The sequence below is a fragment of the Micropterus salmoides genome, unplaced genomic scaffold (assembly GCF_014851395.1).
Source record: "Micropterus salmoides isolate LMB-PRFRI ecotype aquatic unplaced genomic scaffold, ASM1485139v1 Ms_hic_scaffold_15, whole genome shotgun sequence".
Classification (NCBI taxonomy): domain Eukaryota; kingdom Metazoa; phylum Chordata; class Actinopteri; order Centrarchiformes; family Centrarchidae; genus Micropterus; species Micropterus salmoides.
In genome coordinates this window covers 22394898-22503436 of record NW_024040596.1, presented here as the reverse complement: position 1 = coordinate 22503436, position 108539 = coordinate 22394898, and the positions used below count along the sequence as shown (strand labels likewise).

The 108539-nt window shown below is 39.9% G+C and overlaps 4 protein-coding genes and 2 non-coding genes across 7 annotated transcripts; 4 read left to right on the top strand and 2 right to left on the bottom strand.

Annotated features, from left to right (window-relative positions):
• Positions 1–10240: 10240 nt before the first annotated feature.
• On the top strand, positions 10241–17369 carry serpine3 (serpin peptidase inhibitor, clade E (nexin, plasminogen activator inhibitor type 1), member 3). The gene is made up of 9 exons (XM_038721070.1): positions 10241–10495; positions 11563–11891; positions 13538–13765; positions 15130–15372; positions 15862–16060; positions 16173–16273; positions 16503–16589; positions 16686–16769; positions 17133–17369. The coding sequence occupies exons 2-9, from the start codon at positions 11627–11629 to the stop codon at positions 17183–17185; spliced, it is 1260 nt and encodes a 419-aa protein (XP_038576998.1). The 5' UTR covers positions 10241–10495; positions 11563–11626; the 3' UTR covers positions 17186–17369.
• A 106-nt stretch (positions 17370–17475) lies between these two features.
• Positions 17476–37352, bottom strand: ints6 (integrator complex subunit 6). Its single transcript, XM_038721069.1, has 18 exons — positions 36900–37352; positions 36682–36759; positions 35956–36105; positions 31181–31270; positions 29503–29686; positions 26736–26861; positions 26254–26405; positions 25245–25397; positions 23982–24114; positions 23483–23577; positions 23249–23359; positions 22767–22982; positions 22237–22363; positions 21912–22054; positions 21608–21794; positions 20547–20918; positions 19515–19608; positions 17476–19246 (listed from the first exon to the last, which is right to left on the bottom strand). Exons 1-18 carry the CDS (start codon positions 37008–37010, stop codon positions 19153–19155), a joined length of 2616 nt encoding a protein of 871 aa, XP_038576997.1. The 5' UTR covers positions 37011–37352; the 3' UTR covers positions 17476–19152.
• A 4069-nt stretch (positions 37353–41421) lies between these two features.
• wdfy2 (WD repeat and FYVE domain containing 2) lies at positions 41422–62694 on the top strand. 2 transcript variants are annotated; one of them, XM_038721067.1, is made up of 12 exons: positions 41422–41726; positions 43074–43141; positions 46778–46851; positions 48480–48534; positions 51184–51334; positions 52659–52771; positions 54174–54300; positions 55463–55568; positions 56231–56332; positions 57921–58051; positions 58160–58391; positions 58814–62694. In XM_038721067.1, the coding sequence occupies exons 1-11, from the start codon at positions 41590–41592 to the stop codon at positions 58344–58346; spliced, it is 1251 nt and encodes a 416-aa protein (XP_038576995.1). In that variant the 5' UTR covers positions 41422–41589; the 3' UTR covers positions 58347–58391; positions 58814–62694. The 2 variants fall into 2 exon arrangements, with proteins under 2 accessions (XP_038576995.1, XP_038576996.1); XM_038721068.1 differs by having other exon boundaries at positions 41423–41726; positions 58160–58268.
• Positions 62695–63240: 546 nt separating this feature from the next.
• dhrs12 (dehydrogenase/reductase (SDR family) member 12) lies at positions 63241–69320 on the bottom strand. The gene is made up of 10 exons (XM_038721066.1): positions 69124–69320; positions 68472–68605; positions 68121–68203; positions 67590–67682; positions 67423–67504; positions 66690–66751; positions 66407–66511; positions 66221–66311; positions 64908–65045; positions 63241–63608 (listed from the first exon to the last, which is right to left on the bottom strand). Exons 1-10 carry the CDS (start codon positions 69177–69179, stop codon positions 63496–63498), a joined length of 957 nt encoding a protein of 318 aa, XP_038576994.1. The 5' UTR covers positions 69180–69320; the 3' UTR covers positions 63241–63495.
• Positions 69321–69577: 257 nt separating this feature from the next.
• Positions 69578–69686, top strand: trnal-caa. The gene is made up of 2 exons: positions 69578–69615; positions 69641–69686. It is a non-coding gene; the product is annotated as a tRNA-Leu (tRNA).
• Positions 69687–70928: 1242 nt separating this feature from the next.
• On the top strand, positions 70929–71038 carry trnal-caa. The gene is made up of 2 exons: positions 70929–70966; positions 70993–71038. It is a non-coding gene; the product is annotated as a tRNA-Leu (tRNA).
• The last annotated feature ends 37501 nt before the right edge of the window (positions 71039–108539 follow it).

The window sequence follows — 108539 nt, the reverse complement described above, 5'->3', positions numbered from 1 at the left end:
ATCCATCGTCAACTGCTTATCCTGCGTACAGGGTCGCGGGGTGCTGGAGCCAATCCCAGCTGACATCGGGTGAAAGGCGGGGTACAATCTGGACAGGTCGCCAGTCCATCGCAGAATAGTAAGACCACCAAGTATTATTGACAGTGTCGGCGTTATCTAGCAGAAACCTAGCAGAAACATCTAGCTAAAAATGATGATAAATGTTGGAAAGGTCCAGCTTCACGAGACACTCTGAATAGTGAGATAAATTCCTGCCCTGCTGTGTCTTGTATGAATTCCCTTGTGTAGACATAGATCAGCCAGCAACTGTGTTGTCTCGCCTTAAATTGCAGTTGAACAGTTCCATGAAGTCCATCCCATCTACTGAAGGTGTAGATAATGGTACTCACTCATTTGATAGGGCTATGGAGGTATATCAGACCTAATTTGCCCAAATGTGTTTCAAACTGATGTTTGATTTAAAGTTTGTATTCTTCACTATTCCAAAAAAAAAAAATCTATTATAGCAAACATTATGAATTTTTGGGTGCCTAATTTTGTCATTTAATTAATTGTTTGGTTAGGTCTAAGCACCAATGAGCCAGTGCGGTAATGATAGCAAACTGTAAGTGGCATAATTACTGACTATCTGGAAACAACAATAAAATTGATAAGGAACAACCACTCTTGCTTAAACACAACTCAGATAATGAAGTCCAAAACAAAACAGCTGAATACAGCTCTTCTTAGTGCCTTATTATTTACCCAAAAGCTTTACATGTGCAATGCTGTGTAGTGGTAGCAAAGTAAAACCTAGTTAGGTGGACATTATGCAATAAGTGCTAAATGAAATGCAAGTAGCCTAGACTGTAAAGTTGTAGGGCAGTTATGTTATGGATTAGATGATGTTGAGAGTTGTATGAGTCCACAGTAAGAGTGTTTGTATTAGTCTGTGAGGGGGAAGCCTGACGGTTCACCTCCCAGAGAAGACTGGTTGTAGCCTAGAAGATGACTATGATGCTATATAATGGAGAATTTAATTCTAAACGTTTGTTAAAAATGTACCTCAAGATTTTGACCCTGTGACACTAAAACATCCACTTACCTACACATGATAAAAGATATAGATTATTTACAGTTTAAAATACTACCACATAGGCCTGCCATGCTTTAACATGTATATCCGTCAAATAAATCTGGAAGCCTATGTTGCCTACTTTATATAGACATGAATGTATTTGGTATGTATGTTTATTTCAGGTATAAATAGCCTGTGTGTATTGAAGATACTCGCTTACGGCCATACCACCCGGGAATACCAGGTGCTGTAAGCTTTTTGCTCTCATCAGCAGAGGGCATTGTTGCTTTTTTAGTGGAGACCTTTTTATACAGGCCTACAGTTTGTTATTCTCTCACTAACCGATTGTACGTTGACTGGACATTGACGGACAACAATGTTAAACCTTTTTCAATCAAAATTATTGCCAGTGACAATTCAGTAGTGGCTATATTGGTAGGAATAACTAAACTAAATTCTATACCGTAGCCATCACTATGATGAACAGTTAAACTGCATGTCAATAACCCTGTAACACAGTGACCATAAACAAGTACAATAAAAAATACCACCCGGAACATGCCGGATCTTGTCTGGTCTTAGAAGCTAAGCAGGGTCAGACCTGGTTAATACTTGGATAGCCTGGGAATGGCCCATGACCCCTCCAAGCCCCTATCCTGGGCCCTGATCACCTTGGGAAAAAAGCAAAATGAACATCTCAGCAGGAGAGAGGGACGGGCCAAATGGAAAGAGAGACCAATGTTTTCCCCCTTCAGGACATCAATACTGTCTTGTTTACCTCTGAAATGGTTTACTGTTCTTTTTTATGTTTTTGTGAATAAGAAGACTAGAATCTCTGACTTGAATGTTTTATGAAGTATAATATGACGTCTGTCACATAATGTAACAAAAATGATGCTTCAATTAAAACAATAAAAACTGAAGTATGAATGGATGCACTTTACAAATAAACTTGAGACTTTTAGTTATATTGTTTGAAAGATCACTGAAAAAATCTAAGAAACTATATTAGGCTACTTGAACAAAGTGTAATTTGCTCATATCTGAGATTATTCACTCTATAGGCCCTATTAGCCCCTAATAGCCCCCATGTAAAATGTACACATAAAAGGGCCTTAATGGAATTTTAGAAAAAGACTTTACCTTACTGGTTAGTAATTCAGCCTCTGTTATACTCAATACAGTTTCATGTAACAGTCTTTAGCTGTATCTAGTGGACAACTGGGGAAACAGCAGTGAGAGGAATCATATATTTGGAAACATTCTTTTTTATTATTTGTTCAACAATATATATCTACATATCAGAAATAAATAAACAACAACAATAATAAAATATCACAGGCAACAAGGTAAACAGAATAGAATTTACATTAATTATTAAGTAATTTAGCAGAAAATATAGCAAAATAGGTACTAATAAGTTATTATTTACAGGATTTTTATATATTTACAAGATTTATACATGTACACATTGAGCAATATACAATATACGTACAATATATTTAAGGGGATGAGGTAATGCATATTTACATTCACTAAAAATCTTTTTTTCCCACTGTCTGATTTGAATGAGAAAATAGGTATGTGTTTTATAGATGGTAAGCTTTTTGCTCTCCTCAGCAGAGGGAGCTGCTGCTTTTTTAGTGGAGACAGGACTCAAGAGATCAGAGCTGACAAGAAACATTACAGAGGATTCACAATTACCTTGATTAACAAATACATGAATAAATTCCAAATTTAAAACGTAAACACATATATATTTAAATAAATAAAAAGATATAACGAATGGGGGGGAAATAAATGTTCACAAACATAACCTGCCTGTTCCACATCTTCCCTTCTGGTTGGCGTTACAGAGCACTGTACACCAAAACAGCCAGACACATGAAAAGTTTCTTTCCACAGGCCATCACTATGATGAACAGTTATTGTCAATAACCCTGCTATCATACCAAGCACAAATCATGCTTGCTACATTTAAAATTTCTGCTGTAGGTCTAATATTTATGGTTAAAATGACTGAAACCTGAGTCAACTAATAATCTGGTGTTATTCCTTGGATGTCTGTAATGACTGCTCTACAGAGCTACGTGCCTTGGATGACTGTCAGTCCTCAGAGACCTAAATTGAACCTTTAATGCAGAAAATAGCCTTTCACTTCAGTAACAAATGGCTGCAAATGGTGCTATAGTGTAACAGAAACAGGTTGAAAATGCTACAACTACTACATAACAATTCACTAACCTGATTCTTAGAAGTTTTACAAACAAAAACCTCCACAATTGAACTGATTCACTGTTAGTACCAACATGATCTAAGACCTTGTCCCGGCTGTTTTATTTCTCTTTGTTGCAATAGCGACTCAAGATACTTCTCAAACATGTAAGGGTATTTTCCATGTGTTTCTAAATGTGTGCATCAGCCGCTTTGTTGACACTCCCATCCACCTTCTTGTGCTCAAATTAAACAACCGCCAACATTTTTCCCATGGTCCTCCAGAGCCCAGGGGCATGGCTCTGGAGGACCATGGGAAAAATGAGGGCTAGGTGGGACATGTCCCCTCACGTCGCCCCTCTCACAGTGCCAGCACTAGTGGCTCTAATCCGCGGTGGCGTACCTGGCAGATCGCTCTGGCGACACCGGCTCACAGCGCTGCTGGCGTTGTTGCAGCCTAGCCCGGCCCCGCACACCAGCATCCCCTCTAATCCCTCCCCACCTCAACTGCCCAAAGGGTCGGGGGAGTGAAGGGAAGTAGGGCACTGGAGGTGAAGCAGAATGAGTCAGTCACTCACAACCAAACTGTGCTCAGTGCATCTCTGCTAAATACAGAACTCTGCTACTAAACTAAACAGTTGTGATAACTAAACAAAACGCAGTGGAAACAGACTGCATTGAAACTTTGTGAACTTTGCAAGTGCAATATTTTGAAAGTAGTCTGTTCTTTTGTTGTTTGTCGTCTTTCTTTTCTTTTCTTCTTCTTTGGTACTTCTTGTTTGATCTTTATCTTTTTGTTGTTGTTGTCCTCTTCTTCTGTTGTTGTTATTCTGCTTCGTCTCTTGTTGTTACCATCTCTTTCCTCTTCTTTTTCCTTTCTGTTAATGTTTTACATCTTCTCCTTTGTTGTTCTCTTACTAGCCTACTTCTTCCTGTTGTTGTTCTCCTCCTCCTTCTCCTCCTTTATTTGTTTGTCTTTTATGTTGCTTTTCCTCTTCTTCTGCAGCTTGTACCACAGAGCCAGATCAGTGGGTTAGCCAGGTATCTTTGGGCTTAATTCAAGTTTTGACGAGGGCAAATCTTCATGGTGGTAACCTATGCTACATGCTAATCTGCTCCGGAGCAGATTAACTTCAGAAGTCCAGATAAAAACTTGCCAACAGCCCATAGTATTTTGGTCATCATCACAAAACCCTAACCCTAACCCACTCTAAACAAAATAATCATTATCACACTTAGCACACCATAGCCTTACTTTTAATATTATTAATTATTTCTAGCGTTTCTACAGCTTCTTATTCTATTGTAGTTATGCAATTATATTGCGTACATTTCCCCTCATTAATTTTTTTTGCTGTATCTACCGCATTTTGCTGCAGAGTATCACAGTTTCATCTCATATCATATTAAGTACTCCACTTATGGTTCTGATGTTGTTTGTAATTAATAACTCTCCTCATGGCTGCATTGGAAAACCCAGAGTAAACAGAGCCAGTTGATAACCAGCTTTATGATTTTATTACTTTATTCAGGATCACTACAGTTGATGAAGACAGGTAACCCAAAGAGAGCCAGACTAACTCAAAGTTGTGTCGTGGTACAGGCCCCTGATGTCAATGTTGATTTTGTCCTCCTCCTTTTCTTTCTTTGTTGTTGTTGTTGTTGTTGTTGTTGTTCACCTTCTGCGTCTTCTTCATTTCTGTTACAAAACAATTCCTTCACCAGGTCCTTTCTCTCAGTTGAATGAAGCTTAAAACACAGACTACATACCACAGCGTTCCCATACTTTAAGGTTATTCTACTCTGTAAACAACGGCCCCCATTATCATTTTCCCTGCAAGGTCACAGGTCAGGTGGTGTAGAGGGGACTTGGGTGAGGAGAGGCTGTGAATGGAGAGCCTGGGGAAAGTCTCCGTTAGTTAGGGATTAAGTTGCTGCTGCGTGGAGGAAGGCGGAGGCATCGCAGGGTCACACAGACACTCATCAATGGACATATTTTATCATGGAAGGAAAACTCTCATGGAGTAATGATAAGCTCCTGGAAACACAGACTAACATGCACGTGCACATGTTAGGTAGTGAAATGCATTACTCGATTAACCCCTAAACCCAACAGATACTGAAATATCCGCTTTCTCTGAGGTGAGTCTTTAATGACAAAATCTGTGTAGAAAATTTATCAGTTAATGCTGGTTAATAATGAAATTATTATAATAGCTTCCATTTATCTAACAGACTGATAAAACATCAGGTGTGTTTTGGAGTGAAGCCTTCATCAGAGAGTGATATAAACAATAACAGCATTGAAAATTAATCGGTTACATTATTTATCAAACAAAATTACATAAATTGTAAATGATCTGATTTCAGATTCTCTGATGTGAAGATTTGCTGCTTTTCTCAATTACATATAATTATATAAATGTCTTTGTAAATCAGATATCCTTTTATATAACCAATAGTTATCGAGAGGATTCACTCAAAACAAAAAATGTCAACCTCATGGTGGTACCAGAGGAAAAGTCAGAGAATCACTAGTCAAGTTTTATTTATAAAGCACATTTAAAAACAACCAGAGTTCACCAAAGTGCTGAACAAAGTTATACAGTAGAAGAAATAAAAATTAAAACCAGACAAACTGAACTAAGCCAAACAATTAATGACATACAGCAATAAAAACAAGACAGTTAAAAACAAGACAGTTAAGTACTAGTGCCCCTAAACAGACTCAAACACCAAAGAATAAAAATGCGTATTAAGACGAGACTCAAAAGTCTCGATGGTGGGGGACAATCTGATAATCAGGGGTAATTTATTACCATTTATTGGGCCACTACTGAAAAAGCACGATCACCCTTTGTTTTCATACGAGACTGTGAGATGGCTAAAAGGGATTGGTTTTAAACTAAAGTCATCAGGATTCATCCTCTGGGAATCACAAATGCCTGGACCAGATTTCATGGCAATCCATCCAGTAGCTGTCAAGATATTTCAGTCTGCACAGAACACAAAGGTGGACTGACCGACTGACAAATTACTTTGCCATCTCTTGAGCCGTGCCACTAGCATGACTAAAAATGTATAAGACAGCAGCAGGCAGGTATGTCATAGCCACTAATAAGGTGTTGAATGGTCCCAGCTTTATAAACACAAAAAATATTCAAATGCTGTGTTATTTTAATGAACAGCATTCTGAAAGACTTTCATCTTGACTTTCCATTAACTTTTAAAGACTTGAGACTTGACTTGGACCCCAAAATGGCAGAACAGCTCTGCCATGTGCTACAGCAGTATTGGCTGTAGCCGAGTACAAACTGGTTGGCATGCAAGGTCGCTACTTCAGCTTGGCCTGGCTGCAACCAAGTGGCAGCTGACCAAACTGTGGGCTAAACTGGCAGCTCAAAGAGCAGTGAGAGTGACTGTGTTGTGATGAAACACTGCCAAGTGCACATAATTACCTGCACAGATAAGTAAAGAGTGATTGTCTTTAGTATGCAGGTCCTGTCTGGCTGAGGCCTCCTGAGCACTAATCCACACAGCAGAGTGACACTGTTGAGTAAGTTGCCCTCCATCCTCATCCCTCATGTCAGCGGCAGCTTGCTTTGCAGTTGGTCCAAGGATCAAAAACGGAGTGCGCAAATCATTATTTCTACTTCACAAATATGACATAGTGTTCCTCCAAAGGCCTCACAACCGCCAAGATGAAAGCTGTTGTTGTTTACAGTGGCATCTTTTCAAACAATTGTCTTTGGTCAGTTACCGTGACACCTCATCTCCTCCATCCCGGTGCCTAAAAATCCAAATTCCTGCGTCCAGAGTTGAGGGCGTTGGGTTTTAAAGAATGTGGCGACTCCGTCTAATGAAGCCAAGCAATGGCTCCACTAATTAGTCAAGTCCAGTAATGGCCGGAATTCCCAGTTGGACAAAGCAACCAAATACCTGATGGCTACCAATCATGTTCTCTCCTTCATGGGAAAAAATGCCCACAGATTATTTTGCTGACTGTTATGTCCCCAATTAAGAGGGAGAGTTGAGGGGAGATCGCTCCATAGCAGATTGATTTTTAGGTTAAATACAGGGCATACTACCATCAACTATGAACAATTCTAAATTTTCTTGTCTTCATATACATTCTGAAATGTGTTAATGTTTTGCTGCCAATGGCAATGACCATAATAACTGGATGGTAAGGATCAGTAAGATACCTAAGCATTCTGTTCGTATAACCAGTCAGGATTTTTCCCTGAAGTAAAAAGTGAATTAGACGTTCCTTAATTTCCTTAATTTGCTCTGCTCACACTCACTGCAAAATAACTACATTAAAAGAGCTGTTAAGAGCGGATAATGACGAATCTTGTGGCACACTCAATAAAGCTTTATCTGTGTAGTTGCTTTAAACTGTAGTGACATTCAAAGACCTAATTCTAGACATTAGATTAAGGAGATGTTTAGCAGTTTTGCCTAACATATAAGCAGGAAAAGTGTTTTTTTCATTCTTGTTTGCCTCTGGTATAACTGTTAGTAACATCTGAATATGTAGGGAGAATAGGGTGATGACCTGATCATACTTTACAGAATCATTTTCTCTGGTTGTGCTTCTGAAATGTAAGTTTTATGTCATTTTTTCAAATAGATTTCTGTCTCTTTTTTTCTTGTTTTCTGGGTTTTGTTGGATGATAACTGTTCTGTTTTTAGCCACTCTATTGGCGATGGCAACATCAATCTGTCTGTCAATCCACCACTTTGATACAGACTGAAATATCTCAACAATTATTGTGTGGATTGCAATGAAAGTTTGTTCAGACATTCATGGTCCCGAGACAATGTGTCCTAATCATCTTTCCTGTCCTTTGAAATGTCTACACCACTATTGGCTGGCTTGCCATGAAATTTGGTTCGGACATCCAGCTGTTCTTTGTCTTGTGCAAGTTCTGAAATGTTAAACTAAGATGGTAAACATGACTAACCTTATATTTGCAAACCTTCAGCATGTTAGCATTTTGTCAAGCTAGTGTTAGCATTTAGCTGAAAGCACTACTGTGCCTACAGCCTTACAAAGCCACTAGCGTGGCTGTAGACTTGTTTTATTGTAATTCTCTCTCTAAATGTTTGATTTCATTGGCGATAACCTGGATTAGGCGGAGAAAACAATGTCTAAATACCTTTTATGGCGTTAATAAAATGTTCCCTGATGACACAGATGCTGTTATTCATCACATGCTGGAGCAACAACATGTCCATGATGAGTGAGTCCACATTCCAGAGTGATTCCAATTAGAAATGCTGAGGCAGTATTGTGACCCTCAGAGCAGAAATGTCTTTTGATCATCAAAACAAAAGCCTAAATGACTTGTTTGTAAAAATGGATGTCTTAGTCTGTGTGTGTGTGTATTTGTGTAAAACCTATAAAAAACTATTTTCAACTTTTTTCAAGATCTTAAAGGGATATATCTGAAAATATAGTCTTTTCATAAAACTGGGCTGTAGAAAGACACAAAGATTTTTTAAGTTGGTACTACGTGATATTGGAAGGGGAACACAAACATTTAGTAAGGGAATACAATAGTACTTCAGACAAGAAAAGTTTTGCCTTTAAAGGGCCTCACCACAGATAATACCACAGATATATAGAAGATGCAGGAAACGACTCAGGCCTACAGTTATGCCGGTTTTTTTACTGGTTTTGGACAAAGTCAGGCTAGTTGTTTCCCAAGTTGCACGTGGTTGACGTTGTGAAGCGGTTGCAGTTTGGTTAGGTTTAGGCATCAAAACTACTTAGTTATATTTAGGAAAAGATCATGGTTTGGGTTTAGACTGAGAATGTGATGGCACACAGAATTTGGTGCAACACTGGTCTGAACATTAGGCTTTTCTCACACATTTCAGCGCCAGTATTGGTCCATAAACATTGCAGAGAGTGCAAAGGACACATTTTGAGTGGCTTTAGTTGCACACACAGACCTCAAAACTACATAAACTTTCATTTAATGTTAAGTTTTGCCTCATTCTCTTTGCTTTACAATTTCAGATCAGAGCTACAAATAGAAATGTCCATAATTACTAATTAATGAGGCTCATGAAAAATGTCTCCTCATGCCACTAAAGTATACAGAAATGTTAACAGGAGCTGAAGTTTTGTATAATGCAGCTGTTGGAAGGGTTCTTTCTTCTGAGTTTATAAAAGACCCGTAGCCATCACACAGCAGCAGGATGATAGGAGCATCTTCAAAGTGACAGAGGTAGCCTGCTCTGAGCATTTACGCACATGCCACAACAGTGGTAAATTAATATTAGTCTGGAAAGAAAAAAATATTTTTTCTGTCCTTTGGATTTTTAATTTTTGCTTAAGGAAGGGGCGTGTAGGTGAAATTGAATTTGTAGTGCTTACATTATTTAAATAAAGCATTACAATTCAACATATTTCCCACTATATATAGAATATGATGGATAATCCACAGAATTATTTAGCCTAATTGTCTACAATTTCAAAACACCTCCTCTCCTCTCACCTTTTAAGGACATCCTAAGGCACTGAATCAAGTGAGAGGTCACTTTATCATGTTTTATGTACCACAGGCGCAAGGGGGCACTTTCCTTGATCATATGGGGGCATCTGAATTACCTAAAGGCCTCATTAGATAGGCTGTTATTGACTCATTTTTAAAAGCAAAGGGATCATTCATAATTTTGAGTCTTCATCACATAATCATGATAATTTTTAAAATTCTAATTGTATTTTTCCTGGCGGGAATGTGTTTTTACAGTCTATTAAGGGTTCCCAAAAAGTATGGCTATCTGCCTGATTGAGTTTTCAGACAACGTGCATGGCTGTGAACTGTGCAGTGCGCGCCTGTTTTTTTTTTTTTTCTCTCTGCCCGGTTTGGGATTTGCTGGTCAGTGACATGCCTCCCTCCGCCTGGCTCCTTATAGCCCCGGGGAGGCAGGAATCCCGGACGAGTGGTACGGACATCGCCGACGGAGACCGCGAACACGGCGCGGAGCGTTCCCCTTTAAACACGGTCTTATGACTACAGGCTGCTTCAGGGAAAGAACCAGAGGCAGACAGCCGGGCACAGCAGAGGACTGATTCATTAATAAGAACCTGGTGACAGTGACTGATAGTCGGGGACGGACAGGACACAGCTCCCCTGCAAAGGCTGAATGGTTGGTGCCAGTCTGAGAGAACAGCTGGAGTCAAACGGACACTACCTCACCTGTCTGCAGGTAGGACCTGCAGCTGCACCTGTCATCCTTTCAACTGAGCTGATACAACATTTCATCCAAGGAGACATGATAAAATGATCAAGTCACCATACCTAATGTAATGGGAGTCTGTAGCGTTCATTATTTTAGTGGGATGGGCCAACTTAAAATATGAAGTTAAGTAGGTTTATATTTATGCATATTTTCTGTCGTTTTTGCAGCAGTAAGAAGTATTCAGATCCTTCACTTAAATAAAAGTAGCAGTACAACAATGTAAACGTATCCCATTAGAAGTAAAAGCTCTGCATTCAAAATCTTAAACTTATAGGCTAAATTAAGAAGTTAATATACACTTGAACTATCAAAGGTAAAAGTGTTAATAATGCAGAAAAATATCCCCAGTTAGTACTCATTTCCTATGATATTTGTACATTATATTATTATCATTATATCATGTTACAAGGTGGAGCAAATGTTTTATGTGCTGCATTGTTAGTATAGCTGTTGAAAAATTTAAGTAGATGTACAGTATTGCATGGAATTTAATAACTCAAGTAAAGTACAAGTACCTTCAAAACTTGTAGCCTACTTAATTATAGTACTTGAGTAAATGTACTTAGTTACTTGTACCAGTACTTATGATAGGTTAATATTTCTGCAAATGTCTTGGATATTTGTTTATCACAGTAAGTGGTAAAACATGACCGAATTACAAGATTGGCTTAATTGGCAATATTCTCTCCACAGGGACCTTGTAGTGGGCTACAATATTTGTTAGTCTACTTATTGAACTGCACTGGTTTTGCTAGATAGACTTATTTAACTATTACCTAGGTCACATACAATTTATTTCTAAACATTGTGGATGATATGGTTGAAATCAACAATTCAATGAACAAGAATAGTTTCTGAATTTCTATATATTATGATACAGAAAATGTATGCAGTTCCATTTTTTTTCAAATCAAGAACTTCAACACTGCAATATTAATATAGGGGTGCAGATCCCACTGAAAGTCGATAATTGCCTGTTGGTTGACCTCACTGACCTCAGTGGGTTATTTATTTTCTTTCTTTTGGTCTTACAGGATTTAGTTTTTTGGGCCACCCATTGCACTCTGTGGACTCTTCCCCTCCTGCAGCACTGAGGTCATGTGTCGCCTGCCACTGGCTTCACTCATCATTAGCTTCTGGTTGGTGGAGAGAAGCCACTGTAACGGCAGCCTTCAGGACAGCATGGGAGAGCTGCACACCAGATTCGCCGTCAGCCTCTACCACTCGCTCACCGACGCTGAGAACAACTCCAACCTGATCATGTCACCAGTGAGCGTCTCCTTGTCTCTGGGGCTGCTGCAGCTGGGTGCCAGGGGCAATACGCTTGCTCAGCTGGAGGGAACACTCGGATACAATGTGAACGGTAGGATTCATCCCAAGCGTTTGATATGGAGAGCTTGTATTCGGGTAGCATTAGCTGCTCCTCATGCTGTGAGAGTGAGGTTGGAGAGGTTGTTGGTGGCCCTTAGTGCTGTTGGTACCAGGTGGTGTGGAGCCGTGCTGCTGCTGCTATTGGCCCTGCAGAGCACAGTGGTGTCTGGAGCCATAATACCTGCCTCCACACCAACTCTAATCTCATTAACCACTGCTGCTGCTCGGCCTTGGGGTCGAGAGGTCAGTGTGTTTAATTACAAACAAAATAAGAGTCGGAGCTGCTGTTTCTTTATGATGTGATCTCATCTATCAGTCAGGGATGGAAACTGATAAATTTGGGCTCTAATTCAGAAGGATGCCTTGGTTGTGATCTGAAAATGATTTCACCTCCAAAAGAAAGTCTGACATTAATTAATTTATAGAATGTCAGAAAATAGTGAAAATGCCAAGAATAATTTCTCTGAGCTCAAGCTGACATCTTGAATAATTATTATTTTTTTGACTAACATTCCAAAATGCAAAGATATTCAGTATAAAACAGTGAAAAGCAGAAAATCCTCACATTTGTTTAGCTGAAACTAGCGATTGATTGATTAATGGACTTTTCGTTTTAGCTCTAATGTCATGTATTTGCAAGTTAGGGGGTGAATCTGTTGTCAAGTTCAGCACGGGTGCATTGGACGGATGCCATCTTTCGGTAGAAATCACACTGTCGAGTGACTGCTTTTATGAAATACTTTTACACTTTTAGTTTTATCATAAGATAACTTACATGCTGCAAATATATAAGGGTATATAGGGGTGGTGATGGTGTAGCGCATAAGGCTCATGCCTTTGGTGTGAGAGACCCGGGTTCGAATATGAGACACCAATGTGTCCCTGAGCACAACACTTAACCCCTACTTGCTCCAGAGGCGTGCGACCTCTGTTGTATATAGCAATTGTAAGTCGCTTTGGATAAAAGCGTCAGCTAAATGAATAAATGTAATATGTAGAAGGAAGCTAGAAAACAAAAAAAGACAACCTATCTACCCCCTACTCACAATAACAGAAATGCCAAAAAGTCAAGCATGACAAGGGGCCAACCTTAGACTGACTGCTTCTACCTACTCCTAATAACTGCTGTGCACTAATGAAATGTTTCAGAATCCCTGTTTGACTTCAATTTGGATCATTATATCGACAAATGCTTGGAGTTCATCAGATGAGAATATCCCTGTGGTCTGTCTGAGGGAATGCTGTTAAGCAACGCTCAAATTAAGCATTTGTTTGTGCTCAGTCCTGTAGGGATATGGTCGGAATTCAGTTAAGTTGCTGCTGAAACAAGCTTGAGGCTGTTGAGTTGTATCCATTTAAGTAATGCTTCTTCTGTTGTAGCAGTGTGAATTATAATTCTATGACAGTGCTGATGATCAGATGTTGAAGCAGAGAAGATGATTGATGGATACTGAAATTGCTTCCAAACAAATGAAAATATGATTCGCAGTATTTAAGTGGTGTGCAGCATTGTTGCACAAACACCGTTCTTGTGCATACAATTCTTCACATACAGCTAAGAAAGTTCAAACTGAAGCCTTCCCTTTTCATAAACGTCCCACAGCTCGTAATGCACCAGCATGTCTTCCTGTCCTGCAGATGCCGAGGTACAAGGCTTCCTGCTGCATTCACACAGTGATAAGAGCAACACCAGCCAGGGGATGTGGCTGCAGCAGACCTGCACATTATTCATACAAAGCGGCGTCCGGCTCCTCACTGAGTTTAGACAACATGCAGCAGCCTGGGCCAACGCCAGCGTAGTCCGAGCCAACTTCAGCCAACCCAACCACACTCGCAGCCAGCTGGAGCAAACGGGACACAACCACGGTAAGCAAGACAGCTTTATGAAACAGTTAGTGCTCCGCTAATGAATATGTTTATATTGAAAATGAATGAAATTAGTGTGTGTCATATGAGAGGGTTTGCTTGTAGTAAGCCCAGAGAGAATCAGTCCTGCAGCTCTATGGAACTTTTAAGCCACATTTAGCTCCTTATTTTGGTTTCAAGGCAGATTTATTGTATGGTTCAGTCTCAGTGCTTCCGTCACCCTCCTTTCCAGCAGCAGCAGGCTGGTTGTTTTTCTGGGAGCAAGCTCTGACAAATCCACGTTCACTATTTCCTTCACACCATACAACAGACTGACAAAGTTAACAACGAGCTGGTGACATTTAGCAGTTAAAGAGCCAATTCTTTTTTCTCAGAAGCAAATTGAGAGCCAGAGCTAAGTAGAATGATTATGTGGCTCTTTTTATGCTGGATGGCTTCTAACCTCTAACGTGTCAGCCATAGCAACTTCCTAGAGAGATAATGTGTCAGAGCTGAGTTTTAGCTTGTTGTGGAGTTCCTCTGCCCCCTCATGACCAAAAAAATCACTGAATGCAAATAAATTTGATAGAGCAGTGGTGTCTTACTATTTTAGCTTGTGACCTCTTACATGAAGCACAATGCACTTGAAATCTACATATTGTGACAAGTTGGGCGGTTAGTCCGTAAGGATTAGGCTGGGAAAGTTGTGGAGCGTGGACTGGTAGCTGCAGAGGTGCCAGTTCAACTCCTGGGCACTGCCGAAGGTGGCCTTGAGCAAGCCCCTGAACCAACTGCTCGGGGCTGCCACTGTGCGGCGCCCCGTCACTCTGACATCGCACCATGTGTTGTTGCATGTGCATGTGTGTGTATTTCAGACCTGTGTGTGTATACTAATAACAATAATAACACCAGAGTGAGAACATTGAGTTTCCCCTTGTGGGATTAATAAAGTATGTCTTATTCTTCTTCAAGTTCAACCAAAGAGTGTTTGTTACATCTCAGATAGTGTTTTTTATTAGAGGTAATAATCACCAAAAAAGTAAGATTAGAGGAAGAGGAATAGTAGGTTTTATAAGTTTTATATTTTCTTCTCCTGTCCCTGTGAGGGGAGTCCGACCCCATGTTGTGAATCAGTGCCTAAGATGTTTGAGAAGTGTGTGTTGAATGTATACTCAAAGTCATGGTAAAAATTATTGTTGTCTCTAAAGATACTTTACAGTCAATACCTCCTCCATTCCCACAAACCACTATTGGGTGTATTTACGAATACTTTCCTACTGTTCATTACATAAGCCAATAGTCTGGAGACTGCTGACTTCTAAGAGGTGAGTTGCAGACCACATGCCCTTTATATTAAACTTTGCCCTTCCCTCATTACCTCCCAGATGACACATGGCCCCTTCAGGCAGGAAGCAGCAGCGGGGAGCTCTCAGGTTCGGGCGAAGCCCTGGCAGAGGCTCTGTGGTGGGGCCACCGGCTGCAGATGGCCCTGGTCAACACAGTGGTCTTCAGGGGCGTTTGGCAGAAACAGTTCCTGTTCACCAACACCCAGAACCTGCCGTTTATTCTCTCTGATGGGACTGCCATCAAGGTGCCCATGATGTATCAGGCTACAGATGTCAGCTTTGGTAAGTGACATCATCCATCCATCAAAAGAGAAGGAACAAATTCCATTTTCGCTTTTGATAATAATTTCACATTAGCCTGAGTGAATGCCTGAAAGAAATGTTGAAGAAATGTTGGACTATTGCTAGTGTTAGCTTCAAGGATGTTGAAATTCACCTCAGTTTTTAAAAATGAAATGTTCTTTATTCAGGAAGAAACAGAGATCTATCATCTTGTAGAAACGAGTTTTGCTCACAATGACATGATATATTGGTGTTTAGCAGGCATCAATGTTCACCATCTTAGTTAACGGTAGCGTAACAGGATGCTAACTTTGATGGGAATGCCATTAGTTTTGCATGAGGGTTATCTTATAATAAAACCAAAGTATTTACTGGTTTTGACATTTTAAAGGCTAAATGATTGGTCAACTAATAAAAAAATAAAGACTAAATAAATCACTGAAAAAATTCAAAAAGTTTCAAACCTGAACCTGTGGCCCTCCTTGGCAGGTCAGTTCAGGACAGCATCGGATCAGCGTTACACCGTGTTGGAGCTGCCTTACCTAGGCCGCTCCCTGAGCCTGCAGGTGGTCCTGCCCAGTGAGAGGAAGACGCCGCTGTCCTCCCTTGAGTCCCAGCTCACCGCTCGCCAGCTGGCCTCCTGGGACACCGGCATGCGCAGAACCAAGATGGACATTTTCCTACCCAGGTTAAGATCAAGCACCCTGTTACAGATGATTTTTAGACTCAGACTTTTGAAGAAACAAAATTCAGCATGGATGGAGATGATGTACAAACAATTTTCTTTCTGGTGTTCACAGGTTCAGAATGCACAACAAGTTTAACCTGAGGTCAGTGCTTCCCGCCATGGGAATCACTGATGCCTTTAACCCGACAGCAGCTGATTTCACTGGAATATCAGGTCAGTACATCAATTCATTAGAAACTTAATTGGTATTGATTTTTCTTAGGTCTTTAAATCTGACTTATTCATGTTTTCACAGAATACACCAACACAAAGCTCCAGCACCTCATAGTGCATTTTTGCTTTACACAAGCCTGGATCACAAACAGCATAACATACCATTAGCTGCAGGTCACACAGTGATTACTAGCTCTGCTGGCAGCTGACAGTTTGTTTCTGCCTGCAGTGGAGGAGAGTCTTTATGTGTCTGATGCCTTCCATGAAGTGAGAATAGAAGTCACAGAAGATGGGACAAAGGCAGCTGCTGCTACAGGTGAGGAGTGAAAAGTTATTAAAAGGAGTAACAGAATAAAGTGTCATGGGATGATCGTTGCTAAAAAAAAAAAAAAAAAAATTCTTTACCTTGCAGCTATGGTGCTACTCAAACGATCACGTGCTCCTGTTTTCAAGGCGGACCGGCCGTTCTTATTTCTTCTACGACATATTAACACAGGTATTTATTTTACAATGTAGATACAACAAGCTATTCCAGCCTGCAGGTGGTGCTGCTTAAATGAACATACCGTGTTGCATGTTTTAACTCTAACATCAATCACATAAAGTTTATAGAAATGAGACATTTTGCAAAGCATGTTGTAGAGTCTCTTTTTCTATAGATTTTCATGTCAAACCACTGGCTGTTGTTAAAATAATGGCCTGAATGCAACTTGCATGCCTTCAGAAGAATTAAAAAGATGTTCACAATCACAAATTTTCTTCATATAGTGCATTTTAGGGATTCAAATTTACACAAAAACACTGGTGTGAGCCTTTAAACCTTTCAATTATAACATTTTTGTTTTGTACTCCATTTCAGGATCCATCTTGTTCATGGGGCGAGTGATGAACCCAGCAGACCAAGCTACCTAAGATTCAATTACCCAAACACCTCTCACATACACACCCACTCCAACCCCAACCCCCGATTTCACTACTGGTATTTATTTGTGGACCAACAGGAGGGTCCACGGACACTTCAGGAAGAGGGACAATATTTTTGTACATGTCTGTAAATAAAATTTTAATACATGTTTTTACACTCAGGGTGTTTGGGTCCTTTCTTCCATTATTAAAATAATAAGAAGCCTCTTTTCTTTCTGATGAGATATGACTAAAATTACAAACAAACAAACATGGACAAAAACACGTAGAGTCACATCTTTACAGAACACTTTATTTACATGGCCCTTCACAGTGTAAAATAGAAACTTTATTCATGGAAATACTTACAAAAAGGCCATTTTCCACTGAACATTCTCTTTAAATAGTACTCTAGGGTTATTTACATCTTTACAGTGTATTCAAAATACTCTTTTGGTAGCGGCCTCTTCACAAACAAAGACAAGTATGGCAGATTTTGGTCCCTGTCCAAGGAGGGAGGGAACAGAAGAGGGCTGCCCATTGAATCAGAAATCAACTCTTGACCTCTAGACCTTAATTCAAATTATTTGTGTATATTTGAGAACAGGCCTGACAAAAAAACTTTTTGCAACAAAAGGTAGTTCTACTTTTTTAAATTACATTAAATAAACATTCTCAAATGTACACAAGTGCATTCACGGTTAAGTGACAAGGAGTTGGTTTGAGATTCACGGCGGGGAGGAGTTTAGGGGGCGGGTTAAGTTATTTGGCAGCGACCAGCACGTTGGGACAAGCTGGCATCTGAGACCTTGGTTCATCAACACTCCAGGGGGACAGTTTGTGTTGCATATCAGCTGTTTCAGGCTAAAATAAAGATTAAAATGGGGGAGGGGGGGTAAAAGTGGCTCCAACATTATTGCTGATTATGATGCATTAGTGTTAGTTCCTGAGCTTTTTGTCCCTGTATTTCAACATTTGTAACCAATGATGTTGCATCATTCAAAATGATTTAACCTTGTGTTGATCTCTCTGGCATTGCAAAAGAGACACACTTTTAAGTTTATCGTCTCCTGGCATAATGAAAGCTGTGGATCAATTATTCATTCTTAAGTTACTACTCAATAATATTAATTGTTACTCTGGTAGGTAAACCAAAGGGTGACAAATTCAACACTTGAGCCAAGTCATTTCCATTTAAAAGCACAGCAGTAGAGTGCTTCAGTTAGCGGAGTGTAGAAAGTAAACAGGCAACCAGAACGACAGACTCCCACAAAGCTAAACGCCCAAAAACTAAGAAGAAGATCTAAAAAGAAGGGAAAGGTGAATGAAAGGCATGAGGGAAGAAGAAGTGTTTCATGAGCATCTCCACCGGATCCCATTTCACCCTGAGTTGGCTGAAAACGCACACACACACACAACCTGAACCCTTCCTACACTGTCACGGTCCGTCACATCATCACAAATAAAACATGACTGAACATTACATCCGGGCGCAGGCTGCTATCTGTTCCTCTCCAGAAAAGTCCTGCACTCCCCTTGTTCACTCCACCCTCCCTAATTTGAGGGATTTGTCTCGTTTGTCATTTAAAAAAGAAGAAAATCTTATCAGGGGAGGAGAATAATCAAGGGGAATGCCTCATGACGGGTTCACAGAAACGGAAAACAACCATGCTCAAAATGTCTACAGGCAACACCTTACCTGTAGCAATAAATGCTTCCTCAGTCCCCCTTTTCTGTAAAATGCACTCGTATCATCCAGGGTCAACACTGCCTCAAGTTTATACTGTGTGCAAACCAACACCACCTTCAATAATGTTACGATAATGATGTGTCCACCGAAGAGGCGATAATTCAAGTGCTGGATGCCGTCTTCTCTCGTCTCCGCGGGGGCCCCAGGAGAGGAGGGAGGCTTTTAGAAGGATGTGGAGTGCTGTCGGGTTCATTGTCAGTAAGTTCAGTTTGGGAATGAGCCGGTCTCAGAGCGTGCCCACATGGTTCATGTTATTGGATCTGTTATGGATCTCTTCAAGGAAGTTTTCCAGTTGCTCGATGAGAACGCGCTTCTTAAACCTTTGCAAGGAACAAACATTGAAAAAACAAATGTTGTGGTTTTTACTCTGTAGCAATTAAATTCATTAAAAGCAAAGTTTTAGATGTTTTCAGTAACAAGGTGCTGCCATTTTGCTGGTGATTGGCAAAGATAGCTCATCGATCTACTGGTCAAACACAGGTGATTTGTTCTTAACCACAATTCCAAATGTTTCTGTTCGCAGCTTATTTAAGACAGCAGGGTGATAACAGTAATGCTGTGACGTCAGAAGAGGCTCGAAATCTATACCTGGCCGCCTCTTTGATAATGTTTTGGAGGAAGATGAGTCGGGTGTCTAGAGTGCCCTGGATCTGCTTCAAGAGGAGGAAGATCTTCTCATAGTCTGAAACAGAAAGAGCAAGTGAATGAGGGATTAATTAACTTGATTACTGCTGTGTTGATATTAGTGCTTAATACAACTTTCTATACATACTGTAGAATGCCAATGACTAACATCATGTATTAATAACATTTCTTCTCAGAAATGTATCAGTATCATGATTTGTTCTAGGGCTTATTTTATTTAACTCATAGATTATTTGACCAATGTCATAACGCAGTAACAAAATGCCCATCACAGGTCCAACGTGACGTCCTCAAATTAATTAATTTTATCGGATCTACAGGCTAAAACCAGAAGATATTCAAAGTATTAAAATGATAAAAACAGAGAAAGCAGTACATCCTTACATTTGAGAAGTTGGAAACAGAAAATGTTTGCATCTTTGCTAAGTAAATTAAACGATTCATTTATTCTTTAAATAATTGTTGTCATAAATATAGCAAGAATAGTTTTGTCTGTTGACTAAAGCCCAGTTGATTCGTTTATCACAGATAAAGTATATTGACACATACATCATGGGCGTATATGTCATCAAATGCAGCAAGGAAACGTTAGGAAATGATATAGAAACAGTGACTTCATTACATATTCCCACTAGGAAGCAACACATTTATGTTTTAAAGATGGGGTAATGCAGTTCTAATCCAATACACGTCTTTTGTGTCAAATTTAGTGAATATCTCCTCTCTGGTCAGTACGCGGGCAGCGTTTGTACACAGCCCTGAGTCTGTAAATGGGATACAAACAAAGTGTCTGTCCTTTCTGTCAATTTACACACCTGCTCCAAATTAAATCCACAGCAGGCTTTTTTTTGCAATGCACAGTTTTTAAGAAATACAACTTTGTTTGAGGTCAAAACAAAATGTGATTGCCACGGAAAAGACAACACTTATGTGGTTTCTCTCCCCCCCCCCCATAGACTATGTTTGGTTACATACGTCTGCCAGGTTTTCTGATCTCCTTGGTGATGAGCGACCTTAGCTCGTTGTTGACCTTTGTCGTCTCAGTGTGAATGTGCTTCTTCAGAGCTGTAGGTGACAGGTAGCGAGGGGGTTGGTCCTCCACCAACACCATCTCCGCTCCTCCCTCGCTGCCAGGCAGCAACTCGCCCACCTGCGGCCGCCCGTTCTCCTCCTCGTCTCCGTGCTGGAAGTCCTGGGGGTCCGCGGAAGTGTGGTTCTCCTGGTGGTCGGCAGGCCCCGAGGGAAGTTCCGCCTCCAAGTCCAAGCTCCCGTCTGAGCCGTAGTGGTTCTGATTCAGGTGGTTGATGAGGACGTCCGGTTCAGGTGCTCCGTCATTCATGTCCATGTCTGCAGGTTCAGAGATTATGTTTATTTATTTTGTTTATTTGATAAGTGATAATCTTCTTGTGAGGCTCGTCAGTCCCGGTAGGAAAGTTCTTAATCTAACCCTGCATATGATTTACCAGAACATCTAACACCAGCCTTTAACATATGACAGGTTTCTATCAAGGGGGATTCCACCAGTTTTAAACATCAGTAGAAGTTCTCTAGTTCTACCTATAACCTGCCTATGTAACACATAGTATCTGCTGCGCGCAGCCACACGTGAGAGAGGACAACAAACACCGGCAGCTGCTGTGTCATAGTTAACGTTACACTGGGTTTGAGAGTCTGGGGGATGTGTTGACTTACAGTAGTTAATAAGCGGTCATTAATTGCATTGCACATTACATGGTTGTACTGCAGCCTGGATTGAACGCAGCAGGTGATGCCACATTCATTATAACCAGGAGTGACTTGACACATGACTTGGACTCTAACTCAAAGACTTGTGAGCATCTCTGCTACCAAACCAAACTGGTTCACTGTATGCTCCTGCCGATATCACTGTGAAGAGCCTAATCCTGAGTGATTTAGAAGAACTGTGTAAACAGAACTGGCTTCGGTTACAAGCAGTCAAAACTGAGAAATAAAACTGATCAGAGTTAAAAAGACATGCTGTTATACGTATAACATAGTCTCAATATGAATCTCACCTGCTGTTGGTCGAGGGCTGGCAGGGGGTGTTACAGGAGGGGTGTAGGCCCTTCCCAGACGGAGCAGAGGTGACATGCAGCGACGTCTCTTGGGCCCTCCGCCTGGGATGTTGTTGTTGTCTCCTGGCCTCTTCCCCTTGTTTTGAGGGCTGGTCACAAACTCATCCGCTTCGTCGATCATCATGCCCTGAGAGAGGAGGGAGGAAGATGGTCAGTTTACATGTTCACAAACACTAATTTTCATCTGTCTGTTAGTCATGAAAGAGGATCAGGGTTAGGGTTGATATGAATTGGTGGTACTTGCCTTCTTGTCTAGTTTGAAGGGGTTGCCGAATGTGTGCAGACGTTTGGGCTGCTCAGGGTCTGCGTCTCGAAGAGGCTGAGGAGCAGCTTTGAGGAAATCTTGGTAGTTGCCCATCTGGGCTATTGGCACACTGTGGAGCTGGTCTGGAGAGCAGACGGAGAAATTCATTAACGGACTCGTTGACTTTATGCCAGCTGAACATTTTTATTTTTGCTGACTTTCAGTCAGTGGTTGAAGCCTTTGGGTGTGGTTACCGGAATAACAGGGCACGCTTACGACTGAACTCAACAGTGGGTTTGGGAAACAGAGTTGCGCAATGACTTACCTGAGTCCTGCCCTCTGAGACTGCAGACGCTGGTGTTGAGCAGGTTCCTCCTCATTCGGCTGAGCTGGTCCAGCAGGTGGCTGCGGGGAATATCGTAGGGATTCCTGAAGCTCTGCGGTTTCAGGCCCTGATGAGAGACACAAGACAGATTGAATTGTAAAGCGAGAGATATCCTTCTAGTCAGGAAAGATAGCGGTTTTCTGGGGAAATACTATCCCACTTTGCCCAAGAGTCAATATGCAGTGGATACAGCCCTAAAGCAAACGAACAAACTATATAAAACATCATAATAAACACCTCAGTATACAGTACTGTAGGAATGGAAAACCTGTAAGGCCGGGAAAGTCAGAGCAGAAAGTAACTGCTCTTGAGTTGAACATAAACTGTCCAAGTAAATGCAGCTCAGTAGACAACAGTAAAAGACAATGTCGGTTTGTGTAATCACTTATTGTCTTTTGCCTATAAAAGAAGTGTATCCTCAAATAAAAGTAGATTTTGTTAAGGAAGTGTTAATAATAAGACAAGCTTACCTTGTTGAGCAGTGCCAGGTGAAAGCCCTGGAACTCTTTGGTGTTGAGCTCCATGGGCAGAGTTGGAGCCTCTCCTGTAAGACTCTGCAGCTGCTGAATGAAGTCCCTGCGCTGGGCCAGAGATATACCTCCCCCCCGCCAACGGACCTTTGTGCCGGCCTCTGGTGGCGGCTTCTTACCAATCAAGGCAATCAGGCGGTCGTACTCGATTTTTGACTGGAAATGAGAGAAAATAGTAATATGACCGGGTGCATTTTTATTTCAGGTACATTCGGTATCTAATGAATGTTAGTATGAATAACATGCACACTTGGGTTGGCTATCATTTTTGATACCAGATTTTCCTTACTGTTAGTTGCTGATTAAGAAAAAATATCACATTATTTTTTAAATAGATACCCAGCCCAATTATACATACAGACACAAAGATTTTCTGTGATATGTGCCTAAAGGTAGAAAGACACAACAGCCCAACTTCTAACCTGTTGACTGAGCTTCTTCAGGTAGGAGACCACGCTGTAGCTCAGGCCATACTCCATGTTTTCGGCCAGCAGGTTTGGTGCTCCCATGATCCTCAAAGCCTTCCTCAATGACTGTGGAAAAAACACAACAATAAAACAAGTGCAGTATCTTTTATGGTCTTCATATGTCAACCAAATTGAATAAAAATAAAAATAAAAAACTTAAAAGAGCTGAAGAAGAAGAAGTCCACTGACCCCGATATAATATGGAGGCATGGTCTTCAGGTAGTTCTCAAAGGACTGCCGCCATTTGATGGTAGGCTTAAACTTGTGCACTTTGATCAAGTCGTCTGCAATAAGAAAGAAACAAATATCCAAATAAGCATAGGAGAAAAATGACAATTCATGTAAATATCTTTTTGTGATAAAGTTATAACTTATATACAAGAGAGAAATTTCACACTTGAGATTCAATCCATTTTCTCAAGCCAATCATAATCCATAATAAACGTATTGGCATAATTGATAATGACCTACTAACTATAACAGCACATATGTTTATTACAGGTGCTGAGGAATGTGGAGGACATGACACAAAAACAAAGAGCATAAAGTGATGATGACGTACATCAAGTACAAAATACTCTAAATTACTACTATTCTAAAATAATTGGACATGTCGTCACATGAGCACATGCAGTGACACTAAAAATGAGCGAGAATGCCAAATGTGACATGAATCCATCAGTCTTACCTAGAAGTGGCAGAAGCACGGGGTAGTTATAGGGCATAACAAACAAGTTGACACAGTTGAGAGCTGTGCTGGCCTTTAAGTAGCCAAACGGTTGGCCCAGATCGCTGTACTTGGCACTGTTACATACAAACACCTAAAAGATACAGGAAAAAAAAAAAAGACAAAAAAATTATAATCAGTCAATGTGTGGTGACCTTCGAACTAAAAAAAAATATATGACCTCCAGAAATTAATGTGTTTTTAGTTAACTTTTAGCTCCTGTTCAGTTCTGTTTGACAAGCGATTAACATTAACATCACTACCAGTGGGTAACCCACACACCTGATGTTGAAAAGTATGATCTCTCTCTCTCTTTAAAAAGAAGACTGCACTTTCAACACTCCCTCTGTGATGTCAGCTCGTTTTCACCTCAACTAACCCCTGTCACACCTTCAATATAGCTAAGTAGGTCACAGCATGTGAAAGCTGTGCATTTCTTATTGTAATATTAAGTAAGCATTTCCATTGATGTATTTAACTGCCTGCATTTGGAAGACAAAGGCAGACAAAAACAAGTCTTAATGTTTACAGTCAGGCTAGAGGCCCCCTGAGGATGTACAGCATGAAACAAAATTGCGGGATGAACGTAGGGACAACTTTACCATTTTTTGACTTACTTACAGTGGTAATAATGGTATTATAAAGTTTGGTCTGAGGATGGCAGCAGAGGAAAGACCATGATATCCTATATCAAAAGATTTTATTCTCTTTTATCAGTCCAAGCTGTTCTTTGAGCTGCTGTTGGACTAACGTTAGCATGTTTGCATAAATTGATTTAGCATGTTGACCAGCATTTTAATAACTCTGGATGCAAACATGCTGATGTTTAACCTATAACCTTTTATATGTCAGCACACTAACATTAGCTTAACTTGCTAATATCTGCTAAGCATCATTTCACATGTTAGTACGTCAACATGTTTACCGTTCTTTATTTCCAACATAATAACTTAGTCTATAATGTTCAGTTTATTGACATTTCAAACAAATAATCAGTGGAATCAGGGTATGAAATGGTGAAAACCTAAAATCTGAAAGTTCACACATCCATCAACACACAGTAAATATGGTGGAACATCTCATGTTGCATTTATAACCTCACTGAAATATAATTGAACCACCAGGTGCAAACGTTAAATAGATTATGGGTCACAGCTTTAACGTTACAGTCCATTCTCACAAAGTGTTTGTTTTTTGTGTGTTGTGTTTGTGATGGCGCTGTACCTGCCAGCAGGTGTGCGGGGACTTCCTCTCCAAAATGTACTGCGTGAGAGGCGAAGGCTCCAGCTCATATTTGTCGAAGGGCACCTTGTCTATCACCATGGGCTCCGAGTCCAGACAGGAGAAACGAACGTGGGGGTGGGCAGAGCGAGGGGGCTGGGGGGGGGGCACAGAGGTCGAGGTCAATGCTGTTATTGTCCATGTTAAGTCACATTCCACACTTCAAATCACCATGTAATTATAACATTAGATAAAGAATATTGCACTTTTAGCCTGCCAGTTTATAACTGATCTCCCATCTGAGCTCAGGATAGATTGATTATTGGTTTATTAATATTTATGAGCTGATATTTAACTTCCAATCATATCGTGCATGTTTTTGTTTTAATACATAAGCTGTATTATTTTTGTGATGTTCATGTCATTTTTAAGATAAAAGTCTTAGAAAACACCTTTTCATCCATTGTTTTTAATGTTTATTCTCTCTTTACGATATGAAAGTATAAAGAAAATTCACAATGAGATGACAAAAGGCAGGAAAAATACTATATAAATTCGCAGATACATATACTGTCATCAGTCATTTAAAAAAGTAAACTGTAAATAATCTGCAATAAAATCCTGTACTGGACTGTCCTTAATCTATACACCTGACGAAATGGAAGATTTTGTCACTTGTGTTGCTACCTGCCTATACTGTACCTTTATTGTAATATTGTGCAATATATTTGGCCCGTGTAATTTGGTTTTGTTACCTTCACAACTTCTCTTTTTTTTTTTGCTCCATTATTACTGTAGGAAGTCTGACTGTCCATGTGAACAAGTAATTTTATGATTGTCTATTTTCCCTTTTGCGTCTCTATTATCTACATCATTTAAGACACTAAGTCAGCTAAATGTCCAGGATATGAATGCAACAAATTTATTTGAGGCTGTATATAGTGTTGTGAAAGGTGCATGGTCAAACCATACAAATGCTTTCTTGTAAAATATTCTTCCAAGTGTTTCTTACCAGCGTGGGGGAGTTCTGGTCTGGCCAGAAGGCTTCTGGGATAGGCCAGTGACCGATGGGGACACCAGTTTTAGGGTTGGGTCGTACGTAGATCAGCTTGTGACAGCAGTGCCAAGGCTGTGGACCAGACTTCAACACCTCAGCAGGAGCGTCTGGACAGACACATACGGTACAGAGGAAGCTCACTTCACAAGTAAAACAACCATCAGCAGTTAAAGACAAGAAGGTGCTTGTGAGGTATGAAAAAAAGATTTTGATAAACTGTAACAGCATGCAGGCAGTTATAATATGAAGGTGGGGGTTTAAACAGTGGCATCCACCAGCTGTTTATGAACAGCAATAAAGAAAAGCTCAGAGAGGATTAAAAAACAGTGCGTGGGAGAGTACAAAAAGATTCTCTACTAATCAAACAGATGCAGTGCAGCAGTTGTCAAAAAAGGTATTTCAGACAATATTTCAAGACACACAAACGGGTCTCTTACCCTCTAAAGGAGGAGGGTCAGGCCCAGTCTTCTCAAAGTTTATCACCACTCCACTCTGGATTTTCTGCACCAGAGACTCCAGACACTGATTCAACATACGCTGAGAGAACACGCTGTAGGAACGTCCTGCAACACAGACACACAGTTTACATTTAAAAATGTGAAAATTACAACACCGTGTTCTAGGGTTGGAATTCAATGGCTGAATATGAATTAATTTATGTTTGGTCCACTAGAGGGCAGTGGAACAAGCTGAAAGAACAACATTTCTTGTATTGTCGATATTAAAAAGTCTTTAAAGTCTTAAAATTGCCATTAGAACATCTGCATCAGATCTGAAGAAACATTATAATTCATTTGGAATGTAATTTCTGGTGGGCTGATGAATTTAATGATGCTATATTACTATATTCATTATCTTTTTAGCTCCACTAACACCTGAGAAACATATCTGCTGCTGAACGCTCCACTTTCTTCACCAGCTTTGTCTGTTTGCCATTTGGGGCTAGGCAGGTAGTGTACAGTGGGTGTGCATCGGACCTTGTTTGCTGGAAATAGCTGCCTGCTACTGGAACGGGGGTTAAGGCTGAATCACACAGTAAATTAGCCATTAAAGCAAAATACTGAGCCAAAAGAGGCTGGAAGCCTCCCCAGCGCTTACGGGAAGTACAGAGATGGGTGATAATTCTCTGTGGATTTGTCACAATGAGTGACCGCTTTCACATTACATGTAGTCAGAGTTAATGTCAAAGTTTATTAACGCTGCTTTATAAATATATTTTTACTAAAACTCAAAGATTAACATTTACTAAAACTCAAGTTTTGAAAGATAGATTACATACATATTATTTGCATTTTATGCCTTTACTCTATGACTATTTGTACATTTGTATTAAATGTTACTGTGTCATGTTACTCGTCATAATTGGTGCAGTGGAGTGGACACATGATGTGTAAAATGTTCATATTGTGGAAGTCAAGTTATCGTAGCATAGGGAAAAAAGGTTATTTTTGTAAGAAAATGTATATGATAGCTACTTGCTTTTGGGTAGTAAATTAACGTTTCAAGGGTACATTCTGAGAATCACTTTGACATTTATCTTGGTATTTGTCTGACATGTCTAAATCTCAGACGAATCAAACTGACCCAAAATGAATCAAATCTGGACTTTCCGGAGGAAGATCAGTGCTAATATCCAGCCCTATTTATTTAGATAAATAGCTACCTGAATGTTTTGCATGTCGCTTTTCTTGTGAGAGAAGATAAAATCTGGGTAGGTAACCAACATAAAGCCAGATCCTAAATGGGGCCATTTTTCTGAACCCAAACCTAACCATGAATGTATTACACACAGAAAAGAACTCCTGGGTAAAGGGTGAATGATACACTTAATATATGTTAAGGGCATTCAAAAACGTACATTTGCATGAAACTCTGAAGCAGCTTTAGTGTATTTGTCGCAGCATCAGTCACAGGGCAGCAAAGGTCACATGAATCAGACACGCTGTTTTACAAAGCTACTACTGATTGGTCTAATTCAGCCTTCTGGCCATTTACTGCCTCCAACTTCACCTCTGATGACCTTGTTATGCACCCATTCACTCACTCATTTCAATAGGCCGTGGCTTTGTGTCAGGTCTGCCATCAGCAGTAATGGACAGGCAGCATGTACTGTAGACTGTCACTGACAATGGAGCTGTGTCATGTTCTGCATTCAGCACCCCCGACTGCTACACAGAGCTTTGGTGTCCTCTGCTCTCTCTCTCTCTCTTTCTATGTGCGTGTGTTAATCTTAACCTGCCATCAGCATCGTTCTAGTCTGTTCCTCCTGCCAGCTGCTTCCACAAACAGGCAGCATGGAGACAGGAGGGATGAGAGTCTACTTCTATTAGTGGATGTTCCTTAAAACTGGTAGGTAGGCAGCCAGGGTTTGACTTATTCTACAGCCGTAGACAGTTAATCAACAATTACTCCTGAAGTGCACTTGAGCAAAGCACTTAACCCCTCCACAACAACTCCAGCCAACGTGGTTAAAATAAGAGCATACTGTGTTTGTACTGGGTTGTTCGGCTCCCACTGGCAAACCTGTAAACACAAGTAACTCCGAATGTTGAGCAAGACGGTGCTGAGACAGAGCTCGCGGCAAAGAAACAGCTGTCAAAGCAAGCTTTCTCACTCTATCACCAAGTTTTTTTCCCCTCAGAACCCCACCACAAACACATTATTCTCCTCTTTCTTTGTATCAACGGGGATGATTCATCAGCTGTGCTTCAGAATGCATTTAACAAATAGCTATTTTGATCTGGTGTTATAAATACTTTGAGCTTGTCCCAGCATGTTCCACCGGGCTCTGCAGTAGAAATTAGGCTTATGTCACTCTCAAGGGGAATATGGCTATGATGTTTTCCCAAAATAAGGTTATAATTACATCCATTTACAAATAATTGGCTGCACAAAATGAAATACATTTGTTGTGTCTTGTAAGCCTATGCGGGCCGGGCATATTTGTATCTGTGATACAATTAAGAAAAAAACATTACTGCTATCACTAACTTAACTGCAGCAATTAAGACAATGTCAGTTTATAACACATCTGAAGTCTAAAGCCTAACAGCTACAGACGACATTACAACAGCTATTTTCACAGGCTGAGTAAACTGACGAGCAAACTGACTTTTGTGCGCAACATCGGAGTAGCCCTTTAAGCAATGCACCCTCCAAACACATACTACACATTAACCAAACACCAGCTTGTACTCTGCCTACCTCCAGTGACCTCACACATAGGGGTGATTGGAGAATCGTCAGGCGGAACGCCACCGAGGGGTTCAGGCTCCACTGAAGCATTGCCGGGGATGCGCAGCACCAGAGCGAACAGACGCTGGTCCCAGCGGAAGGGCTCCTTCGTCAGCTCGCTACCCGGGAGCGGGGTGGTGAGAGGCAGATGGAGCTGGACAGTGGAGGAGAGGAACAGAAGATTGAGTGTCAATGACAAAGTGAACCATAAATCTTAACTAGAGACAAGCAGAGATGTGTAAGTCTTGATTAAAGTTGGACAATATGATGTTACATACACCAAGAGATGGCAATTTACCTATACTGTTTATACAGATGTAGCTCTCCCTTAAATATATGGTTGTTTTCAACCAAAACTGAAAATCGATAAGCAGGATTGCTATGGGAATATTGATTAAGTGCCTTAATTTATCATGTGTTTAATGCACTGCATTATCTAAAAATATTTTCCATTGGGTTATCTTATCTATGGACTGTTCAACTGAACTTGCAGAAAATATACTATATCCAGAACATATTGCTATTACAATATGCAATTACATACAGTGACTCCCACACACAAGATTCAGTTCATATTGCCCACACCATAGTCTGGGTTGTCATCAAGTATACAAAAGCAGATCTAAGTTTGGTCATTAAACAACAACAATTAACTCTTCAAAACATTTAAGCAGACACCCACTGCAAACCCTGACAGGTGGTAAAAGATGTCAAAGTGCTGCCAATACACATTCTGATTTTTCATTTCTTCTGTCAGAAGAGCTGCAATCAAAGTCAAACTTCCCCACCAAACGTCACTCGGTAACTTGTGCCCAGTCGGTACAAGCACAAGACTGGAATTATCACAGAAGCCATAAATTAGACCGTGGCTGCAGAATCAAGAACTTAATTGTACGTATTCGACCTCCACTAGTTTTGCTTTTTTTCTCAAGCTACATAGCTGAGTGCATGGCTTAATAGAGGAGCAACAGGAGGAATATCCAACATGGATGGCAGGGATGACAATTTATACATTTATGGGAAATTATCGGCCCTTTACACTATTTTCTAACATTTTAAAGACCAAAAGATTAATCGATTAGTCAAAACCTAGGCAAATGGCACCTAGCCGCTTGAATGTGACAACTGGGGCTTTGGAATGAGGTGTATTTCCATTGCAATATCCTGATACTTTAAATCAAATGATTAAATCAAATTATTAATAGAGAAAGTAATTGGCAGATTAACCAATAATATATAAAATAATATTATTATTGCAACTCTAATCTTGACATGACTCAAAGGCTTATACTGACAAGAATTACAGATTATTTTTTCCAAGGTAGTGATATTTAAGTTTGTGGTAGCTTACAGTAAGACAGGTAAGATACGATTCTGTGAATGGACAATATGGTCAGACTGTTTTGCTTTACAAAGTCATTACATGATCGTACTTTTAACTTTTAAAAAGACTTTATAATTACAGTTCTGTGAATTTAATTACCCTCCATAATAATAGGGAATGGTTTCATGAAGTAATAGATGCTTGTGTTAAAGTGAACGTCTGTATAGTTGTCTGATCAGACAGGCTCCTGAGTTTTCATCCAACCAAGCAGGGAACACTCCTGATTGGTCGGGACCCCTCGCCTCTGTCGAGACTTTGGCTGACCTCGTCTTGGACTCCGCCGCTGCTTGTCAACTTGTTGCCATCACTGATGGCGATTATGATGGCCGGTTCCAGGAAAAAGGGATTCCTTCCCTGCGAAGAGGAAATAAAGACATATTCACAGTTAATTTAAAAACTAAACCATAAGAGCAGCCAAAAGTAATATGTTAAACTAAAAAGAGTTTAGTGCATTTATAGAATGAAAGAGTAAAAATCCTATTGGAATTAAGCAGCTGTATATTTATAGCACTTGAAAGTCAGAGGCATACATGAGCACAGATAATGTATCATCATTATATATCTAATTTACAGTGGTTTTAAAGTGAGTGGGTTTGTTAAAGAGAGACCCTTAACTCAAGGGAATAATGAAGAGGACATTTGAGACCAGTATTAGCGTGTATCTGCAGTATATGTTCACTCTGTCCTCCACAACAGCAGAGTACATTACCTGAGGATCTGTGTGAAACCTCTTTTCTGCTAGACCCCACAATATTTCATGACACCGGCACTCCACGCTGATAAAATGAAACTGGCGCAGCACTGCATTTATTACTATGCATCAGACCTGTGGGATCTCCACAGAGGCCAAAGAATAACTGGGTGAGTTAACCGTGTAACACCTCAACGCAGCATGACAAGTCCCGTCAGCAAAGAGTCAGCACACTGGACCTCACTGCAGTCACAACAGAGACTTCATAAAGGCCATCCTGTTCTGACAGCTGTGCAATTATTAATGGATGTGGACCAAGTCAGTTTGGACTCTACCTGTAGGCTGTGGTTTCTGCTGAATGATGGGTCTGTCCAGTTTCACCAAAAGCCCAGAGTAAACAGAGCAGGATACCACCAACTACCTCCACTGTACTGTAGGTATCCATGACAACCTGGCCAGTTTTTTGTCCTCCCCAAAATCTGTTTATGATATCAAGCACTTTCTTAGCATGCTAATGAGCTGGTGATGAGGCTAACTTAGCCAGACGAGTGATGATTCAATTCGTGTCACATCAGCTCACTTAGCTTTTACTGTTGCTGTGCAATTAGGTGATGATCATGAAGGGGTCTTAAAAAAAAACAAAAAAAAACAAAAAAAAAAACTAAACAAATACAGCTCTTAAAATGAGATTTTTGGACATCACATCATACGGACGATACAGAACGGCAGTCAACTCTGCTTCTGTAATCTTGTCCACTACAGTCATGACAGTGTATTATCACATGTAGAGCTTAACATATAAGTACATTAATCGATGATCAACTGCTGAAGTCAAATTTCAAGCCAAAAGTGCCAAACATTCGCTGGTTCTAGTTACTCAAATATAGATATTTGCTTATTTTCTTTGTTGTTTGTGACGGCAAACTGAATAACTTTACTTTCTGGGGGGTTATTTGACATTTGATGACATCACCTTGGGAGTAAGGAAATTGCGATCGGCATTTTTCTGTATTTTCTGACGCGTTACAGATCCAATTATTAAGTGAGAATATAAATCAACACATAAATCGGTAAGTGAAGCCCCAATCATTTGTTGCTGTCAGCTATATAGTCAGCTACAGTCAAGTCAATCTGAAACAGCAGGATTTCTGGTCTGCTAAAGCAATGCCAAATTGATGGAGATCCTTTAGAGCCCGGTTTATCACCCCCGCTGGCATGTTAATTTACGACCAAACACCGCCGGTCATATAATTTCCTCAATCCCATCCTTTCCTGTCCGCTCTCTTTCCTCTGCTCTTTCGTTGCTCTCTTAATGAAACTGTGATCAGTGTCAGGATTACCCGCAGGCTGGCTCCCTCTCTACCTCCATACTCCTCCTCATCTCCCAGGGGAGAGTCATCTCAGATGCCTGGCAACCTTTGTTACTGTAGAGAGAAGCACTATAGGGCAATATTAACTCCCCCACAGCTTTACTCCCCTTTGTCTTCTCCCTCTCAAGCTCTGTACCCCACTGATCGTCTTATACCTTTAGCAGTTACGATTGACGAGGCTGAAAAATCAAAGTCGACTTTTCTTTATTAATTCAATTGGAAAGAAGAGCAGATTATTTTATGTGATACTTCAAATACAAAGCCAACGGAGCGCAAGCTGCTGCATCGCTTTGGTTTGGCTTTGATTCACAGCTGTTGAAGCTAACTGAGACAGAAAAACACAGACAAAAAGTGAGTGTAGTCATCAGAGCACTGATGAAACCTTTGTCACTTTTGACTGTTCAAAGAAAAGAGCTGCACCTAAAAAAGGCCCGATCGCTTTTCTGCTGTAAACTTGAAATGACACACTTTCAGATAATTATGATAACAAATTTTTTTAAAACTAGGTTTATCACTAACATCTGCACCCTGTGTCCGTCTTTATTCAATTGACTAAGGGTCCTGATAAAAGACAGAAGATACAGAGTTTGAATGTGATTCTTGTTCTCAAACAGTTAACCCCATTATCTGCTCATAAACAAATTCATTTTTGCAGAAGCACACTTGTTCTACTTTAGGAAAGGAAACAAAGTCCGGAAACAGAAAACAGTTCACAGAAGATGTGATGCACCAGTGTTGTACCAAAATCAATCAATAGGATTTAAATAATTTGACAAACATTTACTGGTTCCAGCTTCTCAAATTTGAGGATTTGCTGCTTTTTTCCAGTTTTATATGATTGTAAACTGAATATCTTTGGGTTTTGTGCTGTTTTTTTTGGTTCTATTTTCCTTTTTTTTTAAATATTAGAAGACTAAAAGAGGATTTATCAATTAAAGAAAAAGACAGATGAATAGGCAATATATAATAACTGTTTAGTTGCAGCCCTTTATGAATGGTCATTACACCACTTCTTTTGAAAGGACATTAGCAAACACACCAGTTACTAGTAATTAAATCAGTCATGATGTCAAAGTCAAATTTGGTTTAGGGAGGGAGTGTGCCATCTAATTTGAAACGGACCTTTCAGTTCTGAAAAGGTACAGAGAACAGTGATTATATTATTAATACTGTCAAACCTGTCATTAGAGGTCATGGGTGACTGGTGCAGGACACAGTAACCTTGACCTCAGCATGTGCTGTTTGTAGTCACAGTCATATTTCTGTGAGTCAGAGACTGACATCTATTATTATGGTGTATGTATGAGTTACTCGGGATGGTAGGGCTCTTCCATTTGTGACCCAGAAAATGCTAGTTAAACATTCACTACTGCTCCCGTCCTCCCGACTTACCTCCACAGTCGTCTGGATTCTACATCAACCACATGTGTGCAGACTCACCTAGCAGTAAAACTGGTTATTTTGTGTTACACTACACGGTAAGTAGCGTGATGAAAGAAGGCCGTGTCATCTGTTACGGATTTTTATATATCTCTCTCTCATAAGCGGACATGAGAGTACCGCTGTAAAACTGTAAACACAATCTCACAAATTCTCTCTCTCTCTCTCTCTCTCATTCCTCCTCTCACACAGCTTTACTTTTAACAATTACCTCCATAAACTGTAAATTTGACCACAGAATTAAAAGGGTGATGTCATTAGGCGGCTCTTTTGGGAAGTGGGCCAGTAATTCTGAATTAGTTGCAGACTTTGTGGGTTCAACGAATATTTTTTTGCCATATTCAGTCCCAATTAGATTCATGTGAATGCAGGCCTACTCTGTTATTCAGCTGGCAGAGAGACTTGTTTCAAATTCACAAATTAAAATGGAGTTGTGCAACACAGTGGAAATAATTTATGACTACTAGTTTTTAAGTGCATTTCTTCTTTAGCTTGCAATCTCACACTGTAAATCCGATTTATGAATATCCTAACATCCATGATCTGGGGAACAGAATATTTAAATAATTCCAACTGTTTTGTTGTGAGATAAATCCCTATGTTTGCTTTTCACTTGAACTGTTGCAGACCTTTACAAATCTGCCTAAATCCCAGTACCATTAACACAATAGACATTTCAGTAAAATGGAGAAGAGGTGTTACGAATATACCTATCAAGGCCATGGAATTTAAACTTCCTTTGGCAAGCAAGAAAATCCACTCAGTAACCATTTTCTTTAGGTCTACCTAGCAAAATATTATGCCATCTAAACGAACGCCGAGCAATAAATCAAACCTTTATGAAGGTTGTGTTGAAACTGTTTCAGAAAGGTGTTGGTTCACCTTTATTGTAATTTCAGAAGCTGTACTCCTACTGAGATTTGTTTCAAATGCTGCATCCACCAATACTTCCATCGACCAATAAGTTGAATAAACACCTCTTTAAAACGGTTTCAGCAAAACGGAACATTATAAAACATCTTCAGGTGGGATTTAAAGCAGATATGTTGTGTAAGGCTGCATTAGTTTTAGGGCAGGTGCTTCTAATAGAATACCAACTTGGGTGAGTATCTGTGCATACTTAACTATTTAACCCTCTAAGGCTGTAAGCGACCCTTTAATGTTTCAAAAGCTAAAGCTCTAATCTCTATACATTTAAACATATTAGCATGAAGCTACCATGATTTAGAGCATAGTGTCAGTATGTAACAGAAACCAAAGTCACCAAATCAATGGTGAAATCAATAGCGGTTACTGAGGTGAAAAAAATAAAGTTGTTCTTGTCCTTTTTACCTTGTTGCTGTTGTTATGTTTGTGTCATGCGCACATGACTGAAAGTGTGATGGGGTCACAGTATGCAGGTGGTTGATGCTTGTAAGACTGGGGATAAGGGAAGGGAAGCAGGGGGTGGGTGAAGGGGGTCTGTGGGGGCATATATAGCACCTTGTCATAACACTTTATAAACCTGATTTCCTCTCTGCCTCTTCAGCACTACATACCTGTCCATAGTTGTCTATCCCAGTCACTAATCTATTGAGATTGAGTAAATCAAAAGCGGTCCTCAAGGACTGGCCAATAGTTGTGAGTCCATTTGCTTGGAGGTTCCTCAACTCTGTCATGAATGTGGCATGACTCTCTTTCCATCCAGCCTAAAAAAGAAAACAAAACAAAACAAAACATTTGGTTAATAATCCACATAAAGCTAGATAACTACCCCACTGTTGTGAACACCAGGCAACTTCTACAGAAGTGGAGGGTTAACTTGAATGTTTTTATTATGATTCAGAACTGATAAACAAGAGATATAGGTCGCTTCCTCTCTATCAAGCCAATCATTTGACAGCACTGTAGCCAAGAGCTTGATCCGTTTCTACCAGGCTAGTGAGACCGGCCTGGGATCATAAATTACAAAGTGGCAAAGTCGCAATGTGTGCCGTGACTAAAGTGGCAATTTGATCTAAACAAGTAAAGTAAGCTAGTCTGTCACCCCCTCTTCCTCCTCCTCCTCCTCCCCCCAGATATCACTTCGCTGTATAAATAACACCCAGAGTTCCTTGCTGCTCACATTGAAACAAAATGTCGGCCATGTTTTAAAGGGGGTATGAAAGCTCCTCCTGAAGATTTTCTCTACACAATTGATGTAGTGATCACAACGTGGTGGAGCGATGGAGGGACAGTCAATCTGCGCAATGTAAAGCTGGACATGACCCGAAAACAAACTCTACCTTTATCCCGAACGGAACGTCTTCAAAATTTACCAACATATACCGGTCCCCTCGGCTCGCCGGATCTCTCCCTCTGAGCTGTGGAAATAGTAGAGAATTATTTACGGTTATCGGAGAGATCAGGTTTGACAGGCGAGCTTGCAACAGTACAATGATGATCTGAACCGCAATCCCGCTCGGGGATCTCCCAATATTAATGTGTCCCGTGGTTACAGTACCTTCATAAAAGTCTCAACAGCGCCTTTTGCTATGTCCAGATAGGTAGTGCCCAGATGGGTGCGCTGGTTCATTGAAGCGGACGTGTCTATCAGAAAAAGTAAAACGGGCATTGTGATGGTAATGACACGTTCTGCATGGACTTGGTGTCAGTACAACCGGTCAAAACGCAAAAAAAATCTTTTGTTCTCCTGCCGCCTGTATCACCTCTCAGCTAGCTAGCTAGCTGGCTAACTAGTCTGTCTCACACATTCTTTCAAAAAAGTGTAAGAATAGTGAGTGTAGAAGCCCTTTCCGGGCAAACTAAACTAAAAACCTCAAACCCTAGGGGCAGGTTATTGATTCACGAGGGATTTTGATAATTTTTACAATATTTTGCAAATATTCCTAAGTTTCATAGTAACAAAGTTCCCCCTCATAGTGAGTCCCTGCTTCTCCCTACACTGAATGCGCTGTGTCTTGTCCACTGGTTTTAACCTAAGCTCCGCGCTTGACCCCGCCTCCCAAGCGGTCTTTCAGCGTCACGTGCTCAAATACTTGCTCCTCATTGGCTGGTTGAAGCCACTCATTACCATATCCAAATTAGGCAAAAGCTGAGCGTCTCATGCGCATGCTTGCTTGCCTGAGAGGCAGGAATGCGAGGAAAATATTCTGTATATGCAGTATGTGTGTTTAAGAATGCAATATATGTGGAGACGCGCTGTTTATTTTGGAGCATTACCGTAGTTGTTTGAGCACATATTATTTAAGAATGGGCATGTGTTTGCGCTGAGAGCTGATTACATAATCAACATTTACTTCATCCTATGCACGGGCGTGGGCTACTGTGAGAGGAAAGACAACCCACTAGAGACTATAGAGAGAAAACTGTAGGCAAAGATAGACACTATCAAACAAAAAGCAGCGAAATATTAACCCAGGAATGCACCCACGGCTCACAGAACCCACTCGCTGGTACTAAGGCACTTGGTTTTCATGTGATGACCAAATAAAGACAGCCTTTTCTGCTAAACGATCTGAAGGAAGACAGGTTTAGCTGAATAGTCGCTGCAAGGGATTGACATGCGCGCGCACGCACTCACACACCCTGCAGCTCTAAAATGGCTATACTTTGTCTTTATTTCTCATATGTACAATAAACTACACACTTCGCTAGAAAATAGGAACTGACTGTACTGGTATTTCATAAGTGATATTTATATAGCCTTTCAGAAGTAGGCACACATCTGTTGTTGCTTCCTATCAGTTTAGGCTTTCCACAAACATGGAGTTGTGTGAGATAATATGTCTTAACTAATTTATCACACACTTGAGAATTATTTCAATTGCTCTCCAACGGGCTTCACAGCATCCTGGTTGATTAAAGGGTCCACTCCTAATGCCACATGACAGTCAGCCAGACATGCACGATTGTGCAATACAATTTACATAATGTAGCTCCTTGAAAAATATCATCACTTCCGCGAAAACCATCCGGTGGCACTGTGGCAGGCGATTGCAAAGGGGAGGACGGTCTATTGCCTCTTGTTTGACTGAGTTCTCTGAAGCGATATACACAGAATAGTTCATTTTCCGGTGTGTCACTGACAGGTTTTTCAGAGTAAAATTATTTATGTGGATGGTTTCATGGCATTTAGGGGGCAAAGTTTTACACCAGTTGTATTGTCATGTATTACCACTGATTATTTGGTATGCATTGAAGGTCAGTGGTGGAAAGTATAGTAGGCTACGACAATTATTTTACAATGGTTAGTAGTTACTTTGCAGATTAATATTTTACATGCAACATATATGATCATTGTATAATAAATGATGCATTGATGTAACGTAACAGCAGTAGTCAGCTCAACCAGCTACAGCTACAGTAATATATATATAACCCTCAGAAATGAGCCATTCTGTGTGAGTACTGATACTACTTTTATGCATAATCAGTTAGAAATGTAAATTTGAATTCAGATTTTTATTTGTAATGGAATATTTTTACATTGGGGTATTAGTTATACTTACGTAGAAGATCTGAGGACTTCCTCTATAAGAATACATAAGTCACTTTGACTAAAGGAAATATTTACATCACAACTAGAAAGATATCCTCAATATAAGTAGTTTGTTTTGACTATCTTATGTCTTCATTGTTGTCTCATTAAATTCGCAAAACACATTCATATTTCCTTGCACTTCTTTTATATGTTTACAAAAACATGTTACAAATGCAACAGTTTTACATTTTTATCTCTACTCGTTTTTTTTGTTTTTTTTGTTTTGTTTTTTACAATTGTTGCTCCAAATTTGATCTTAAACTTCATAGAAATTCAATAAATCGAACAACTTACTTTTACTTACCGAATTAGTTTTGGACCTTTATTCTGAAGTCCATACAAAATGTGACCGGAAATAATTGTCTTTGTGCTTCACGACTTCTTGTAAACAGTCTACAAGAGGTACTAGAAGTGTTTTCATATGATGAGTTACATTGTTGTCTTTGTTGATGTGACCACACACATCACTTGAACACTATTTGTTTCACGATAAGAATTAGCTTTGATCAAAAACGATACCACCATACAGGTTACAAGATTGTCAGTTGGGCTTTTACTATGAAAGTCATAACCGGACGTTGATGTTATCATGGAGCCTTTATAACTTTCTTAATTTCTTGGTACGAAAGTGAAATGTGTAAAGCTTCCAAGAATAATCAAAAAAAGACATCAGGTTGTGAGCCTTCAACATGAAAGCACATAAACTTAGAGGCTGCATTATCTTATTTATTATTTTGAATACAGTAAGTTTTAAACTTAAACTTAAACTTTGTGGCTTATAGGTTACATAGAGTTTGGCAAGCTGTACATCCATTATGAATACTTGAAATAGTAAAAATGTGGAAGAAACAGTACAGTAGTTCTTTTCTTTCCATTTTAAAATGAGAAAGCTCTCACCTTGATTTTTGAATAGAGATTAATCAGTGTGTTCTGATTTAACAGAAATAATTTGGTAACAACATCGCTGTTTATTTCTGTTTAGTAATAATGCAGTTAGAAATGTTGGTAAATGATAACAGAATCAGAATTGGCTTTATTGTATAAATACAAATGTTTCTGTAGGCCATAACTTACCTAACCATAGAAATACATAGGTCTATTTAGTAGATATACATGGATTGTATGATTTTCTCACTTTCTAAATGTTAGTAAGATATTAGTCTCACGAGAATCTGACGTTCTACTATGCCTAAGTCATCAGGTCAGCAGTTATAAATGTTAGCTAGTCTTTCATAAAAAAAAAAGTAATGACTCTAACCCCACCTGATGCCCCACGTTAGAATGGAGCTGCATCAAAAGTGCCCTTCTGAATGTCCTTATGGTAGATAAAACATTACAAAGTTACCTCTAAGGTGCAATAAAGAAGGTCCAATGTGCTAGAAAGCACAATGCAGTGCTAGGGGGGCCTTTAAATGGAGAAAATGTGATGCATATGCCATAGGCTGCATGTGCTACATGCTAGAAAAGTGTTTAGAACCGTTTCATTGAATCACAATTTCCTACAGCTGCAGCTGCATGCAGCTGCTGCACCTTTTAGAGTCTGCCACCAATGTAGTTACAAATGGCAATAAATACATTGACAAATGTGTCACAAGTTTCTTACTTTCAATTATAAGTCATTTGTACAGTATCCTATCAAGTCTGCAATTGTAAATAGTGATAAGTTGTTAATAAGTGGGCTTTAGTCCAGATGGCCTGCAGCCCCTTTTCAAGTGGTCCACTTAGGTTGTCTTCTTGATAAAGCAAAGAGCCACAACCTGGAAACCCATATTGTTTTAATGCCTTTTAACATATATAAAGCATTGGGAAATGATTTATTAACTGTAACTCTAACTATAGACAATCAATTGATTTTGCACATCAAATGAATCATGGTTATTTCTACTCAGCCTGTCAAAAAAGCTGTATAATGTCTTTGGTGGCTTCTGAGGGACTACAAATTTCTAACAGGAAGCCTGAAATACCAGCAGAGGTGGAGGACAAGGGAATTTACAACCAAGGGAGGTTCTAATGAAAGTTAATCTCTGCTGCATCAATTGACGACTAACCATCCCTTTTATAAATGGATCTCTTGCGATTCCCACAACTTTATTGAAGTGTAATACTAAATCACTGGATCAGCCTACCTCTTTAATAAAGCCATAATTGCAGCTTATGAACCATTTATAACGGGTGTCTTTTTAGTTGTATAAAGTGGTATAATTAGTATAGCGAGCTGCTATTTAATGATCTAATTCATTTGAGATTCTACTGCATCACTCTTTTAAATGTTAATGCTAAAATAAAATCTGCTCTGATGTAGTTTGTTTTCCATTTTGTCCGACCACAAAACCTCATTTTGTTTGCTGAAAGTTGTCCTGAAAATAAAGTTCGAATTTTGAGAGATGGTGCTTTACTTTGAAAATATATCACAAAAAACCAACCGGAAGTCTTACTTTGTTCAGAGGAAATGCTTAGTCGTGGCTGCAGGCGTGAAACATTATGCATGTGTGTTGTCAGCTGACAGGCAGCATCTCGGGGAGCCGTCACAACACCACCTTGCCTGCTGACAGCAAGCTAGCAGCTCCTAGCCGAGGCTCTACTTCGGACCGGGGTGGGTTATGTTTCCCGGAGCCAGAACCGTAGACGGAGGTTTGTGCACCACCAACCCATGGCGGCCGAAATTCAGCCCCAACCGCAGGCTCGGAAGCCATGTCTGCTGAGCAAAATCGAGGCTTTCCAAGATGTGGTTAGCACGGCGGTCATCATCCCCAAGGAAGACGGCGTTATCAGCGTGTCTGAGGACAGGTACGTTAAGCTTTGAGGCTACACGGCGGCTAAAATCCCGATTTATAACCTTTGTTTGTCTCTCAACAATGTTCCAGCTCCTGTCGGTCAATGAATGAGTTTATTAATTTCAAAGCCGTTTGCATGTAAAAACAGTGAAGTCCCCGTTATAGAAGAAAACATTCCCTTACATTTCTATAAAAGTGACACATGCTAGTTTACGACAGTGTGTACTTTGATTTTTTTAAACCAATGACCAAGTAAGTTGACGCTAAAAACATTTGGGTTAACTGGTGATTTTTGTTTTTTTAGAGTGTCTAACGTTAGGTAGGTAGCTAATTACCAAAAAATCCGTCAATAACCTTTATTTTGGGGGAAAATGTCTTCTTGGCCACATACAAGCTGGGAAGAGGAGGCTGTAAAGCAGGGGTGTCCAAACATTTCATACCAGAGGCCACATGAAGAAAAAAGTGTAGTCTTTAGCCATGAGCCTTTTAGTTGTAGAGTCTCAGGGGACCTCAGTTTGCTCTTGTTAAATGTTAGAAGAGAAAATATATTCTCCCATTTGTTTGTAGAACCAAATAAACTGAGCATTTGTCTGGACTTTTACAGACCCCTGTAGAACTCTAAAGACAGTTTTAACTATGGAAAGTATAATTACATTGCAATTCAATAGGCTTTAACTGCACATTCTTCTCATCTACAGAGAAAGGGTGTGACAACAGGTTAATGTCCTTCATAATGGCAGCGAAAGCCGGAAAGTGCTCGTTACATTTTGTGACATTATTCCCCCATTTTGACAAAAATGTTGGCGTTGGGGAACCTGGAAATCATTTCCCACAAAGCTGGGAAGTGTGCAGCATTGCCATCAATGAATTGCCACTCACAACTTCACAGCAAATGATTTCATGTGTGTAAATGCAACACAAGCCCATCTTTTCCTTGCAAGCTTTTGTTCAATGTGTACCGATGGCCAGTGAGAGCAACAAACCCCCCCCCCAGCTCAGTGGTGCTCGGTTCAGGTGACCTTTGTCTTAAAAAAAAAAAAAGAAAGAAAAAAAGAAGTTCAGAATCGCAATAGTCCCACGGCAACTCTAGTACATATCGGGGGTAGATTATGTTGGGGAGTTATGTTTTATTATTATTATTATTATTATTATTCCACCAGTTATTTAATGAAGTTGGATGTGTTTGCTGCCTTACCTTTTTGATGTCGATTAAAGTAGACAACTTTTCAAAGAGAAACTGTAGCCCGCTTGTTATTCACAGCTAAACATGACTGGAGAATGCAACACATCAAGAATTTAACAGATGCCACGAGGGCTCTTGGTAACGCAAAGGCTAAAACGTTATGGTTTAACCCCACAGGACGATTCGGGTGTGGCTGAAGAGGGACAGCGGTCAGTACTGGCCCAGTGTCTACCACACTATGTCATGTAAGTATCCTTGATTACCTTTTCCTATAGGCCTATGTATAAATAGTAATTTTTTGTGCACTGTTCATTACTGTTTATTATTATTATAGTTTAAACAAAACAAAGACAAAGGCTATGTCTGTGGCTTGTTCAGTGTAATGATATAATTAATGAATATGTATCTAACTGTTGTCAGCAAAGTTGTCCAGATAACATGTACTTCTTGGAACAGGCCTGTTGTTCATTCCTGTTTTTGTTCGCTCTTCCTCTGTTTGCTTTCATTCTGTGTGAGCATCTCTCCTCATCATGACGAACACAATGAATCACACAGACTCCACTTCTCAGAATGACATGAAAGCGTGGAGTTTAGTTGCTCCTGAAATGAGATTCAGCGTTTGAGCTCCTGTAGGATCATTTACTCTGTTCTCTTCAGTACTGCAGTGCTGCATGTCTGTGACACTGTTTGTCCTTGTTTCCCTCCAGTTGTGCAACTGAAGGAAATCCTGTGTGACCATCAGCAAGATCTGTAGCCTACAATAGCACTACCAGAGGCTGCATATTTTATCATTTTGGTTTATTGATATAAAAACTGAAATGAGTGTGCAAAAGATAAAACAGTAATCACCACTTTAAAGGGGCAACATGTCGTTTTCAGCGGCCACTAGCCGTGTGGTTTTAAGATGCAACTGGGTGTGTGCTCGTACGCATGCTTGAACCATAGGTTTGAACTCATGAGCGAGAATAATCTGAAACACAACCCCTAATACAGAGATCGGCATGCTGGCTGTGGCTTTTCAAACAGACATGTTCTGGCTCTGTTAAACGTACTTGGCCCAGACCGTGCAGCAAGCCGACATATTGGCACAATATTCCCTGAAAAAAAATGCAGTGTGAAAGCGGGTATAGACAGACAGGGAGACAGCTTCACAGAACATGCTGGAAAGTCAGGTAAACTCCCACTGCAATGTTACACTAATATTTTCATTAGCTTGAGGTTGAAGTAATCCATGCTTGTTGCATGATAACTGTGCATTTACTGCATTTACAACAACGCCGTTAGCTCGCCTGCTGCTTTTCCATAACTAACATTACTATTTGTTTATCTTTAACTGGAGGCTCAGCAGTGTCAGCACCGCTAAATGTATTGGATGAAAATTAAACATTTAGTGAGCTAGACTAAATATTGTAAATGAGATTGTTGCCACACTTTAAAACAGTTAGACAATAAGTAACATTACTGTAGTGGACGGTTCTTCAACTGTGTTGTTGTCCTGACCGTTATGTTGCATTAGTTTATACTATGTGGGTCACGTAAGTTACAGCGACTGAGACGGTGGAGAAGCTGTTCACCTGAGAATCGGTAAAACGTCAGTAACTCGAAATTGAAAGTTACGAAGCAAACAGCTGTAACTTAGATCCGTGCTAACGTTAGCTGGCTGCTCCTGACTTGCATCATTATAGGCTAGTATAAACAAATCGCTCCACATTTGCTTTGTACAATTGCATGCTAGCTGGTGAAGTAATGTGGAAAGCCATAACGTTACAACTATAGAATATTAACGTTAGGAACTAGTATGCGCCAGCCGGCGAGGTAACAAGCAGCCTTTCTGATGTTGACTGTGTTTTCACAGGACATTATCTGATTCTTGTTTGGCCTGACGGGCTCCAACACATAAAACTTTATTGTTGTTTTTTATCCTTACGTGGAGTTTATGTTGGAGTCTGTGTTGTGCTGGGAGATGGTCGTTTTATGGTGTTAGTGGACTGCATTAGTTAGCTGCAGTGCACATGTAGCTACCTCCTGACCCGATACCTTCACATTAAAAGCAGAATAGTGGCTGTTCAAAGCAACAGAGAAAACAGGCGTTTGGTTAATTTCTAAGTGAGACGACAGCCCATTAACAAAAAGGCGGTAAAAATTACATTTATTAATAAGCGATTTTATTGAAAAATTACATATAGCCCCTTTAAGGATTTCCAGATATAGCAACTGAAATTTGTTTTCAGTTTTTATCTTAGGCAGAACTGAGTCAAAATTGTGATTGAAATTACTTAAAATTTGATAACGTATAGAATTAATCTTTTCCTGAATGGAGTTTTGGTATAGTTCTTTATTAATAAGTAGGCGTTTTTCATACATAAAGGCATCTGTGCATATTTGTGTTGCTTCATCACAAGTTGTCCATGTTTGTGGTGCTCTCTGGAAACTTTCAGGTGAGGTCAAATTGGAGAGACTTTGGTTCCATGTTTATTATTTTTTTTGTCTGCTTAACCTCTGCCATCATATCCAGGAAGTTGTGACAGAACACTGTTATCCAAGTGGTTCAACAGAAACATCTAATTGATCTACAGTATATTCAATGTGGGATTATTTATCACCAAATGAACCTTCCAAATATAAGTCAGTGGTCCATGAAATGAACAAATATATTGTGGCTTTTGAGTTAGAGGAACGGAAAGTATTTTTCTGTTGGTAATAAATACTTGGTATCTATATGCTAACTGTTTAAACACTGCTACTGCATTTGTTTCTACATGATGACCTCACAGCGGTTATGTTATTTTTGAGAGACACTCATTATAGACAAATACAGATTCTGATATGTTTGACCCAAAGCGGGAATACATTAGCAGAGTTAATTTTATTATTTTAACAAGATGAGCAAAGAAAACACTGAAAATGCTAAATAAACTGCACCAAGGTTGATTGTCTAAAGTAAAACACTTTCTGCTTGAGAGACCTATATCAGCAGCGACTGAGGAGTAAAGCTGTTTGGGATTTTTTTGTGTACTGAGCAATTAGCCTGCAGAATAATCAAACCACCGGTGTATTGTGAAGCTCTGAATGGTAAACTGTTGTTGAGACAGTTTCATTCAAGCTATACTCGCTTATTGTTGAGGCAGGGCTGGAAACAGTACAAGCTGACATTGGTCAAAACTGTTTCAAAGAGATGTTAATTAAATTGAAAATAACGCTTCCAGTACACCATCTACACCACAGACTAGGTGACACAGCTTGTGGACACAATTTAACAATGTTCCTGGTCTAGATAACACATATTGTTTTATTATGTGTTGTAATCCAGCCAACCATTGTATATAACTCAAATATTGCTATTGGTATCTGCCTCAAAATTAAATATTGATCATGTTCTAATTAGTATTTTTGGGTATATTTGCCAGTGCCCAAGAAAATCTTAATTCAAGGTCCACTCACTAGCTTCTCTAAAGCTTGCTATTTCATTGCATGGTGTTTCTCAGTTGAGGGAGTTTGCTCAATTGTCATCATGTGTCCTAAGTATAGAACTTAGGTCAACTGAACAAATTCAGTCCGTGGAGGAAGACCGTGAGATGCAGTTGACAGTTCAAAAAATTGACCTTGAAATTAGATTTATTTTGTTAATCAGCTGTCTCTCCGAGGTCAAGAATGAATTTGTAACACTCAAGTGTCAATACGGATGATTTGTTGTTGGGAGTTTTACCGCTGAAATTCTTATATCGCTCAAATGCTGAGACGTGTATTACAGCAGAACAGAAATCACAGTGACAATTAAATTACAATAACAATACAAATGTACATGTAAAAAATATCAGTTTAGACTGGAAAGGTTTATTAGTGCTGTAATATTGTATTACTGTATGTCTTTGTGTCTCCAGCATCAAGCTCCTGTATGTCCTTTAACCCAGAGACCAGGAGGCTGTCTGTGGGGATGGATACTGGAAGCATCTGTGTAAGTCCAACCCCCAGCCTGCTTTCCTCATTTAACTGAAGACTATTTGCTTTTCATCACCTGAAGCATACATATTATCCCAGTATTTTATCTGTATGTTGACAGGAAGATCTTGTGACATTTGTCATCTGTCTTTTAGCACATAAAATGGAATCCAGCTCTAATTGTATGTATTTTGGCTAAAGTGTTGGCTGCTCTCCAGTATAACAGGAATGTGTCTGGTGAGTTTGTCTATTTAGTTGGAATGAGAGCTTGGTCAGGTCACTGTGAGCTGTCACTTGGTAAGCAAGGAAAACCTTGTCTATTCTCTTTTGAGCAGTATAGAGGTGGTGTGGAACCTTATAGATTTTCAGAATGGACAGGATTGTGTTTCACTTCAGGCTGTAGTCATTAGTCACTTCCTGATTTGAATCCTAATTTTCATTTAGGAAAACATGCACCTACACGTGATGAGTATAACTAGGCCTACTCTTTACATTTTAAATTTAACCTAATAATAACCCTAGAAGAGAAGTTAGGTGATTACAGTATATCTTATACCATCGCCACCCCTTGCCATAGTTAATAGTGTGCAGTTTTGTCCCTCCCACTCCCCCAAAAGCACTTGGCACCCCCCCAACCCTTATTTTCTTTGTTCAGAGTTTTTGTATAATATGTATGTATGCGTATGTTGTTTTTTTTGTTGTTATATAGATACATATATATTTATAACATATATAACCTATTTACTAGCGTTATCATTACCATGTGTGTAGATATTTGTGTGAAGATCTATGTGTATAGTCCCTATAAAAGAAATAAAATAAATAAATAAAATAAAAATAAAAACTCCGGAAATTGTTTACTGAGGTAATAAATCAGGTGTGAGAAGAAGGATCGTTTTACCACTTTTTTTAATGGAACCGGACTTCTTTTCGCAACCAGAGGAGTCGCCCCTTGCTGGTTGTTAGAGAGAATGTAAGATTAAGTTTCTTCCTCATTGGCTTCAGTTGTGAGAGCTTTAAGTTGCAGCTTGGTCTACCCCTGTGGTCTGCCCTCATTATTCTCAAAGCTCTTAAGTCAGCAAAATAACCAATATGTTGGAATGAGCATTGTAGCGTCTAGTGGCCACTAGTGAGACTTCTGACTGGTGGACTTGTCTGTTTTAAGTAGTTTCATTCTGTGACAAACAACTCTGACAGGAGCTGTACTTACTAGACTGCCATGTACTGTACAGCACATTACAGTTCAGGCTGTTATAAGATGCAGCATTTTTTTACTGTCCAGTTTTTGTTTTGTTGTTTGAGAAATTTCACAGTGGGAGTTGTTTGTTTTGGAAAGTTCTCCCAACACAAAGGCAGACAGTAACAGAACAGAACATTTTCTAGGATGTTTATTTCAGAACAACCTTAAAACTTCAAGTTCCCAGATGTGTTTTACTATGGGTGGTGGCCTCAGTGGAAAGCAGACTTTTCAGACCAAGAATTCAGCTGTTTTTCCTTTCATTGGCTTATGCACAGGCCTGCAGTACATACATACTGGAATTTAAACACAATAACATGCTTTGTTTCCCATTTATAGATTTATTTTGAGTCTTGGTCATTGACCTCAGTCAGTGTGAAATTTAATCCCCACTTCCTGTCTTTCAGGAGTTCATCCTGTCAGAAGACTACAATAAGATGACCCCAGCACGCACCTACCAGGGTGAGAGGAAGTGTGCATGTGTGTATAAATGTGTGAGTCAGTTAATATCTGGAAGAGAACCAAATGATACTGTTGGTTTGTTTTTAAATTTAGTCTTAAAGTTTCAGTGTGTAATATTTCTGAGGATCTATTGACAGAAATGCAATATAAGATCCATAACTATGTTTTCAGTGGTGTATAAAAACCATACATTATGAAACGTTATGTTTTTGTTATCTTAGAATGAGACATTTATGTCTCAGTATGTAAAGTAAAAAACTTTTTGTCTTTATAATTGCTGTATTTATAATAACAAACAACAGCTGTTTCATCTGTAGGTTCGTGTCATTTCCCGTTTCACATTTCCCGTGTGTTTTCTTGACAAAACGTGGTTTGGAGACCAGCGTCGGGTGACACAGCCGCTGTCAGCTCGTGTAGTGTGTGACCCCCCTGACACCGATCAGTCATGTAGTGTGAACGCCTCCACGACTTCAAGGCTCCCGTCACAAGACGGCAAGTTGTGTAGTGTGAACGGCACGGCCATCGGCTGTCGCTGAAAGTCGTGTAGTCTGCACGAGGCTTAAAAAGAAAGTGATTATCTGAGTAACTGTTGCTGTCATGACTGAGATCTATTTCAGCATCGCTATCAAAGTATTTATTTATATTTTTTGACACTATCAAAGCACCATAATCTGGCAGCGGGCCAGATATTATTACTGGCGGGCAGTTTTGGCGAGGGTCCATAATCACAGAGAGAATAAATGTGTTTCCCTTGTCGATGTTTGTCTAAACTTTATCTATTATGTGGTTTATAATGGACTGTGGTGCAGAAATAGTGACAATGTTACACACTCTTGGCTTACATTTTCCATGTTATCTGTCAGTGGACAATTCGCAGTGACATATGGTTTTAATGAATAATTAAGTAAATATAATTTCTTAATGTATCTACCTTGAGAAACCTCATTTCTTGACTGGCCACTCTCTGCTCTCTGAGAAGAGACACCTTTTGTGCTGTGTCAGCCACCATAGCAGTCCTACGCTCTCTGAAAGGTTAGGAGGAAGTGGTAGACTGGAAAGTTGGTTGCAATTCACAAACCTCACCACTAGATGCCACTAAAACGTACACACTGAACCTTTAAAAGTCCAGAAAAAGTAAAAAAAAAAAGCTAAGCTGACTTTATTTGTTTTTAATTAAGTGACATTGCTTCCGTCCCAGAATTAGACATCTTGATATAAAACCCAAAACCAACCTTAAGGTGCAAGTGTACATATGCTGAATGTGACAAACTGATGACATGATGTCTAGCTACATCAGCAAGTAATCTGCAAAAGTTAGTAAATGTTGTATATAAACATTTTCCCAAATGATATTTGTGCAGAGATGATTGGTGAGAATATATTCACCAAAAGCTACCTAATAACATTGGATACATATTTTGACATCACTTTACATGTAGAACAGTCTTTACAAGTAGTTAGTTAATCAGTATTTAGGATGTATTATTTTAAATATAAACAGGTGTGTATATATACGCTCAGTTGCCTTTATGCCTTTTATGGTCTACCTTTTTTTTTTTCTTTTTACCATTTTTAATTAACATCAAGGGCACTGCTGAGAGGACAGTTGTGTGTGTGTGTACACAAGAAATATCAGTTTGTTGTTGCACCTCGAACGCTTGGCGATCGCAAGTTGGAAAATTGTTAAGGGAAAATAATACAACTATAGGTAGTTCCAGTTTACTTCCTCTTCAGGCAGAGTTGTTTGACAGTGGAACATCGTCCAGCTTTCTGTGTAGGAGTGTGGTCTGAGCAGCAAAATTTTTATTTTGACTTTAAATGTCAAGACAAACATTCAACTGTCTGATACCTGCAGACATCTGAATGTAGAATCCATTGTGTCGTAGCTTCACATGTAACATCAAGTGTATCTTTAAATATGTAATTATGAATCATTACACTCATGGCTTTGAAAGATTATTTCTAAGAGCTGCCACCATCCTCAGACTGCAATCCATTGGACCATAATATTATTTATTACGATGTATTTATTAGTACTCAGGCAGTTTCAGTCCAATTCACTGCGAAAGTCTCCTCCTCTGAGGAGCCTAAGGAGTGTATTCATAATTCATTACTTTTTTTAAGCATAACTCACTCAGAAATAACTGGACCAGAGCACCACTGATCGATCTCCGCATGTCTCTTCTACAGCCTCAACTATATTACATGTATGAATGCACAAGCCTTGAAAAAATGATTCTTAGATGGATGCTGAGTAATAATTACAACTGACCTTTCTTGGTGTGTTTCTCTGATATTATATAAAGATGTGGACCACATGTCCTTGTGTCATGTGTGGCTGTGTGTTCTGTGAAACTGTAGATCTCAAAATATCTGCACCAGTGTCAAGTAAATTTATCTTAATTTGTTTATCAGATCTTAACTTCAAGAAAGTAGGGGTGCTGGATTATTCTCTACTGCTTTCGAAAAATGGTGTTAAATGTGTATTTCTGTGCAGTTTCAGCACACAAAAAATGTTGATTAAACACAATTTTGATATTTGTGACACCGTCCTACCTAACATATCTGGATAGACACCTGTACTGTGATTGAAGTGATGGTGAAAATGGATCTCATGTTGTATTTATTTGTGTTTTTGTGTGCCTGCAGCGCATCAGGGCAGAGTGGCAGTGGTGCTGTTTGTGTTGGAGATGGAGTGGCTTCTGAGCACTGGCCAGGACAAAAACTTCACCTGGCACTGCTCAGAAAGCGGCCAACAGCTTGGGACATATCGAACCGCCGCCTGGGTTTCAGGACTACAGTATCCTTTAATGCCCCCCTTCCCCTCCTGGTCTGTTTGTTATCTTGGTTTGCCAGCTACTTAGCCCTTAGAGTGCGCTCAATAAACCTGACAGCCAAGCTTCTTGCTAAATGGAGTGGGGTGGATGTAACTAAGTGGGAAGTGACTAGCCATCTTTGGTGCTTTGGATTGTAAAAAATATCTGCCTTTTATTATGACAACACAGTCTATTTTAAGGCCACAGCAACATAAGACAGGGCAAAAGAGATTAGCTTCCAGCTAGTTTGTACTAATGGGAAGGGCTAACAATAGGCATCAGTCCTGCTGTTGTCCAGGAAACAGTCTGAGTAGGTTTCAGTAACGGGTAGATGAAAGGCTGTGGGTGCTCGGCAGTGACACTGATCCATACCAATGAGCCTGCCATGAGGCCTTTAGACTGCTGACATCCTGCTGGCCTCTATATGCTAACCAGTCTGGATAGCATGGCAAGAAAATCAGTGGAAGTAGAGACACTGAGCAGTGACAGTTTTTTTGTTCTGAGTGACTGTAGATGTGATGATAAGGGCTGTTTCTGTACTGATACAAATGTGTGTGATGCTCATCAAGCAAACGGGTGAGTCAAACACAAAGTCAAGAAAATATGGCAAAGCCTGTCATGCTCTGTGGTTCATTGGAAGTAGAGCCCTATTTTTGTGTTAAATTGTGAAACATTACAAATTCCCAAATACTGTTGGTTGACTTAAAAAAGAAAAGAAAAGACGATTTCTTTAGAGTGAGGAGAACAGTCAACCACTGATCAAGATCATTACATGTCTTTTTACTTGTAAATCACTTAATCTGTCACCTAATCGGTTAATGACACAGAAAATATAATCTTGAGTTCCAAGAGAGAGAAAGAAAATTGAAAACTCCCAATTCATTGTTATGTTTTGTAAGACAGAATTATTTAGATTGGATGGTATAATTAGATTATTCCTAGTGGAGTTGTTGTTTTTCCTCTTCTACTATGCAGACAGCATTGTAATGATTTTGTTCTGTTGTGACTTAACCAGGTCAGAGGAGGACTCTGGACTGAATGGCCAGTGAAAAGGCTGTCATCCATTGACACACTGCAGTTCCTTTGCTGCCACAACAAATGGCTTTCAGATCTTAAATGTTAAAGTTTTCACACCGATAAAATCTTTTGGGTCACTGTGCAGCTCAGTTGTTGTGCTGAAATTGCAGCGGGATTTTTCTTGTTTGGTGTGTGTTTTCGGTCTGGTAACAGATAAAGATCCAAATTAATGTATCAATAGTTTTTCAGGGGAACGCAGTTTCTTCTTCCTCAACCATAATCTTATCCCAGGTTTGATGTGGAGACCAGACACGCCTTCGTAGGGGACCAGTCTGGTCAGGTGACCATCCTGAAGCTTGAGCAGGACAGCTGCAGCCTGGTCACCACGTTCAAGGGACACACTGGTACACCCCACACTTTTTTCATAAATGTTTGCCATTTATAGCCTAAACAATTAATCTGTGATCAATACAATAATCAACAGATTGATCCATAATGAAAGTAATTGTTATTTGAAGCCATATTATAAAGCTCTGAATTCTTCCAGCCTCAGCCTAAACCATAGAAAACAAACACTAGCATCAGTATTAGCACAATATTTGTTCAGTATTTGTCTGTACAAATATAAATTTCCTAAGTGACCTTGCAGCTATGTCTCTAAGCCCAGATTATCTTTGTTGGTCTGTTTTTCTACACTCACAACTCTTACAAATATTAGTTTGTGAGAATTGAAGTATCTTCCTCGGGGGCTGCTTGTTTCTTCTGCTGATACAGTATGTAAGAAAGAGAAGCTGTTACTGAATACAAATGAATACAAATACAAATGACACTTGAATTTTATAATACTTTTGGTAATTACGTATAAAATTGTCTTTTCAAAGCAATGTTACACTTGGCTTTACAAATACGAAAACAACGCAATTTAAATAAATGGCCCCCAATAATGAAACAATTACAGCTTTTTGCAGAAATATATCAGCTGGGAACAACTTATGTCAGGAGGGAAAAGGCATAAAGGATCTTGATGCTTAAATTTTTTTTTTTATATTTAGAAGGACCTTACCCAAACCACTGAGGTCCATACAGTAGTTGCATAAAAATCACACAATCGTTGATGCTAGATTGACTCTGTTGTCCTCAGGCAGGTTGTAGATATATTGAAGCACTTAAGAGGGATTTTTAAAAGCTTGAAGTCCACTATGGCCTTGACAATGAGGGTCAAGACCCTCTTTTGCATCACTCAGATCTGCTTCAACAAAGGAGGCAATGAAAAATGTAATTTACAGTTTTGTAAATAGGATTTAAAGTTTTCAGATACAAGCTTGTTGATTGGAGTTAAAGGATAACGAGGCATCTGAAGTAGTTTAAAGAAGAGTGCAGGGCCAGGAGCAAAGATCTTGAATTAGTGAAAGGATTTGTGTCCCATGCAGGTATTTTTTCATTAATCATTGACAGTCATTTAAAACATCAGAAAACAAACAAACATGATATTTCTAAGAAGTTATGTGTGTTAACAATATCTGTCTCACAAATTAGCCTTTAGGCTCAAAATTTAAACTAAATGAGAACCAGTGCATGACAGCCCGGGGGACACCAACCCAGTTCCTAATTAATCAATTCAGTGGATCATAAATAATTCTGAGAAGACTTATCGTCAGTGATGATATTTCATGCACTGGCCTTGGCCTGATGTGTATCCATGTTAATTGACCTTTGTGCAAGTGTGTGACTTTGTGCTCATGTGTTTCACTCACATATTTGCCTGTGTGTTTGTTTATGTGTGTGCTGTGCTGTGCTTTGCTCCAGGCAATGTGACGGCGCTGTGTTGGGACCCGGTCCAGAGGGTGCTGTTCTCCGGCAGCTCAGACCACTCCATCATCATGTGGGACATCGGAGGACGCAAAGGCACCGCCATCGAACTGCAAGGACACAAGTAAGAATCACAAACATCCCCTCTTGAATGTGTCTCTTATTCAGCTGTCTCTCTCCAACTTTTTATCTTAATTCATGCAAACTGTTCACTGTATGAATATCCATCCAAACACATTATGTAGGCGACAGCGAATAGCACCTTATCACCACAGCAAATTCCTCGTATGTGTAAACCACTACTTGGCAATAAAGCTCCTTCTGATTCCGATAAGAATTACAATTACACATTTCCCTGTTTCGACTCTGCTTAGTGCCGTCTTATTGCAGGTTAATAGGCTGCAGACTTCTGTATTCTATCTAATAAATAATGACATTTATGAGAGATTTTTTTTGCGAACCTGAGTTGATAAGATTAGTGGTTGGCCATCCCGAAAGCTCCCAGTGGTCATTAATTAAGGCACGGAGATAAACGGAGTGGTTGGAAAATATTGCTGGACATTCATATTTTCATTCATGCAGGTGACAAGAAGACTTATTGGTCTTAAAAAGGCAAACCAGACATGCATTTAATCTCTCCATGTACCTATCTGACAGCATTTAATTTTGAGCTGAAATGATTAGCCCATTAATTGATTTATTGACCAGTCAATATATTGATAATTGATTTATCATAACCTTTTCAAGCAAGAACTTCCAATTTTTCTGGCTCCATCTTTTCAGCTGTAAAGATTTTCTGCTCTTCTCTGTTTCACAACATTGTAAACAGAATATCTTTGGGTTTTGGACTATGTCAGACAAAATATTGATTTGAAGTGGCCATCTTGGGCTTTGTGATGAGCATTTGAGCAGCACTATCTGACATTTTATAGATCAAGCGCTAAATTGATTAATAGAGAAAACACTGGGTTCATTAATCAATAATGGAAACAATTGTTAATTAAATTCTAATCTTATTAAATTCAGACTTGTAACTTGTTGAAAGTGACTATTACGTAAGAGATGTGAAATTGAAACCAGATTTACGTACCAAGCTGCACATCTAAAGCCAGCCATGTCTGAAAAGGGCCATCTTTCTGACTGTATAATTAAAAAAAGAAAAAGTTGTATTTTATGTAACACGGCTGTTTAATCACAGAGTGAGGTGAAAAAAGTTTCTGTACTATTTTATTCAGTGCTTGCTGAGTTTGTCTTCCAATGCCTGTTTGTGTGTGTGCTCCCTACAGTGAAAAGATTCAGGGTTTGTGCTACGCCTCACACACTCGACAGCTCATCTCCTGCAGCTCGGATGGAGGCATTGTCATCTGGAACATGGATGTAACACGACAAGAGGTGAGAGGGGGAAGAGAAGACAGCAGACTGATGCAGTGTGACATAAACCCAACACACAATCACACATTGATAATCAATCTGTGAACTGTGACAAATTGTGAAGAAATTATGGAAAGATGAGGAAATATGTCATGTGTGCAGTGTGTTTTCTTGCCTGCTTGGACACGTGCGTATACTGTGATACAGATCAGCTTGTTGGATAACTGCTGTTAGCTCTCCCTCCTACTCTAGAATAAATTCTCTTAAGAGATCCATTAAAGGTCAGCGGATTAGCAGAGTGTTCCTTTGATTTTCTCTCTTGCACACACAGTCTAGCGTCCTCTTCCTCTGTTCTTTACCAGTTTCCAGACAGTTAGTTAGGATGTGATTGCTTCATTTTTTACCCAGAGTAACTTTTATTCTGACTGAACAAAATCCCTAAAGTCACAAAAAACGTTGAAGACAATTGTCCCACGGTGGCACTATAGCAATAAACTAAAGAAACACACACCAACGGCATCTTGACATCAATTAGTCAGGATACCCCATGTCCTATTTCCCAGCTTCCACGTGTTACTCTTCTGAAAAGTAGCAGTTTTATCACAGTTGCTCCCCAACTCAACATGTCAAAGCTACTGCACCTAGACTACTTCTGATCATTTTCAAAATGTGTGTTTGCACAGACCCCAGAGTGGTTGGACAGTGACTCCTGTCAGAAGTGTGAGCAGCCTTTCTTCTGGAACTTTAAACAGATGTGGGACAGTAAGAAGATCGGCCTACGACAGGTACTGTACAATCGCATACATAATGTTGTTTTATTCGTTTGAAGGTCCTGTAGAATGGAAAACTGTATTCACCCCGGCATAGTCGAATAGAAAGAGTTCAGTACATGGAACTGACATACCGTGAGCCTCAATCACCATTGTTTCCTCCTTCATATGTAAATCACGTGCATGCAAAAGACCCCGGAAAAAAGGGCAAATGCCAACAAGCACTAGATGTGACATAACATCTTGGATCATTTTAATATTTAAGCCCCCACAATTTCCACATACCAGTCCATGTTCTAAAAAGCGTCATATGAGCTCATCGAGCTGGAGCTGGAGGTTGTGCAGTATGTCTCACAGAAATTGCTTTTACAGTTATGAAGCTAAGATAAACATTTTCTGGGTTTCCCTTTGATATCCTCCGGCTGCTCTGCCGTCAACTCTGTGAATTATGAAGTTGATGGACAGATAGCTTTACTTGTTGCTAATGCTAAAGTAACCGCCAGCTGCTGCTAATGGTAGCTGCCGCTAACTGTAGCTGCTGTTAACAGCTTGCTCTGAACCAGCGGTCCAAAGCTTCTATTCTAATGTTTGATGTGTAAACACCAACACCACCCCCAGAGCACCAAACTTTAAAATTAAAAATTATGAATCATCAACACCACAGTTTCAGTTTAGACATCAGTTACGAGATCTGTAAATTCAGTAGCTCCAACACACCCTGAATTCATCACAACTTTCCAGGAAACAGAAACTTCACTCCTGCTATGCTAATGGCCAGCTAACGCCCTGCGGCTGTTTTATTGTTTCATTCTCAGGAAGAGCTTTAAGTTGTGGTTTTCATTTCAGCTGTGTGTGTGTCAGAGAGAGAGACATTTGTTGACTTCACAGCAATCTTCATTTTGTAGCAAGAACAACAAACTGTAATGTTTGTGTTTGTGGAGATCAAGGTCCATGTTTTCAACAAAAAAAAAGTATGAAACTAGTGGTGTGGTGCTTTTTAGCACAATCCAAAATCCCTTGCAACTCAAACACCAGTGACTCGTGACTTCACTTGGACTTTCGTCTTTTGACTTGGGATGACTTGATATCCTCCTCCATTCAAGAGATTTAAAAAAGTTGTCATGAAAAAAGAATATACTTTGACTCATTTCGACAGCAGCCAATCACGTGGCACAACCGGCTGGAATATTCAGCCCAGAAATTACAAATGACTGTAATTGTGCAAAAGGAAAAACACTCCAAGGTACACCTGATGTGTTTTGCTTTGTAAAGTTATAGTTTGTTTAAAAGTATTAAATTTTAAAAGCATGTTTTACTTCTGTAGATTTACTGTACTATTCAACAATTTAAATTTAAACTGGGATTACATTTGGTGAAAAGTGCATAATGACCTGTTTTGGACTCAAAACACAAAGTTCAGGACAGACTTGTTGGTCTTGACTTGGAACTGGACTCAGGATTCGTAGCCCAGACTGGAGACTTGCTTTTGACTTGCAAGTCAATGATTTCCATCCACTTCTGAGAGTTAAGCTTTTAACACTTTTGCTCCTGGTAAGAATTAAGATAAAAGACTGACATGTTAAAGTCGTCCTGTGTTCCTCAGCATCACTGTAGGAAGTGTGGCCAGGCGGTGTGTGGAAAATGTTCGTCCAAACGCTCCACCATCCCCCTCATGGGCTTCGAGTTCGAGGTGCGTGTGTGTGACAGCTGCCACGAGTCCATCACCGACGAAGAGTGAGTTACAATCAGCCTCTGTTGTTGTCATAATACTGACCCTTTGTGCTCGCAGCTTTCTGAGTGCTTACACAATAAAGTAACCGGCGTTCCCTTTGTGTCTTCTAGTCGAGCGCCCACAGCCACCTTCCACGACAGCAAGCACAGCATTGTTTACATGCACTATGAGCCCACCACTGGAAATCTGCTCACCTCTGGCACTGACAAGGTTATCAAGGTCTGGATGGGAACAAACAGTATCTGTTGTATTCACAGGTCTCAGATAAGACATTCAAGCACACACAACAACATTTAATGGAGTCACTCCTCAGCAGAGTGAGTTTTCAGCTCTGCCAAGAAGGTTAGGTTTGTTGTTTCGTTTTTTCTTGGTCTCTTTTTTTAGCATGATTAAAGCCGGGTTAAGCTGCTATGGGCTCCTATTGACCCCCCCTATGTGCATTGTGTATGTAGCCAGTTATGTATAATCATTTGCTGTGTGTATTGCTATTTTATATATATCCTGTTATGTGGTTCATCAGATTCTTCCATGATCACAGCTACAAGCAGAAAAGTACACTAATGTGACCATGGCTGCTAACATGAAAAATTATAGTGATTGCTAACCTTATTTGAACTCTGTCTCAAATTTTGCAGACGTAGATCGTGCCAGATTTATTCCTTTATCTCTATCTGAACTTCAGAAAGTGTCAGCAGAAATGTCTCTCTTAATAGTTAGTTCAAACTGACAAACAACAAACTGATTGTGTCTTATGTTTCCTGCAGCTATGGGACATGAGTCCTGTGGTGTCCTGAGGTCTGTGGGCGACCAGCAGTCAGCGGGGAAGCTCTGTTCACCAAACTGTGATGGTGGCAGTCGCACTTGGAAGAGAAGGAGAGAAGCATATCCAACAATATCGATGTCATCTGGATAATATTTAACAGTTATTCAACAACAAGCAGTGGCTGTTGCACATTCACAGTGAGGACACTGCAGGCCAGTGGAGCCTGGGAACAGGACAGGCTTTGGTTGACACAAGGTTATAGACGGTTGTGAGTGTTTGTTTGTTAGAAGGGTGCTGTTGCGTGGGGGATCTCTCTGTGTATATGTGTGTTTGGAAAGGGTTGAGGGCATTTGACTTTTTTACACGACTTATGTACTTAATTTTCATGCATTCCTGTCTGATTTCATACTGGAAACTCACAAAACAGTAAGTGAAACATTTCTGCCCTGTGTCAGCAGATGCCATCAAACCCAAACTTTACGTTTGTTAGTTGTAAAGCACGTAATGTATTGCATGTAACTGGACCATAGATCACTCAAATTCACTCAGTTACGTTAAGCTGGCTGTAGAGTCTCAACAAGAGGAAGCCGTTTGATCATTGTCAGACCAGTTCGACACCTGCAGGAAAAGAATGTAACGGCAGCAACAGTTTAAACTATTGATGCTCCCTTCTGGAGGCAAAGAAAGTAGTAGCTGACACTTGCACTGACACCTGCAGGCAACAAGTATTTAACATTCTTTGTATTGTAACACATTTTACATTTGAAACTTGACCACCTGTTTGCCAAAATAACATATCAGGAAATGTGATGTCAATTCAGCTTGTGAATGACAACAAATGTTGTTTTGACAAAACAGTTTAATGTCAAAGTCCACTTAGCCCTCAGCTATCGTCTGTATCACGTGGTCGTCATCAGCAGATGTAGTTTACTCTTCTCAAATTCATTTTCTAATCATTGATGAACCAGCCATTATACTAAACCTTTTTGAGCACATGATGACTCTTAGACAAGTGAGCCTACACTCCGTTGCCAAATTGTTATGTACACCCATCTAAAACTAACCCAGTCTAATACAACATGACTGGAAAAATAATCCTACCGTCATGAAGGTGCATGCAGTTTGTGGTGCTGTTGAATGGTATTGCCTTATACTGAAGGGGTTTCTATTTTTTGTCCAACCCAGTTAAATCAGTGAGTGAGGCTAAAAACAGAAAAACCTATAATGTTATACAGTTTAACAGCACCACAGACTATCAACACCTCTTTAAACTGAACATTTGAACCTTTGTGATGGTAGGATTTTTTGCAGGACAGTTGTATTAGTCTACATAAGTTTTGGCTCAGCGTACCTAATAAACTGGTAACTGAGTGTAAGTGTTAATTGTCTGTAGAAAATCTTTACTCTCCTGTTAGTAGCCTTACCGTTATATATATATACCAGTAAACAAAGGTAACTTTAACTATTCTGCACCAAATGTAGTTAGCCTACATTGCTGATAATCTCCTGACGTTTGCATTTATGAAAAAACTATTTTCAAGGTCAATAATGAATCAGAAAACTCCTTTGTTTTCCCTTTGGACAAATGAAATCTGGTTAGGACCATAAACCCCATCTTTCCTTCTGCAAAGTAACTAGGATGTCAGTTATGCAGGACAGAGACACATAGAGACACTTAGAGCAGAGGAGCGTTACATTTTGGACATGTTTAAAATGTTAAAATCTGTAAATCTGTAAAATTGGATAACTTCAGCAATATAAAAAAATATGCAGTTGTAAGTCATTGCCTGCAGGTGGCACTAGTGTCAACACTGTAGCAGCTGTTGCATGTATTGCCCATAGAGGGCACTCATGAGCATATCTACAGTTTATCTGCAGGTCTTAAAAATTACTTGTCTTGCTAATGGGTGGCACAGGTTGGACTGAAACTGCAGGTCGGAGAGGCTGCAGCGGTATGATAGCTGATCCTAGTTTCAGGTACTTCACATCCCTCAGACTGTGTTCTTGGTATCATCATCACAAGGGAAAGACATCTTAATGAATCTATCAAAGTGATATCAGTAGCATAATAGTACTTCAGCAATGTGACACTAAGGAAACTGTTCATTCACTCTCTGGGTGTTAACAAAAATAATTCTATTCTCTATTTAGGCTGCTCTACCTCATATCAGCCACTAGAGGAGAGGACTGTTTTTTTTAAAAGACGAATTAGGGAAGCATATTTAATGTACACCTGTCTGGTTCAGTTGTATATCAGATGGGTGTGGAAGGCAACAAATGTAAGAAAGGGTCTTGTCATTTTGAAACTGTACTTTTGTTCCTCACAATGGGCCAGGTTTGTATGCATAGCAGCCTCCAAACTACATGGTATCTGAATATCCACATAGGTTTTTCTAGCTAAAGTATGTATGTGGATAATGACCTAATGTTGATGCACCCAGTCCACTGTTACAGGAAAACTGGATACCAAACAAATCTCTTAACCTCATAAAGGTGGTCCATGATTACAAACTCATTCTCTGTAGCAAAATAATGTTCAGACCCACATGTTCAGAGATTCTAAAGTTACCAAAGACAAACTACGTTGAGCTAAAAATGTGTAGAAATGATTCCATTTGATGTAAAGGGGCATCCATAAAAACAAGTCTTTCCATCATATGGAATATATATGTAATACCATCAGACTTTTAGTTAAAGAAAATTTAAGTTAGGCCATTGCAGAGGACATTGATTTTATAATAAACCCTTGTCATGATACTGTAAAGTACACGCTGTGTAAATCCACTGACGTGCAGAGTGCACCTGTCAGGTTTTTGTAATTTAACTTGACCAATCAGACTGCTTGCTGATCCTTGTATGTTCTCTCATGTCAGCTGTTTTATGAGGTTATTTATTATTCAAAGTGTGGACTTAATGTTTCTAACATGCAAATGCACATATCAAGCTTTTCAGTGGCAACACAAACATACATGTATCAGGACTGAAAGGAAGCTTATGAACATGGTTGCTTTGATTTTGTTCTCATTGTTACTGGTCTTTTAAGTCACAATACTGTATACTTGCATTTATGTCAATGCACTGGAATCAAGGAGCATACGTATGTTACAAATCGCTGCTGTGGAGAGAAAATATTAATTTTCTTTGCGATTATCATGTTGCCGTTTAATGGTAATTAAGTTGAATTCTTCTGATGTTCAAACCCCTCTGAATATGATATGTTTGTTAGATGTCATCTAAAAGTTGAGAAGTGAAAAATTTTTTGTCTGCTCTTTCACAGCTACCCATAAAGGTACATTCACTGCAGCTCATGAATGTGAGCTTGTGGGTACTAAGACCTTAACGAACCATGCCAGTGTTTTTCTGAAGTTTCATCTGCTCGGCTATAAATGCATTTCACTTTTTTGCAGACCAGTTTCAAATGCATGGTGTAAAGTTTTCGGTATTTAGGATGTCATTTTCCAAACTTTACAAGAAGCTGTTGGTTTCCACCTTAACGATTTTTACTCTGTGCTGAAATTAATATAAAGGGGTGGCTGCCTGGAATAAAAAGAAAACAACCGAAAACTAAAACACAAAATGCATACATGTGATCATGTAACGTGCATGTGATTTAAATGGGCTAAAATGTGCTAAATCACTGATTTAGTCCTTTTAAACGTAAAAAAACCCCAACAAAACAGACTACACAGAAGATACAAAGTTATTACATAAACAATACCTGAACTTCTGTTGCAGTTCTGTTGCAGTTCATCTGAGGCCAGTGGTATTTTTTGTTGCAGGAAAGAAAACAGATATTGATGTGTGTTTCAGTGTGTCCATTAATGTAACCATGTTTGTGAAAATGGCACATTAAAAGAGAAGGTTTACCTGCTCTACCAATTTAGAGTGTTTTGTTGTCTTTCTCATCTTCTTCTGCAGCTGTCAGTTTCCTCCATCACATTTTGGGTCTGCTGATCTGTGACCAACTAATGAATTTTTAGTATTAGACTAAAATGTCTTCAGGATGAGAATATATGAATATCAGAAAGTGGAAATAAATTACATTTCCATTTAAAGTGCCTATGAGTTGACCACTTTATAGAATAATAAGACTTAATTTTATATCCCTGTCAGAGCTTTAGGGATCCAAGTAATCATTCTTGGTACTTAATACAGTCCTGAATATTTTCACTCAATGATGGAACTAGCAGGGACTTGGTGTGTGTAGGGTAGATCTGACCTGTACCTGTAGATTTTAAGACCTGACATGACTGAACCCAATACGTACTGCCAATTTAATATCAAAACCTGACCTTAGGCTTTCTTTCGTCTTATTACTGGTTGTTAGCTCACCAGGCTAATATACACTCTGTCTCCATCCATCTCCCCATGGGCATTGCATATCTACTTTAAAGACATGACACACATGGAGCACACAAGTAAAGAAAATGTTTACATACATTTTATTTGAAAATAACCAAACCTTAACCTGACTGAAACTGAAACATATTTTATGGAAATTAATACATTTTGTATTAATTAATTAATACATACTGTTACATTTAAGCATCAGTGATCTATAGAGTTCTTTCAGTCAGTCAAAAATGTAAAAAAGTGTCCTGTACATGAGAAAAACATGATTATGTAAACAATAATTACAAAATTTTAATTATTGAGGAGTGTTTGGTTATTAAAGTGCAGATATTAAGGTTTGAACTTGAGGGCGAACTCCTCTAGTGCAGCCAGAAGCTTCTCCTCCTCCTGTGGTGTGGACCTGGAGAAGGCCAGCGGCAGGTGTGTTGCTACTGCTTTGCGATCTGGAAGAAATTCACAGATTTATGAGACAGCAGGAGAGACACTGAATCACGCAAATGGAGCTAACAATCAGGGAGCTGATTAGAGAAATCAATTTAAATTTCAAATTGTTGCGGTATTATAGAAACATGAACAATGAGGCATCGCCCTTGATTACTGAATCACTCATCATAATTATGTTGCAATCACTCTCCTTCTTTTACATGAAGCCTTTATTTGGTTCAGTGCTTTGACATCAGTTGTTGTATAGAGTTTAATTCTGCTTCTGACACACGCACAGTGAGAAATTAAAGACCCATGGTCCCAAAACATATTTGGCTAGGGGTTATGTTAAAATTAAATCTGATTCCAGTATTAAATCTGCTCATTTAATCTGAATCCTTAGAAATCTAACAATTTCAAGCAAAATACTAGAACAGCAAGCAGCTGTAAACGGGGTCCTCGCCCCCCGGCGTCGGCCGCACGCCTCGACTTGATAAACGACCAGAGTTTGAAATTAAAGGTATTGCGGTTACGGAGATGTAATGAATGGATGTCTATGGGAGTGTCATTTGATATAGGATTAATTGCGCCACCTAGAAGCCGATAGACACCAAATTTCATACAGCCCCTCGGGAAGTCGTGCCAGATAAGGTTTGGTGTAGATTGGTCATTCTCCTGGTCACATCCTGTTTTTAGCATTTTTCGCAAACATTTGTTAGCTTATAACTGGGACATTTTTTCGCGGATCAAAATTTCCCCTTTCAGCTTTCATCAGCTTGGTCCAGAGATTATCCGTGCCAAGTTTGGTGTCGATCTGACGCCCGGGCCGAATCGCGCGCCCTCCGCGGGGCCAGGGGGGGCGGCTTGCGCCAGGAGGCTTGGACCCCGCTTACAACTGCTTGCAGTTCTAGTTATTTATTATTATTATTTACAAGTAAAACCCTAAGTTGTTGAGGCTAATCTGTGAATTATCAATAACCAATTTACATATACAGCAGATACAAAGCTACCTTATAATCTTTGAGGGTTATAAGGTTACAATTAGAGGGTTTATCAGAGCCTTTTCACTGAAAACAGCTGCCTGCTGCTGCAGGCTGATGAAAGCACTGAGACATAAACATACATTGAAACATGCCGTAAAACGATTAGATAATAACTCTGCAGGTTTGCCCCTGAGCCAGTGTGACGCCCATTCCCACAACATTATTGTACCATGAGTTATGGTCTGACTCCAGCCTGAAAAGTTGTGATATCAGAAAAGAACAATGACAAACAGGTTTCTCAACTTCTAAAAATACAGAATGTGATTTGTTTCTGACCTTGGAAGAAGAGTCCGCTTGGCTGCTTTATGGCAGCTGCAGACATAGCGAGCCACACCGCGGTGTCGGCCCCCATGGCCTCCGTCCTCAGCTTGGACTGCATCTTAGCATGGAATGAAGGCATGGACGTCTGGACAGCTACAGAGGGAAAAACAAAACTGCAAATCACAGAGGCAGCGTTTTATGTCACATGTAGGTGTTATTCAGGGGGTATAATTCACATGTTTTAGTGTCAAGTGAATCCTAGGTGTTATAGCCCAGTCTCTACCACAGTGTACACCAAAATACACAGTATTGATTTTGTTTCACTGTTGCTCTGGTATTTAGAATGTGTTTATTATTAATTACAATGTATTATTATTAATGCATATTCAGCTGTGTTTAGAACAGCTACCATTTCTACCACAGATAGAGTCAAAATGAAAACTGTCCACATTTATCCATATTAACTGAAACACTGTTTCTGGGGAGAGATGTTGTTGTTGAATTAAATTTTTTCTCACCGTAATCTTTTTATACATTGAGCACTACAAATACAACAATTTCTTTGCCGTTCATGTATTGGCTGGAATCTCAAAGACAAATATTTTTAAACCCAGACTAATAAAACCACAACACTAAACCCACCTGGCTCCTCCTTCAGCTTTCACTAGCAATAATCAATAAAATAATCCACTTGTAAAAAAACTGCAATAGGAATTACTCTCCCAACTAAAACTGAAACTGTTTGATGTACTTACTAATTAACATTTGGCTCTGCTGCCCACTTTACTGACAAACTAATTATCACCTCATTCAAGATTGCTCAGAAGTAGCCTCTTCAGTGTGTCAGATCATCAAACACACCAGCCCTGATCCTGTCATCTAAAACTCTCCTGCAACATTTCCCTGACTCGTGAGTATACAGGTTTACTTCACAAAAAATTCATATTCAATTAAATGACATACCAAATCCAAACTATGGCATACCAAGCAGACTGGCCTTGGAACTTGAAACATGATGCCACTACACTCACAAACTGGTCTCTGGGATGTAATGGTGGGTATTTTTCACTATTTTTAGACAATCAAGAAAAATAAAAATAAAATACCAAGCAGATTAATAACAACTAAAATGCTAAAATGCCATAAAAAACGGTTTACAGTACTTCACTATGTGGTCTTAAATCTCAAACACAGTGACCTCTAGTGGCAGACCAGGTGACCCACAGCTGCTGTTTGGCAGAGCTTAAAACAGATTTGTCGTCTTGAACTCTGAAGTGCAGCGTGGCTAATGAATCTTAAGCTTTCAAAATATCCTTTCTTTTGTTTACCTGGTGTGTCCGCCCAGCCAGGGTGCATGGAGGAGAAGTGGATCTCTTTGTGCTGAGAAGCCCACCTCTCTGTCAGAATCACCTGCTGCCTCTGTCAAAATGACAACACAAACAAACCAAAACAGTTCAAGCATGCCAGAACAGTTTCTGTTCAGCTCTCTGGTACAAACAATCAGCCTTCTTTACTTTGTTCTGAGCATAGGCCATGGTGCCATCAAACGTCCCCTTCTCAAACTGCAGATCGTCCACGTTCAGCTTCTGCGTGAGCATGCCACCTGACGACACTGTCACCTGGGAGGAGGCAGCAGCAAATATACATTTTAACTGTTAAATATAAAGAATAAGATTGAACTGCACAGCGTGAGTCTGCCTGTTCATGCTTATGTTCATCTTTAACTTTCCAAAACGTATTTGTGCTTCATGATGTTTGACATGATTGACGTGTTTCTTCAGGCAAAATTCAACCCACCACTCTTGAGTCTTCAACCTTCTTCAGTGCAGGTATCAACGCTGTGGTGAGGATGTATGTACCTGAAAATAAAGGGCAGCAGAGAAGGTAGTTCAGCGACACTTATCTGCACTATCAAGAACATTTGACTACTGAATATCAAAAGCTGTCAACCGAATGCTTGGCCTGACTTCTGTATCTTATTATCTTATTATCTAATCGCATCTTGCCTATAACCATTATTTTCTTAAAATTATACTGTACTTTATTTAGGTTAAGTGCTTGTACACTGATTTTGGTAAGACAACAATTACTCAGAAGTGGCTTATTTTGATTTTTGTAGGAAAAAGGTGATGACACATGGCAGAGTTAAGTTATTGCCTGGTGCAGGGAATCAAACATAAATAAATCTGTGGTGCCGACCGAAATCTGTCTGTAGCACAGAGTATTGAAAACCAAAGTAGCCATGTACCAAATGTCTGGTCAGATTTGTAGTTTACTAATTCCATGATCAAATTTATAATTTTTTCATTATCATTTTTATCATTTAAAGTTCTTGTTTAAACATTAACATTTAAGAACTTTACATTTAAGAACTTTGCATTTAAGAACTTTGGCTTCCTTTGTCAAAAAAAGACTTGGATAGATAGAAAATATGTTTATATTCTCAAAATAAGGCATCCAAAAATAATGGAATCAGTAACTAAATTACTATTGCAGTTATTGGAACTACTAGTGTATAAAAATATCTTACCGAGTGTATTTGTGGCGAAGTTCTTCTCCAAACCCTCCTCAGTTAACTCTCTCTGGTTGACCATACAGCCTGCATTGTTAATCTGGTGAACACAACAAGTGACTAAATGACTACACAGACCAGTGTGTTTATTACAGTTGAACTAACTAAATTCTTGCACCACCTACCAGTACATGCACAGAGTTGCTTTGTGAGAAGGTCTGGGCGAACTCCCACACTTGTTTGGCGCTGGACATGTCAACTATGTGGATGTAGACATTCTGTGCATTAACAGGAAACATATATACTGTCAAACTTCTTCTCATAAAAGGAGAAAATAAAAAGTGGATGTTTCCTTGTGTGGATTTTTCTTTGTTGGACTGTCAAGAGCATGGGAGGTGGAGTTGTCGATAGTGCTGAGTGGCCAAAATTAAACTTTTGCTGCAGGTTACTTGTAATGCTGATGGTCTACTGTGTCATACTTTGCAAAAGCAGTTCATGTTATTTAATATATCTTGACCTGTTTCCAATTTCACACACATATTTGCTTGTAATAAAATCATTATAAGTTGCTTTGGACAAAAGCATAAAAGTTGGTTAAGTTTAATTTTATAGCCCAAATCTTTACAGTCAGAACCACAGGGGACTCTATCCTCTGACCCTTGATTCAGATAATGATGAATCCCTCTTCTTGGACAGACATGCAACAGATTTCCCACCTGATTTTTACTCTGTTCCACAATTTCATCTTTGGCTGCTTCTGCTCGCTCCTTGTTTCGACACACCATGTGAACGGTTCCTCCTATAGACTCAAAACTAAAACATATCAGTGGACAAGCCAGCAGGAACTTCCATCACCTTAAAGATTAGACCTCTTCTTGTAATTACAGTCAGAAACAAGCTGTAATGGTGAGGTGTCAATCTGTGCATCAGACTTTACTTTCCTGGTTCATTCATTGGAGTCAGACAAGTGTGTTGGTGACAAAACAAGTGGAAGAACTGTTCTTCGGTTGTCTCTGTGCTGTTAAAAATGACTTTTATTAATTGTCAACTTTAAAACAAACGCTCACCTCTGCTGGCTATTTCCTGCGCTGTGGCTTTTCCTATCCCACTGTTGGCACCTGTTATCATGAAGGACCTCCCATTCAGGTTTACATCCAGGTCTGCTGGGGAAAAATTCTTTGCTGCAGCTTCATAGCCACTCCTGTTAAGATCAAAGAGCAGTGCTGTAAATACACACTACACAGGCAACATTATTACCACAATAATAATTTTTACAATATCATTCAAGTCATGATCAAGCAAAATTATATTATTATAAAATTAAAATTACTAAACAGTGGGTTTTTTTTTCCTGTTTAATATCTCAATAAGAAAAACAGAATTGAAAATCTTTGGATTTGGAATATTTAAAATAAAAATTGCAATATTAAAAGACGTCACTTGCGCTCTGTGAACGTGTAATGAACATTTTTTAGGACATTTAGTTATATTTAGTAACCCAGAATACTCTAAAAACCATACAATAGTTGAATATTATCACTAATAAAAAATGTTTTATATATGTTTTTTTATATATATAAGAGTAGCCTACAGTCTGAAAGCAGGTCACAAGGTTAATACTACATTCGGAGGATTGGATAAGTGTTACGCAAACCATACAAACGGCAAGAGATTACTGTGCATTGCAAGCTCTCAGTAGAAAATATGCTCTCCACTTACTTGGTGTACTCCTGCAGTCCTTTCATAAACCAAACGGCGTTCCTGTAAATGGACATTTTTAAAACAAACGTGCCTTCTCTTCTTGTCTACAAACTGTCCTGTTGGAAACGAACGAGTGAACAGAGTCCGGTGTTTATGTTTCATAAGAATGACTTGTGGTGTTATGTAGCAGAGATGTAATGAGGTGGTCGGAGAGTCACGTGTATGAACACCGGAAGTAATTTTATAACAACTTTGTAGCGCCCCTGGTGGATGTCTGCGTTTCTTGCTGTCAACACGGAAACATATCTACACAGCAGGCGGTCTTCCAAGTTTAACTATGAACTTTAGCTCGAATACATGATTTCAAACTAGGAAAATAAAGGAATACAATTCCCATCGACAGCCAGCAGTTACGATGAGAGCTGCTGAATTGTTAATACTTAAATGTTTGTTTCGGCGGAGACGTACAGTTGTCAGGATGGCCGAGTGGTCTAAGGCGCCAGACTCAAGGTAGAGCCTTCCAGTGTACTGGGGTTTCTGGTCTCCGAATGGAGGCGTGGGTTCGAATCCCACTTCTGACAATAACTTTTGGTACCGAAAAAACAATCATAATATGGAAATGCATAGATTTTGTTTTGTCCTGTGTTGGTTTTTTTCCCATAATTGTTGTTACAATTGCATTGCATGTCGACAAATAAATGTCAACAATGTTAGTACCAACAAAATATATCAAAAAATAATATAAAATAAAAATATATAATACATTAGAAAACAACAACAACAAAAAAACAAAGCAAGTGTAGTATTTGTCTGTTAGCCAGCTCCGATACTGTGGCATTTCAGCACAGTTTTCCCCTCATAATTAAACTATCTAAGGTTATGCAGTTCCAATAAGCACCTTGTCGCTGGAGTTTCTAATATAGATTTTAGTTTTAGTTTATTATTCTATTTTCTTATCTACCTCATGTAGTGTGACAAATTCGACACAGTCCCGGGATCCGAATTACGAGCAGTTGTCCCGACTCCTGTGCTGGTTATCTCGAAATTTACACTAAATCTATAATAGTATAAAATAACATTAAATAGCCCGGACAGAGGAAGTCTAGCATGCAGCCACGGAGAGGGAGAGATCTGACAGGCACCGCACTGAAGAAATTAATACAATTAAATACATTTTATGACTCGGCTGCTGTATAATGCTGCAATTTTCCATTACGACGGATAAAGCAGATCTAGACATGTAACGTTAGGCTATCAATCGATCTAAGCCAGGTGCACTCTGCTGAGGACAGACACAAGAAAAAACTTACAGCACCTGGTATTCCCAGTGCTAACGGGACCGAGCCTAGCTTCGCTTTCTGGAGTGTTCAGGGTGGTATGGCCGTAAACAATGTTTATGCCTGCACACAGGTCCTTTATAAAAACAAGCAGCGTCTGCCCTCTTACAATGCTAACGCTGGCTATGAATAATCTACATTTTTGTAATTGCCACCAAATCCCATTAAACTCCAAATCCAACAATGAATTGACAACCTTTAACGTTACAAGTCTTATCTGTGTAGACTTAGCTTTATAAACGTATTTTATTACTTGCATCTACACTTAGTTAAATGTTAAACGTTTAACGTTAAAGTGCGAAAAAGTGATGCATCTCGATATACTTCTTCAGTAATCTCACACTGTGGGGCCCAATCTGTCCTAATTTACGCGAGCTCATACAGCATTATTTAATTTGTTTTACAGAAAAACAATGTAAACCTCTACGTAGTAAACTTTAATGAGCAGCAGTCAAACAGCCTTCTAGCCGCCTTCATTGCACAGTTGTCAGGATGGCCGAGCGGTCTAAGGCGCCAGACTCAAGGTGACAAACCTTCCTAAACATGGGACTTCTGGTCTCCGAATGGAGGCGTGGGTTCGAATCCCACTTCTGACACTAACTTTTCTCTCTGTGAGAGACACAGATAAGCTTGTGGATGATGCTCATGTTTTCTTTTTTTCTACGAGAACTAGAATCATGCATGATGTGAAAACAATGCAAGTAGAACTACAATCTGAAAAAAACAAGATACATATGAACATATTATGTAAACATATCTATATAAAGTATATATAATATGAACTAAAGTAATTCAACAGAATACAGTAAAATAATCATATATCACCTCAACAACAGCAAACAGGGCGGCAGTGGCCACCCACCAAACTCATAAAAAAAAAAAATCCAACTACACTGAACAAAATTATAAACGCAATACTTGTTTTTGCCATCATTCATCATGAGCTGAACTCAAAGATCTAAGACTTTCTACATTTACACAAAAGGCCTATTTCTCTCAAATATTGTTCACAAATCTGTCAACATCTGTGTTAGTGAGCACTTCTCCTTTGCTGAGATAATCCATCCACCTCACAGGTGTGGCATATCAAGATGCTGATCAGACTGCACGGAATATTACACAGGTGTTCCTTAGGCTGGCCACAATAAAAGGCCTTTTCGAAAATGTGCAGTTTCACTGTATTGGGGGGAGTCGGGGGGGTCTGGATTATCTGGTGTGACCACCATTTGCACATCTCCTTTGCATAGAGTTGATCAGGTTGTTGATTGTGGCCTGTGGAATGTTGGCCCACTCTTCAATGGCTGTGTGAAGTTGTTGGATATTGGCAGGACCTGAAACACGCTGTTGTGTACGCCAATCCAGAGCATCCCAAACATGCTCAATTGGTGACATGTCTGGTGAGTATGCTGGCCACGCAAGAACTGGGATGTTTTCAGCTTCCAGGAATTGTGTACAGATCCTTGCAACATGATGGTTGTGGATGAATGGCACAACAATGGGCCTCAATATCTCTTCACGGTATCTCTGTGCATTCAAAATGCCATCAATAAAATGCACCTGTGTTCGTTGTCCATAACCACAACGTTGACATCAGCAAACCGCTCACCTAAACGTCGCCATACATGCTGTCTGCCATCTGCCTTGTACAATGAAAACCGGGATTCATCCGTGAAGAGAACACCTCTCCAAAGTGCCAGACGCCATCAAATGTGAGCATTTGCCTACTCAAGTCGGTTATGACGACGAACTGCAGTCAGGTCGAGACCCCGATGAGGAGGACGAGCATGCAGATGAGTTTCCCTGAGACGCTTCCTGACAGTTTGTGTAGAAATTCTTTGGTTATGCAAACCAATTGTTGTAGCAGCTGTCTCAGATGATCTTGGAGGTGAAGATGCTGGATGTGCAGGTCCTGGGCTGGTGTGGTTACACTTAGTCTGCAGTTGTGAGGCCAGTTGGATGCACTGCCAAATTCTGTGAAATGCCTTGGGAGAAGGTTTATGGTAGAGAAATGAACATTCAATTCACAGGCAACAGCTCTGTTGGACATTCTTGTAGTCATCATACCATTTCCACGCTCCTTCAAAACTTAAGACATCTGTGGCATTGTGCTGTGTAATGGAACTGCACATTTTCAAAAGGCCTTTTATTGTGGCCAGCCTAAGAAACACCTGTGCAATACCCATGCTGTCTGATCAGCATCTTGATATGCCAAACCTGTGAGGTGAATGGATTATCTCGGCAAAGGAGAAGTGCTCACTAACACAGATTGTGACAAATTTGTGAACACTATATGCGAGAAATAGGCCTTTTGTGTTCATAGAGTAAGTCTTAGATCTTTGGGTTCAGCTCATAATGAATGGGGGCAAAAACAAAAGTGTTGCATTTATAATTTTGTTCAGTATATTAGTGAAGTTTTGTCATCTTTAAATTTCTCGTGTGAAGCTCCAATTGTCATTTATGGCCATACCACCCTGAACACACCTGCTCTTGTCTACTTTTAGAAGCTAAGCAGGGTTGTTCCTGGTTAGTACTTTGATGGGAGACTGGCGTGCCGTAAGCTTTTTCCTGCTCATCTGTCCTCAGTAGAGGGTGCTGTTGTTTCTTCAAGGCCTCAAGAAAGCAGTGCCAGTGGCTAGTGGAAAAAGTTATGTTTGTTCTAACTGGATTCTGTTCCCTGTATTATACTTGTATTTAATTTATATTGGTAATTTTCAGCAATCACATTCATTAGGGGGTGGGAAAATGCCATTGTAGGCTATATGGAGAATGAAAACTGACTTGAGTATAAATAAATAAATAAATAATTATAGAAAAATGAATAAATAAATAAATGCTTAAATAAATGCAGAACTAAATGAATAAATATATAAATTAATGTTAAAATTAATATTGATATTAATGAATAAAAGTTGGTAATTAGTACATAAATTCATACACCTACATTAATTTGTTTGTATTTCTGTGTCTGTATGTTAATGAGGTTGGAGATCCTCAGAGCAGGATTGGTCCCCTAGGTGACCCAGACAGAAGCAAGCAATTCCTACCAAATCTTCGCTGTACATAATATACGTTGGCTATGCTAACATTCTGTGAGTCGGATGTTTGCAGACTATGTAATCTATGTAAACAGATATCTGTATCCACCACTGACATGCATAAACACTGTCAACAGCCAATCCGAATACCTGAAGCACTCTCTGTCACTTCCTGTCATCTGCTACTACTGTACAAATACAGTTGAACAAAAATGGAAAAACAGATGTCACTTTTCTTTACGTATGTCCTATTTAATTACCAACTTTTATGCCTTTATTTGTGCATGTAATTATTTATTTGAGCAGTTTTTTATTATTTTGTTTATTTACAGCATTTCAGTATTTGAATGCAGTTATTTGCATATCTAGTTAACATATTTTATGTAATGATTTCTTATTTTATTTTTGTACTTATACATACATTTATCTATTGATATATTTAAACAAATCTTTATCGGCAATTGTTAATAACCATTACTGCGCAGGGTCAACGCTGGGGCCATTTTATTAGGCCTACACTTACCGTGTGAGTACATTTTTTATACAGTCTATGGTGAGCATTCAAGTCATGGAATGGCGACAGGATTATACAGTGTGAGTACTTAAATCATGAGCTTTGGCTTTACATTTCCAATGATTTACTCATAGCATACAGTAGGAATTGGAATTAGACAGTATATCTACAATCATAGGCTATAGGACCAGTATGCCTAAAACAGGCAGGCTAACTACTGAAAAAACTCTCCAAAACAATACTGTAGGCTACTGCTCTGTGTAGACTCACTAAGCCATCATGTTCACACAGGCTCTTAAATGCAAACTGTCCGTACACTCTTTTAAGTGTGTGAGGGCTCTTTTTGTTCTGTAGGCCTACTTTTTAAATCAATATCATATCAATGAATTGTCCTAAATCCTAAAATCGCCTCCATTTTCCCAGTCAGCATCTTTCGTCTTTCTGACTGCAAAGGGAAGAGGATTGGAGCATTACCATGGCTTTTGAACTGATGGCTTGGGTTTGGATTGGTTTAAAACGAGCCCAGCTCAACAATGACCAACAATCTCTCCACCACAACATCTGGGACGACGATAACCTGTGTTTCCTCTAGTAGTAGTTCTGGATCAACAACAACAATCAGAGATTCTTCCACTCTGCTCCGACCACGACCAGTGTTGCCTCAACAATGACAACCAGGTCCACCTTGACTACCACAACCAGCTGTCCATCCACCACAAGCACTGGTCCGACCAATGTTGCCTCTACAGCTGCGATCAACTCTGGATCAGTAACATCAACAACCAGCTATCCCTCCATTACAAATTCTGGTCCGATGTAAACCTGAGTTGCCTCTACTGCCACAACCAGTGCTGGCTCAACAACGAGAAGTTGTCAGTCTTTGTTGCTCTGAGTCCTGCCAGAGTATATTGGTCTGTAATATATATATATATATATATACAATATACAGAGTACAATAAGGTCTGTACAAACTATTTAACCATATTTTTAAAAAATCCAAAAGTAAGCACTAGATGGCAGTCTAATATAAACGTTGAAGGATTACATTTGAACGTAACCATCCAAGGACATAAGACAACAGTGTGAATTTTGTGACTCTTCAGTAAGAACAGGAGGCAGAAGTACTGTGCTTTGGGTTAATAATAAAATTGTCTAGGTGCATTCACACTGTATTATGTACTATACCTTTTCACATGGCAAACATAAAGACCACAAGCTCCTGTTCATGAGGATCAAGTTAATCATCAAATTTGTCTGACCCTATCTTCTATATATTGCTATTTTCCTAAAAAGGACACAGACAGGAAAGAAATTCATAATCCCTCCAATTTGTCAATCCTCTTGTTTTGTTATTACCATATAGGCCAATAAAACAACTTTGCAATTTGCTTGGTTATTAGTCATTTCTTATCATTTAAGAGTAAATACAGTAGGGGAGAGAGTACCGTTTTTCAGAAAAACCTGATTTTAAAAGTTAATGTTTCAGACAGAGATATATTTTTGCTGTGGTCACTAACTCACAGGTGTGGTCTATCAATATCAGGTGGTATTTTGTACAAATGTAGAACGACTGCTGTATAGTTTCACTTTAAACATAAGTGGCACATTGTTACTTTTGACCCCGTCAGCTGGGACAAAAGTAACACAACAATACAAACTAGATTTTTTGTGTTACACTTGTATTTAATAAATAAACATGACTGTGACCTTGTTAATGTGTAACTGCAAACATCTTTTGTCCTTTATCTTAAAAAAAAAATTAAATTACATTTTTATTTTAAATATTTAAAACATTTAAACATAGCCCAAACTTGAATTGTTTAGAATATTTCATATTATATTAAGGATATATTATAAAATATAATATAAATATGCAAATGTGTGCACCTAAAACAAGGGGGAAATGGTTAGATGGAGATTGTTTATGAACCTGACATGATTAAAATATATTTTTTAAATTAATTTAAATTTGTTTTAGTAAGAATAGTATGAATGATCTGCATTTTGAGTGCTTTTTACTGACACCTATTGCACTGACCTCCTTAGGAGACAGGCCAAAATAAATATCAGCCGCTCTCTTAATATAAGCATGCACCTTCCTCTCCTAGTCCAAGGAGAAGACTTAATAATGTGATCTGTACCTGTGGTCTAGTCTTCTCCCCAATTATCTCCGCCCTCCTCCTGCATTATCTGAACAAAGCGCATGGCATGTGGCATGAGACTAATGTTTCTAATAGAGACACCTTCTCAAACATCTGGCTGAATCATACGTCTGTCTTTCTGACCCACGCTATTGGCATATTCTGTTGGTATAATATGACATAAACATGTTTTAATAAATGCTGCAACACAGAGAAAGTCACCACATTAGCAGCAAAGTGACCACAAGTGTTTCTTTTGTCCCGACAGGAACTCCTGACATGTAAACACGATTTATTTTTACACTGAAAAACTCACAGCTTGGACTGCAAATGCAGTCAGGGCTCTGAGAAAATCACCTTGTTTCGTCCCGTGTTACTTTTGCCCGGGTTTACCCCTACAACAATTTCCCATTTAACCAATCTTAACTTAATCATTCGGAAAATGAAAAGGCTACCAAAAACTAAAAATAAAACTAATTGTACATCTATTACAGGACACAAACTCTTGTCTCCCATACTTGAAGGACTCCACGTGAGGCTTTAAACTCTAATTTGTCTGATGTGAATGTTGTTCCTCTTCAGGGGTCAGTTTCACAAAGATAGACTTTGATTATGCTGTGACTGGTAATAGAATTCAGACATTTAATTTTATCCGTTTATTAATTAAATTAATTAAATTCTATTTCTAAGCTGTTGGACTACTTATGTATGAATCCTTGGTAAATTACTTTTTTCAAAAAGAACATTGCTTATGCTCAGCTTCCTTCACTCCATCACGAAATGTTTGGCTTCTGGGGGAATTCGAGAGTCACAAGGAAATTGTATTGAAAAAATTCATGGAAGAGTGCAATAATATAAAAAAACCTCTCTTAACATTAAATGTCAGCCCAGTACAGACCTGTTGCAGACCTGCGATTCTGAATGTAGCCGGGCTCAGAACTTGAGCTAATTGGTCAGGCTCAGGATAGTTTCCTTTAGATTTACAGATACATATTTTAAGCTTGGGTAGGACATTTAGTTTAGAAGCGTTTTTTGAAATTCTCTTTACATCATGACAGCAATCAATAAATCAAATGCTTTGACACAAAAATGAAAAAAGAACCTGGTGTCTGTGGCTGTCACAGGCATAGACTGTATTGAATTGGATGTAGTTACCGTGACGTCACCCATTGGTTTGTGGCCTACAGTTTTAAAGCCTCGAGTAAGGCATTTTGGCCATGCTGGTGAATATGCATCCATCAAACTAAGTAGCTAGTGCTAACTAGCTAGAGTGGTTAGCATGGTGCATCTGTTATTCACAATAACTGCGATATTAATTGCGGTTCTAATTTTGGCTAGTGAAAAACAGGCTTAAAACAAAATATCGGAATAAAACAGCCAAATCCTTTGTGTCTTTTTGTACAACCAAATGCTGAACAAGACATTTTTAGGCGACCAAAATGTTACAATCAGTTGAAAACACAAAGATCTTAGATGAAAACAGCATCCAAAACCAAGTTAATGGCTAGCTAAAAGCAGTGCCATTAAATAAGCCTTTTCAATTAAATGTACACAGTGCCAGGTCAGTGACAGTCACAGTGGTAGCGACTTGTCAATCACATTTGAAGAAGACTTGAAACTAACAATTGAGACCATAAAATCATTAGGAAAGTGTTTGCTGACATAATAAATCAAGTGAGAAGCAGAATCATACTGTCAGAGACTCCAATGCAGTCTGACTTCTTTTTGCAACCAGCGAAGCCTCTGTTGGCCATTACAAAAAAATACAGGTTTAAGGCAATTCCACGCTGACTTCACTTTTCAGACCTGGAGGTTCCTGCTTGGTCGCAGGACTGCAATAAGCAGGGCCAATCATTTTATTTTGCCAACCAGCCTATGTGTTTTGGGAGAGTGGATTTTTTTTGGTTAGATACTTTCAAAATCTTGCTGTCTCTTGCTAGTTCTCCAACATTGCCTAATACAGCTTTAATTGTATTCATTAGTGAATACGGTGTGAAAGGACAAACAAATAAAATTTTAAAAAGTTGCACACATTGTAATGGGACAAGTCAGCCTGCTGTTGCGCAAATTGATGTGAAGAGAGAGAGCAAACCAGTGGCAGATGGTCTAAAAAGCAATATCGCAGTAAATGGAAAAACCTGAATGTTAAGTCTCGGGAAAATAGTACCTGTCAGAGTAGTAAACAGTGAGTTGTCATCTTTGAGTAATTCTCAACAGGCCGTTAAAAATATAATTTAACTAAATTAATTTGCTTGTTACCACATACTTAAACACATCCTACCTGGTGTCACTTAAAATTCAAGCACAAGAATAATGAACATATGCCCAGAGAGCTAATTTTTGCCTGGGGTTAACAACCCCCTAGGGATAACAGCTATTCTTGGGAGGATATGAAATTCAGTGTGCAGACTTTATCTCTTTTTCCACTGTATGAGTTCAGTCTCATTTCTTTTATCATATAACTCAGTAAGTTTCTAGTCGCACAGCCCCACCTCAATGTAACCAGGGATTAAATCCTTGATCAAGCACAGAATAAATTATTAATTCATTTTACCAATGTGTCTTAAAAAGTTTTGGAATGTTAATTTTCTTAACAGAACACGTCATTTTTTCTGTTCCCATGAGCTGTGCTGTTTGGAGGGGGCATTCCCTGCTGCCCTCAAGCCCTCTCCAGCAGGCCAGCAGAGCTAGACAAACAAGACCCGGGGTCCAGTCAATTTGTCTGGACAAATGTGGGGATTTGGGGCCACAGCAAGCTATGCAGTGATGAGTGCTAATTGTTTGTATGCCAAGCAACTCCCCTCAATCCCCTTGTCTCTTAAGTCACTCTATTAAGTAACTTGAACCTGACACATCAGACCAGGGAATGTGGAATTCAAGTTATTTTTCCCCCTCATTTCCAATTAAATTCTGTCTTTTGAATGATCAGTCCATTGTCCATGAATAAAATGTAATAAAATGTGATTTTTCAATGTATGCTTTGGTCACTCTTCTCATTATTTCGCTTTCATGCTCTCAGTTCTGTGGAACAAGAGTGAAAACGGGGTCACATTAGGAGGATGGATGACGAGCAGATGGGTATGGGAAGACGTGGTCCCCTTATAACTTCACCCCCTGGTCAACAATAAGCTGAGGCCGTACTGCATGAGAACATGTGGCTGAGACAATCTGAGAAAGCGGCTTGAGCCAGGCATCACCTCAGGACCCTCCACCAGTCCAATGAGGTCTCCCCCTGCGCTCTCCTGGCATGCTGATCAGAGGATTAAGCATTGAGTCAAGAGCACGCTAGAGAAAGGGAAAGGCATGCAGGGAAGATGAGGTACATGCCGGTTTCACAAACACACACACACACACACACACACACACACACACAAAAAGGCGAGCAGATGTGTATCATGAGTACTACACACTTGCCTGCACCATTGGCAGCTTGTCAGTAGAGGGTACCCCAGTGTCGCCACTCAACGTTTGCACAGAAGAAAAATTATTTAACAAATAGCACAAATATATTTTCCTCCTTATATAGTATTGATTTTAATGAATGGGGAAAGAAAGTTCACTTTTCATTTTCCCATCTTTTCCCTTAAAGGGAAACTAAGTTCTCAGCAGCCGTTAAAAACACAACTGAAGACATCAAGTAATAATGTAATTCGGGTAGACTGTTTACACATAAACACAAGCAAGCATCACATCTACACTGACTGCAGACTGAAAGGAAGAGGCAGAGTCGTTAAAAAATGCTCCAACAAATTACAGCCAATTCAGGCCTCTTGTGTTTTGTGTTTGTGGTTCTGCCCGCCAAACAGGAGGCAGGTGGTCAGTTCTGCCTTAACATGAAGCCAAGAAAGTGTGGCCTCTTCCTGGGTATACCCAAGCAGTGACCCTTCGTCTGATCATACTCGCTCCTGAAACACGTACACACACACACACTCTCTGTCTCTCTCTCTCTCTCTCTCTCTCTCTCGCTCTCTCTCTCTCTCTCTCACACACACACACACTGGATACTCAGAAAGGGGTGGCTGGTTCTTCTAGTGCTGGATGTAGGGGACAATAACACATAAAACAGAGCATGTTCTGTTGACATTTGCATACTTTTGGCCCAGGAGGCAAGTCCACTTCCACATTAATGTGGGTAATTGTGTGCATTAAGCCAGCATGACCACACACAAAAAACATGTGGACTGGGGAAACTGAGCTTCTCTAAACTACCCATTTGTAGCTGTCAACCTTCACAGACGTGATAGAGATGTGATATTTTCAGTAAAAAAAATATGTAAATGCTTAGATTTTACTCTGATGAGGACATGCTGTTTATCAAAACATTAGTTGGTTTCCTTGATGAAAAGCTTTAGAACTGTGTTTCATTGCAATTGCTATTATTATGTCAGATATAATACAGGTTTATAATACTTTTGACTTTTAGCCCTTTTCCATTGCAGGAACAACCTGTAACTTGGGACCTCATGAGCCTTTGGTGCTACTTCCTTCATTATGTTTCCACTGTATTTTAACTAATAATTTGGATGTGGGTTATGCCATCACAAAGGTTACAGCTTGTCATTGTTATTTTCTGTTTAATATGTGAGTGAAGTAAGCAATTGCAGGATAGACAAGAATGGAAAAAGTGGCAGTTATGTTGTTATTGAGTTTCTTTTAAGTGTACATGAAAATGAAAGACATATTTACATTCCTGCTGAGGCCAGCACAAGACATTTGATGGCTCAAAATGGCATCACATCATCACCTTGTAGTTTTGCTCCACTGCATACATTGTAATCCTTTATTTTTCTGTTATTGTGTTCATCTTTTTAGTAGTTGCTGTGTAGTGCACTACGGCTGTGTGTATTATCTCCATTATCTCCATTTCTGTTGTGTTCTGTTCATGTTGAGAAATTTCCCTGACCACTGTTTGCAATTGTTGATACCTCTTTATTCAGATTACTCTGAATAGTCTCCTCTACCCAAACTCAATGAGGACCTAGACGTATGGGTTTTGTCCAACAAGTGTCCTCTTGTATCTTATATTTAAAGCTTTTGTTGTACTGCATCAGATGTTACAGTTGTTACTAGCAGCAGTCATCCTTGTTGTTGTGGTGTGATGACTCATCTGCTTGACCAATCATATGTGACAGCACTGCTTGCAAAGTACCTGAAACTTGCATCTAACATCACCGCTTTAGCAGGGCAGAGAGCAGTGGAAACAAAAGCAGACCCCGTGGCACTGGCTACATGTCTTGTTAAGTTCTTATATATAAGGACTATATTTGAGGTTGATAAAGTGATTTGATGAATGGTCTCAATGCAGTAGCTGAAGACTCACTCTTAGCTAACTTGCATTTATGTTTGTCTTATATAGTTAGTCAGTGGTCGATAAAAACTACATAGTGTGTCCAGCTATGTTAGATAAAAAAAAAAAGTGAATATGTTAACTGCTGAGAACAGTTTCTCGGCACTATCTAATTCAATTTATACAATCTATCTACTTAAACCCCAATCCTTAGCAGATGATGGTAGAAATGCACAATTTTTTTTGAGTGATATATAAGTATCTTCTTATAGTTTTTTTGTATCTCAGTGAGGCCATGTGGACAGGACCACATTTGACACATTTTCAGGTTTCTGTCCATTAATGTGGACATGGCCAAAGACATGTGAAAAGCGGTCCAGTGATTGTTCAGCACTGTGTGTGTCTGTTTGCATATACATGTGCATGTGCTTTGGGAGTGGCAGGTTGGGCACGGAAGCCACAATATGTGCTTTAATACAGACCAACAGCCACTCTGTCAAAAAGGAGGAGATGGAGCAATTAGCCCCGCGAGGAAAGCGAAAGAAAGAGGGAAGAACGAAGGGAATTGTGAATTTGACACATTAAATGGTGGCGGTCATTAGCATGTAGCTGTGTAGAGTTGGGCTGTATTCACTGGATCCTTGAATGCATATTGCTTTGCTACCACAGCCATACCCCCACCTCTCTTCTCAGTCTGTCCATCATCCCCACAGCCACCTTTCACTTGTAATCACCCTATTTGGCCTCCTATTTCATTCAGTTTCTACAGCTTTTCTGTCGCCTTCATCTTTTTATGCCGTCATGCTGACTGGAATAGAGGCCCTGGAATCCCGAAATCAAAACAAATTAAGTTGGATAATTAGAAGTAGGAACAAATGAAATGTCAGACACTAGTTGGTAGATTCAACACCGATAAAAGCATGAGCTTATTATTTCCTGTATTGGAACCAAATATAAAGTTGATTTTGTGTTTATAGATGACTGACCAATATATGTGGATGCAGTTCCTGCAGGGTTTCTAAGGACACATTAAAAACTCATTTTGACTTAAATTAGGCTTTCATTTTGTTGAAGACCTGACACAGCTTCTGTTGGAGCTGACTTTCACTCGTTTGTTGTCTCTGCTATATGAGCCTGGAAAAGAGCAAAGTAGCGGGCCCAGTGTGGTGCCTTTTCCTCCATTGTGCTGAGATCACCTCATGCCAGCTTTCCCCTGTCACATTAGCACACGTCAAGACACCAAGGAACACACAACCCACAAAGAAAGGAAGTTTGTCGTCGGGGTTTCACTCTTTCTACTCAGTTTTATGTTTTCTCAATGCAGAATGGTAATTTAGCAGGTTATTAAGAATTATTATTAATTAAAATCAAGACTGAATACAATGTGTATCATGAATTAACAAGGATGGGGATTTTGAACATAGTATTTGCAAATTAATGACTTAATGCTGACTCAGTCATTTTGTGTACAGCTTGTGTACATGCATGCGCATGGGATACGTGGTCACCCCTCCCACCCAATATTTCAACTTTCAACTTAAGGTTTATTGTCCCTGAGGGGAAAATTATCCTTCCTACACAGGTAGAACACACAGAGACATGGGCACACAGACTAGTGTACATAAAACAGGATATAATACAGGAAACATGAATACATCAAGTGACAACAAGAAACCCAGTGTTGCCAAAAACATAATCAGTCCCCATTAGTTATAGGGGAACTAACTAACCTGCTGAGTCATCACGAGTAACAGTTTGGTGGCCTGAGGGATTAAATCATCATTCACCCTGTTAGACCTGGCTTTTGTTTGTTTAAAACTCTTCCCGGTGGACAGAAGCTATTTGTAATGACTAGTTATCGAATGCCTCCAAAAGCTCAAAGAAAGCAAATTTTCTTCGCTCAATATTCCGCGATAAACTGATTCTGAAACACGCTGGATGTTCAGTGTATTCCTCCTGCGTCATGTTGGTGCTCATGTCAACCAGTACAGTGAATATACCAGCTCAGGAGCGCGTGCCAAAGATTTTGGTCCGTTCTGTATCCTGTGATTGCCATGCACAGATCTCTGATCTACACAATGCCTGCATGCCAGGTTGGTCCCCCCAATGTCTGACTGAAAATCTTTATAATAAGATGAAACAGACTTTGGATACACAGACAAACAGTAGGATCCATTCATTATTGCTTTTAGTATTTTTATGGCGTTAGTTTAAAATAAAAAGCATATTGAATATTGCCAGCGTCATCCTTTAAAGTGGTGAAAACCAAAGCCCATTCTCCTCTTTACACTCCTTTCCCATTTTTTTCTGGTAATCCCTCTCTTCCAGTGTGGCCTCCAGTCCCCTTTTTCTACTTGGCCTGCCTATCTCTCTCTCCCTCTCCCTCTCCCCTCTCCTCAGCGCCAGTTAGGGCCGTGCATCCCGAGCTGTCAGAGCAGCAACAATCCCAGTCCATTAGTATGGTAATGAGGCTGCGGGCCGACAGGTGGCCTGCTAGACAGCTCAATTAAACTGCTCATTAAAGAGGAAAGTTAACGAAGCTGCAGCCCGGTGCCAGTACGGCTTTAACACATAATGTGATGTCACAGGCAACAAATTGCTGGTGAGTAGGGGAGTGTGTCAGTCTGTGTGTGTGCAAGTGTGTGTGTGTGTGTGTGGTTGTGTGTGTGTGTGTTTCCCATTCTGTGTCTTTGTGTGCACATGAATAAATGTGTGTGAGTGCGTTCTGACGTATATAAGCAGTTAGTGTGTCTGTGTGTGGCCAGAGATTGAAATAACAGGTCAGAGAAAGTTAGATGGACGTTACTAATAAGGCAGAGATGATCAGAGAAGATGAGAGACAGGGAGGAGATGGGACGGGAAAAAAAATATGTCACTCAAACTTGGCCTTTTACTGTCCCATCAGGCTGCCAGCGGCCAAATTCTCTGCATCATTAACTGGACAAAAACATGGTAATACTTTAATTTCTATAAAAACAGACAAAAATACACAATGACACAAGTTACTGCACATTATTTAAATATTCACCATCTCTCAACTAGCTGTGTTAGGAAAATTCAACAAAACTAAAGCAGCTATTTGGAAGTCTAAACAAGTCATTACCCCACTATTGGTAAGATTCTTTAAAATCTATTGTAAAACTATAGATAAAGTAACCAGACTAGAACACTGTTTTTGGCTACTACGGTAGATTTATTAATAAATGATAGATATTGTGGGAAATATTGCCATGAAGTAGTCCTTCTAAATGATTAAACGGATGGCTACCTCAGTAGAAATGTTTTACAAATTTTACAGTTTTACAAATCTCTGTTGTCTTATGGTCTATTACATCCTCTCACACAAGCCTGTGACGTATGTTGTTGTTGTATTGCCAGAGCAATGTGACCTGGTTAGCAAAACCGAAAATTCATCTAGACCACAAAATTGTTGTTGTTGCTGGTAGAAGATGTTTAAAGTATTTTACAAGCAGTGTCTTTCAGGTTTTACCTTCAAGTGGTTAATACTCACTCTTCAAGTAATAGGTTCACGATCAAAGAGTTCTTGGTCATTGTAAATATTTCTCCTTTCCATACTGACTGTGAAGTAAGTAGTGAGCCTTGTCTTGGATTTGCATTTCATGTAGGTTTTTCTTTTATCTGGTGTTTTATCCCATTCAGTTACTAACTGGAGTATCCCTCGGTCACAGCTCTGACAGGAAACAAGAAAAAAATTTGGCTAATTTGGACTGCTGAGGTCTCATATGGGATTTAGACCTCACCTCATAAGTTGGATGGCCTGACATAATTCACAGCATATATCTGCCCACCATCAACCTGAGTAGAGGTAAACTAAAAACACCTGTGTGAGTGTACAGAATTTACCCAAAGAAGTTATTTAATGGGCCATTTGAGCTTTTGGAAAATTAATGAAATCATCCTTTCATTAGTTTGAATCAGGAACCGGACCTTTAGATGTGAACCTATGAACAATGACAAATGACACTATTTATCCATACTTCCGTCCGTCAACCCCTTATCCTGCGTACAGGGTCGCGGGGGGCTGGAGCCAATCCCAGCTGAAATCGGGCGAAAGGCGGGGTACACCCTGGACAGGTCGCCAGTCCATCGCAGGGACACACATAGACAGACAACCACTCACATCCACACCTAAGGACAATTTAGGGTCACCAATCAACCTAACCTGCATGTCTTTGGAGGGTGGGGGGAAGCTGGAGCACCCGGAAAGAACCCACGCGGACACGGGGAGAACATGCAAACTCCACACAGAAAGGCCCGGGGCAACCGGGGTTTAAACCCACGACCTGTGAGGCGACAGTGCTATCCACTGTATCACCGCGCGGCCCATGACACTATTTATAAGCAATCATTTTAACAAGCTTAAAGTAGGTTGCAGTAAGATTTAATGCAAACATTATGGGGTTATTTCACCCCAATAAAGGGTGCTTATCGACGTACATATGTCTCTTTAAGTAACTGAAAACATTAAACTTTTTGCTGCATTAAGTGCTTAAGAATAAATTACAAGATTTACAGAACGTGATTAGTGTTGATTCAGTTTTTTATTTTAATTTGATTAGTCTGGTTGGGATGTAGGTGGGGGGGCATTGAGTGCAACATGTTTTAATAGTCACACATTGTTTATTATGCATGAGAATAAAGATGTAACACGACATGGTAATCAGTTTGTAACCCTGACCAATTTAGACTGTAATCCGGGGGGCGTGCTCTCTCAAGTGTGAAAATGGGGCCATATGTGTCTTGCCCCTCTCTCTCTCTCTCTCTCTCTCTCTCTCTCTCTCTCTCTCTCTCGTGTTTCAATCTCTGCGTCTGTGACATGGGAGTTAATGGGGTAGGACTCCGGTCAACAAACGGGGTTATGTATGGGCACAAACAAGAACACAGTGAGAAAACAGACCCACCAGATTCGCTCAAAGCCGTCTGAAAGATGTCTGCCCTTATGAATATGCTAATCCTAGTTTACGATGAACAAAAAAATGCTCATTAATTAATCAGCAACAATAGCCTCTTTTAATGACCCACTAGCTGCCGTTGGAGACGGAGACTAGTGTATGTGTGCGTGAGAGAATAGAAAACAATATTAATCCAAACATTTTGGCAGTTCATTAAATATTTTATACTCACTGTTGGTGGGTAAAGTTTCATGAAACTGTAATATATTTTTTGCTTTTCCCCCTGTACGATAGCATGTGAAAACCAAACATAAAAACAACAAATGATATTGTGTTATTGGAAACACCAGTCTCATTCAAAAGATTGGAAGCTTCACTGATTACCATTTTGAACAAACATGATGACTATTGTCATTGTGACAGACAGTGATTGACAGGCAGAGACAGGCCAGCAGCCAAACACACAGTTAGAGGTGTGTTTTGTTTGAATAAGCTGTTTCACTGCATTGGGTATTAACCTACATAACACAGATCTCCTCAACTCAGAGATTATGTCAGCTGAACTGAATGGAAACAGACCATTTTGACCACAAGCACAAAACTAGACCAAACCCTCAAACATTTAACAATAACACAGAGGGCCTTACTTTCATGAGTCAGGCTGCAAAGCAGAAAGTGTATAGTCAAGTGTGCTGTGCCAAGCTCACTTTTTTGTATATTTGGTGCTAGAGGCATGTGATGTACCTCTATACTGGGATGGAAAGAGAAAAACATCATACATAATAGGAAGGTGTTAGCAACTGGGACCATTATGGCCAATCACACCCTCCCTGCCTTGATGTGAGGGAAAAAAGTTTGTAAAAAGTCTCTTGAAATGCTGAGTACAACAGATGAATAAGGTACGTCCTCCTGTAGAAAATGATTGTGTTGTGAGAAAGGAAAGGACTGTGAAAACAATCCCTTTTGTAAACAAGCTAAATATTATATCATCTAGAGAAATTTGCTAATCTGCCAATGAGATGATTAAACTAGCATAAAAATTAAACCACGACATAAGACTATCTGATCACTAGCTGAACTAGAGCTTGATATGACTGATTGAATTCCACTAAGTTTAGTTTAGTTAATACTTTGAAATAAGACATGAATTACACCCGATGGTGAGGCTTCACCAGGGGGACTAATTAGATGGATGGACTGTCAGAGCAACAAGTACATGTTACAAGTTTCAACTCATTGTTTTGGTTTTGCAGTTCTGGTTCATTTTCACTGATCTCATAGAGTTGTTTTGGGGCACATGCAGCTGTTTTACATTTTACTAATTTTACATTTTAGCTTTTGTTATATATGTCACATGGTCTAGAGCAACTAGGTTAAGTGTCAGCATCTGGACAGCATTAAGCAAGAACTGGGAAGTGCTGGGCTGACAATGGGAGATGCATTTATGTCAATATTTTTAAAATGAATTAGGCTGCTCACTTTAATAATCACAAGCTTTGCTGCTTATTACAGGAACATTTTCCCATGTTGTATGATGTATTGTTTAGTTTGTCTGTAAAGTGCCCTAATTCACACCATTTAACTTCTAAATTCTCCTTCGAAAAATAGTCCCAGACTTCATAATGTGTTTTACCCTAAGGTGAAGGGAAATTGGTTACAAACAGAGCAAGGACATTATGGGGACCATTTGACCACACCCTGCTCTGCTCCCACTGCCCTGCCACTTCATAACACCTCTCTTTTTACATCTGTCCTGCGTCCCTTCAGCAGCAGTGGATCATTGAGGTCCATGCAGTCAGCAGTCAGCAGCCCGCTGGTCTATTATGCCGCTAATTGGTGGCATGAGTGAGATGGCTACAATATCAAAAGGCAGGAAGCAAAGGTTGGAGGGACTGTGGGGGGTGGGGGAGGGATGAGGAGATGGAGAGAATGAAGGCAGGAAAGGAAAACTGAGAGACAGAGGGAGAAAGGGAGAGATTTGTTCTCATTAGAGGAGGGCGTGTCTATTCTTCACGTTAGAAGCAAATTAGGCTGACAGGGGAGTGACAAGTTTTGTGCATGTGTGTGGGTGTTTGAGTGTGCATGTCAGTCCAAGGGGTTCTGGTAACAAGTGTTGTGTACGAGCTGGACAATGGAGTTACCAGGTGTGGGTAGGAGGCTTCCTGATAAGCTGCTCTCATAATACTGGCTCTGTTGGTGGGAAACAGAAAATGGAACTGTGGGAAAGCAGAGGTGGAGAGGGGAAGATTAAAACAGAACCGGAAACAAGAGTTGGGTTGGGGAGTAACTATGAATTAAACAATACTTTTTCTTTAATTGATTGATTAGTATTGGCCATTTGTGGTCCTTTTTCCAAAACTGTCTCATCCCACTCCATTAAAGGGGCACTCCTTGAATTTTACACCTGAGGATCAATTTACTTGTCACGAGGAGTACCACTCACCTTGTGGAAACCCATTGATTTGTGGACTGCTGTTTTGAAGCCTCGAGTTTGGCCGTTAGGCCGCCGCCATATTGACTTTTTGCAATCAGCGGCACTGGAAGTGACAATATTTGTACGCGACGGTGGACTAGTTAGCTTGGTTAGCAAGGTGCATCCGTAATTCACTTTTACTGTGATTTTAACGGGGATGCTAATTTTTAGCTATGTAAAAACAGGCTTAAAACAAAACGCGCTTACCGGAAATATTAACAGCTGACTCTTAATAAGCTTTTTCAACGACGCTAGTTAAATTCACACAGAGTAGCGGATACGATTGGCCTCCAGCCTGATTGACAGGTCGCCATGGTAACAACTTGTCAATCACAAGGTAGTCCCGCCCTAAAGTACGTATATGCTGCCCTATCGTATTTTCCTCTAAATCGGACCATATTTTACTAAATGAACATCATGTTTTTTTAAAGAAGGTCTTGAAACTAATGATTGAGACCATAAACTCATTATGAAAGTGTTTACTGAGGTAATAAATCATCTGAGAAGTAGGGTCATTTTACCATTACTTCTAATGGAGCCAGACTTCTTTTTGCAACCAGAGGAGTCACCACCTGCTGCCCGCCCGTTCGATAGAATGCAGGTTTAAGTTATTTCTGGGTGGCCTCACTTTTCAGACCTGGAGTTTCCCACTTGGTGGAAACAAAAGAAATAATAACCCAGATTATGTCACAGTGATGTCATCAGGGCTCTCTCAGCTAGAGCCTGAGATTTTGCAGAATATCTGTGTTTCAACTGGAAAGGGTGTGGAGGAGGGTGGTGGATGATTAAAAATGATACTTGCATTATGGGAAGTGGAGGACCAAGCAATGTTTGGAGCTTGACTCATACTAAGGACTTAATGTCAGGATGTATCAGCCTCAGCCACATCAGTTTTGACTATTTTCTTAATCTGTCTCTTGTAAGGCTCTCTAACTTTATGGAAGTCAAATAAATTGCTGGAATACCACCCTAAAACAGTGGCATTGTTTCTGCTACACAGTATATGAAACTGTTAGTTGTTCAAATAAATAAACACACAACTGCCTGTAGTTTCAGCGGGACTTCCATTTAGAGCTATTGTTTACTGTAGCTGGTCTTTTTTTTAATGTCCTGGCAATCCATGCTGTGATTGGTCAGTTTATTGGTCAAGGCAGCTGTAAATTGTCTTACGGCTTCAGCTGCAAAATCTTGATTAACAGTTGAACTGGTACTGAGGATCTTGAGGAGGAGGATATAGGCTGGTGCATGATCAAAGTGGGCCAACATTGCATCTCTCGCCCACACTGTGTCCCAGTAATCCTGATGGCCAGTCCGACTATAATTTCTTGTCCTATTCGTTTGCTAATTTATGAAACTTTCTTACCTCAACTGAGTCAAACTTTTCTTGTCAGAGATTAACTCAATGTCAAATTAAATATTTTAATAGCCTGGTTTTCCAGCAGTTCATACCGGACTCGACATGGAACCCTCTGCTGTTTATGTGCGCAGCATTTCACTTGATGTTGCCCAATAAGAATTCTGAATCTCAACAAAAGAAACTGGTGTCTAAAAACTGTATTGTCAGGAAAGATTCAGAGAAGGTCACTGTGGCCGCAGGGAATAACATTTGTTGAGGGGCTACGGCCCAACTGAGGGGTCACAGTGGCCCTGGCGGTCATTAGAAAAGTCTCTCTCAGAAACACCATTTGGGCTAATGCTTTAACAACAATCAAAACAAGCGTCATCATTGTATGATTATCAGTTGTTGTGTTGTGGGAAGCACGACACTAACACCGTCGTACCCTCCCTCCCATCTAGCTTCGCTTTCCTTTACCCCAAGGGCAGGCTCATGTGTCCTGATCGTCCCCCTCTCCCCGTCACTTCCACTGACCCCCTGTTGTGGAGGGAGAGAGCAACATTACATCTTAATCTCACCCGCTTGATGGAGAATGCAGGTCCCTGAAAGGCAGCATTTTCTGGTTACATGAACCCATTGGGGGTGGATCAACCATATGCCAATTGACATGGCTGGGGCTGAATGGCCAACGTGGATTGTAACAGTGGTCCTTGGACAAAAAGCCCCCCGCAGGCTCCCACACCTCCACCACAACTGAACAGACGTTCTGGCTGCCGCTGACACAAGGCCAGACCCCGCCCCCCCCCCCCCCCCCCCCCCCCCCCCCCCCCCCCCCCTCCGCCACACACACACACACACACACACACACACACACACACAATATTGGCATCTGATGTTTATGTTTTTTGATATGATGCTGGGAACACAAGGATTGGACAAACTGAAAGTAACACCTCAGAACATTATGCAGTTCAGTAAAGCTTACACTTTATGTTGTTGTATTGGATTGTTTTATATTATAAGACCAAATACTCAGGATAGAAAAATTTCACAAATTACACTATTGACCTGAAAACTGTTGTTAGTCGTGCATTAACGACAATTATTATAACCTGGATGTGCTGAAAACTACTGATTGGCATGTATACCTGTTTTACATTTATCATATCCTGAATTAATTTAGATGTTTGTTTTTTTACTGCAGAATCTTGTTTTCAAATTATTCAATGTGATAGGAAAAATTAAATAATGATGTATGCCAACTCCTAAGGAGTAGGTGTCTGCTTTTATTTTTGATCCTGCAAATTTCCAAAATCTAATCAAATCAATTTATTCATGAAAATCAACACTATAGATCACACTTTTTTGACAAAGTTACAAAGTGCTTTACAAGGAAAAGAAAAAAACAAAGAAGTAAAAAGCAAGTGCAAAGTAAAAACAAGAAATTAAATCAAAAAGACAAAAATAATGTTAAAGGGAAATGAAAATGTAAAATGGCAAAACAAACATTTTTGTCACATTTGTTTATTTTTATTAACACATTTTTTTCATTACAACCAAGTTATCTCCTCTCAGAAGAGGGGGGATTCACTCAAAACAAGAATGTGAAATAAAATCTATCCAAGTGGAAAACAGACTCTTTATTATCTAACCACTCTGACATTTCGATTAATGCTTTACATTAAAATTGCATCCTGTGTGCATCCTTTAAAATCCCCTGTATTTATAAGGAAATCATTGAAAGTGTTGATCATGATTGATTGTATAATTCAATTGTAATCAGATTGCAGCAGACCCATCTCTGCGACAAACTAACAAAACAATCCTCGTCTTTTCTTCCCAAGTGATCCCACATGAGTGTGAGATGCCGAGCTTTAGTGAAAATGTGCCCTGATTGGAGAGGCAAGCTGGCCCTGCCACTCCACTGACTGTACCACTGGAGAGGCCAGTGCGTTCACCATATGGGACAAGGATGGTCAATAGGATTAAGTCGTGCACCTCTCCTTCTCCGTCTTCTCTCCACCACACATAATCAACCAGGGGATGAAGTCCTGGCCCACCAAGCCTCCGCTGAAGAATCCCGATCCCCTTTCCCCTACTTGGGAAGGGAAAGTGCGGCAGTGGGGGTCTTGTGGGTAGGGAGAAAGAGCAGGGGACCACCAGATGGATTAACATATTCAACAGAGGCAGAGATCAAGCCTTTATAGACTGAGGACAGAGGGAGGCTTTCTCTCACACATACAGAGTCTGAGAGAAAACAGAAATGAGTGTAAGCTGGATTTGTTTTCATTGTCATGGAAAAAGAGCGATGGGCCAAGTGATAACTCAACTACTCACATGTAGCCTCATTTTTGTTTCCTCACAAAACGCGGGCAGGCCATGGACATGTGCACAAACCTAGTGGTTAAAAGTAACTAAATACTCTAACCCTAGGTACGTCTACATGAGGGCAATACTTGAGTAAATGTAGTGTGAAATAAATATTTTAATTTGATACTACTTTACACTGCATTCCTAAATTTAGGAATATCATACTGTTTAGCCAATTTTATTTTAGACATTGTGTTCATATCGGCTGTATTCTAACACCAAAAGCTATTTAGCTAATTAGCAATTGCTATGATCAGTTGATCAACTGAATGTTTTTTGTGTAAACTGCAGAAAAATTACAATTTAAGATAGAGCTAAAACATTTTGTTTCTTTCAGTTATATGATGGACAGAAAATTTATAAATTTTGCTGATATATTGTTTATTGTGTGCCTTTTTTTTATCTATGCAACATTGCAAAAATCAGGAACATCTTGCCCTAAATGGTCAAGCACCATCATATCTTAAAGAACTCATAGTTCACCATAGGACATTGATCTCCCAGAATGCAAAGTTACTTGTGGTTCCTATAGTCTCCAAAAGGGAGCCAGAGCCTTCAGCAATCAAGCTCCTCTCCCATGGAACCCAGTTTGGGTTTGGGAGGCAGACAGCATCTCCACATTTAAGAGTAGGTTTAAGACTTTCTTCTTTGATAAAGCTTATAGATAGGGCTGGCTCATGTGAACCCTGAACCACCCCTTAGTTATATTGCTATGATAAACTATGCTCCTCACTCCTCCTCTCCATCTGTATGCATTCTTATCCCATTAATGAATGTTACTCACTTGAGTTATTCCCTCTCCCGTTGTGCTTTCTCATCCCTCTCCTCTCTACTTTCTTTTTTTCTGCAGGTATTTCTGCCTCCAGAGCTGTAGGTCTGGATCTGTGGTTGCATACCACCTACTTTATCCTGGTCCTTACTTTTAGAGCCCTGCACGGTCAAGTTCCTCCCTACATCTCTGAGTTGATACAGCTTCATACTCCCACCCGTAGTCTGAGGTCATCAGGTCAGAGGTTTTTAGTGGTTCCCCACATTCATTTTAAAACCAGAGGGGATCGTTCATTCCAAGTAGTGGCACCTTGGCCGTGGAATGCTTTGCCTCCCTTTCTACGTTATGTGAATTCTGTTGATTCTTTTAAAAAGCAACTGAAGACGCTGCTATTCAAGCAGGCTTTTAGTTAGACGTGTTTTTTTGGTTTTGTTCTATGTTTTCCATTTGTGTAAAATTTTCTAATGCAGTGTATTTTACTTTGTTGTAATGGTATTACATTTTATTGTGAAGCACTTTGTGATTTTTATCTGTGAAAGGTGCTATACACTTGTAAACTTTACTTATTTACTTACTGCCCCCATGTTCCTGCTAGTCATATTGTCATCATTAATATTGCTGTCATAATTAGTATTATTTTCATTGATATATGTACTGTTACCACCATTACTAGGCAGATGGCAGCCCATCCTTAAGCTAGGTCTACCTGGTAATCTACCTGGTAAAAAGGATTTTTTCCTTTCCACTGTCACCAAGAGCTTGCTCATAGTGGGAATTGTTGGGTCTCTGTAAATAATATTACAGAAATTACAGTCTAGCCCTGCTCTGTATGGAAAGTGCCAAGAAACTATTGGCAAGATCATCCAAAATTGTTCCAAATCACTGTTGAAAAATAAATCTGTTTTATAATACCATGTCATGGTGAAACTGTGAAAGTGGAAACACATGTGATCTGACAGAAACATCACCACAAATGACAATGAAAAAAACCACAAACTTCAGCACCTCTGAAAAAGTGCAGCTCACAGCCACTTTAGAGGGAATGAAGCATCCTGGAGACAGTAAAACTGTAGTGTCTCAGAACGAGGGGGACAGAGACAGCAGGACACAGAGCGACAGGTGTCTGTTTTGAGGTCAGGTGTCATGATATTCTCTCATTACTTTGCAGCAACTGTCAACCGTTTGTGTTATTGACTAGACACTGACCGACAACATTTATATTTAAATGTATTGATTACAATTTTACTGGGGACAATTCAGAAGTCGCAGACAAGCCCTGAAGCTGTGAGCAATGCGCTCTCTCTCTCTCTTCTCGTGCTCTCTCTAAATGCAGGCAGACAGTAACGATGGGGGGTCACATTACATGAACTTCAACCAAAATGTAGCAATGTTATTGTGAATAGTCTCCGCTCTTTGAAGACCTGTGAGACAGGCTGCGTCATGAAGATTATTGCATATTAACATGGAAAATATTTTTGTTGCTGTTGTTGAGTCACATTTGGGGCTACAGTCAAAACATCCGGGGCTAATGCAAGGTCTCTAACATCCACCAGCTCCGTGATGTAGGCTATTTGTGGAGGAGTGGAAGTGGACTCCAGTGGAAACCTGTGAAGCTCTGGTGTACTCCTTACCCAAGAGGGTTAATGCAGTGCTGGATTATAAAGGTGGCCACACAAAATATTGACACTTTGGGCCCAATTTGGACATTTTCACTTAGATGTGTTCTCACTTTTGTTGCCGGGGGTTTAGACATTCAAATGTATCGATACACACACACATATATATAGATATAATATATATCTATATATATATAGATATATATTGCAAAATTAGTACTGTTTTTGTAGGACTGTGTATGTTTTGGTTGTTTGTGCAGGGATTTTATCTTTTATTTTATCTTAGTTTATTTTAGTGATATGAGTATTCTTACAGTTTGGTGTTTCTACCTTTACTTACCGTGAGTAAAGGATCTGAATACTTCTTCCACCCCTGACGAACACCACACACACACACACACACACAAACAGAGCATTACCACTGTGCTGTGAGCGAACCCGTGGCCCTGCCCCAGCATGGGCACCAGATTAGAGACCCTGTTTTTTCGCTGGTTTGCCGTTCTCATGACATGTGAATGGCTACTGAGATAGTGGGCCAACATTATCCTACACATTCATCTCCACATCAAAGAGACCGACGGGCAGAGGAATACCACCCTGAAAAAGACCCTGCTGCTAATGTTGGATTAGAGATCCAAAAGCAGAAAGTAGTTTGTGTAGTATTTGAGTGACTGTTGATATCTGATCAGGCTAATTTCTCTTTTCTTTTACTTGCATTTTGCCTAAACCAAGACATTGTTTAGCTGGCTTGCAGTCTTTCTCCTCCTTAGTGTCATAGTAAAGCACTGGAGCGAGACGGATAGGCATGTGAATATCCATCTCTTTGTACTAATTAAAACCTCTGAGCACTGTGTCTTCCCTTTCCTCATCCCAGCTCACATCACTCTCCGCGGCAGCCAAATCTGATACATTATCCGACTGAGATGTTGTTTCTGTCATGCTCACACTCATTACAAGCGTGTTCATTAATGGGGTTTTATCGCAACCACATTTCTTTAGCATTGCTTTTTCTAGCATTATGCCCCTGAAAACTGAAAACTAGCCTGTTGCCGTACTGTCATTTCGGCGGGTTGGAGTACAGTGAATGGAAAAAGAATGAACATATTATTAAATCATATTATTTAATAACAGCAACCAAATTGAACTGTATGAAATTTATTTACATGTTCATAAACTGTATGAAGTGACTAGTGAATGTGAATTGTGTGTGACACCTGTATTTTGTGAGCAGCTGTTATAAAAGAACAAAGTGACATTTACTTTGAGTTGACAGAAAGTTGACTTCAGTATGTTGATGCAACAGCTCCAGAGGACCTTTACTCTTCCTAACACTTTCTGTCTTTCCAAGAATTTCGGAGCGAGGCAAGATGAAAGTGTGGAAGGAGTTGTGGGAAGGTGAGGGGTTGAACAAGTGAATGTAAGGTGGAGATAAAGGAACTTCCCCTCAATGATATTAATATGCTTAGCAGCAACATGTAGGAACACTGTCATTTGTCAGGTTTGGCAGCCGTACACTGATCAAAATCACTGTGAGCTTTGATGGTGTGAATAGAGAACAAGAAGAGTGGAACAAGAGAATGGAAGCAGCATATCGATGTAGAGAAGCAGACAGAAAGAAAACAATGCAGCATCAACCAGAGAAAAAGGGTGAACCTGCTGCCTGGCTGCTGGTGTTAATGATTGATGAGGTCACTGAGAGGGCCTCCCCAAAATGCAGAGTGTCTTCAGAGGGTCAGTCAGAGGTTGGTTAGAGGTCAGAGTGCAACCAAAGGGGAGACACAGAGTCAGACAGGAAAGTCTTCCCTGTCCCTGATGGCCACTGTATGCTCTCATTGACTATACCAGCTGATAGACCATATTTGACCATCATGACTTTAAAGTGAATCTCCCAAATTGCTGCAATTTTAGGAGCACCATGTCCTCATAAAATCATACCGTACATTTAAACTGCTGTTTCTCTAAAGTCCTGGCCGGAGTGTATGAACACTTTGTTGAAGTCTGTCTCTGATTTCTGTCTCTGAGGACTAATATCTGATGATACATATGTCAGCTTAGGCCATGGCACAGCAGTCATGTCATAATGTCTTGAGGTGCATTCGCATTGACTATGGAACATTTGCCACCAAGAGCCAATTCACAAACTGTACAAATGGTAGCCCTTACCAGGACCTCCAATTTCTTGTGTCCTTTTCCTCCAGTTTTTCTCATGTTTTTCTTGTCAATGTGCACTTTTGAAGTGGAGTTAAAAAGCTGCAGAGTAAGTCTGTATTTTTCACTCACATTAAAGCCTTTTTGAGTTTGTGCAGCTGTGTCTAAGGCGGGTCTTGCCTCTTTCCACTGACTTTATTTGCAATTGCACCACCATTAAAATTCCATATTAATTCTGAAGATATCTTTTGTCTTTTGTAAGCTTAAGGGAGCTGTTAGTATTGAATGCTTGCAAAATAATCATTGTTGCATCTTGATGTGGTCTAAATATTACCCAAGATAGTATCCAGGACCCATTTATCTTACTATTTATATTTCAGCTTGTCAATATTATATTTCAGCTTGTCAAGAATGATGATGAAAGAAGTAATTACAAATATAGTATATATATATATATATATATAATAGTCTCTCTAATCTTTAAAAAAGCATTGATTTACACAAGGTGGCAGAGCAGAAGTTACCAGGAGGCAAGACTCAAAAATATATGACAGTGAAAAAAAACTGTTGTAAAATACCAGAACCCCTATGATTGTTCCTCCATCCCCAAAACTAACACACGTACTAATTCCAACACATATACAGTTCACAAAAAAACACTTTCCAGTGTTGTCACTTAATGCCCCCAGGTGGGAGGGCCAGCAGTGGAGTAGCTATGTGTGAAGGTAACCTTTTCAACCACGTTGGAGCCACTTGGTAAACACACACTATAATTACTGCTTATTAGAGGCTATAGGGGCCCATTAGTGGCACTGGCCCTATCCCTCACTGCCTGCCACCTCATTATAGAAGCCAGTACAGCACAGTGTGCCTCATTACCACCTGCCTGTTAAACTCACAGACATGCATCCATGCAGGGACACACACAAACAAGTAAACATACACACACGCACTTGTGAGCACACTGCAGGTGCTGCCAGATTGAAGTCAGGTGTTGGCTTGTTAACTGTTGGATAGTGAAAAATAGCTGTGTGTGTGTGTGTGTGTGCGCAAGTGTGCATGTGTGTGCATACACATGATCACTGCATCATGTAACATTAGTCAAAAGTGATCAACAGACATTGTTTATGGCAGTTTGCCTCATGTTGTAGGTACTGGTCATTATTTTTAATACTGAATTTGGTCCAATTTATGCTACAGTCACTTGAGATGGGAATTGTCGCTGGCATCACTTGTACCAGGAACTTTTAGACTTTTATTGATGTTTTTATTATTTATGCCAATATTTTTGTGTGACAGCTATCCTTACTTTAGTAAAAAAGCATCATAGTACAACAGAAGTAATCCATGAATAATTGTTAATTTATTTATTTAATGAGGTAACAGATAAACAAGCATTTACTTTGCTGTCAGACAGCCATATCATTTGAAACAAAAAATTTCCAACCGCAGAACCATATTCCTACGCAAAAATGCAACTTGGCAGTGTATTGGTACTGTATTATGCCGCTGAGTGTGCACACACTCACACACGCCCATGGGTGACAATGTTTTGCTTTAATTAAGTTATAGCATAAGTGGACATGGTGCAGCTGAACAAAGTAGCATGTTTAGTGAGAAACTGACTAGTTACAACATTGACGTTGGTGTTAACTATACAGTACAAGAAGTAACTTACATTTTTCTGTTACAACAAGCTGCTGTGTTTTTAGGCAAAATAAAGTATATGCTTAAAACTACACTTTGGCTGTAGTACTGGCTACAACTGGCACACATACATTATAGTATGCACACAAACACACACACACACACACACACACACACACACACACACAAAAATTTCTCTCTTAATTGCCCCTGTAGAGTGCCCCATTTTGACCCAGCCTCCATTAAAAAAACAATAATGTCACATTCCAGACGATGCCACCCTATGCTGTTCACTGTGCCGCCTGTGCTGCAAACAAAAGCCTCCTCTCTGTCAGCAGGCACAAAACTGGGTGCAGCTGCCACTGCCGTTTCTTCACTTTACTGGCAAGGCCCAAACTTCTCAACAACATCGATTTACTGGGGAATACAGACACTATTTTCCTCCATGACAGACCCTCTCCCCTTCTATTTCTCACATCCCTCTCTGTCCTCCCTGTGCTCCTTGTTGGGATTACAGTTTCTAAGCTGAGTCTGTTTGACTCTGCCATGGTAGCAGAGTCATTCTCCTTCTCGTTGATTCTTGGTTGTTTTTTTATACTCTCAGGCATTCACTCTCAGCCCTCTGTTGAGTGAACAGCACCATGGCAGTACTGGTGTTTAAAGATTTCTATCTGTCTCAGTTGCATGCTCGCTGTGTTTTCCTCTTTTTTTTCTGTTCCTCCAGGTGACTGTTATGCAGGCAAGGGTATCAGGGAAGCAGATGGTTTAAAAAAAAGAGTTAGAAAGTGTGGAAGAAAAACAAATATGTGGTGAAGGGATGGAACAACAAGACATCATACCTACCTAACTATCAAAAATTAGTTTGATGAATATTTTTCCATCTTCTGACTATGGTTTCACATTCTATGTGGATAGTAGAAAGTTGAGATACACCCAGCAAACACGGGGAGAGAAAGGGGGGTACAAAATACAATGGAAAGTCAGAATTGAACCAGTATGATATAAAAACTTTAGAGGTACAACAAATGAAATAACCTGATGAAGAGTTCAAGTTTGTTTGAACAAGTGCAGCCTCAATGCAGGAACATGCATTAAAAACTACGTAGGGGACTGATGAGAGCATCCACAGTGACATGTCTGCCTTCGGTTCGGACCCAGAGTTAAGGATCATCAACCTGAAGCACCTGTTAGTCTCAGATTTAATTAGGAAAGAAAGGAGTTAGCTCTCTTGCGCCTGCATTGAACAACAGGTCACTCCCATAAGAATCCCTCAAATTCATGCTATGTGGGGAGCTGTTTTAGAAGTGGCTGATAAAGGAGCATGTGTGGCATTCAACATGTAAGCATACGTGTGTGTGTGTGTGTGTGTCCACTCCAGGGTGCTCCAAACTTTGAGGACAGCCCCTCCAGAAAACACAGGCCTGGCCCTCCAAACTCAAAGGACGAGCTCCATTCACCGCCTGGCAACGGGACTGAGAAATGGAGAAGAGATGGGCAGAACGGAATGGGTGGGCAGTAAATTATCAGCTTTTAGAGGGGAAGACACGATATTTATTTATAGCATTCAGCCAGGGCACTCAGGGAGGGTTGAAATGGAATGGGGGTGCACGCCTTTTGCAAAGGGCATCCTAGGTGGTCAGCACTGACCTGCACTAACCCCTTGTATCCTGTCTTATTCTCCCACCCTTCACACTTGTCTTGTGCCCAAAGCTCCCGAGACCTCCCTGGTAATTAGGGAACGAGTCACACCCACTCCCTGCCCCCAAAGGCAGTAAATTTTCCTCCTTCTCTCGGCCTTGTGACACACACACTCACACATGCTCAGAATTGAGGCTTCAAGACACCATTCAGCCTGATCCCTACTTTCTCTATCCCCCACTCTACATTTTATCACCACCCCTTGTTTTGTTTTGCTGTCTCAATCCATCAATCTTCCCATTAGGCCTCCATATTACGGAAACCATGGGGAACGCCCCCTTTACACCAGCCCTTCAAATCCGTCTTCCTCTCTGCACCTCCCTGAGCCTCCTCCACTTTCTGCTGACTCCGTCTTTCCCTCCATCCTTCAAACCAGCCTCATTAGTCCTACCTGTTGCTTTGAAATGGTCATACTCTCCCTTGTCCTGTGTCCATCTCCTCCAGGTTTCTGCTGATTCACCTTCAACTCAAGGTTTACATCATGTCCTGGGGCAAGGGAAGAAAAGATGGAGATGTACAGAGAGAGAAGAATTAGTATTAGGGATGTTGTGGGTGGATGGTGGTGGGGGTAGCAGCACTTTGGGTGGTATGTTTCCTGCGAGGGTGGGACACAATGTCCCCAGTGTTCAGGCAGGCCCACAGGAGCTTGTTTTACAACAGGGGAGGGGCTGCCATCAATAGCCAGATGATGTGAACCACCCTGAGCCGATTCACAGTGACAAACAGCCCCCCTCCATGCAGACCCCCACCTTCTCCTCCTCCTCCTCCTCCTCCTCCTCCTCCTCCTCCTCCTCCTACTCCTCCTCTTTTCTGCTTTCTCCCATCGCCTCCCTCCTTCCTCCACCCATTCTGTTCTGTTAGACCAAAACCAGGGCAGCAGAGAGTGTGCAACAGCACCACAGCTCAATGGACTGGAAGTAAGGGTACACACACACATACTCAAAATTTCTCACATACATAATGGGCATACATTCATACACTCACATGCACTGACACACACAGGAACAGACCCTTTCTGTCCTTCTTCTCTTAATGACGCCTCAAGCATCTTGCTGGAACATGAATTGGTATTAGTTTAATTAAACCAGCGTGGCCCTTATTTGTGTCCCTCTCTTCATTCTCAAAAAAGCAAACTGGCTTGATGACAGCATAATTGCTGAAGAATTGAAAGAGAGCTAGTGTGTCGAGTTGCCAAGTGCCCCCCACTCACCCACCCATTTCTCCAGCTCCATGGGCCGCGTGGCCCTGCTTTGGAGACCTGTCCATTTTCTCATCCCCAAAGTCTGTTAACGTCTGCTCAGTCTATGCCATTCAAAAGGCCTACTCTGCCTGTGCATCAAGTCCTTGTTCTTAAAAGGGAAAAGCAGTGTTTGTCAGTGCCTTTCATATCTTTGACCTGCCACTTCTATGATTATCTGGTTAAAGTTTGGTTAATAAAACTACTTGGTGAAGGTCAGGGAAACATCACCATCAAGGTTAAAACACAATATGTTGATTGTTGGTAGGAGAGGGATACCTAGGATGCCTGATGAAGGTCCATGACCAAAATGGTCATAGTATTCTCTCCAATCAGTGCTGACAGTTTGAGGGAATTCAGCTCTTGCTGTCAGAAGATGGGACATGAAAATTAAGTTTATGATGTCAAGGTCATCCAGTTTGCATAACAACCATCCACCCGAATCTCCCCTAAGAGTTTCTGCTCCTGTTCTGTTACACGCTACTTGGCCATTGTTCTGGAGGCATAATTATTTGTATCGCTACATGAAGTCATTCATATGGAAAATATAAATAAAATTCATCCCAAGTGTTTGAACAAACAACCAATGCTATACTTTTTTGATGAAACAGTCTTGCATGTGAGTAGTCAAGGAATAAAGTACTTGTTACGGAAATTTATGCTTTACTAAAATTTCCTTTTGGTTATGAAACCATTTTAATTGCTACAATCATAAGCGGTCAGAAAATAAAAGATGAATTCAGTTTACAGTATTTATCCATCATCCATTCATCCACCCCCTGTACTTGTCTTGTTGAGGGTTGTGTAAGTTTGTAAATTATACTGAAAGTTAAAGTTAAAGTTATTACCCAAAATGTCAATTTTAAATGTCCATTAGATCTCAGAGAGCTACTTATTGGTTTAACTTTGACCTATGCTTACTGTTTTTGTGTGCTTACAGCTTTTCAAGACAACATCTGATAATAGTGGACTTCCATTATAATGCACTTCCAAGTGAGGTTTTAAAAAAAAGAACAAAGACCAACCATTTGTTTTGCTGCTACTCCATTTAGTTTGATGAGTATTGTGTTTTCATAACTGATGAAAATCAAAACAGCCAGCTCTAATTGAGACCCTGGATCGAGTCATTATTTCATTCCTGAGTCAGTCCTCTGACAGAAATATATTTATGTTGACATCTGTCTTGAATGTTTGGTCACAATGACATTCAACATGAGCTATAGAGGGAAACACAAAGTTGCCTTCCTAACATTGCTGCACAGAAATCTCAAACTATGACTGTAAAGTTGAACCTATCTCAATTTTCCCTTTATTCTGCCTTTTGAAATAAAATATTTTTAATGAATAATTTATTCAAGTTTTTAGAGAGTTGAATTTTCACTTTAGGGATGGGAAACACCAGTTGACCTTACCATAGTAACTACTACTTCCAGAGTGATGACAGCTGGTTAGCAGTGGGGTGGTAATAAAGTAGTCTGCCCCTTTGTTAGGGATGATGGGCTGTGTGTGTGATGGGATCAGGAGGCTGGCAGTGAGAGTGAAGGAATGTAACCCAGCCTCTCAGTCCCTCCATATGACGCTAATTGCAGCAGAACGGGGATGGCCTGGTCTGCTTGTGTACACCATTGTTATTCCTCAGCCTATTGTCTCTGGCCTTCTGACAATCGCCATCTGAATGAGAGCCTGTTAAGCCTGGCAGATCCCCATCATTAGACCTTTTACACCCATTGTGATGCAGCACTGAGGATACTGTAGCGCTATCAGTGACTTTAAGCTGGACCATGGCCTCATCCACAATAACACAGATACATTTTCTTTTTGTTTAGGCTTTCCAGCCACACAAAGCATGCATGTTCCACCTTTGAAAAATCTCCAGATTGGATAGATTTGAAAACGGCACTTATACATTTTAGACTCTTATTTTACTGAGGAAGCAAAAAGAAATTTCTTACTGTTCTCCACAGAAGTCACTACAACCCAATGGACAACTTTCTTGAGCCACTGATGTTAAATACAAGTGACGTGAATATAACAATGTGATATTGATGTATGCATCCGTGGATAAGACTCTTAGCTTTTTGGTAATTTGGTCATTGTAGTCATTTTAAAAAAGAATCTCCTGTTGTAAAAATAATCTACGTACAATGCACGGTATATAATTGAATCCTTCAAAGCAGATTGCTAGTCCAACAACGTTACAAATCTGTGAAAACGTTCAACCACATCTAATTCATTGCAACCATCTGATGAAAAATAGTGCATTTGTTTTAATTTAGGCACACCTTAAGGGTTATGCATCTCTTTATGTGTATGATGTAAGAACACCACATAAGCCCAAGAATTGCAAGAATTACCTGGGATCTAATTACTTTTATTTTTTAAATTGCAATTTCCTGACCACAAAAATAGACATACAAAATCAGGGATCGAAGACAGTTGCAGGTGACAGAATGGAGTAAACTTGCTGAAAACAAATGTATCCATTTAACCCTACTGCAGACCAGATGGTGGTGCTAAAGCAATTTTGTTGTGTTGTGTGCCAACCAAAATGGGAGGAAGAAGAAGAGGTTCTGCGTAGACAGTGAGCTTTTAGAGCAACCTAAAAATGTCAGTGTGGATGGAAGCTCGTCTGACATATAATTAGTATTTTCAAATAATATGGATACAGACTGAGGGGGACAAACACCCCTAACTAAACCTAATGCAGTCTAATACAACAGTATTAAATAAATCATCCCTTCATGAAGGTTTTAATGTCAAGTAATTCAGTTTTTTCTTTTAGAGAGGTGTTGATTCATCTCTAGATCACTTTAGAGGCTGTAGTTTGTGGTGGTGTTATACTTATAGAGAGGTGTTTCTGTTATTTAGCATATCCCCCCTGATGTAAATGTAGTGGCCAAAATAACAGAAACACCAGCCAGTATAACACAAAACCAAAAATAATTTGTCTTTTGATCTCCCTATCATGGCATTATGTCTATAGTAGCTTTCATCTTTCCGGTGTAAACTGCTTGTTGTGTGACACAAACATGTCTTGAAATAAAACAGGGGCCAAATCAGATTATAAATCAGATGATTGCAAGGATTAGTTCATTCATTTTGATGCATGAATAGTTTCCATTTAAGATTGGCACAATTTTAAAAAAAGTTGGAGAAAAAGTATGTAGATTATTATTTGGTTCAATTGTTACTTTTATTTGAAACCATGGAAACAAAGGCAATATTTCCACAGTGTCATTATATAAATGTATAAAAGTATATATATTTATAAATATACTTTCTAAACATCTTTAAAAAATACTTTCAACAGTCACCATCTTTTCCCTGTAGACCATTGACATCAACACTCCAGTGAACATGACACTTTTTTGTCACCACAAGTTTGGTCACGGACGTACTATAGACTCAAACTGCCAGCTGGCCTGCTTTGGGCTGTGCAGAGCTCAGTCTAGTCTCTGTCTCCCTAAAACAAGCATCTGGAGGCCCAGGGAGTGAATACAAGTGTGAATATATTCATCCTCATGCTGCTTTGTTAAATCTCTGGGCGTAAAGCCGTTGTACCCCCGTGCCCTCCTGGGTGACCCCCAAGGATCAGAGACCAGGTTGTCGAAACATTTGTAACATTTGGCCAAAGCAAATCTCAGGCTGCCTGTTGAATTGAAGCTCAGACCAAAGAGGAGTGAAAAAAAAATCCCCCTGGAACCCTCAAAACACTTCTTACACTGGACCAGGACCCCCCTCTCGTTCCTTATCCCTCACACACACTGAGCATGGAGGCTCAACCCCTCACAACCTCCAGCAAATCCCCTTTATCTTTTCCCAGCCAGATGGGGCCGCTGGAATAATAGCCGAAGCCCAATGAGTTCCATTCAATTTGTCATGCCGTCTAAAGGAGCTTGTAAGCTTCCCATTTGCAGTTATGTTATAGTAACCATGGGAGGCTCTGCAGTGTTAGGACTTAATTACCTGCTAATAGCTGTTGTGGAGATAAAGCCCCAAGCCAGCATAACGTAACACTGTCCAGCCCCTGAGACTCAGAGGCCTGATGTCTCCCCTTCTCGCCAGGATCCACATGGTTCATCATGTGTTAGATGGCCTGTGCCTGCCTACTTTAGTGACTTCTTCACCTCCCACATACCTGTACAGAGAAAGTTTAGCAGATTAACCACCAGGTTGATCAGACTTTTCCAGTCAGAGACCTTGGAAGAACTCCACTGATGATCTCAGGTTTGGCAGAGCTGTAACTTTAAATTGCATTTTTGAGAGTATTTTTAAAGGACAACATCAGATTGCAATTTCCTTTTGTGCCTTCATGTGTACTAGTCTGTCCCTAATTTCTGTTTTTGGGCACCAAGCTGTATCTTGGTCTGTCCACGACTTTGGTCCAGACTGAAATCTCTCAACAACTACGCTGTTGGGTGGATTCCCATGAAATATGGTACAGACATTCATGGCCTCCACAGGATAAAGCCTACTGACTTTGACGATCCTCTGACTTGTCCTCTAGCACCACCATAAGGTTCATATTCATGGTTTGAGGGAAATATTTCAACAACTATAGGAAAGGATCAGCATGAAATTTTGTCCCCCTCAGAGATCCCTTATTATTTCATCTGGTGCCGTCATAGATTAAAATTGCAGTTTGTCCAATTCTTTAGTTTATGACCAAACACCTTCAAAACTAATGACATTCCCATTAGCCTCAGCTATTCTTTGTGTTCAGTGCTAATTAGCAAATGTTAGCATGCTAGCACACTGAACTAAGATGGTGAACATGCTAAACATTATATCTGCTACCGTCAGCATGTTAACATTGTCACTGTGAGCATGGTGACGTTAGCAATTACCTCAAACCCTTAAGCTGATGATACTCGGGGCAACTTTTTGAGCAATGTTGCTGGGCAATCTTGTTAGTGGCAAGTCTGACTATGTTTTGAACGGATAGGGGCTGTGCGGGGCGGGTGGTGGAGTGGTGAGGGAAGGGGATTACGGCAGTAATCTTTACTCATTACCATTGACGGCAACGTTGCCCTGCACGATTGCTCTAAAAGTTGCTCCGTGTATCATCAGCTTTACTGTACTTAAGCACAGCTGCACAGAGGTGCACAGCATGGCAGTAGATGATATGTCTTGTTTACCTTTGCTTTCCATGCTTTTTTGCATGAAACGTTGTGATTTATTAGCATCCAAGTAATCACGGTCTGATGACACATCGTTGACGGCTGTTCTATAATATTTGCTTTTTTATTATTTTGGGTTTTCTGATATAACTATTGACACTGCTAATTGTGTTAACTTTTTGACTGTTATTTTTTGACAGTGGGACTTTTGGTTCTTTTAACTGTTTGGCGACATTTTTATTAATGAAACTTGCCCTCAAAAACAACAGAACAGTCAAAGTCAATGGTCAATGGTCAAATCCTACAAAGCCACACCTCCTTTTGAGCATGTGGTGTTCATCAGGTTGAAACAAATGATTTACAACAAATTTGTTTACTTAAACGAGTTTGCTGAATTTGACTTGGAACACGAGCAAACCACACAGAAAAAAAAATGAGAGAGTTTCACGATTAAAATATGAAAATGTTCTTGCATGAGGCCCATTGATTCTGAACATACAGACATGACACCCAAGTAGCTGTTTGGGCCAAAACGTTATTGACTGGCCAAGTCAGTCACACCTTAATCCAACTGATCATCTTTTTCACCCGGAGAAGACCAGGGGCAAGTTCACTTTCAAAAAGATTTGCACTGGTTTGCTGTGGTTTCCGTGTTGAACGGCATGCATCAAATTTTAAACAAGATTACATTATCTGTTACTATAACAACAGTTAAACCAGAAGAGAGGGTAGAGAAACAGACCTTCAAGCTTTATATCTCTCTGGGCTCAGAGAAGAAATTGTACTCTCTGCTTTCCTTTAGTTCATTCTTTTCAAGTTATCTCATGTTTATTATGATAAACTCTGATGATTGTGTTAATTATTGCACCACTTTGGTCACCGTTCTCTCATTGAACGATTGAATGAGGTCCTATGGTGGCTGCTTTTGACTGATAATCCTAAATATTTGTTTTCTGAGAATGACAGAAGTACATAACTGTATTTTTTTTTTGTCTTTTCCTGCGTTTGAACTTGAAACTTGAGGCACATGAGTTATCTGAATGTGCAGACTTGGTAAGAAACATGCATACATTATGACAATATATCCCACAAATGATATGCTTGTTCGGCTAATAAAAGCTATGATTCTGACGTGACTTGAAAGAGACAGGATGTAAACTCAGGACAATGGTATAATGAAACTTTTTTGTAATTTTCCTCCACTTCCTGTACTGGCACTTAACTTTGCCATTGAGTGTACAGTGAATCGCTGCTGAAGGAGAGCTGAATATGAATCTAACTAGGAGACAACGTTACACACACACACACACAGAGTAACAGCAGTGGTGGCGGCAGACGGCGTCTCACGTTCCTCACTACAGATTTCAACAAAAGCGAGAATTTTGCTTCATTTCGTTCCAAGATTTCGCAGAGAAAGGGATCGAGGGGGAGAGCCAGGACATTATTCATGTCTTTCAGTTCATTTGGCCTCAGCCGGTCAGCTCCCCAGACAGAAAGAGAAACCTTCTCTCATGTTTTTCCACCCTCCTCTCTTTTCTACTTTTTTTGTTCCCTTTCTTTTTTATTTTGGAGGAAGATTAGCAGGATTAAGTATGGCTCACATATGCTCCTCCTCACTATTGGTATTCACCACGGCACTGGGCCTACCGCCACCCAGACTGATGGACAGAGACAGGGAGAAAGACGGAGAAAGGTGTAGTTGGTAAGAGTCAAAGTTGGAAGGGAAGAGGAAATGATAACAACGCCCGTATCCACATACTTTGGTTTAGGGCTGTTTTTTCCAGGTTAAACCT

Bases quoted from the DNA above. Each gene is read 5' to 3' on its own strand.
- serpine3 (XM_038721070.1), top strand. From the start codon at position 11,627: ATGTGTCGCCTGCCACTGGCTTCACTCATCATTAGCTTCTGGTTGGTG. The intron at 16,274-16,502 runs GTCAGTACATCA...TTCTGCCTGCAG, and splicing joins TGATTTCACTGGAATATCAG to TGGAGGAGAGTCTTTATGTG. The intron at 16,770-17,132 runs GTATTTATTTTA...ACTCCATTTCAG, and splicing joins TCTACGACATATTAACACAG to GATCCATCTTGTTCATGGGG.
- ints6 (XM_038721069.1), bottom strand. From the start codon at position 37,010: ATGCCCGTTTTACTTTTTCTGATAGACACGTCCGCTTCAATGAACCAG. The intron at 36,760-36,899 runs GTACTGTAACCA...CTATTTCCACAG, and splicing joins CTGTTGAGACTTTTATGAAG to CTCAGAGGGAGAGATCCGGC. The intron at 36,106-36,681 runs GTAGAGTTTGTT...TTTCTTTTTTAG, and splicing joins ACGTTCCGTTCGGGATAAAG to GCTGGATGGAAAGAGAGTCA.
- wdfy2 (XM_038721067.1), top strand. From the start codon at position 41,590: ATGGCGGCCGAAATTCAGCCCCAACCGCAGGCTCGGAAGCCATGTCTG. The intron at 41,727-43,073 runs GTACGTTAAGCT...TTAACCCCACAG, and splicing joins ATCAGCGTGTCTGAGGACAG to GACGATTCGGGTGTGGCTGA. The intron at 56,333-57,920 runs GTACTGTACAAT...TGTGTTCCTCAG, and splicing joins AGAAGATCGGCCTACGACAG to CATCACTGTAGGAAGTGTGG.
- dhrs12 (XM_038721066.1), bottom strand. From the start codon at position 69,179: ATGTCCATTTACAGGAACGCCGTTTGGTTTATGAAAGGACTGCAGGAG. The intron at 67,683-68,120 runs GTGGGAAATCTG...GTTAATGCACAG, and splicing joins TGGAACAGAGTAAAAATCAG to AATGTCTACATCCACATAGT. The intron at 66,512-66,689 runs GTGGGTTGAATT...GCCTCCTCCCAG, and splicing joins AGGTTGAAGACTCAAGAGTG to GTGACAGTGTCGTCAGGTGG.